We start from the raw sequence: 138362 nt of genomic DNA on the forward strand, positions 1-138362 counted from the left end.
TTCACACAGTGGTTTTACTGAACAACTACAGATATTCAAGAGTAATTTGTGAGTAAAAAGAAAGGACTCCGGTTTATAAAGCTTATGTCATCCAGTCAGGGAACAAAACAAATACCATGTGACTTAGATGACTGACCAACTGGTGCAAATAACTAGGAAATGCTCATAGTGATGAAACAACTATCCTTTCACAAGAAACCAAAGAATGAATTTGTTTTGTTGATTGATCTCTTGTTGTTTCCTGTCTCCATATAAAGATACTGATCAAACAACTGGGCAAAATAACAGGCTTGGATTGGTATATGTGTGATTATCACAACTTTGATCAATTAAAAAGAGTAGGTCTCTGGCTTTTTGTATCAAGTGTCTAGGGCAGGAGTGATAAAATCTTATATAATACAAAATCCTTATAATAACAAAAAATATGTTTCTGCCTCGTAAAGACAGATTGTCAAGCAGAAGTTGTAAATGAACCAAGATGATTTACATATAGATTAATCCATATTAGACCATATGAATCATTCGGCTCAGTTAAGAGAATGATCATCTTCCAATTACTTTGCTCGCTTAATCCAAGTGAGTTTATAACTTTAATTGTGGTGTATGTTCCATAAATATCCATCATAAGTGGACCAGGTTTGAAATAATTAGGTAGAGACTACGGTTACTGGATCTTGTGTTTTGATTTTGTTGCAGATGGGCCCACATAGCAAAATCTAGATCTGCAGTTTAAATTCTCACCAAAGATCATGGATGGAGAAAGTGATACTTGAATCTGGGATTTTGCTTCAGACCTGTAGTAGGGGTCTAACACACAGGAGTGATGGGGAAAGGCTGGACTTTGGTTGCTGGCTCCAGTTATAGGATATGGGTCAAGGTGGCAAAGGTGAATACCCCAGGGCCGGCTCCAGGCACCAGCTTATCAAGCAAGTGCTTGGGGCGGCAACTCTGGAGCGGGGCGGCACTTTCAGGAATTCGGCGGAAGGTCTCTCGCTCCCGCTCCGAGCGAAGGACCTCCCGCTGAATTGCTGCAGATCGCGATCACGATCGCGGCTTTTGTTTTTGTTTTTTTGTTTTTGGGGGTTTTTTTTGGCTGCTTGGGCTGGCAAAACCCCTGGAGCCGGCCCAGCCCCTGTCACATGACTATAATCAGTTTCCACCAACTCCAGTGGCTACTGTTACAAGGCCTGTCTCTAATTTATACTAAAGAAACTGCTAAAATAGAACCATAGATGATATTTTCAGTGCCATTCCTCCTGTTCAAGGACACACTGCTGGTGAGCTAGGTTTATCTGCTTTGGTTCAATATGCTGGTCATCCACCAGTGGACCTGGACAGGGTGGTTGAGGGGACCCCTTTTTTTCCTCTCTCCATTTTCACAATCAGTATCAGTTTGGATAGCAAGGTTAACAAAAGCATTTTGGCCAGCAGGATTCTCTATCTGGGCTAACTTATCCTTAGCTTCCTCCCGCAGACCCCATTGGAACTGGTATCACTACATTGCCTGACTCCACTCAGTGTCCATGACAAGCCAGTGGAAGTGCACTGCGTAAGACGCAATGATGCCTGACCCTGCTGAAGCTTCTTTAAAGTGCTTTCTGCCAAGTGGGCACAATGAGGGTTATCATAAACTGATAGTATTTCCTGAAGAAAAGTGTCCCAGTTTGTCAATACTTGGCTATGGCCCTCCAGCAAGGGGAAAGACCCAATCCAAAGCTTCCCCAGACAGTAAAGTAGCTATCAGGCATGTTTTGTCCTGTTCTAGAGGCATAGGCCTGGTGACAGAGTAAGAACTGGAGGCGGCACTGATTCATAAAATCCTGGAACCACTGACAATTAAAATCAAATTGTTCCAGCAGGAGTTTCGAGGTACTCTGCTCAGGGGCAGGTATCATGGTCATGCCCACAGCGTTGTATTCTCATTGCAGAGTTGGCTTATCTGCTTTTGCAACAGTCTTAGCAGTCAATTGTACAACTCAAGCCTGTAGTGCTTGATTGTCTGCCTGGAGACAGGCGAGGCCGGTTCTTCTTGAAGCTGAGGTTGACCATTTGGCTCCATTCTCATTCTTTTCCTGGGCCCACTTCTTGTGGTTGCAGTCCAAACAAATTGTCAGGATCAGGATGGAGGCAGCTGGGTCTAGTGGTCAGCGACCTAGTTCAGCAGAGTCATGTTCAGGTTGCCAGTCATCAGGCAGGAGCCAGTCAAACTAATCCAGATGGGGATGGGTACTGGTTGGGTCAAGGTCAGGATGTTTGGAATCAGGCATGTCAGAGTCTGTATCGTCTGGTGAGGGACCTGAGCAGCAGCCAGGTAGTCCCTGTTCCTCTCTTTGGGTTTAAACAGGAAACCCTGACCAATCAGAAGCCCTAGTGTTTCTCCAATCCAGGCCCAAGGGAAGCCTCCCTGGTGTAGCTTCAGGTTTCATGGTCTCTCCACCCCCAGTTGCTTGATAGCGAGCTGCTGGGTGAGAGCATGATGACATCAGTTAACATGGACCCCTCAGGTTCAAGACCCACAGGGTCATGACACTGAGTTTCAGTAGTCCTCCACACCCATTCCCACAATGCTCTAAACCCTTTCCTTCCTGACCTTCACACAGTCTAAGGTGGCTGAAATGGGGAAAGCAGTACAGTTGTGTTTTATTGACTTCCAAAAAGCATTTGACAGAATCTACCACTACAAATTGCTCAACATATTAAGATCCATAGGGATTGATGGATATGAACTCTGAGTAATAAAATAATTATATTGGAATCAGCAGGTGATTATAATGGGAGTTGAAAATGAAAATCTAATAGAGATCAAGAGAGGAGTGAGACAAGGTTGTATAATGTCACCAACTTCATTCAACATTTATAGCAAGTGTTTGATTAAATTAATCAAAGAAAGAGAAGAAGATATTAAGATGAATGAAAAAAGGGTGAATAACATTTGCTATGCAGATGATAGTGCTGCTGGCAGATTCAGAATAAAGTCTAAAAAAGTTAGTGGAGATTATATATAAATATAGCAAAGAATATGGTCTAGTGCTGAATGTGGAACAGACAAAAACTATGGTGGTATACGATGATGCTGGGAAAACATGCTAGATTCCAATGAATGACACAGCCATACAGCAAGTGAGAAATTATTGCTGCTTAGGAAGCATCATTACAGAAGATGGAAGATCAGATACTGAAGTCAGCACCAGAATAGCAAGAGAAAAAGAGACATTCTGAAAGAATAAACATCTGATGATAAAGAATATAAATCTGAAGACTTAATTCCAACCCTGAAAAACTTACATTTGGTCTGTGTTAAATTATGGCTGTGAAGCATGGACATTCAAATAATCAATAAAAAAAGAAACTACAGTCCTTCAAATTATGGTGTTATAGAAGACTTCTGAAAATATCATAGATAGACTGCATAACCAGTCAAGAAGTATTGGGGATTGCTGGAACTCAGCAAACGCTAGTCAGAGATCTTATGAAAAGATCATTTGATTTGCAGGACACATTTTAAGAGGCTTAACAGGATGCATGTTTATGGATACTGGAAGGGAAAGTTGATAGCTGAAGACCACAGGGCAAAAAAAGAAGATCTGGATGGACAACATGGTATCCTGTATGGATCAAAAGGACTATTCATCCACAATGAAATTAGCAGACTATCAAACAGAATGGGCTAGCATGGTTGCAACCCTCAAGTAATAGTAATAAGAAAGGTGCCTGTCCCCCTATATGAACCCCTAATGCATGCAAGAATGGTGGAAGCTCCCTAAAAATGGGGGAGCCACCAGCACCTGAACCATGGATGCACCCCCCATGCCACCCCTTTGCCCTGAGTCCCCCACCTCGCGCTGCCCCTTCCCCCGAGACCCTACCCCCCCACTTGCTTCTCTCCGCCTCCTCCCTCTCATCGCTTGCCCTTACAGCCAGTAAAAGTGATGGGGCCATGGCCCCTGTCCCCCGCCTCCTGTTCCGGCACCCCTGTATGCAGGTAGTAGCATGCTGCACAGATCACATCAGAATAGCTTTCCACTGTGTTCTTTACAAATCACTACAGGTGACAATCCAGCTCCAAAAGCAGCCGCTTGGCCTGCAGAGGATACCCAAGTACTAATCACTGTCTGAGTGGAGTGCAGCACCCTCCATAATTCTGGCGAGAGTGGCAGAAACTTTAACCTGTAAAGGCAAATTTCATTGAGTCTGGGGTAGACTGGCATTCACAGGATTGCACGACACTTGTGTTTCCCGTACAGGAAGGCCAAGGACTCAGACAGTTCCAGGGGGGCTTATTGTAAAAGATGTTGTCAAGGCCCCCAGTATTGAGCCTAAAGTGGCTCATGATGCAGTCCTCAACCCAGCCAGCCTCATTGTCTGACAAGACAGTGATAAGGGCCAGACTGAGGCAGCAGCAGGGACTGTGGAGGTCCCCCCCAAAAAACCTGGAGGGTGAGGAGGAGGTTATTCTGCATCTTTACCCAGTGCTTTACCGGAAACCACTCCACTGTGACACCCCATACCCACACCAAACTCCTCCAACTTTCTTAGCCACTGCTCTGCTCCACTCCAAAATGGCCATCACCTGAGACAGAGGCTACATCTATGTGGCAAAACAAACAAAAAACATGGCAGCAAGTTTCAGAGCCTGGGTCAACAGACCCAGCTTGAAAAAAAACAGTGTAGACATTCTGGCTCAGGCTGGAGCTGGTGCTCTGTAACTCATCATCTCCCTGGATTTCAGACCCCAGCCAGAATGTCTACACATCTACTTTTAGCACCATCGAGAAAGCCCAAATCAATAGATCCTGACTCTAAGAATCACTGTTGTGGGAGTTTTTTGGTTGGTTGATTGCAGGGGATGAGGGGTTCTGTGTAGACATACCCTGAGTTACAAATCAATGATTTTATTTGATTTTTGAGAAACCACAGTTACAAAGTCTAAGCATTGGATTCTTATGCAATTTTTTAAAAGTTTGCAAAGTAAAAATCAGTCTACCCCCATGTCTGTCTATTTCTCTATCCTCTGTCAGGCAGTGATGGTCCTAAGGCCACACAACCTAGGGGGTGGGGGCAGAGAGTGGCTAAAAAGGCCATTCTTGTGAAAGCGGGAACACTTGTCAAGCGAATTTACAGTTCTCTCAGGAAAGGGTTGATACAACATTGATTTCTCCCTGTCCCTGTGAAGTTTGCAAAGTTAAAGTGTCTGTCACTGCTCTTTTCCTTCTCCCCACATAAGCTGGGCTGAGTAGGGGAGACAAGTGTCTGGTCCAATGGTCATAGTAAAACCAGTGTAGTTTCCTTTTCCCGTTGTCTGAGGTGAAGGCTTGCGGTGCTGAGATGTGTCCCTTCTGTCTGCACTCTCCCCACAAAGAGCTATGCTGCTTAAGCCAGGCTGCACAGTGCGGGATAAGGGTCCAGTCAGGTAACCAAAGAAAAAGTAATTTAGTGTCCCTTTCTGGTTGTCTGAGGCAAAGACTTGTGGTGCTGACCTGGATTTTCAGGAAAATTAATAAAGATGTATTCTGTGGCTCTCATTCCCTCTCCATTTCACCATTGTCATGTAGGCATAGGGGCAGGATTTGTTTGCTGCAGCTGAGTTGGAGGCACAGTTTGTGGTTCAGAGCTACCTTTGCATGAAATCTTCATATTCTAGGTTAGAATGTAGTTGATTTCCATTCTGATTCTCTCCCCCTTCTGTAAGCATCTCTCAGCAACTTTCTCTTGCAGCAGAAACTCCAGCTCATTCTTGAGGTTCACCAGCAGCGCAAATCTGAGTTGACCAAAACACTCCGTTCAGCAATTTATAGAGTGACCATTAGCAGAAACATTTCTCTGGCATAGCCTGATGGAACCCTTCCACAGGACTGAAAAGCCACTTCTCTGTTCCATTGTGATACTTTGAATATTGCTATGTTATCCCAATGTTGGCCAGCCGTAAAAGAAGAAATTGTAAACTGGCAACATAGACCCTGCAAGGACTTTTTCCACCTCCCCTCAATCCCTTGAGACAGTATGAACATTGTAAATTGTTAGAATCACATCTGAATGTTTCTCACCATTATGTGTTTCTTCTTCTTCCTTATAGGCTGCAAACAGCTTATGAGTAAAGCTAAGATTATGTCATGGAGGTCACGGAAGTCACAGAATCCGTGACTTCCAGCAACCTCCATGACATTGGGGACCCCGCAGCAGCCCAGCCTCAACAGGCAGTGGGGGACCCTCCTGTGGGCGGCAAGACTCCTGCAACTGACCGGCTGCCTCTGGTGACCCCTGAGCTGCCCGGCTGCTGCTGCTGGCAGGGATCTCCCCTGCAGCGGCTCAGCTGCTGGTGGCAGAGGGTCCCCAGAGCTGCTTAGCGGCCACAGGTGGGGGGACACCTGGGGGGCCCTCCATCACTCCCCAGCTGCCGCAGCTGGCAGGGGCCTCCCTGCAGCTCCACTGCTGCCGTGAGCAGTCGGCTCCCCCCACAGCTCCCAGCCACCAGCAGTAGAGGGCCCCCAGAGTTGCTCAGTGGCTGAGCTCCCCACACAGCTCCCCAGACTCCACCACTGGCAGCTCCCAGCCCTGCGGGGGTGGGGCAGCTCTAACCCCACAGGGTGGTGGAGGACCACTCCCAGCCACTGGGCAATGGGGTCCCTGCTGTTCCCAGCTACTGGGGCGGAGAGGCAGCAGGGTGCTGCATCCTCCTCCATTCCCATTTTGTTAGGGATGTTTTTAATAAAAGTCGGGGCAGGTCATGATTTCCATGACTTTTTGTTTATTGCCTGTGACCTGTCCCTGACTTTTACTAAAAATATCCACAACAAAATCAGAGCCTTACTTATGAGAACTAAGAATGTTGAGACAGTTACATTCCTGAAATGCTCAAAAGTATCAAAATTGTGGTCTTCTACAGCAAAGTTATATTATATGGGGTGATTTCTTAGCTTGTTCCCAAGTAGGGTGACCAGACAGCAAATGTGAAAAATCGGGACAGTGGGTGGGGGTAATAGTAGCCTATATAAGAAAAAGTCCCAAAAATTGGGACTGTCCCTATAAAATCAGGACATCTGGTCACCCTATTCCCAAGGTCCAAAATATAATGCTCTCCTTTGCTTTCTATGGGCAGGACCTTTGGCTCCAGAGAGGGGAAACATGCTGTCAAGAAGGCAGGAGCAGAACCTCAGAGAGGGCCAGAGTAGACAGAGAAGGACCATGGAGGATTTGCTCACAGGAATGGAGAGGAGAATCCAGGAGTAATCTGAGTCTCTCAGGAAAAGGGAGGAGTAGTCTCTTCAGTAGGAAGAGAGATTTATGACCCAGTTTTTGGAGGAGGGCAGACAGCATAGGGATTAGTGGCTAAAAGGGCTGGTGGCTGACAGAATGCAGCCTCCTCCAGCTGCCGAGGCCCCTGGAAGAACCCATCAGCTCCTTTCTTCTCCTCCTCCTCCTCCTCCTCTGGCTCCCACCCAGGTACTGTTAAGCTTGGAGATCCTCTGCCAAATACTATACAGGAGGACAACAATGGGCCTGCAACATCCCAGGACACCAGCATGTATGTCCTGGGATGACACCCAACATGTCACCAAGAGCCATCACCCCTGCCCCCACCCCACCGTTATTCACCCTTTCTGATTAGGAGGGGCAGGAGACAGGTGCAAAGCCATTGAAGTGTGAGCGGTCTTCTAGGTAGTCATTACTACATTTTAAAAAAGACATTATTGTTGTACTTTCAAAATATGTCCTTTAAAATATTCCAAAGAAAATTTCACTTTTGAAACAGTTTCAATAGTTTATTGGCTGCATATCTTGCCTTAATTGTTCTTTTTACATTTCTCTAGAAAATACACCTTCTACCTCAGAGTTTCAATACATTTTATAATTTGTTTAATGGTGTGTCTCCTCCTTCCTGGGTGTGGCAAACTTAAGATGGGGGGAGGGGAGTGTTTTGTTTGTTTGTTTGTTTTTGGTTTATGAATGAGCCCTAAGCCTTGTGAGTAATGTAATGGCATCATGTGTAATGTAATGGCATCAACTGTAATGTTTTGGTGCCATTATAATGGAAATTTTGCATCTTCCCCCTAGGTTCACAAATATCTGAAGTCCTAGGGATAAGCACGAGGAATGGGGAAAGTGAAGTGTATGTTTTCTCTGCTATAAAAAGCCTCTACTAATTCTCACCAGAGCAGATGTCTTAAACGTAGGCACTAAGGGTGGATTGATGTCTTTCTTCATGACTTTATTGAACATGTTGAAAATCAAAAACAGAGAAAAAAAATACTTGAAATCACACAGCATCTGTCAGTACCCTATACTGAAATCACCACCCTCCCCCAAACCTTAAGCAGACATTGGATTAAGGCCAGGGTATCTAACAACTGTGAATTGTACTTAGCACTGGTGAGCATTCTTAATCGATAAATTAACACAACAGCCATTTTTGTCCATTGAGGTGGCATTAGTTGGGGTCCTTGGGTGCATCTGGACCCATAGAAATCAGGCCAGGTCAGGTCAAATCTGAGTGGCACTGCAACTTGGCATTCAGGGTTGCAACACCACTCACTCAAATTTGGTTTGGCAGCCCTTCTTCATGAAGGTTGGGCCAGAAATTTGAATGAGCACTGTGACAACCTAGTGCATGGGGTGGTAGCATCACTCAGGTTTAGTGTCTGTCATTGATAGTATGGGGAGCAACTCCCCCACCCCAGCAAGGCCCAAGTCTCATTGTCAACTATTTACACTAAACAATCTGTTCAAACCTTGTATTTAGCAGGGACACTTTGAGTTAATTTCCCAGACCTGAAGAAGAGCTCTGTGTAGCTCGAAAGCTTGTCTCTCTCACCAACAGAAGTTGGTCCAATAAAATATATTGCCTCCCCCACCTTATCTCTGTAACTGCCACTTAATGTCATTGTGCCAGGCCCAAGGCAACCCATCTGATCAAGAGCCCAGACATAGGAGCAAGGTTGGGGATACTGCTTCCACCAGCAGAGGGACTGGAGTTCAATGAAAGGTGGGACAAGGAGTGGCCACCTGGCTGCATGCAGGACAGAGCCCATGCTGCCACCTCTTCCCTTCTGCCCCCCCTCCGCAGGGAGAGCAGAAACTCCACAGGCCTGGGCCCTCTCTGTCCCCACACCCATGGAATCCGGAGACTATATCTGCCCCTATCACCAACAGCAATCAATAACACCTTAGGAAAGTTTAAATACAGATAGCAGGGTTTTAAAAGAGATGTGAAGTGTGACAGGCACTTGAGACATTGAAAAGTTATTCAGGCACACAATGACAGCATTTATCTCCATCACTAGGAAAATCCCACACCTTCAACAGCGCTCGAAAGGCTGAAATTAGGGGTTGCATTCATCAGTGAAATGTTTTATTGATTAAAGTATTTGGAAATCCAGTATTTCACAAAAAGAAGTGCAAATGGGTCCTTCACTTTTCCAAGCAGAAACCACTGTGTGAACTGGGTTAAGTGAAGCTCCTCATACAGCTGTACATGTAGTTAGGAAGAGGAGAAATTTAAAAAAAAAAAAAAAAAGGTCAAGTACAAATGGATGAAACAGTCGCCATCATCAGACCTACCCCATTTGTGTTTTACAATGAATCACAAGTGAGGAACTGGCTTACTTTCAGGCATCAATAGTGAGAAGAACAAAGATATTGAACAGTGAGTGCATAACAACACAGCCACCATCCTCAACAGCAGAAACCCAGACAAAAGCTCTTAACCCAATGTAAGTGCCCTGTAATAATTGGGTTTGTAAATGTTTGCAATGTAACTTGCAGGAGTGGATAACAAACTTCAGCAACAGCACATAAAGTGGAAACAAAACCCTTAAAAAGATATGTAACCCTATAAGAATATAGGTATGTTCCCTGATGTAAAGCAGCTTCACAGAAAGATGGGAAGGTGTCCTTTGCCACAAGTACAAGGCAGATGTCATCCTCTGCCTCCCTGCTGTGCCAGGATGTGTGCACATATGGTGTCCTTAATTTCCCTTTCCCTCTGGGACCCAGAACCAATATGCATGTGTATGGGATCTGGCTGCCTGTACAGAGTTTGCATACTGAATGTGTTCTCAGCCCACTTTGGATGAAAATACACTCCCTTACACTCTCAGATACTGTGTAGCACAGCAGCCGATGATCATACAACCACGCTGGCATCCAGATGGATCTGTAAGCAGTGCCAATGAGCCTTGAGCCTATCAAGTGTGCAGTTACTTAGCTTGAAATTGAATTCCCTTTTTCCTGGGCCATTTACGTCAGGGTATGGTTTCATGACCCAAGGCAAGGAGCTGGTATGCAGGATCCCTCAAAATAACAGTTAGCATAGATACACCATACAGACCAATCTCCATTCTGGGGAATAAAGTCACTTCTTCCTGCATCAAGTAAATCCTGATCTTCACAGAACTCTGGCATCATGAGCCTTTCTAGCATTCCCCACATTAGTATTCATGAGTCTGCCTCCATGTCCACTACGCCTTGCAGAATGATGGAATAGTAACCATTTTTGGTTCACACACTCACTAGCTTCTTGTGGTGGGCAAACTATTGGGATATGAGTGGTTTTGATGGTCTGGCACAGTTTGGCAATCGCAGCCTCTGAAAACCAGCTATTATTTCTGGAATGTTTCTTATGGAAACCCCTGTGGGTAAACCACAGTGTTAATTGCCTCACAAACCTGCACAACCATGACCCCAACAGTGACATTTCCAACCCCAAAGCTGTTTGCAAAGGCCGCATAGCTGGGGTAACCAGCTTTCATAGACAATAGCAACCTGCTTCTGAACTGATTGAGTGTTCCAGTGTCGGAGAGTTGGTTAAAACTCCTTACACAGCTCCTCACATGACTCCATGAAGGTTTGTGTCCTCATGCAGATGTTCTGCAGCCACTACTGGTCATCCCAGGTTTGCAAGACTATGTGATTCCACCACACCGTGAAGCAACAGTGAACCAAAAAGGATAGCATGGCAATAGCAGCAATCAATATATTGGTCATCAGTGACATAGCTGAATTTTTATTGACCCTCAAGGCCTGACATCTTTGAATCAGAAATTGCTGCTGAAAAGGCATCTGGCATCTCCCAGAGCACATCCTACACTGCATAAAGATTTTTCCCACAATGAGGGAATAAGGGCAGAACATTGTCAACCAGTTGATCCATAAGTTCGATCTAGTTTTTCAGGGAAACAAGTGAGGGGCTACATGATCCAGAAGTGCCATTGGCACATGTGTGAAGGCAGGGAAAGGTACTAAAAACACATGACAAAGCAGTTCCTAGAGTATCTCCCTGTAACAAAAAGGACCCTGGGATACAGCCTATGAAATGATAGCGGTAACCTCACTTACTGGAGTGGCAATGTGGATTCAGGTACACAGCATTATATCTGTCTCCAGCACAGCATATGTGGATTCTCAGGTATGGGTATGGGGAGCATGCACAACCATGGACATGATCCAGTACTCAGGTATGCACTCCAGTGTAGACATATTCTAAGAAAGCAATATCTCTCACAGGTCGATATTCAGTACCCAATGGCTTATTCTAGGTGCAATGGCCTTGCAGCCTACCATACAAGAGAGAATAAGGATGGACTTGGGGTTAATGTTCTAAACTGTGTCTGAGGAAAAATGGGATCAACTCCTGACTCTGCCCTAGATTCCCTAGGTTACTTGATTTCTCTGGGCCTCACTCCCCCCTCTGTAAAATGGGATAATAAGACTTCCTTTCTCACACTCTGGCTTTTCTATTTACACTGTAAACTCTTTGGGGCAAGAACTGTATTTTACTATGTGTTTACACAATGCCCAGCACAATGAGGCCTTGATCTCATCTTGGCTGGAGCCTCTCCAAGCTATAATAATAATAATCCTGTAGTACCTGCTCTCTTTAATTTATATAAACTTATTAGATTGCAAATAGCAAAGCAGCACAGTTAACAGCCTCACTGGCGTTTCAGCACAGCTCTCTCCCATCCCTCATTCAAACCTCTACAGGATAGAACACTACCTGTGACGTCTTACTACCATCAAGTTGCAGTGCATCACTTTGCACTGCCCAAGATATATACCACTGGTGTGATCACTCTGACTACAACATTATATTCATGCTGCAGTACACCTGTTCCAGCAGGTATCCACAGAGTCCATATTACTGGAGTTCAAAAGGAAAAAAATATGACATTTTCTTAGATGCCAAAGGTATCTCAGTACCCTTACTACTATTAGATACTTAACCCCGGAGGTTTTTATTCATGAGTTTGAGGATGAATTGATCACCCAACTTGGAGGAGTGAGAATTTTCCCCAAAGACACATTGACAGGGATCTTGGAGATTTTTCATCTCCCCCTTTGGCAATGAGCACAGAATAGCCATTTGGTTCAGATGGGTGTTAAAATACAATTCCTGTGATTAGAGGGGTAGGCACTGCGAGACGAGACCTCCAGTCATCTCATCTCTATGTCTCCCAGAGGTCACATTTTGAATCACCTTTGCTCACTCGCCTTAATGCTAACAGCAGGCACTAAAATAATTTGATTGAACATTTTTTAATGCAAGAAGTATAGAATAGATTCTTAAATGTCCCGGCTCTTAGCAAGAGGGCTAAGGCTTCAGAGCTTCCCAGTGCCTCATTACATACTCCCCTTTCCTTCTCTTAATAGGAAAGATGGAGACAGGTTTATTGACAAGTCAGAGTTCACGTGTTCAGTACAGGTGTTGGCTACAGTCAAACTAGTGGGTCTATGATGCCAATTTATACAAGTCTTAAGCAATGATAAAATGTTACTTGTGCCAAGAAATGTCCCATATTAAATTTGATTAGTTGCAAAGGTGTCTCTGTGGATTAATTACTGGAATTTCTTGTGCAGAATCTGGCACAGCTCCAAGGTCTGACTAGAATAGCCAAAAAGTCAATCTCATCAAATAGCTTAACATCTTAGAGCAATGCAATTTCTCCCCTCCCCCTTCTCAGTTACTTTCTGAAAGTTGTCGGCCTCATAAAATCATTCTTTGTATGTTACAGATGGCTGATCTTTGCTCTTGCCAAGCCAGTACATGAAGTCTAGAGAGGAAAGGAAGAAGTCGCTTTTATGTGTTTCAGCTTCTGCTTTTTGCCCCTCTGCGAAATAAACCCCATGTGTTAATTAACAATTGTGGAATTAAATGTTTTGGGTCCAGTCCTGCAATCCATATTCAGGGAATATTCTCATGGAAGTCAGTGAGGTTAATGCACGATGGAGGGCTACTCATATGATACTGTTAGCAAAACTGTGCCCTTTATATTTCTGCCTCTACACAGACTTTTTTTCTCTCCCTGTAAAACAGTCCATGCAAAAATAAACAGATCTTTCATGAAGCTTGCTACATGCCTATGTGATGCTGACATACTTGTATTAAGTTGCCATCCATTCTTATTTTTCCCCTAACCTGCACATTTCTGTTTTTAAGGCCATGAAATACAGCTCCTGAATGAGTCTGCTGCAGTGCAGTTAATATTGCTCTTTTCTGACATTTAATTTAATGCTGCCAACTCCTTCCCATTTCCTCATATTCCCCACTCTCTCTCTTTGACGTTGGTCTTTTATAGCTTTTGAAAAACACACCATCAAGTGGATAATATTGTGGGATTTGCTCCTTGAAGTTTTTCCCTAAAGACTGGAAATTGAATTCTCCATTTTATGGCAACCGGAAGGTTTGGTGGAACTTCCAAATATTTCCTACTCTCAATTTTTCCCCCCTTAAAATCTCAGTACCATGTTTGGCTTGTCATTAGTCTCACTGAGAATTCAAGCCACAATACATTCAAAAGGCCTTACATTAACGAATGAGACACAGTACATAAATAATGTAGGCTATATGTAGCAGCTATAAAGACCAGCGACACTACTGTAAACTACATGCTATAACAGAAATGTCATAAAATGCAGCAGAAGCAAAGAAAATTCTTCCATGCTTAGCATCTGATTAAACTGACTGATAGCAAGAAAGACAAATACCAAAAATATAATAAAGCTATAATTTTGTTATATGATGTGTCGAGAGAGCTGTGACACCTGCAGGTAATGCCAAAAGGCCTACATTTCCCAAAGTGACTAGACATTTTGGGTATTTCAGTTATTTGGTACCTATTTTGAGACACCTGAAAGAGCTGTTTTCACAAAGTGTTGAGCATCAACCCTCTGAAAGCCAGAATTTTTTAAGGGAATGAAAAAAGGGAGGCACCCAAAGTCAGTAGTCACTCTGGAAAATTTAGGCCAACATTTTCAAAAAGGCCCAATCATTTGGGATGCTTCATTTTTTGGGAACTCATCTGACACCTTGAGCCTGCTTTTCAGAAGTACTGAGCTCCTACAGCTTTTCAACAGCTGCTGTGGTGCTCAGCACTTCTGAAAAAATCAGACCCCAGGTGCTTCTATGAGGTGTCAGAAGCATTCTAGAAGGGATGTAGCAGGCCATCAATTCTCCACATTCCCCAGAAACCACCACCAGGTCTCAAGCTGATTGTAAAAATACTGGCTTAATATAATACACTTTGGGTGAAGGAACATGTGATACATGAAAGGCGTGGGAGGATAACTCACTTTTATGGACACCCAGCCAGCCAGTTAGCTATAAAATCCCATTTAGTAGCTGTTCTCTACTTGCTTTACCTGTAAAGGGTTAAAAAGTCTCACTGCTATGCATAGGTAAAAGGAAGTGAGTGGGCACCTGACCAAAAGAGCCAATGGGAAGGCTAGAACTTTTTAAAATTGAGAAAAAACTTCCCCTTTGTCTGTCTGTGGGGGTACTACTGGCTAGAGAGGGTACAGGGTAGCAGTGATGCTGTAAGATGCTCGGGGACAGGTATGAAAAAATCATGAGTATCATATCTAGAAACTACTCATTTAAAACCCCAGATATGTAGGTAGATCAGGAAATGTCTAGGAAGACGCAATTAGGTTTATCCCTTTTATTTATTTATGGCTTGTGGATTCTTCTGTGCTAACCCAGGTGCTTTTGTTTTGCCTGTAACCTTTAAGTTGGACCTCAAGAAAGCTATTCTTGATGCTTAATCCTTGTATTTGCTCTTTTAATATCTAGCAATAGCCTTAATTCCCAGATGTATTTTCTTCCATTTTTTTAAATAAAATTTACCTTTTTAAGGACAGAATTGGATTTTTGTGTCTTAAGAGGTTTGTGCACATGTTGTTTAACTAGCTGGTGGCAACAGCTGATTTCCCCTATTTTTTTTCTTTCTCAGCTTTTCCCTGAACGGGGGATGAAAGGGCTTGAGGTTACCCCATAGGAAGAAATTTCCAAGTGTGCCTTCCTGGGCTCTCAAAGAGGTTCTGAACTTGGGTGGTGGCAGCATCTACCAATCCAAGGTCAGAGAAAAACTGTAACCTTGGGAGCTTAATACAAGCCTGGAGTGGCCAGTATTAATTTTTAGAATCCTTGTGGCACCCCACCTTCTGCACTGCAAGTGCCAGAATGGGGAATTAGCCTAGACATGGTGGCAGAGCGGTGGGATCATTTTGAACCAGAGACATAGACCTCAGGATTTTAAAAGAACTGCAGTGTTGCCAACTCAAAGAATTACAAAATCATGAGTCAGGCCCCCCAAAATCATGAAAATGACATTAAAATCATGATTTGTTAAAATAATAAATAAATTTTACTTCATTTAGGTTTTGGAGCTTCTCTAGGGTTAATGTTTTCAAGCTTTTCTTTGGGTTAGAGCATCATTTTTTTAATAGAAAATGAAAGCTGGTTTCTCATGTAATCACATGACTCCAGGAGTTGGGCTTTAAAAAACTTCTTTAATCATCACAAGATTTGTGATAAAATCATGCGTTGGCAATATTGGCAACTGATTGATCAGTTGTACTACTACAAACCAGATCACAGTACCTCCCATCTAGGAGAGGATGCCAGGAGTCAGCACTGTGTATTCTAAGCAGCATATAGGGACATCTCGCAGATGCTATTAGCATGCACACTGAGGGGCAGTAGTAGCATCAGCAGTACTTATGGTTTGATCTGAAAGTGAATGGGAACTAAGGGCACTCAATACTCTTACCCAACAGGATTGAGCCTATAATAAGCAGGGTCCTACCTGGAAGATTCCAGGATCAGAAGTCTACACTCAACAGCCTGGATAAACTGAAATTAAATTATGCTTTAATAGTTTAAATGATATAGTCTAAGGGTTTTGCAAAAGCAGCCCAGGTATTTTTCATAGTCATCATCGGCGCATGCGCAATGTGCCCAGCCATTTAATGGCCTCATCATTAGCCAGGCAGATAGCCGGTAGCTTGCTATTAGAATAGGTCAGTGGGCACTCAACAATGATATGCAACATTGTCTGAAGCTGACCACAGCTGCATTGCAGGTCATTAGAAAAACACCATTTAAAGAGATTGGTCACACAGATGGTTGGGTCAGTGAGGAGAGAGTGATTAACAACTGGGGGCAATGGATCAGCATTCACGTCATGCTCCCCATCAGTACCCAGGCCGGGGAAGCTAATGATCCAACTAGAGAACCAAATTCGGTGACGAATCCTGGTCACGTGTCATCTGACTGCAACCTCCATGTACCACCACTCTTTGACTTTTTTCATTGTGTTTTTTTTACTATATATATATTAATGAAATGTTAAAAAGTTGTCCAACTATAGATTTCCTGTATATGAGACAGTACTGCAGCTTCAAACCAAACTTACTTTTGTCTTTTGTTTTTGTCTTCTTCAGGACTAAAGGTGCACAGCTCAATGTATACTGAGAGTCAATGCTGAGATTGTTTACTTTGGATGTGCTACTGTTCTGCTACAATTTTGTCTTTGACCTCAGGTCTTGCAAAATCTCAGGAGTCTGTTCATCCCTTTGATCTGTGTCTTCAGCTCCAATTAGTCAAAAATAAATGAAATGCGCATTCTGAAGGGACAATAGGCTCCTTATTTTGGAAGACTCTTGTCACTCAAGCTCCCAGGTCACATGGTGTATATTATGACCCTCTGATGTCACAAGCTATGCAATTTTGTCAAATAAAGCATAACAATAATCTTAATTAACTTTATGAAGCCACGGGTAGCATTCATCTTTCAGCTTCATGGAAACAAACAGAAAAATAGAACAACCCTCTCTTATTAGCAAACTGAGGAATAATTAAAAACTTGAAAGAGATTAAGAGGAAGGAGTAGGATGAACTAACACTGTCTCTTTAAGATTATCTGTGTGAGGAAGAAAAAGGCCTCAGTGTCAGTGGAAAGGTATGAGATACCATACTTTGTGTTTGCAGATGAAATGTTCCTGCTTGTAGACAGTAAATTTGATCTCTAAGAGCTTATAGAGGAGCTCCGCTCCAAAGTAAAACTGATGAAAGTGAACTTGTCATGGTAATGATCAGGCTCAATAAACTGTATTGCTATTATTTGGGGAACAAATAGGCTAAGAAAGCATTATATGTCTCATCCCCAAATTGCTCCAACAATGTACTACAATGCTGTACAGGGATATCTTTCAGAGACTAGTTCGCAAGTCAAGTGCTTATTATGTAGCTATTCACAATGCATAAACAACACCCTGATCTTTTCAAAGAAGTCTGCATTAAAGAGGCAATTCTAACTTCCAGTACAAATAACCCAAGCTCCCATACATGATATGACCAGGACTGCATAGATTCTGTATCAAAGTTTGTTTTGCAGGCTGATTTGTTCTTAAATTTTTTTTTAAACTTCAGACAGACTGGCCCCAATGCTGATCTCATTTACACTGGTCTAAATCAGCAGTAATGTCCATTTAAATGAGAATCAGGTCCAACTTCTTTCAACACCAGGCATTCAAATCTCCACTTCTTCTCTGTCAAAATTTGGTATAAAAAAAATCAGCAGTAAAGCTAAGAAGAAAATGAGAAAAGTCCTCTTCTGGGTTCTTTACATCACTGTGTTGACCAACTTTTACTCCAAAAATCAAGCCAGAGCATTGGTTCTGTACCAGTTCAGGGTACATCTACACTTGAGCTTGGAGGTGTGATTCCCAGTTTGCAATGGATGTACCCGCACTAACTCTGCTTGAGCCAGCACCTACAAATACACCACTACCTCGATATAACGCTGCCCGATATAACACAAATTTGGATATAATGCGGTAAAGCAGTGCTCCGGTGGAGGTGGGGGGCTGTGCAGTCCCGTGAATCAAAGCAAGTTCAATATAACACAGTTTCACCTATAACGCGGTAAGATTTTTTGGCTCCCAAGGACAGCGTTATATCGAGGTAGAGGCATACCAGTGTGTCTGCAGTGGTACAGGTGGCCATTTGGGCTAGCTTCCCCAAGTACAGTCTGCCCAACCCCCTGGGTACATACTCAAGTGGCTAACCTGGAGACACACTGATATTTATAAGCACTAGCTTGAGCAGAGCGGTGCGAGCTGGGAATCACGCCTCCCTGCTCAAATGTAGATGCACCCTCAGAGGGAAGAGTGGCACCTATACCTCACCAATGCCATTTCCTTAAGGTTACTGGAGAGCTCCCATCCAATCATTGACAAGGTTTGACCCCACTTACTTTGTGGCTATTTGCTTATCATTAACTAGCTAATGTTGGTAGAGCAGTTGAGGACATAAAGCTCTATTTCATTGCTATGCTTCTTTATTGTTATGAGGGTCTGTCAAGATCGTCGCTTCATGACAAGGTTAAAGGTCCCCAAGTCCATGTGTTCCATGCAACACTTGAAGAAGGAAGAAAAAAGTGAGTTGACATCACCTTTCTACCACTACCACACCATCCCCTTCTAGAGCTGGCAAGAGGCCAATTTGAACTCTGCTCTAATTGAGTTCATTAAAAATGTTCTGTCACGTTTCCAACAGAAAATGGCTCATTTGTCATAATGGAAATATCTGTGGGAAATGTCCATTTTCAAACAAAAGTTTTCAGATTTTACTCAACAAAAAACCTCATCAAAACCTGAAAAAAAATGGCAGAAAATTATAAAATGTGGGCGTAGGGTTGATTTTTTCAACCAAGCCACCCAAAAAAAATCTAAGAAAAATGTTTTTTCTTTGAAAGTTTTTCATGGGGAAAAAAAAATTCCAACAAGCTCTGGGCAGCAAATTGGGCTGTAATAGTTTCACCTGCTAGAAATGCCCCTTTTCACCCTCTCCTAATATGCCTCCTATGTCAGGTCGGAAGCAGATAGTGTAGCGCTGTATTAAGCCATCTCTGTCAGAGGGATCTCTAGCTGCTTCACTAGGTGTTTGACTGGCTGGGTTGATCGCCTTATGTGGGGTCAGGAAAGAATTTTCCATCAGGTCAGATTGGCAGTGACCTTGGGTTTTTTTTCCCCCTTCCTCTGTAGCTTGTGAGTGCAGACCTGTTACCAGAATTAACTGTGTATATCTCATTCAATCAATTCCCTGCCATTGCAGGGGCTTCAGACGCTGGTGCACCTTGGTCTCTTCTATTAGCAGACTTTGGCATATAATAGTCTAGTCTCCTGTGGGTTGGTCTCATTTCTGTTGCTGGGTTTAGAGTGCAGGTGTTTTGTGGTATTGGTGGCCTGTGATATACAGGAGTCAGACTAAATGATCTAGTGGTCCCTTTTGGCTTCTTTGCATTGCCTGAGCAGTGCAAAGTAGCCAGATGGAGGGTCATGGATCTGGCCCTAGATGTTAACAAGGCAGTTCACGGAGCTGTTTCATAAACATGTGATTTGCTTATGCAGTATTACAGAGCACCTAGGAACTGATGTTGCTCCTGTAAACACTGTAGAAAATTTGTTTTATCTGCTTAATAATGTGTCTAGATTTAACCTCTCCTTTGCAACAAACAAAATTAAACAGAGTAAATCTGCCTTGGGCTATGAGCCTGTTATTAATATGGATCTGCTTTCTGTATGCTAAAATACTATTGCATTCCCTAACATGCTCAGTTCCATTTGCATTATGGAGAGCGAGTTCATCAAATTGGAAATAAAAATGCATGGCCTTCCGAAATGAATGTCCTGGATGAATGAATCCTGCTGGTGCCACACACAGCCCCAATGTGTTGCTTGTATGCTCTTGTTTTTCGCAAGGGTGAATAATAGAAACAGTCCCATGTTCAGCAGCTTGTTTTGCATATAACTTACACACAGTAATAATCCAATGCCAAATTTACCTTTTTAAAGAATCCTTAAGCAGAAACCCAGTGTGTTATCTTTGCATTGCTCTCCTTCTCTTAAGGTAGCATAAAGGGTTCTATTTGTAACATATCATCATTGGTTTGCTACAAAATATGGCAGACCTCAGCCAACTTCTTTAAATATGATTGTCTATGCTTCACAAGCTATGCTTTCAATCTACAGAACATTTTAAAATATTTCAACAGCTCTGTTCCAAGCTGTGATTATCCAGGAAACTAAAAATGAAGCACATTTACTGTCTTATGTTCACTGCATCTCATCTTTTCAGATTCACTACTTCACCGCCTGTTAGGTTCTTATGTGTCTACACGTGCCCTTGAGAGCCTCTGAATGAATCCAAAACATTAACTCAGCAGGGTATATTGATGTGAAGGCTACAGAAAGGGTATTAATGGCCTTGTAGGTATAGCCATGTGAAAATTTCAAGCTGACCTAAACAACTCTTTTGAAATCTCCAGATAGTATGCTATGAGGATGAAAAAAAGACCAAGCATCTCTTTGGCTGATGCCTGGAAAGAGCACCTTCCCAATTAATACCCACTTCTTGCATCTGAAGAAGTGGGTATTCACCCACGAAAGCTCATGCTGCAAAACGTCTGTTAGTCTATAAGGTGCCACAGGATTCTTTGCTGCTTCTACAGAACCAGACTAACACGGCTACCCCTCTGATACTTCCCAATTAATGGCTCAGCTATTGTTCCCTTTGCTCTTCTATCCTATCTCTGACTGTTGTTTTCTTTTCAGTTTGCTCTTCCTAACAGCCCTTTTTAATTCAATTCCATTTTTTTCAGAATAATAGTATCAAGCAAGTAAACTGAGGCATATATAATATGTATCAAAAATAGAGATATCTCTCTCATTCTCCATACCTACCTCAAAAGGGATTTTTCTCTTATAAAGAACAGCCATGTTACTAGAGCCTGAGGTACCTTCTGATCACAATTGTGATGGGGTTTGTAACTGTACAGTTATACTACAAACATGGCTGGAAATGATTTCATGTCTTAGGGCCAAGTATATCCCTGGAGTCACTTCACTGACTCCAGTCTCTACTGCTCTCAGTCAGCTCATTACCATGTTTTAAAGGGTGCTTCCTTGGAGCTGACTGCAATATGAAGCGGGAGAGGGAGGAGAGGAAGCAACTACTAGTCTCTACCCAGCCTCTTTCATCAATTTCACCACTCAGCAGCACCACCATCTTGCTGCACCAGTATGACCCCCTCCACAAGCACCTTCTGACCCTTCCCAGCACCAGCTGTCATCCATTCACCATGCCCTCCCTCAGAGTCTTCAGCACCTCCCCACCTAAGTACCAGCATGCCCATGACCAGTCCACTCCCAGTGTAACCCCCTCTGATGAAAATGGATTCCATTTCAGCTGTCCAGACCATCCAAATATCTTATGTACCCATGTCATCCAAAACATCTGAGCTTCTGTTTTTGAAAGTGTGATCCTTCATTCTGGACCATTAGAGATGGACAGAGTGGGGTAATGACTTGAATCATGGTTGACAGATCCTCCTATATTTTTACCCAAATTGTCTAGATTATAATACATTCCCAAAAGTACTGACAGAAAGCTAGTGTGGTTTCTAAACACCAGTATATTTGGTAATAGTCTGTTAGATCTGCTGTATAATTTGGGAAATAAACCATTTCCAAACAATAAAATCCTGAGCTTCTATTCAACTTTGAGTAATAAATAAGATTGTATGTTGTCTATAATTATTTTTCCAATCCCAAATGGTAAACTCCAACTTCATATTCATTTCCCACATGAAATGACACTTACCATGGATTATAAGTGGGTATTTAACATGCAGCTTTCAGTGTAGGCCTCTACCACTTGAGCTAAAGGAATAAATCTATTAACTGGTAGCAATATTAAACTGTTATCCTCTATACATTGACCAGCCAGTAGGGGAGGCCATAATCATACACACTTAACCATTATATTATAAATACAATTGAGGGCTTCCTTTCTGAGAATTCAGGCAAGATTACAAGGGCTGTGTATGGATATTCACAGGTCACCCGGTAATGTCCAACAAAAGTTCATATTAGAGATGGATCAATGAAGCAATAATCAGATCTGGATCCAGAGAGATCCATCATAAATTTAGTCTAGGGTTGAGCCAGACATATCAGAAAGAGAGGGCAAAGAGAGAGACGAGAGAGAGAGAGAAAGTAAGAAATGTCTGGTCTAACTTGTAGGTTGTGTAAATACATAACTTTAGTGATTCCCATCTCTGTTCATGATTTATACATCCACTCAGTGTACCAATTAGACCATCACACCACAGGTATGAAATGAGAAATGTTGAAAGTCATTGAACATAGTTATTTAGTGAGGGTGTTTCTGCAACTTTGATACACTGAGAAAAAATCACAGTGTTTAATGGCCATCACATAAAGACTTCTTTTGCACTCTAACATTAAAGTACACTAGACTGTAATATACTGTAAAACACGTAAGAACACCAGCTGGCCTGACACCTGCTTGGAACAAGGTTTGCTTTCTTTCTTATTATTATTATATTTAACTGTCTCTCTTTTTAAAAAAAAATTAAACATATTTGAGTGGCAAATATAATGAAGTGAAGATATAAATAAAACAGTGAAATCTATTTCACCCTTTCAACTGTGCCTGATCCTGTAATTGCTCTGCATGTGGAATTCCCATTGAAATCAACAGAGCCCTTCTCCATGCAGTCTTCTTTAGCCTACTTTCTATTTGCCCTTTCCACAAGGTGGAGGACTGAGCTAGTGGCAGATCTGGGCTCATCCATACCAGTGCCCTCCTGCACAGGGAACCATACAAGGGTACCATACAAGGGTTGTGTACCTATGTACCCCCAATCTGCCTTTTTGTATAGTAGAACCACATTAGTTCCATCACCAGGAGAGACTCTGAGCTAAGGATTTTTCTCAGGTGTCCCAGTTTTTCATTCTGAAAGTGGAAGAGCGTGGGGGATGGGAAAGGGCTCCCACTGACACAGCCTCCCTTATCTCCAACTACAGTTTTTCTCTTTGAAACTAAGATCTACCTGCAGCAGAAGGAAAGATGTTAGGAGTGGAAGAGGGGAGCAGGCCACCTGCAGTGCCTTCATTTATTCTGAGCGCCCTCCACCGGGGGTACATACCAGCTTTTGCCCTTTTTTGTTTGTTTGTTTTGTTTTGTTTGTTTTTGCTATTTGACTATATTGAGCAAGGGCCAGACAACAATGGACATTTGGACCAACAGTATTTGCCTGGGAGGTCTCTAGGGGGATGTGGATGCAAATTCCCCCTTCCAAAAGCAAAAGCCCAGTCTTTTGAAGCTATGCCCTGAGGAAGGGACCATTGTCTACTGATTACCTCTTCCCGGAATCTGAAGATCAAAGGCCTAAGCTGTATAAAGGAAAGATTAACCAAATGGATGTGTTTGTTCTGAGCAGAGGCTGTTATGAACTTATAACCACAGAAAATAACCCTTTATGGGGTTGAAGGACTGCTCCTACCAGAGCCCCTGCTGGAGCTGAGGGTGCACTCTCTGGTAAGCTTATTAGCATGTGTGTAGATTCTTTAGCTGTTTTTGATATATTTTCTCAGTAATGCTTTCATTTTAAGAATAAATGTGCTTGCTTAGAAAGAACTGTGTGGTAACTGATAATGGTGGGCAATTAGACTGTTTATAGCCTTTGGAGACAGAGCAAAGAGCATATGCTGGCCTGTTTAGTCAGTCTAGCTTGGGAATAACACAGTGTAGGCAGGGAAATCTGCAGCCTGGAAAATCCCCATTCACGAGAGAGAAAGATGTGGGTCTCTGTCCAAGAGAGGTAGTGGCTGAGAAGGCAGGAACCTGGAATGGGTGTCCTTGCTGGACTACAGAGAGGGAATACAGGTGCAGTTGCCCTTAACTGTGACAAATATTAGAGAGAGAAAAAAATAAAGGGGATAATAATAGGAAAAGTCTTACATAAAAATTCCCTTTTATGCGGATGATGATTTATAGTCTATTTGAAACCCTTCAAAATCAATTCCAGAACTATTCAGAACAATAAAGGAATATGACCCGATTTCTGGCTATAAGATAAATGACAAGAAAACAGCAGCTATGATGCTAAACAACAGGTAAACAGATAATACTGGTATTATGGATATATTTAAATGGAACCAAAGAGGACTGGAGTACATAGGAAGCACAAATAAAGCTAGCTCTCATTGATTCATTTAAAGAACATTACAGTAAATTAGTCCAAGGAATAAACGATTATTTAAATAGATGGGATAGTCTGCCCTTATCTTTACTAGATCTAATAGAAATAATCAAAGGGCCTAGAAATATTGGGTTTCTTCCAATATTTTCTACTAACAATACCTCAGAGACAGAATTAATTGATAAGCACATGTAAAGATTCATATGAACCAGAAATTATGGGAGAGTATCTGGGTCAAATGTATGATTATGCTATTGCATATCTCACTTCAAGTTTATGGTAGACTCGGTCAAAGATGATGAGATCAAAATGGTTACCAGACTGGAAAAGATGAGACCCAATTAATAACATTGAAAGAGGTATGTATTGGTCAACTAAATCAGAAACAAACACAAAATCTCAGGAAACAATTTGTGGATTTCCATTGGGCAGACAATGTCAGAAAACACTAGTGCTTTTGATCACCTTTTTATAATGTCCCATATGATTGATACTTAATTTCACAAGAGATGTAAGGGAAAAATGGACACAGACTCAGACCCTGCTACCCTTACCTAGGGACTGGTCCTTAGCCTATTGACATCAATGGAAAGATTGTCATCGATTTCAATGGACTTTGGATCAGATTCATTTTGTAGTACTTTACTCAGTGCGTAGATATATTGTACCAAATTCTCATTTACACTAAGGGCCCTTTACACCAGTCTGGTAGTGTAAAGGGGTTTTATTGCAGAACTCAATTATGTTGCATGGGGAGTACTAAGGGGGTTTAGTGTAAATGGCAATCTCTCCCATTAAAACCAGTGGTTAACGGTGACAGAATCCAGCCCTAGGAAATGTTTTGACAAAACATAGAATGGCAAGAGAAATATGTTCCTAAAGCAGGACTTTTCCATCTTCTTACGGTGAAGATATTAGGCCTGTTTCTCCCCACACGCAAGTGTAAATGAGGAGTAACTCCACTGAAGTCAATGGACATTTTCTGGGGTAAAATCAGAACCATACCCATTATTTACAAAATCATAAGACCTGGAGGTAGTTTGAATCAGATTTATCCTTAGTAGAGAGCTATGTGCAGAAATTAGAAGATAATAAGGTCTCTAGTGAAAAATAAATTAAAAATAGGTACATTGTTTTCACATTTCTCTGCAGAACTATAAGGTCATATTGATATTGTGCAGCTAGGTTGGGGGAAGGAAATGAACCAACAAATCTCTCTGGAGTATTGGAAGAATATAATGCATAGCACTATGATCCCTCATGAGGTGAATACCAGTAGAAAAATTTCATTAGATATTATCACACATCAGTCTTACAAAAGAAAATAGACACGGAATTCATAGCAAAACGCTGGAAGGAACCTGATGGTATGGGCAAGCCAATCCACATATTTCATAGCAACAGGCCAGAATATGGAGCTCACTGCATGCATAAGAGGGAGTCAGACCTTGGGTCCAGGTGTGCAGAGGTAACTGGGCACTATGTACCCACCTTTCTCTGAGCAGGTGAGTGGGCAATATGCAGAACCTGGGCTCTGCCCCTCCAACACACCAGCCAGTGCAACTGAGCCAGTACATGATGGAATAGTACTATACTGGTGGTCCATTCCAGTAGCATTTTACTATCCCCTTGGAGGAAGGGGACAGCAGGGGAGGCACAGTTCTTTCCATATATTGCTTCTAAAGTAGAACACACCACCCTCTAATCATGGCTGGAAGCAAAGGGACAATCTTGCCCCTTGGCTTCAAATAACTAATACCTACTATAGAAATGTGGTAGGCAAGAATAAAAGGATTAAACAAAATGGCTTCATTCTCTTCTTAATACTATTGGAGAAAAGAATGGCCCAAGACAGAAGAGCTGATTAAAAAATAAACCAATCACATTTTGTTTTGCTTGGCAAATACTAAATAATAATTAACAACTTTTCTAAAAGCAGGCATGCTTACTATAACCCATATATATTCAACTCTACAGTACGCCCTTACATCTACAACCACACATTGGCTGCTTATGTAGAAAATAGCTTTTATTGTCAACAGTTCTGTTTTATCTTCCATACAAAATTGTTAACTAAAATAGACAGTATTTGATTTCTTCAGTATCATTTTAAGAAATCACACATATCAAAGTTTAAAACTGTTTTCAAGAAACATATGAGCAATTACTGTGTGCGGTGTTTACTTAGTGATGTGCATATTTGAGTTAACAATACCTTAATATTACTATGGCAAAATTGGTAGTAGTCTTTCTACATAAAGGATCTTAGAAAAAAATATTATAAAAAAATGCAGGATATATGTAAATGGAGCAGGATGAGATTTTTCCTTAAATGGAAATCTGCAAATAAAATTGTAAACAGAGACAAAATGTCATGTGGGGAAACATTATGATGTCTGAGGAACATGAACCCATAGTTTCCAATCTAACCCCCTTAGAAGGAGAAGAGTTAGTCTAGCAAGAGTGTATGGTTTGTTTTTCCATGTCTCAAGTGGTAGTTGCGTCTGGGTGATTTATTTTAGATTATGGTAACCAGCAAAACAAGAAAAAATAAAAAGTCGTCATAACGAAGCACAGTGTATGTCTCTCTGTAACATGCTGCATCTGTTCTACCTCACAAAATAGAAGCTGGTTCTGTACACAGCAAGATCCCGTAAATGTAATGGAGCCATCGGCAGAAAACAGGATCATTACAGTTATTTAGCTAAATATGTCAACGTGAGAACCCTGGGATGGTTTCTCTACTGCATTATTCTCCTATGTGGGGTGGCACTTAGGCCAGGGATCCTCAGGAAATTCCTTTCCCTCTGACAACATGGCTAGCTCATGTGCCATGCTACATTAGGCTATCTTCACAGGCAGTTAATACTGAAATGTGGGAGTTAATACATTTCTGGCCAATATTGTCATCCAGGGCAATTTACTATGAGCTTTAGAAAACCATGCCAGTTAGAGTGCTGCTCCCCAGCTTCTCCTCCCCTTTGAGGAGGAGAGCATCAGCCAGAGTCATTGCTCCCATCTAACCAGACATCCTCCAGTCCACCTTGAATGTCTTTCCTATACTGTCATAAGGAAAGGGGAGCACTGGGTCTATAGTTGTGGTAAGACACTGAAGTGTAGTCTGGTCTCTCCTGTAGCACAATCCATCTATAATACCTGAAATCAAAAAGTATTGGAGAAAATTAGGCTAACTGGCCTCACACCATAGAAAAAATATGTGGGATATTGAGTCGGGACTTTTTCCCTTGATGGTAGCATTCCCAGGTAGCTGTAGTCTTGATTAGCCTAAGCATAACTATCTCCTGTTACCAGAAAAGGTTACAATCACCGTGTGCCATTCCATGCCAAGTATAGGCACAAAATAGCCCACATAACCCACCTTTCTGATATCAACAAAATAGTTCAGGAATTTTTGCATGGCAAATTCCATTAATGTAGAGAAAAGTGTCATGAAAATAACCTCGATGTGTAACCCACACACCTCCTGGGTGTGGTGCTCTGTCTCATCTAGTGGCCCTGAGACCACTTACAGAGAGATTAATGAGTTTGCTCTAGAGCTTTAGCTAAAAGTCATATGGCTTTTAGTTCATGCAGTAGAGGCTCATGCATTTAGCTCCAGAGGTCCAAGGTTCGATTCTGCCCACTACCAACTGGGATCTGTCAGTGTTACACATGTGTTAAAGGGTAACCCAGACACCTGAAGACCTTGGAATTGGCTTCAATACTGACCTCAGTTGTGCAATCTACACCTGTCTGCAGGAGAAGATGAGCCGAACATTCAGTATGAAGTAATTTACTAGAAATGTTCAGATCTGGAGACATTCAGCTGTGGCCCAGCCTTTTAAACTTTCCTGCATTGTAGAATGGGAGCTGGTGGCATGAGACATGGGTATTTGCTTGAAAATGTTGCACAACAATGCATCAGTACCTGCAGATGTGATGTCATGTTGCCATGGCACAACCATTTAAAAGACCTAGCTCCAAACCTCCAGCATCAGAGTTGTGTTTGTCAGAGTCAGATGCAGTTGGCTTATCCCAGACCATATGTCCTCTCCTGCTCGTGATACATGTCTGCATACTTGAGGTCACAGATGAGCCTTTACGTCATACACGTCCCCATGTTAGGTTATATATTCTACATAAAATATTCTGTCACCATAATGCTTTTTTCTCCCCCAGTTGCATTAATTTCCAGTTTTCATTAAGCTTGCTTTCCAGATAGTTGGTTAAGTTAATATATTTGCACTTGGCTCATGCATTAATCTCTGCAAACTCTTTGACATTTTTGCATACTGTACACCTATTCACAAATTATTATTTAATTCACAATATGTTATGTATCACTCTGTAAGTCTAGCCATTCTAAATATAGGTAAAGCAAGACTTCAGCTATTAGCAACTCACAAAATAAAGCCAGCTGAAGGCAGCTTTATTCACAAATAAAGAAGCAATGCAGGGTTGTTTTTTTTCAATTTTCAATCTAATGAGTATTAGAGAAAAAAAATTAAAGTTCAGCAAGTAGTTTTGAATTTTAATATACACATTTACTAACACAATTCTTAGATGTGGTCTAGAATTCTAATCATGAGAAAATGTCAGTGCACTGTGAGGTAAGGAGTCATTTAATCTCCTCTGTCTTATCCCTTTCTCTATTCAAATTTCTTTTATTAACAAGAGAACATCATCAGGTTTCTTCAGACCCTGTCATATTATTATTTGTTTCTCATCTCTAAAATGCAGCTCTGTAGTTAAAAAAAACAACAACTAGCTGGAGTTCACCAAAGTCCATCGCTCCAAAGTCCATTACTGGGTAGAATGGATTGAAGCAGGAGGGGGAGCTCTCACCACCACACCATGAAAGAGGAGTGCATGCTCTCCCTATGGATACGTCTACACTGCAGCTGGGAGGCTGCTTCCCAGAGTGGTAGATGGGCATATACTATCTCTGCTTGAGCTAGCGTGCTAAAAATAGCAGCATAGCTGGGGTAGCGTGGGTGTGTGCTCAGGCTAGCCCAAACAGGTTTGTGCTCAGGCAGCTAGCCCAACCCGCTGTCTACGCTACCCATGGCTATACTGCTATTTTCAGCGTAGTAGCTCAAACAGAGCTAGCACGTGTCTATCTAGCCACACTGAGAAACACGCTCACAACTGCAATGTAGATATGCCCTATACCAGTGGAGGGCAACCTGTGGCCTGTGGGCCACCCGTAACCTGCCAGTGTAATCCGCTGGCGGGCCACAAGACAGTGTTTACATTGACCATCTGCAGGCACAGTGGCCGCAGTTTGCTGTTCCCAACCAATGGGAACTGCGGGAAGCGGCAGGCAGCACATCCCTGGGAGCTGTGGGCAGCCATGCCTGTGATGGTCAATATAAACACTGTCTCATGGCCTGCCGGCGGATTACCCTGATGGGCCGCAGGTTGCCCACCACTGCCCTATACTCTAAGCAGAGAAGGAGCTGTGCTCCCCCGCACCCAAATCACACTTACTTGACTCCTACTCTGTATATATTCCAAAAACCTTACAACTCCTTCTCTTCTGTAGTGTGAATTTCATTGAATAACATTGAGTTCCTCTAAAAAAACATTTAAAAGACCAGGATTAATTTTAAGGTCTTTTGTTACTGAGCAATTAGAAAATCTACCCACTTCTACAGTGGCTGGGAAAAGTACACTGCATAGTAGTTGAAGAGTAGCAGGGGAAGACTTCTAGTTAGGACACTAGGAAAAACCTCTAGTCTTACAAAAACTGCCACAGGATCTTAAATATCCAAGCAGCGCAGACAGAGTACTATTTTAAGGACTCATCCCCCTCCCCCCAAATACAACCCAGAGTAAACTGCACTCTATCTGCTTTAGAAGGTTTTGAAGCTGTAATTCTAGGGATTTTAGGTGTCTCAGAGAAGATGTTTAAATGACTAAGCCATTAACATTTAACAGCTTATCTACTGCACTTATACTGTTGTCTGGGTGCATGCTGATGCTGATATTTTCCACCATGCTGGATTCCCATGAATACAGCTCCTGCAAAATTCTGCAGCTGTTAAGCTCCTTTATATTTGAATGGTTCTGAGCCATATTATTAACACTGGTGTAGATAGTGACTGACTAACCATGTTTGTATCTTGAATTTTACTATTAATTAATGATAGTGACTCAGAGCACTGGTTAGAGCAAAGGCACAGCATGCAGCACCTACCTGTACAATTTCAGGCTCAAGTTGGCAATGTTGCACAGTCCCTACCTATGGTGACTACTCCTGGGCTTTTTCTGAACAAAGACTGGCAGCCACGCAGCAATGCAGCCAACTGCGAGGTGAATTTATGAGGAAGATACATTTCCAGAGTGGAATGGACTGTTATCAGTAAGCTTATGTCCTGAGCAGCAAAAGGCTGGGGCAAATGACTCGTAAGAGTTATTTCGTGCTTCTTGAATACAGCAGTCTTATTGCTTATTTTGACAACACTTCGCTATCCAGCCAGTTCCTGGATTTCATCGATGACTTGATCATTCTGTGTTTACTTACATTCTCCATACTGTTTAGTGATATTAGACCCCTCTGTCTCCCTGTTCAACAACTCGGGGTGCCATTTTTTGTCACTGATTGCCTTTATTCATGGTATTAGAGGCCTATTTCTTCCTTTTCCTACCTGAAATCTGGATAAAATCCAGGCTTTATTTTATTACATGGCTTTTCCCATGTGAATTCTTTGATTTTTTAGAAGCCAATTACACTAGTTAATCATAAAGCATCTGAGACTTCATGTGATATAAGTGGGGGGGAGTTCAATGTGAACTCTTGCTGCTGTAGGCTAGAAAGAAATGCTCCTTATGTAATGAGGAGTTAGAAACTGAAAAGGACAGTATTTCTAGGCCAAAGTTTACTAGCAACATTAGTGCCTTTATCCCTGAAATCCAGGCAGCATAAAAACTGAAAACAGTGTAGTGATGTTTTTTTAATTTTTTTTCAAACATCCTCATTCACCCCAAGGGAAACATTTAAATGAAACAAAAGTTGGGCAAGAAGGGTTTTTTTCCCCCCATTGGGATAGTTTTTTCTTTCCATTTCTCTCCTACAAATGTCTAGAACAGCAAAAAATCCTTGGTAGCAATAACACCATGCACCCATCATAGAAAGAAAAATAACAGGCATTCCATCATGGGACCGGCATATCCCAAAATGTTCTCTGTTAAGATGCCACATGACACATGAAAGGAGCAGGACAGGGTTGTAACCTGTAATCTGTGGTGTATTTCTGTTGCACTTGCTGTGTCAAACAAGACATTCAGCCATTTGGTCAAAAATCTCCATTTCATTTGGACAAATAGTTTAAACTTTCAGGTATTTGGTCAAAAGGGTGAAAGGAAACATTGGTGTTTTACCTAGTGTTGAAATCTGTCCACAGAATTAAACAACCTAAGATATATGAGGGAAAGGCAGAGAGTATAGTTCTTATGATATGACAGCCCTGAGCCCAGCACTGGACTCTGGAGTCATTGCGATGTAGCATATGCCCAGTCTCACCTTTAGGTGCACATGTGCACCAGTGTTAGTAGCATGGTCATCTTCACATGCCTCTTCTCAATATTATACCTTCTGGAAAGGCCAGGTTAACATGTAGTGCAGGTGGCAGAGCTTGCTGCAGTAGAGCCTTCCTTAGGGAGGTGTTGAATTTACTCCTAACATTGCTTCAAATGGGGCCATGACACCTGATTCAAGCAAAGGATCCCTTTGTTTCTCCAGTTATACCCCTATACCTCCCACCTGCTGCTTCTGAAACCACCTGATGACAGGAGATGGCTTTTCCCATCCTGGGAGGGTGAGGAGACGGGCTAACCAAAAGTGACTAAGAAATAGTGTCCTGAAGGCAGGACACTGATCAACCGATGAGAATTGTTCCAGTGCTGCAATGCATCTGTTATCACTTATTAACCTGTTCATCTTTATGTTCTTTGTTCCCCTGCCCCAATATAGGACTCAGGAAATACCATGAGGTTCCCCTCACTGTATTTCCATCTGATCACTGCATCAGGAAAGGAAGCTTTCCCCCTGCGGAATGGGGGGAAGGGGAAATCTAACCACCCCAAAGGTGCAGGTCTATGGGAGGCCAAGGCTGTCCACACATCCTACTCCAGCCTTCTTCCGCTCCCTCTGAGCATGATTCCCATGGAGCATGCTGACAGGGCTTCCAATGCAGATAGCTGCCTCCAGAACCCTCTTAGTGCAGGATGGAGGTGCACAAACATTAATACAGCCTCAACTGGTATTAACTTCAAAGTGGATGGCCTAGTGGTTCGAAGGCATTGAGGATGGGGGGATGAGAAGGATAATCCATATGGCACAGCCATATCTCCACCAGCTCTTTCTCTCCTGACCCCATCCCTTCCTAGTCTGGATCTACTTCCTGTATGGGAGCAAAGGGGATTATGTTGGTGCAAAGGTGGATGACTCTATTTCTTTGCCCCCCAACTGGGAATTTACTAGGTTTTCATCCCCTCTACCTGCTGAGAAGGAATTTGGCCCTATGCTTCAAAAACCATTTGTGGACTCCCTGGAAAATCAAGTTCTCAAACCGAAGCAATGCATGCCTGCACAGGCTTAGATAGTCTCTGCTTCCATAAAAACAAGATGATAGATCCAGAAGATTCTAGTAAGCTTCACACTTTTTTCTGTGTATTAGTCTCAAAAAGAAAAATCACACAAAGCAAAGACATTTTTTTCAAACAACACCCAAGTAAAATAGTACCACTGTGGGAAGGGAGGTTACCTCAGATGTGAAATAATGGCCAGGACCAGACTCAACAATCTCAGTAATTTTCTATCCCTCGGGCAATGCTTTTACAGAACCTGCCCTCAAAGCTATCTGTAACTACTGTATTTCTCTACAGTATATTTCACATCCTGAAGTATTTCCAGCTGTATAGTGGAAATAAATCTGCATGCTAAGGAATCCTTGCAAGGGATTCTAGGGACTTGTTGCCTAACATTACTCACACCATCCTTTAAGCAAGATGGGCAGAGACCACTGCAAAGGATCATCATGCCATTAATATAAAGCCCTGAGGGCGCAATTTGTTTTCTTAATCAATATCAAAGCTACTTTTCTTAGTGCTTGTTTGAGACTAGAGAACTACTATATTTTATCAGTGTGTACTGCCGGGGAGAGAGAGAGAGCCCAAAGCCTTTTTTTAAAAAGGAGGAGACGAGAAGTGGAAGTAGTAAGGAAGGAATCTTAATGTCCCTTTTAAAAATAAAAATATTAGGCCTCACATCTTCTCTGTAGATCACAGATAGTAATTTTTACAAAGGGAAATTATTATTTTCTTAATAATGGGGATAAATGTGTTCCACTTCATTTTCAATTCAAGCTTACTTTATTTTAAAAAAGAAAAAGAAGAAGAAGAAGAGGAAGCATGTAAGTCAAATTGTTTGGAAATACAGAAGTTGTATATTTCCTTGCCTCATGCCTGTCCAGATTAGGGTCAACAGCACATAATTAAAATCCCACTCATTTGTAATCCTCACAAGACCAAAAGAACAGTCTGAGAGGCAATAGATGTTGAAACTTGCACAGTATAGTGCAATTGAAAGGTAGTATTTAAGGAGATATAACGCAGATGGGAACTTGGAAGAGGTTGAATACAGGAAATAAAAGAAAAAATACCTTTGAAATGTACCTTCTCAGCTCCTTCAAAAAAACAAACACTTCTTACAGTCCCTTAATCAAAGAACAAGATATCTGTTGGGATTAGTAGCTGGGTACAAAGATAATAACCAGTATCAATCAACCCTGGTAAATAGTGCCATCTGAAGGCTATTTGTTGGCCTATGTGAAATGAATGTGATGGTCTCTGTTCAATTTCTAGTCATACCTCTCAAGTACAGTTCATTTCAAGGAATGTTACTCATTTTAGTCCCAAAGTTACCACCATTCCACACAAATTTGGCTTTTCACTTCTCTTGTTCAAAGTTATTGATGTCAGAAATAAAGAATCCTAAAACTCAGGTTACATAGATTGGTATCTACACCCAAAGGAATGACATTTTAAGTTTCCTGCATGAAGAATATTTTTTGGAGTTGGCAAGTTCAGAGACATATTTCTAGTTTTCTTTCTCAGAACTGAGACCAGTGACTATAGATACTGAACTCCTGATTAGCAGTCAAAGTGGCCTCTCCATCTAAAATTTGAGGCAGCGATAAATGAGGAACATTTCCCTATTACTGCTAATGCTTTGCTTGTTCTGTAGATAAAGAGATAATTTAAGAGTTCTAGGGTTACCAGTCTTCACCTTAAACAGGCATAGGCAACGTACCTTTTACATTATTTTTATAAACCAATTGGTCCAAAGTCATCCCTGGTGTAAGTCATCCCTGAATTCAGGATTTGAATTCACTTCTATAGAAGTGAAGGGCTATCGCAATAACCCAATGGTGACAGGTGGTAGCTCTCCCCTAGAGCCTAACAGCCTTAAAAAATGCCCCCTTAAAATGTTAATTTAGTGGTGGTGGAAGATATCAGTGTATATGACATCTAAGCAGGGCATGGAGCTACAGGAAAAGCAATGTCCTCCTTTTTGCAAGAGGGAAGGGGCCACAAAGACATAGAGGTCAGCTAATATGGGAGACAACCAAACAAGGGACAGGCACAGGTGTAAAGTCAGAGGTACAATAACAGAGCAGGACATCATGAAGGGTGTTAGATTGATAGTCCTGGAGACTGAAATCCTCTATACAGCACTGGCGATGGCAGTGCGAGCTTCTCCCATGCTGAGCAAGGTGGGGGTGGCTCTTAGCTAAGGAAGGGGCGGGGCTGTGGCCAGACTCCCCCAGCCAGTCCTTCAGTGCTACCTGGTCCGCACCGCCCGGGGCTCCAGTGGCGACTTAAAGGGTCCAGGGCTCCAGTGCTGCCAGGAGCCCTGAGCCCTTTTAAATCCCTGGGCCCTGGGGCAGCTGCCCCTTTCCCCTCCATCCTCCCCTCCCCATCAACAGGCCTGCTGGTATGGTGCTTAAAGCGCTGCCATGGCAGCGCTTTCATGTGTACCCGCCCGTACCGGGGGCCACTTTCTCACCAGTAGGCTGTACCAGCCCGTACTGGCTTACTTTCACCTCTGGTGTCATCTTTAGCTTTGGAGGAACTTTCTGCAGGGCTGAGAGGGTAGTGAAGATCCATGGCCCATCGACTCTTTGGCTGCTATGCTGAGTTTGTCAACAAGGAAGGTCAATTATAATACCACGGGTGGTAGGTTTAGTGATGTGGACACTTGTGCGCTGGCAACTGGACCAGCACACTCATGCTAACGTCCCTCTTGAAGATTTTCCTGTTGAGCTCTGTGAAACATTTTGCAGTGGCACCATTTTTTCAAAGATGTTTTTGGGTATTCAAGTTAAGGGGGAAGTTTATATTTAGAATAGAGAGCTTTCTGACAGAGAGAGAGAGAAAGAGAGAGAGTTCACGGTAAGCACATCAGAGCAGTAAATCTTTCTTCCGAGAGGTAAAAGAACTCTGCCTTGTAACATTGGCGCGATGCATCTGCTGGTTTCTTTGTGTGGTTGGTGGGTGGTTTGTTTTACTACATTAAATGTTCCTCTCAGGCAGGTACTGTTGGTTTGGTGGAATAAAACTAATTAGTCAGATCTTTTCTGCAAAACTGGGTATATTATTGCTCTGGAATTCAAGCTGTATCTGTGTTTATTATGCATTTGAATTATACAAGTGTTATAAAAAGACAAAAATGTATTTTTCCCATACCATACTCTATATTTTATTAGAAAACATAGTCAGTGCTACCAAGCACAAGTATAATGTTCCCTGGTTAAAGCACCACTGTGCATCTCCCTATTTATTGCTTAGTAAATTAATATTGGTTGGGTAAGTACTCTGAACTACTATATAGTCAGAAATGGTGCAACACTGCCACCATGTGTTCTCAAATGAGAATTTTTTTTAGATGACTTATTTTCCTGTTTTCCATCGTATGTAGTTTAAAAAAACTAAGTGCTTCCAAAGGATGTGTTTTTTCCATTACAATGTAGATGATTATTTTGAACTTGGAAGCAGGAAATCAGTGCACAGAAATATCAAAGTAGTGTCCTAGGACTGCAAAATGATGCCAATCAAAGCAGCCCAATATTAATTTTGTAATCAAGTTTTCCACACTCAAACTCACATTTTTACTGTCATTCATTTAATCTTTCTTCCTCCACAGACAATAGCTTCCTAGTTAGTAGCCATTGTGCTACCCTCTCTTAATCAACCTTCCCTGAAAGCCTGTCCATCATCCTTTAACCTCTTATGGAAGTTCAACAACACTAGAATCACACTTCATATTCTCTTTCTGGTTTCCTCTATTCTCAGGGCACAATTTGAGTTATTAATTAATGATCCCTGATCTGGGTGGGAAACTCATAAATCAAAATATCCTACATCCTAATTTCCCAAAACAAACAAACAAATAAAAGGACACTGCCCTGAAACGGCTCTATGTTTTTTACCACCCCAAGCTCAGCAGTCAGGCGGCCTTCGGCAACATCCCTGCAGCAGCGTTTCTGCTGGTGATCTGCCGGTCCTGCGTCTTCAGCGTACCCACCGCCAAATTGCCACCGAGGCTGCGGGACTGGCGGACCTCCCGCCGAACGCTGCCTGACTGCCGCCCTCACAGCAACCAGCAGGCCGCCCCCCAGGCATGCCTAGAGCTGCCCCTCACACTGCCTAAAACTCTGACCCAAATTCATCACTAGTGTAACTCTATTGTGATTACATTTGAGTTACGCCAGGAATTAATTTGTCCCTGTGTGACTGTGTTAAGGACCAAAGGTTAGGCCTTTGCAGTCGTGGTTCTTCAGCTCTAGAGTTCATTCCTGCCAAAGATTCACCTTGAGAGCATGCTGCAAGAAACCTCTCTCTCTTCAGGATTTTTTCCTAGCTATGAATATTAGCTTCCCTTTCAACTCTCACTCTGGTTTGCTCATCTCTAAGAAAGCAGAAATGGTTGATAATAGTGGGCTACAGTCAGAGTACTGTTCCCTAACTGTGAAGTATTTTATTTTTCCAGCTAGATTATATAAAGGTATCTGCTCTGGGATATTAGACATGCTGAGATAATGAGTTCTCCTAGCTTTGACTTCTGCGGACAATTTCATAAAACAGAGAAATGTTCTCGTGGGGAATCTGCCTCTCCAAACATTTAATCCCACTAGTTGGTTCTCAGAATATTTAATCCCACAGTACAGCAGGAAAGCCCCCACAACTGCACTTTGAGATTGTGCAGATGATTATAGCACCAATTCATAAGAACCAGAAAGTGAAACTGACCAGTCTGGTTTCACTGCCCTAACTGAACAAAATGTGAAAACAAACAGTGGAGACAACTAAAGGAGATTCTTTACATTCTTTTTGTTTTAATAATCTGCTATGATATTAATAACACAGGACACATTTTTGTAAATACAGCATTTTACTCTTGGCATTGTCTCTACATGTAAGTCACATTTTGAACATAAGGAATTGACAATATGTAAATCTTTCAAATTATTAACACCTTGGGTCAGGGACCATACTTTCTGTTGTGTTTGGAAAGTACCTACAATATTGTATATGCTACCAGAAACTAATAAAATCATAATAGTATTAATCATATTATTAAAAATAATAATTGTGCAATTTGGGGGGAATTTTTTTCTTATGTAGTGACAGGACAAATTTAGAAACCAATTTGACTTCTCACTTGAATCATGTTCAGCCACTGACCAGTAGAAATAAGAATTTAGATCCAAACCTGAATGTTTCCAAAACTCTGGTGTGTTTGAATCTGGGGCTCTGGTTCAGCACCTGCAGTGATACAAGCCAGCTCTGAAGTTCAAATCCAAACTTCTCTAAAATTCAGAGGTGCTCTGAACCAGGGAGATTTGTTTCAATCTCATTTCAACTATGTAGGCAATTTGTTTACTACTTCTACCTTTCTGAATATAACAGTAATAATTTTTGTTTTAACATGTATGGTAATGAACAGCTAGTTGTGCCAACTCAGCAAAAAGTGAGACTGACTGAGTGAGCAATATTTATTTTCTACAGGAGACAAATATCGGTGAAGGCTAATTTAATCGTTCCATGATACAATTTAGCACCACTATAGCATGTAGCAATTAATTAACAGGCTTCCCTTCCCATCAAACATATAATCAAGGCAATTTGCTTCCAAACATAATCAAAAAACTATGCAAGGTGAGCTTAGCCACCATATGAGGCATTTTTTCATGTGGAAAGTTAATTGAATTTCTAACATTTTTTCCTGTGGCTTTCAAATGAAGCTTTATAAAAGTTGTGGTGCTTTTATGTGTAATCAGTCCTCTTGAGCTCTTAGAGGTTACTTCAAATTAGATCATCAAGCTACTTGTTTCTTCCCGTCTTGTGACAGATTGCATCAACCATCATAAAAAATGTGACTCAGAGGCCACTGAAATCTCGAGTGCATACAATTAATATTTAAAACAGAGAAACTTTAACATGAGGTAGCAATCAGCACCCTCTTTTACTGAATTCTTCAGCAAACATCTTTCAGAGTGCTAATAAGCTGGTGATGGTTTGAAAGACCCACAACTTTTTGTTTCCCCTGTGCTTGTGGGTTATGTAAATTCCATATAGAAATAAAAGGTTGGGAAAGGTGATCTGCAAAGCAAAATTGAAAACTGAGTAAAAGCAGACACATATGCTGAATGAGCTGTCTAAAGTATTTGGGATATGCCCCTTACAATAGCAATGGTGGGCACTTTCCAATCATACTTTTCTTTGTAGGGGGTTGTAGACATGCAGACTCACCCCTGCAGCGCCTCCTGCTGGTTGTCTTCGGGAATTAGCTCTTTTTCCAGCCAGGAGCGCCCTCTGTGGGCCAGTGATCCGCCTATCCTCTTGGCCCTGTGTCTCTCCCTGGACCCCGGTGCCCTTTTAACTGGGGTGCTGCCCCATGGCAGTACCCCATCAATCTAGGTCTCTCCTCCCTGGGGAACCCCCAACCCAATATCCCCACTTTGCCTCCATTTTAGCTACTGCCCAGTCTCTATCTAGCCTCCGTTCACTGGGGCAGACTGCAGTGTCAGCCACTCATCACTGGCAAGGATGGGTTTGGACCTGCTGCCTAACTTTGCTTAATTTCATCCATTACTTCTGTTCAAACCACCTGAAATTATTCAGGCTATGTGGCCATTTGATCTGATCCTTGTTGGACTGCGCCAAACATCTACTTATGAAAAAGTAACGGCCTGGTAGATATCTACTTTGCTGCTGTGGCTTAGGAGAAGGGAGCATATGGAATGGGTTGCAAAGCACAATACTGACTGAGTTGCAAATATGATTTGCAGAAGTTTGATGTCCAGTTTTTGATCCTTTAAAATATCAATATCAGTCCTGTGTGTCAATACAGCTGCATGAGTAAGGAAAAAACAGGTCACTGAACATCTTGTCAAGCAATTCAATTTGCAGCTATTCATGGGGTCCTTCATTATGCGCCCCATTCTACAAGGCACTCTCATTAAAAACAATGGAAGGTGAGGGTATTCAACATCTTGTAGGATGAGGCCTTGTTTGTGAATACTAATATCATTGTAAGTATTCATGGTGGTGTTAGTGACAGCAAAATTTCCACAAATTTGCACCAGAGATGCATTATTCACTATTCACATCTCATTTCCATTATTGTCTGCTCGTTATCTACTATCCCTCGTTCATATTCTCCTGATTAAAGCGTTTCAGTCTTCCAATGACTGAGAGAGCAAAAAATATGCCATGTGACAAATCACATGCCACAAACAGTAAAAGTAAATCTTTCTGCATCCAGTCCTTATACAAGCGGAAGTCAGGAAATTATTCATCCAGTCTATCTGATGAAAGCTTATGAGTGACAGACATCTGCTGAATTCAGGAACTGTTTGCAAGTGTTACATAAACCAAACAAAAAGGCCTTAAATTGGTCACATTTTTGATTCAGTGAATACTATTCAGCTAGTGCTAGCTGTCAGTGTTTTGACAGCCTGGATTTTGAACTAGACTAGTTAATAGAACTTTTGGTAGGCTGGGAAACTATGTCTAAGCATCTAACTTTAAAAAAGGACAATTCTGCATTACATTGTCATTCAATAAACAGTCTGACCATAATTTGTACTTTCCTGATTCTTTGTTTTTGAAAGCTTTGTAAATAATAAGCTTATGCATAAAAATACTAACACAGAATCGATGGTGCCTGGGACAGACACTAGCCTTCCATCTTCTTTTACTGTAAAAATGTATCCAGCAGGAAAATAGCTCATTGGACAAATGTATTGTCTTGTCATGTTTAGGGAAGCTAGTTGTAAATCTGACACAAACCAAAAAAATGCATCTCAGCTTCCATCTTTTAAAGAGTGAATGTGCAATTTGCAGCAAATCTAAATGGCAGCGTCAACACTTCTAAGTAATGGGTGGAATTTGTCCTCTAGCTGATTTATTCTGAGAAACAGGAGTAATATGATGGATGACACTTGCATCTTTCTGAAAGTTATGCATATTAGATATTCTAAGGTTTTATTCATAGGAACAGAATAGCAGATGTGTTCTACAATACCTATGAATCTTGAGGTTTATTTACTGCTAGGGCCTGTTTGCATGACAAAAACAACCATGTCTGAAGGCCCGGTTACAACATAGTTCAAAAATGTTGTGCTGATGGGCTCTAACTCTGTTGTAATCATCGCATGCAACCAAGAAAAAGCCTTGGACTTTAGCATAGTTATGAAACACAATTAAGTCCTGCCTACAAATTTTAACCTTATTGTAATGGGGTCAAAGGACAGCAGTGTTGTAATCATCTTCATGACAAAAATCATAAACTTCCTATAGGTTTTTGAACCATTCTATAAAATTAACTAGAGAATTATATCCATGCTATAGAATTTATATAGGCTGATTCAACTTACAGAAAAGATAATTTTCCATGTAATTTCTCTGTTTTTACAATAATTTCTATAGACCACTATTACATTTCTATAGAACCCAATTGTTTTCATTATTATTAAATTCCATGGGACTTTTCCATACGGGCAGGTCCCCTTACTCCGTTATTTTTGTAGTACAGATGGGCCCTTAGAAACAGCACTAAGAAACATTTGGATACAGGTCCAAGTTTGAACTTCCCCAAGTTTGGGGGTGTTCAGACCTGGGAGTGTGATTTGGTCCTTGATATAGTGAGTGGGGTTAGCCCCTGCAGCTCAGCTTGAAATCAGACCCGGGGTTTGGTTTACATCTATCCTTACATGCTATTTTGAAACATGAGTATGTGAATAGTTGTTCTGAAGATACCCAATATCTTGTATAAGATCGCAATTGATTGCTCTGGGGAATTTTCATTGCCATTGTCTTTGTCAGAGATTATGTAAATAAGACAACCATTTTGCTTTCTCAGAATTTATTACAATTGATTTCCATTTAGCTGTGAGTCCATGTGATCTCATATAAATTAGCTTGACTATAAGAATGACAGTACATCTTAACCCTTGCTTTTCTTCTTGCAAATATTTCATAAACAAGTGGTAAAGCTAAAATATCTCCACTTTACTTCCTTAGTATCTGACAGTATCATAAACATGTGATATGGCTGTACAATAGTCCTGCCAACACAGAACAAGATGTCTCCTCAAGCGGCTTTACCAAACTCATAATCATTTGAGGAGTTTAGAACTTAATTAAAGCCCTTTAAGAGAAAACGCCCTTTTTGTTTTCAGAAAGGACAGGCAGACATTTAACACCTGGTAGAATTTCAGATGCCAGGGATTGGCCAAAGCAACCAACCAATCCGTGAAAAGGATACATTCCCTTCAAGAGAACCCCCAAGGTACATGTGGCACCTCACGCCCACCTGTGCTAACTGCCAGTTCACCACAAAAAAGTTCGTAGTGGTGGGAATGCCCTTACTTATCACAAGTGCTCATCTCTGTGGTGCAGGGAACTCATCTCGTGAGGCTGTCAAGAATCATTATCAAGGGTTTCCTCATCTTTCATGTGTCACTTGAACTATCGTGAGCTGAATTTTTGCGGTTTGTGAAGCCAACATTTTCAAGCCCTCTCGGCAGCAGTCAGCCTCAGTAAATGAACTATGTGCTGATGAGGTCTGCTGGGATCAGAGCAAATGAATCTTTGCCCAACCCTTTTCAGTTGCCACTCTGCATCCAATACTACAGCTTCAGGGCTGCAGTAGCAGCCACAGCTGCTCCACCACAATTCTTTATGCAGGGAGTTTTGACCAGCAGATGTGCATACCTGCATGCAACTGAACTAGGGCTTAGGACCCTTCGTGGTGCAGCCTGAAAGAGGCTCCAGGCCCCTGGTGAAGTGAAACTGAACAGGTTCCACTCTCTGCTTGGCCTTTCCTGCCCTCACTTGGACTGAAGAATCTGGGCCAAAGTGAAAATCATGCTATCACTGAGTGCTACTGAAAATGAGTGGTAAAAACCATAGTGGGCATAGTTCATCCTGCTAGCCAAGTGGATATTTTGACATCCAAGCTGTTGGTTAGTCAAACTGTGCAACATATGGGGTTGTTGGATTTGCGCCATACATGGAATTTAGTTCCACGTTGATTTCTATACCACAAAGGTTTGGCTCTGAGCCCAATATCTGAACCTCTTCAACAACCTGTCACTATTTCTGAGTAATGTGGGGACTTCTAAAAACAATTCCAAAGTGTACATAAGGCCCAGTTTTGCCCTAGGTTTTCCCAATCCTCATATAGATAGGTTAGATTAAAAGACTTTAAAAGAAATGGGTGTGTGTATGTGTGTGTGTGTCTGTTTTAGCACCACTTGCCAGCAAGTTATCCTCTTAAAAAATTATTAATCTTTATTATAATTAACACTAACTTGTATTGGGGAAATAACTGCTTTAAACATGATTTGAAAATGTATTAGATTTTTTTTCTTAAATATACCAAATTTGGTGTTCTGAAGTGTCTGTAGGTAGAGAAGGAGTGCAAGAGGACTTTGTGTTGAAACTAACAAATGAACAATTTAAGCTCTGTTTTCTACATTTTCCCTCTAAAGTTTCTGCATTCTGATGAATCCTCCAAGATCCATGAGATTTCCAGTTCAAAATCCTGGTCATTTTGGGAGGGGGGAAAACCCCACACTGAAGGAACAATCCAGAGAAAAACTCAAGGGGGAACCTTGAACTATTTCTTGTCCCTTGTGTGGATTTTTGCCATGTACAGGAGAACTGATTCTGGAGGAGAGGAAAATTAATTTAGTACAATTGGCTGCAAATAAAAAGTTAGAGAGAGAGAGAGTGTGTGTGTGTGTGTGTGTGTGTTAGTTAGGTCATTCTCTCCCCCTCTTTCCCTTCTCCTTCCTCTCCCCTTCCCCTCCCCCAGCCAAATGCTAATTACTGGGTGGGGAGGAAGGAATCTACCAGTCAGGCCCCAAAGTCTTATTATGCAGACAATTAAACAATACCAGATATCTATCTATCTATATCTATCTAGGTATCAATATCAACTGAATAAAGACTTGATGAATAATTACAGGATAGGAAATATGATTTCCCAGCAGCAGATAAGCAATGAAACGGTACATTAACAACTCAATTACATCTAAGCAGGTCAATAAAATGAGCTGACCAGCAAGTCTAACTTACTGTGCCTGCTCTCCATTATGATATTTATCTCTATAAGCAGAGGGAGAACGGATAACTCATGAGAGGCCTAAGTGAAGTATCCCACCTCTCTGCACAAGATGAATGGTGCACCAGAGTTTAACCATTGTTCAGCATTAACCAATGAGGTGTATTTCTTTATCCCAAACTGAACCATGTAATGATCCGTCTGAATGACAGTGTATGGAACATAATATAGACCCTGAGAAGTAGGTAAGAGAAGTGCATCCATCTGAAAGAAAGGGAAGGGAGTGGCTAACTTCATCCCTAGGGTCGGGGACACAACTGTTACTGGAGTCAATAGTAGATGTGCTTACATTTACCAGGGCTAGATTGGGCCTACTGATACATTATGCAAGTTTGGCCAAGTTTTGTCATTGACCTCAATGAAAGCGGAATTGACCCTTAACTTCGCTGTGCCTGAGTTTGCCCTTCTGAAAAATAGGGCAACAAATGCAATGAAACACGGCTTAAACAAATCATCCCATGGACCTGCAAAACTCTGTTTCCGAATAGTGTTGGTTCTTCAGCTTGGGGTTGAACAAAGTCTGGAAACTATGGGGATGTTTCATAGTGGTCTCTTAAACAGAGGGTTGCCTACTAGAGGTAGTCCAGCTTCACTGAACTTACATAACAGGGATGCAGTGAGCCATGGTTAATGGTTTTAAGGGAGGCCTGGATGTCTTAATACACTGGATCTCAAGGGAGATCTCTATGCCCTTCCAGGTCTCCCTTCTCATCCAGCTGAAATCTAGCCATGGCTCCCCTCCCCCCACCCCCTCATTTTATACACAGGACTCTAGCAAAACACCTGGCAAAACAAAATGAATTAAGGACAGTGTTTTCAGTCCATTTTACCACAGCTTTAGCATAGTTTTAAAGACAGTTTTAAAAAATGTTCTCATGTTCTCCCACCAGGTTGGTTCTATACTGTTTACCTTCTCTACCTAGCCTATCTTAGGGTTTTATATGACTGCCTATCTGCTTAGTATCTGGGCACTCTCTTCTTCCTTTCCCCTGTTTATTAACTCTACCTCAAATGATGTTGTCTAATCAATCAAAACAAAAAATATCCTGCTGTCAGTGGTGCCTGTTTATAATTTGCCATATAATTGAAACAAATCATTTCCTTTGGAACGAGGATGCCCCTTTTTCACTCCTGGAAACTGTTGGCTTTGGAGCAGCCATCCAGCCTTATGGATTTCATTCAAAGTATTTAAACTGCATGTTGTTCAATCCCAAAGCTATCTAACCAGGCATTCTTACCACACTCATCACTGTAATCTTCTATCGCAAAGGTAATGGTGTTATGCCAACGATGGATTGTTGGTTCATAAACTAAAATTAATGGAATTACACCAGTATGTATCTGACCCATTATGGACCAGGTGTTGGTACTTTTACTCATGCAATAGCCCCAGTGGCTCATGAAAATTAAGAAGGACTGAGTCTTACATATCTCATGACTCTCTGTGTAAGAGTAAGCATCTTCCCCAGGGCCTTTGGCCACATGGTCTCCTTTCCTCACATGCTATGCAGTATGATGTATGCACTTTTCATTCTCCACTCCAAGGTTGCTGCATTTCAGTGGTGCTGAATGTATGTCACGTGGTGAAAAACCTTGGGACCATTTCCTATATAAATGTATGAAACGTGCGTCTTTACAGTCTAAATTTTGCTTGTCAAGTTAGGTAATGGGTTAAATCACTGCTATTCTGCTTCTCCTGCCCTGAAGACTTTTTTGTGGCCAAAAAAAAGAGAAAAGATGTTACTGTGATTTTCAGGAATTATACACACTTAATTCAAACCCACATAAGGAAAAAACATTGAAAAAATAGGAATATTACTGGTCTGAAATCACACAGAAGGTATCAAAATCCTTCCTGGGTTTGATCATTGGTCCACACTTCTGTATCTTTTCACCTTATAATGCCAGAAAAAGAGACTAAAGGCTGAATGCTGAGTTGCCACAAGCTAATGTTTACACTCCTGAGGGAGCCAGGCAAAAATGGCCCTGAGACAACTCTGGGCTGGTTGGGGACTGAAGCCAGCACAAAACGTAGTCTAATTTACACCGGTTTATACTGACCCCTAAGGAGTCATTATTCTAGCACTGCACACATTATATACCACTCACAGATTTTTTCTTCAACACAGGAATTCCTAGCTGCCTTTTAAGGAACCATTCCTGTCGCTTCGTGCTGCCAGAGAACAACAAAGCAATTGGAACTGGGGCTGAGAACCAGGGCTTAAGTCTTTCAAAACCCACTGATATATGTAGGAATTGTATGCATATAGGAATCAATCCAGACCCTAGCATCCAGTATGAGTACCTAGGCAAGTTGCTCTAGGGATATTTAAAGGGGGCAGAGAGAGAGAGAGGCATCTACCCTCCAGGCGGTGGAGCTGCTATGCTTAGATTGTAAACTCTTTGGAACAGGGACCACCTTTTGGTTCTGTGTTTGAAGAGCAGCTAGCACAATGGGGTCCTGATCGATGATTAGAGCTCCTAGGCACTACAGTAATACACATAATATAGATAATGCTTTCCCAGCCAGAAGGCCGAGAAGGCTACTTCAGCCCAGTGCTGCGCAGGGTTTATCAGGGGTTCTCAAACTGGGAGTCAGGACCCCTCAGGGGGTCGCAAGGTTATTACATGGGGGGTCGTGAGCTGTCAGCCTCCACCCCAAACCCCACTTTGCCTCCAGAATTTATAATGGAGTTAAATATATAAAAAAGTGTTTTAATGTATAAGGGGGGGTCACACACAGAGGCTTGCTGTGTGAAAGGGGTCACCAGGACAAAAGTTTGAGAGACACTGGAGTATATGAACATCCCACAGGCTCTATGACAGACCCACGCTGGCTCTCATTGCAAAAGAGCCCTCTATGATTGCAGAAGAGGGAGTTGGATTTTCCCCTTACAAATATTTTTCCAGCTGAATAACAGAGAATGCCCAGCAAGGTCCATCAGCTTCAGTCTTCAGACTTAAGGCCGATCCTTACTTTTTTCTGTTCAGACAAGTTTATAATGGCCTTCATCTCAGCCTCAGAGAACTTGGGGGTCAATGGCACACTGTCATAGTCAAATTCTTCATCAAGGGAGAACAGCTGAACTTCATCCCCACATAGCTGCAACAGGGAAAAATACAGAAATATAAATAAAACAGCAGCAAGTAACGATAAAGAAGCTCAAAACATAAACTCCTGATTAATATTTAATTAAACTACTTTTTAGACTCCAGCACTCTCAGCTGATTAAGCTGTTTTTAAGTAAAAGAACAAATTCAATTATTCAATTTGACCTCATTTAAGCCATTTAATGTGCCCCATTTGTACCATACTGTATCGGAATGAATATCATTAACTAATTTTTGCTCAAGGCAAAGAATCAAAAAACCTCCCTTGCATACATCTATTACATTTCCACCACTTGTAGCAGCAGGGTTGTGAGGATACGGAAAAAATAGGTAGAGCTACATTACGTTGCAAGGATAGGTCCCGCAACTTTAAGGTTTTGGCTAGTTTTAAGTGCTGTTTACTCAACTGATACTACATTTTGTAGCAACGGGAATGCCTATAAGGAGCAAAGAAGCATAATCAATTTTCAGTTATTCAGTCACTGCAAGGTCTGTTTCCTTTAACCAAAGAAGTTGCTTGCAGAGGTGTGCAATGGATTATTTGGTCGATGGGAGGTACAGTATTGCAGAATTAGTCAGTATTGGGTCAGCTGACATAGGCTGCATTGAATATTTTTAATTATAAATGTGTTTGGAAAAGACTTCAGTTGGCACAATTTATAAATAGGATAAATAAGTAAATCATAATATTTTAAAGTCTGCATATTAATAAGGACAAGCAGAGGGACCATAGCATAATATGTTTTCAATAAGACACTAGATAAAATTAATCCTAGAAATTACAGATGGGGACATCTTGTTAGCAAATCTTTTACATCCTCCCTGCTATCCACCAGTACAGGATTGTTCCCTGTGCTTTGCTCAATTTAGCATAATATGTCTATGGGTAGGTCTACATTGCACTGTAAACCCGGGTGTGTGGCACCTAGGTTTGTTTGTGGACTTGTTGTTTCCAACCCCATGCCTGAGCGTCCACACTGCTTTGTAAACCTGGGTTTATAGTTGCTGGACCTGGGTCTCACAGTTGGACTAACATGTCCATACTGTACTACACAGACCTTCTGACTCGAGACTGTGGTTCAAGCTGTATCCACACTGCTAAATGACAGGGCTTCAACCCAAGTCGCAGTGGGACTCAGGCTCTGATCCACCCAACAGGCAGGGCCCTAGTTCTCAGGACCTGAGTGCTTGCTGACCCAAATCAGACTGATTTGTGTGTGGACAGAAGTGGGGCTTGGACTCTAACCTGAGTCAGAGCCGGGCCTCAGTGCACAGTGTAGACAACCCTATGGGGCTTCAATAATCATAGACAATTCATTATTAGTAAGATGTTTTTTTCTTGAGCATCAAGAAATCTATGCTACACAGTGCTGAACACTCCAGCCACACTCCAGCAAAGCATTTAAACATGCTTAATGTCACACATGTGGTTAATCCCACTGAAGTCAATGAGGCTATTCATGTGCTTAAAGTTAAGCACTTTAGGTGCTGTACTGGATAAGATCATTTTGCAAGATTGAGCCCCAAATGCTTTGCATGTGATGGGACACTTCAGAATTCACAAGTTGAAAATATCAAGAGTGTGGCACAAATCAGCATGTTACACCACTTTGAGTGCAAAACAGAGAAAAGATGTGTGCCTTAATCCCCTGAGCACCTTTGAAAATCTCAGCCTAGACTTGTTTTGCTCTGTTTTCTGTTTTCCACTTGAATTTGTGTAACATGCAGCTTTGTGCCAGATGCTCAACATCTTACTATTTGCACACTGGGGTTGAGGTTTTTTCATCAATTAGTAACACCTTGGATTGTTCAAGGGAGATGTAACAAGGGGCAATGGGATAAAATTAATGGGAAAATGTGAGTGGAATATCAGGAACAATTTCCTGAGTATGAGCTCTGTTACACTGCCAACTAGTCTCCCATGGGGACTGCCCCATCTCTTGAGTCAGTTTAAATAAGACCGGACAAAGCACTGGAGAATAATTTTGTACTGTCGAGAGGGTTGGCCTGATGACCCCACAGTCATAGATCTTTCCTATTTCTAATTCCTGTGATACTATTATTAACTTTTGTCACTCGCACTTTCATGACAGAAAATCTGGTATCAACAATGACCTTGGCCGAAGCAGTAAAATGTAACTTGAAGCAGGCACACATAGGTTTTCTATTATAATCCACCTATTTTTCCTCAAACAAGTTCATTAAATTGTAGTCTGTGGAAGGAAATATCTAGCCTTTACCTTAGATTTCTTACAGTACAGAATCCTGGTGCAGAAGTGTTCGCCCCACCTCTTCCCCCCTCCCCGCCCCCATATTCCCTTGAAGTTCACAGGACCACCTAAATTGATGACCTTTTGCATCAGTTTTCTACCTTTTGGGATGAAAATTGATTTTGATTATCATGGCATTTAAAGATCTTACATCAATGTCTTTGCAGGATGAGCAGCTATTCAGGCTGCAGAAGTGAAAGCAGGCATGGAAGCTGGTGTGAGAAAACTGCTAAGAATTCTATGCCATAGCATGAAATCCAATCTCAGCTCTTTTTTGTTTCTTGCATACGGATGAAAGCTGTAAAATCTTCACGGTCTTATTAGGAATTGCCATCTAGTGGAAATTCCTGTTCAGAAGACTCCTGCTTCCTATTCATTCTAGTTGGCAACAAAGTTTTGAAACACAGTAACAGGTCTACTGGACTACTAGTTTCAGTGCAAACTTGTAATTTACCTGAAATCAACAGAGTCCAGCAGAATTCAATCAAGACCTATTGAAGGGTTCTAATGGAGCTAACTGGAATTTCCAATCAGGACTGTACAATGGAACAGGCTTGTGCATCAAGGGAAAGTGACATTTAAATCATAGCACAATGACAAAGTAGTGCGTCATCCTGTTGTGTCAAAATGTCATTAGGTCATAGTTCAACAATATTTAGGAGTCTCTGAAATTTATTTTGAGACTCACAAACATCCATCAGTGAGCTAGGATTAAAAACATAGGATCACTTCATCACTTTGGGGATAATCCTGGAAAAAAGAGGCTTCCTCAAAAGAAGAGGAAATCACTCTAGCCCATATTTAAAATTCACACTTGTGTTCATTAGCTATTCAATTTAGGAGTCACATTATCCCATGGGATTTCTGCTGAGATTATGCAAGAGGTCATATTGCCACAATGAATCTCACATAATAAATCATAGACATTAGAGTTAGATATAGAAAAGATCTGTAAAATCACTAGATCCACCTCCTGCAAGAGTAGGTTTTGATCATACAGTAGATATTAAACTGATCATACTCTACACTTGATTTTAGTCACAAGGCTAAGAAGCAATCATTATAATTTTAATGAGGTTTTTTTGATGGTGCAGAGCTAACAATGCAGCAATGTGTACCCTCATTATGTTGAAGCATGACTCTTGTTTTGTTTTGTTTTGGTGGCAGGAGGAGGGGATGGCTTACAACAAAAAATATTTACCCTCCAGTTTGCAAAATCTGCTGGAAAAAACCCCAAAGGAAATGCACAACATTAAATATGTGGGAGTAGAATCTTCCAGGTCTCAATGAGTCTGACCAGTATTAACTTAGCTTTAAGTCTCTTTGGAAGAATTAGAATGCTTTCTCTTCACTTTTTGGATGCACTTTCAGAAGTTCAATTTCTATATTTCTGTTCTATGCAACCAGCTTAAATTTCATCACCCTTCTGGTGCTGAACAGACTTACAGTTAGGAAATAAGAGTCTGATCCTGCACATGAATCGTCCCACTGACTTCGGTAAGGAATGGATCAGATTCCGGATCTGCAGGAGGTCAGTAACTGTGGCTCCGCTGCAAGGATTAGTGTTGCCACCAAAAACCTTGTTCTCTGCAAAAGCTAAAACTACTGACTCTAGAACTGAACAGACTGCATGGATGGTATTTATGTGTCTTGATTTGTTTAATTTCCTTTCATCAGCTGAACCTGTCTAATTCCTGAAAGTCTTTCTATTGATTTAAGTGTGCTTTGGGTCAAATCTTAGGTGCAGAATGGTATACCCATGGTTTTTTTATAAATAACATTCAAATAAAGCTCAATTGAATCAATATCCACAAACAAGCTCTCTTGACCCACCAAAACTAAAATCCTACTCCCTCAATCCACTCAGTACCCATTCCACTAATTCTCCCAGGAGAAGCCTGTTAGAATACCATGCCATGGAGGATGCCCTTAAGATCTAACAGTGATCTATCTTAATTGTCTAAGTATTCACTTAAGAGAAAAATCCAAAAACAAACTCTATAAAGTATTATTTAATCTCAAAATGTATTTCCATTTGCTGTAGCTGTAATAGTGTCTAATACCATGATTACAGGTAATTAAATTAAGAAAACTTCAGATTGCCGTAAACCTTTGTAGCAGTTCTACAAAATCAAATCTGTCACCTCTGCACCAAAGCTATTATGGTATTGAGAATACACATTCAGCCACTATGACCTTGTCTTGATTTGCATTTAACTAAACCATTTCATGAACGTGCAGATGTGTAATGGAAAAGTGTAAAAAAGAAAAATGTACATGTAATTCCAAATGAAATTGGATATAAGAGTAGACCACACCAGACTTCACTCTGTTATCTCCTCATTGCAAGTTTCAAAAAGTCTAGTTCAGCTGTATGTCTATTTGTGTGCTTCATCTCTCAGGCAAGCGTTGAAAGCAGTGGGTTTGGTTGGTTTTTATCTTCTCCCAAGTATTAGTTCATTTCAGCCTCGTATGAAGGAAATCAGTCCAAAGGCCTTTAGATTGCAAACTGAAATTCTGATTTATTTCGAAAGGAAAAAATTCTGCTACGGACCACTGAATCCCTCACAGCTGAACAAAAACAACAGTCAATCAAGTTATTATCTTGTTATTTTTGCCTAAGGAGCTGAGAGAAATATGTGTATGTCTAATTTAACACCTAATTGAAATCTTTTCTGGAAGCTCTCTGGGAATAGAATTTGTGCTCTATTAGAGAACTGCCAATTTTCTTAAGATTGCCCATGTGATTTACTCAAACGGAGACACCTCTGAAGGAAGAATCATTTTCATTCACAGCTACCACAAGTCCAAATTAAAGAGGAAAGAATGTAATGTTCAGATTAATAACTGGAGCATTTTGCTGGAGGCCACTTTGCAAAGTAATGTTGTAAATAAAACACCCTAAATTGAGAGTTTCAAAAGTCTATTAATAGTTGGCAATTCAGTGTCTTTTTATTTAATCTCTGTGCAGATACATTGAACTAAAAGCCTTGATTCTGTCCTTCCTAACCTCTATTTTTGCATAACTCGGGGCAATCTACAGTTCTCTTGTTTAAATTATGTAAAGGGTTTTCCCCACAGATAAACACTGCTGAATGTATTATACGTTCAAGGGAAAACTGATCAGCTCAATACCCATGTGGAAAAGATAGAAAAAATGTGTGTAGGCAGAGTACACCTGTACGTAATGTTGAGTTAAGATACTTGGAGAAAGGAAGGATTGTCTAGATGTTAAGGCACTGAGGTGGGAATCAGAAAACCTAGCTTCAATTCACACTTTTGCCATAGATTTCCTGTGTGACACTGGACAAGTCACTTAACCTATAGGTACGTCTACACTGGAGAAAAACCCCAAACCCATGGCAACGATTCTCAGACCCCAGCTTAATGGATCCGGGCTCATGTAGCTCACACTGTGGGGCTAAACATAGCAGTGTAGATATTCCCACTCTGGAGCCCGGGCTCTGAAACCCAGAGAGAAGGGTGGATCTCAGAAGCCAAGCTCCAATTCAAGCGGGAACATCTGCAATGCTATTTTTAGCACTGTAGCAGGAGCCACGCGATCTTGAGTCAGGTGACCTGGGCTATGAGACTTGCTGCCGCAGGGGGGGTTTGCAGCATAGACGTATGGCATTTTCTTCCTCTCACCCTTTGTCTGTCTTGTCTTGAGACTAGAGGTTCTTTGAGGCAAGCCCTTGCTTTTACTATGGGTATGTACAGCACTTAACACAATAGGACCCTGATCTTGGTACAAGACTACAGGTAAAATTGTGAACCTATTGAAATCAATGGGAGTTTTGCTACTGACTTCAGTGGGGACAGAATTTTATCTTGCAGGTGCTACCATAATACAAATAATAATAATAATAACAATTAATAATGACACAGTGATTGGCACTATATAAATACTTTAACTGGACAGAGATAGGTGATGAGGGAAGAAAGCATATATGTATCATGGGATGGAAAGTTTATGTTCATCTAGAGAACATGGGGGGGAAGAGAGCAAGAAAGGAGGGAACTGGGGAAGCAGAAATGAATACACGGGGTGGAGAAAAAGGATGGCGGGGTTGAAAGAAAGGCATGAGTAGGAGTCAAGAAAGGGATGGCTGTCTGGGCTAGAGATATGAGTATTCTAGGGTAATGGACTCAAATCCTGCAGTAACACTGTCACAAGCTGCAGTTTGTGACAGCATTCATACAGCACATGGTACTTTTACTATAAGGGGAAGCACACATGCCTAAAACCACTAGAGAAAGTGGAAGCTAAGTTGCTAGCCAAAATGAACAAGTTACTGAGTCGCTCATCCTTGTTCTCATTGCATCTGAGAGAGGGATACATTTCAGGAAGATGAGCGTCTCTTTAACAATTAGGCACACTTGCATGTAATTTCCCCTCAGTAAACACATTAACTGTGGCCATTTGATGAAAACTACACGTTCTCCCAAATCCCTCACACAGTATGTCAGGGACATGGTCTCTCCTTCAGCATCCTGTAGCATACTAGTGGTTTGGAGTATTTTTAGGGGGTGGGGCATGGAAAAGCCAAATCCCAGTAACACAGCATAGATAGCCATTATTTTATTGCCCTCCTCCAACAGCTGTTTTGATGGGCTGGGACATGTTTGGGTTGAAAGAAGGGATGGGGATGATTTTGTGCTCTTTTGAGCCTCTGGAAATAATCTTCTCCCATGTCCCATGGCAGGTTCCCTGCCCTGAAGAGCTTAGGACTTGTTTATCAAGGTATTGAGCACTCACATCACCCATTGACTTCAACTGGAATTGTGGGAGCTCAGCAACTCTGAAAATTAGCCCCTAACTATATTGTCTAAGTGGATGGCCATAAACACTTGTATAATTTAAGGTAGGAACTAGCTTCATTTGTATCCGGTAAAGCATTGAGCATGTTGGCACACCTTCACATCCTTCCATTGTCCCCTACAACACTCCGTTTATTTTATGTACAGTAAAACCTCAGAGTTAGAACACATCAGGAATGAAGGTTGTTCATAACTCTGAAATGTTCATAACTCTGAACAAAATGTTATGGTTCTTTCAAAGTTTACAACTGAACATTGTCTTAATACAGCTTTGAAATTTTACTATACAGAAGAAAAATGCTGCCTTCCCTTTTTTTTAAATAGTTTACTTTTAACACAGTACTGTACTGTATTTGTTTGGGGGGGGGGAGCGGTCTCTGCTGCTGCCTGATTGTGTACTTCTGGTTCCGAATGAGGTGTGTGTGGTTGACTGGTCAGTTCATAACTCTGGCGTTCATAACTCCAAGGTTCTACTGTATGATCAAACTGTTCCTCTCATAGAAATAAATGCTGCAGTGAATGGGATTTTCATCCACTTCTCACAAGCTGTAGCTTCCAGTATCATGTGCACTCATTTGTTAACATGTGAGATTTTTGCAACCCCCTTCTTCTTTATGTCCTCATACATTAATCTCCTGGGATATGCATTTCAATATGTCATAGTATTTTTGTGTAAAAAAGTATATTTCTAAAGGTATAAAGATGGAGGTTAACTACCATGTTATACGTCATTCAGAGGTTTTTGTTTTAATCACAGAACCATATGGGTCAGAACTGGAAAAGACCTATTAGAGCATCTAGTCCATCTCCCTGCCAATGCAGAATTGTTAACGGTATATTTTCTAGTGCTGATTGCAAAGAATCAAATACATTTAAGCTCAGCAGACAAAACTGCATATGCAATGCAGTAGCATCAATCCTTCATTGGTCAAACATCTTTATCATCTTGATTTAAGCCTCATAGGATATCAATAACCAAATGAAACTAGCAAAGCTGCCTGATTTTAGCCAGAAGTAATCTTAACATTTCAGCGTCTATTATAATGATTAACCAAAAAAAACCCAAAACAAAACAAAACAAAAAACCAACAACAACACACCACCTCTGCAACAGAAAAATTCCTTATTCTAAAGTTAATGTTCACACTGGCTGATTTGTCGGGAGGTTAAAAGACTTAAAATAAGCCTGAAAGCATTCTAGACCTACATTTCTGATTTGAGTGGGGCTGAAATTCTCAGAGAAAGGGGCAATTTAAATTAAAACATATACTGATTGCTGACATGCCATGGTCCAGTCCTCTGCACTTCACCTGGTACACAGTGCTAATACTGAATTGCATCTCAGTGACACTAATTTCCAAAAGATAAATGCTGTGATCAAGATATGTTCTAGGGATTCTTTTTTGTTTTGTTTTTTTTCTTTTTTGTTTTGTTTTGGTTTTAATGTGGCATTAAAGGAATTGTTCGCTAGCTGCAATTTGGGACATGGATTTCTGCACTCACTCCAGCAAGAATTTGTGTAGTGTAATACTGTCAATGCCATCAGGAAATTAAATGGTCCCTCATTTTATGTAATCTAATGTTTTGTTAAAAGGCCAGGAGCTACAAAGGTTTGCTTGAATAGCATGTGAGTGTTACCAATTATAAAAAATGTATTGGCTAAACTTACAGGTAAGCAAAAAAGTGATATATTTCACTGGCTCGCTTATTATACAACAGCAGTGTGCATCACAAATCAGGAGCTGTTCCATCAAAGAGCATAATTACTTTAACTTGTTAATTTTTTTTTTAATATATTTAAAAATGAATTGCTAACTCAGTTCAAGGATCACAAAGCTCTCTCTACATCCCTCTGTTCCTGCATGGAAATAGCATTAAAATCCACTCGGGAAAAAGAAAACTATGTTTAAATAAATCTGACCTCATACCTCTTGTGTTCTGCTGATTGATGGTTGTGTAATTGACAAGGTCCCAAACTCCAGATTAGTAGGCTGATCAAAGGAAGGTGTATAGCAAGTTGCTGTCTGTTCCACCTCTCCTGGAAGCACTAATGACCCTGCTGAATACAAAATACTTGACTCAATCCTTCCACTCAATGTATAATTTAGCAAAATCATACTCTAAAATCTCGCAGAGCTCAGAAGCTTGGTAGCACTTGTATTATACTTTTCTTGTTGTACAAAATATAATACAGGTACTTATCTTTAGAGCAGATGCAGTCCTGAACCAAAAGCCAGCTCAAAAAAATGCCTGTACTTTGGGGAAGTCAAACTGGATTTGAACTTGATGGCTGGCCCCAATTTCTCAAATAAGTTAAATCAAAACCATAGATCGTGGAGACCCCCAAACTCTTGGGAAGTTTAGGTCTGGATGCTCCTCTATTCAAAAGAGGAGGCAAGGGCCAGTGCAGAGGTCAGTGGACTGGGAGACAGGAAACATGAGTTCTATCCCCAACTCTGACCTGCTGGGTGACCTTTGGCAAATCACTTCACTTCAGTTTCTTCATCTGTAAACTAGATAGGATGGAGCCTGTCCCCGTGGACCCTGGAGACAGAGACTTCTTGGGGTGACTTGTGGGTGTGGTGGGGCACCTGGGAAGTTCACAAGAGAGCAATGATCCAGCCGCATCTCTTCACTTCCCAGTTTTGCTGACAGGAGATGAATTTACATAGTCCCATTGTTCCATTTAGGTTATGGATGTCCCAGGGAGGCCTAGCTTCATCTAGCTTCTCCTCTGAAGATTATTTATTGTGTCAAAGTCAGCAAGATTATACACAGTGGCTTTGTAAAAGGGACTCTTCTTTATTAAAGAGCTGAAGCTCATCCCCACTAGGATCTCAAATTAGGTTCAAATCATGAGCCAGAAGATGAAAGTTGAGGAATTAAAGTTTTCACCTTTCAGCCTAATTTCTTTGTAGTTTGCTCCATAAATCTTTGTATCTTAGGGGTTTGTATTGGCTCTCATTTCCATAATATTTGAGCATCTTCCAGGTCAATTAGATAGGCAAAGCCTTTTGAACAGTAGAAAGAACCTGGGTAAGGTTGCTAATAGGTGTGTGCTAAGCCTTGACATGTTCAACCACTCATAGACTTTAAGGCCACAAAACCATCATGATGATCTAGTCTGACCTCCTGCACATTGCCACAGAACCACACCCACCCACTCCTGTCACAGACCCCAACCTCTGGCTGAGTTACTGAAGTCCTCAAATCATGATTCAAAGATTTTAAGTTACAGAGACTCCACCATTTACACTAGTTTAAACCTTCAAGTGACCCATGCCCCATGCTGCAAAGGAAGCTCCTTCCATTATTCATCAATTCCAAGGCCAGAAGGGACCACAGTGATCATCTAGTCTACCCTCCTGCATCACACAGGCCATGGAACTTCCCAGAGCATATAGTTTAGGAAAAGAGCCAACCTTAACTTTAAAATGGTGAGTGATGGAGAATCCACTATGACTCTTAGTAAATGGTTTCAGTGGTTAATTACTGTCACTATTTAAAAAGTATGCCTTATTCCCAGTCTGAATTTATCTAACTTCAACTTTGAGCCATTGGATCAAGTTTTACCTTTGTCTGCTACACTGAAGAGCCGATTTTTAAATGTTTGTTCCCATGTAGGTGTAATAGATATGGCCATTTTCTGTGGGATCTTTAGGAGATCTTACTATATTAAGTATATGTATCATTTTGGGCCAGGGATTGTATATAATTCCATGAAGGAGGGTGACCACAGTCTTCCAGGAATTAAGAACAGTGGGGAGGAGGGTGGGCTGGTTAGACCAATTTATTCATGTTGTAACACCTGCAGAGAGGTACCACCATCTGGAGTGGCTCACATATATTGGGTCAAATTGGATTCTCCAGAGACCAACAGACAAAGAAAGGACTTTTGGATAAATAGCCGGAGTTTACACTGTCTCAGGGTCTTCTTCCTGATCCAGCAAACAGACAGAACCTTCTCCCCAGGGGGCGGGGAGCAAGTTTTAGGGAAGGGTTGGAAGGACTGATACCTGCCAGAGCCCTTACTGGAATTGGGGATGATCTCTGGTAAACTTATTAGCATGCATGTAGGTATTTTTGTTGTTTGTAATATTTTCTCTGCAATGCTTTTATATTAAGAATAACTGTGTTTGCTTATAAAGGGTTGTGTGGCCTCTGAAGATAAAGCAAAGTGCAGTGCTGGTCTGTCTAGGCAGTCTGGCTTGCTGGGGAATTCACAACGAAGGCAGGGAACCATGCAGCCTAGAAAAACTCTGGTCAGGAGGGAGACAGTCACGGTCTCCACCCAAGAGACGTCATACCTGTGAGCTGGAAACCTAAAAGTTGGTGCCCTTGCTGGATCATGATGGGGAGATACAGTTGAATTTGTCCTGAATTGTGACAATAGGTACTTATAGACTGTAATCAAGTCAACCTTTGACCTTTTCTTTGTTAAATAGACTAAGCTCCTTGAGTCTATCACTGTAAGGCTTGTTTTCTAATTCTTTAATCATTCTCATGATCCTTCTCTGAAATCGCTCCAATTTAGCAACATCCTTGAATTGTGGACACCACAGCTGGACATAGTATTCAGCAGCAAATACAGTGGTACTAGTAACCGTTAATGCCAAATACAGTGGTAAAATAACCTCTCTACTCCTACTTGAGCTTCCCCTCCAAGGATTGCATTTGCCCTTTTGGCCACAGCATCACACTGGGAGCCCGTGTTCATCTGATTGAGGGGCCTGATGGCTAAATCTTTTTTAGAGTCACTGCTTCCCAAGATACAATCCCCCCACCCCATCCTGTAAGAAAGGCCTACATTCTTTGTTCCTAGATGTATACACTTACATTTAGCTATATTTTTGTGTAGGACCAAGAACCAATCCCTGCCGGACCTCACTAGAACACACCCATTTGTTTATGACTCATAGGGATCAAAACTATTCCTTTGCTACAGAAGGAAGAAGTGGGCCAACATCTAAATATGGTGGGATCTCCCCCAACTTGTTTCAAATTCACTTGCTCAATGTACTTATTGCAGGAGGTACGCCTGAGCATTCCCTCCTGATGTAAATCGTTAATCATTTCTGTATAAAGAACAAATATGTCACTGTTTATTCCCAATAGACCAATTTGTGGAGGGGAGGGGGACCCCCATAATGAAACCATCTGGCAAAATCTCCAAAAGACAACACTTAAAAATTGGGACAACAGAAGGAAATGTAGTTTTGCTTTCAGCAAGAAGTGCTTTGTCATACTCAGGATGTCAGTCCTAATTTTTTTAAGCTTGTTAGTAATGCAAACAATGTTTCAGATTTCTTTCAATCCATAAGAATGTGGTAATCAACCTTTGTTTGCCAGTAGACATGTCAGAAATGAGCATTTTCTCTGTACCCTGGCTGTGCGACAGCAAATGAGAGCCTAATCAGTAAATGCTGCTTTCCTTGGTAATGTTTCATCAAGAAACTCCTTCGGAGATTAAAATTAGGGAGTCTTGACAGCCTTCCTTCTCAGTGGGAGGTTCCACAGGAACTGTAGGGTTCTGTAAGATCTAGCCAGTACCTCACAGCTGGCTTAGCCCAATGCTATAGCACTAGTGGAAGATGATGATCCTAATTAAGCTGCTAATTACATTGTCACTGGTGGTGATTAATTAGCAACAGGATTGCCTTGGACACTGCCAGTGACATCATATAGATAGAGATAATTGAGGAGGTACTGATATCAGAAAAGCAAGAAGGATTTGGAATGCACCTTTCTTAATACTATGGAGAATCACCTTCCTAGATGAGGTGGTTGTGAAATCCTGGAATTCTAGTAACATACAACACAGCATAGCAGGTCAGATTCGGAAACTGAGCAATTCTCTTATCTTTAGTCTTTGGTGTTATGATGGATCAGCAGCAAGTGGTTGCTAAATCAGTGAACACTGTTAAATAAGCCAGTTTCTTAGGTAGTTATGTAGCACTGACATATTAATTAAACTTTAAAAAAAAACTAATGCTAATGTTATGGATCTGGTTTGAACTCACAAGTGTGAAGAAATTCCAAGTCTTGACTGTATATCTTCATTCCAACCCACCATGTCTAACTATAGTGGGCCCAAGTAGCTTACCACTTTCAGAACTCATCTGACAAAAAAAAATTTGCTAGGGGGTGTAAGGAGGTCTGGTAAATAAATAGAAAGCTTAAAAGCTCAATTTTCCTATCTCCTCTGATTCTCAAGCGCCAGGTTGTCAGCCCTAAAGAGCTACCTCATGTGAAACTCTCTTGAAGCAGCGCTAAAACTAGGTTGCAGAGGCTGGGAACAACAAGCTATTCATGGATTTTTTTCCAAGTATTAAAAAAAACTCACAGTACTTACTCTGAATCTGGTTCCCCACGCTGTTTTATTGCATGTAAATGTAGGTTCAAAATGTAAACAAGGAAGCATGGATTATGCAAAATAATGGGTAATTATCCTTTTCACCACAGAAAAACATATTAAAGTGGTTGTTAACTGTTGATATCTGGCCTGATTTTTCAGAGGTACTGAGCACCTACTGCCCTCATTTGTCTTCAGCTGGAGTTGTGGGTATTAAGCACCTCTGAATATCAGATCCATAGTGTCCTGTGGTCCTAAACCAGCTTAGTGCTAGGTTGTGATACCTTTACCCATGTGGAATAGTTTGTTACTCTTCAATTACATTGATTCAAATGGGACTATTTGCAGAGAAAGGTACTACTCAATATGAGTGTATCACAATTAGACCATTAGGTCCCATTTTGTAAAATGCTTACATCCATACCTATTCAGCAAATTCCTTACTTAAGCACATACTGGGGTGATTTGCTGAATAGGGATGGTGCTCTGAACTGGGGCCTTAGAAAATTATTCCCTTCTGCATTTACCCTGCAGTTTCAACAGGATACTGTATTATTCTTTGCTGCTGGCCCTAAGGCCCAATACTGCAAACCCTTACTCACACAAGCAGCCCCATTGGCAGGCTTCTTGTACTGGTATCATTGTATTTAAGGCCTGATCCTGCTCTCACTTAAGTCAATGATAAAACTCCCATTTACTTCAATGGGGTAAGATCAGGCTCTAGATGAGTCACACACTAGGTTCTCCATCCCAGTGCAGTACGTGGAACATTCCCCCAGTAAAACAAAATGGTTCCTCAGAACCATTATAATCTGCACTGCCAAGAATTATTTGAAGCAGTGTTAGCTCATGTCTCATAACTTGAGAGTGGTTCCTAGCAATGAAAAAATAATATTTCCATATATGTGCCCTGATTCCCTTATTACAAGGAAATGTTTGTCCTAGTCACAAATTTTCCATAGAGATTTAAAAAAACAGTGAGTCCTGGGGAGTGAGAGATCACAACATGCAATAAAATTTCTTTACACCCAAATATTATCTATCATAGATCTTTTATTATCTCTTTGGATTATTTGAATACGTCTCTGTGTGTAGGCACCATTTTACTTTAGTTCTCTTGCACATCACCTTTAAAATAGGTTTTGGAAGTGACAGTGACTGTCTTTTACAGAATGCCAAGTCCCAATGAGCTCGTATTTGGAGGGCATTTTTACCATGAAGTTATGAACCCCTAAAAATCAGGAGGTTATATATTGAAAGCTTAAGCTTAACTGGGAGATGGTAGGTCCATGAAAAGGCCCTAAAAATGGAAGTCAGGAGGGTTCTGTTTGCAACTCTGCTAGTGACTTTGGACAAATCTCTCAAGCCCCTCTTTGTGCTTCCATTTCCCCATCAGTAAAATGGGGGAAATGAGTAAGCATTTGAAAGCTACAGATGAAAAGTGCAAAATAAGTGCTAAGTGGTATTATTTCTGATGCTCTTCCCCTCGCCCAGCACTCAGAATCATTTTGAATTTATATTTACTTGTGTCCTTAACACAGTTTGAGATGTTTATAGATGTTATGCGTATAGGATTTTTTTATTTTATTTTACATTTTATTTAGAGAAGACCCAGTAATTGAGCCATTCTTGGAGCAGTGCAGAAAATGATTTGTCAACACTCTTGAAAAAGGTTAGATGTAAAATTAATCATACTGCCACGGTGTGGACACCAGGTATTTCTCAATGTCCCATGAGAATTCATGATCCTTTGTATTGTTGCCTTAAGCTACTTACAGTCAGAGATTAAATTTAATGAGAAAGAGAGAGATTAAATGGCATGCACCATGCACGTGCTGTCTGTACACTGTGGGTTAAAGCTCTGGTTTGGGGAATCAGATTTGCATGGCTAACTAGAGTTATTATGCCAAATTCCCACAATTCAAAGACTAGTTCCAGCTTTTAGTTGCAAGACTGCTGTCTAACTAAAATAACTACAATTTATTTGTATATTGGCAAACTGATTTATAGAGATCATTGTATTTCTATGAATTCTTTTGTTCATAAGCAGCAGCTACAACCGGCCCTGAAAGGACAGGTTAGTTGGACACAGAATTTTAAAAAGGAAAGAAAAGAGTGTGATTTCCTCCAGGACACACCCGAAAAAAGTATTAGTTCAACTGGGACATTTTAACACCTGCGATCAATTATGCTTGTGTTCATTAATGTTTAAGATTTACACTTTTTACAGGTGTGTACTCTACAGTATAGAGGACAGTACCTTCATTCTCATTAGGCTTATTATGATGGTTTTACCATACAAGATACAAACCAGTCAGTGAAGTCTAGTAGTCGGAGCACTGGACCAGGAGCCCAGAACTCTTGAATTCTATCTCAGCTTTGCAACTGTCTCCACTGTTGCCACAGGCAATATACAGCTAACTCCCGTGCCTCAGTTTCCCCATCTGTAACTTTGGATGCTATTTGCCTTATTCACAGGGGATTATGAGGAATTAGTTCATATCTGTGCAGCGCTTTCAAGGCTATAATACACTATATAAACTCTTAGTGTTGTTATCTACGCTGTAGATTGCTGAGAGTTGATAAGGATTACTCCTGCATGAAGGGGCAATGAAGGTTTTCTCATGGGACAAGCCGAGGAGAGCAGCTATTGCAAATCAAGTGTCACATAAAAGGATAGTAGTTAGCTCAGTGATAATCTGCAGTAGTGACGGTAGACCGTTACGATTGTTTTATAATCACCCATAAAAGCAGCAATTGCCATATTAACCCAATATGGTTTGCATTCCTACCATAAATCTGTTTTTAGGCAGGGCAAGCAGATGATCATTTTTGTAGTTTTCAACCTCTTTAAATGCAATCTGTTTAACTTGGTGTTTTTAAATGTATGTGATTAATATTAATGCTCACAAAAAAGACTGATAGTGCATCATACAGCTAGGCAAGAGTGGGAAGCTTCAGTGTAAGCTATTATACACCTTTGCCAGTGCTCTTCACTCCTGACCATCATCTGTGCTATTCTAGTGCCGGACCTGCCATGAGTGAGAACTGCCAATTAGGGCTGTCAAGCGATTAAAATAATTAATCACGATTAATCGTGCGATTAATTGCACTGTTAAGCAATAATGGAGTATCATTTATTTAAATATTTGTGGATGTTTTCTACATTTTCAAATGTATTGATTTCAATTAAAACACAGAATACAAAGTGTACAGTGCTCACTTTATATTTAATTTTTTATTACAAATATTTGACTGTAAAAAACAAAAGAAATAGTATTTTTCAATTCACCTAACACAAGTACTGTAGTGCAATCTCTTTACCATGAAAGTTGAACTTACAAATGTAGAATTATGTACAAAAAAATAACTGCATTCAAAAATAAAACAACGTAAAACTTTAGAGCCTACAAGTCCACCTATTCCTACTTCAGCCAATCACTCAGACAAAGTTTGGTTAAAATTTGCAGGAGATAAAGCTGCCCGCTTCTTGTTTACAATATCACCTGAAAGTGAGAAGAGGCATTCAGATGGCACTATTGTAGCCAGAATCGCATGGTATTTACATGCCAGATGTACTAAAGATTCGTATGTCCCTTCATGCTTCAACCACCATTCCAGAGGACACGTGTCCATGCTGATGATGGGTTCTGCTTGATAACGATCCAAAGCAGAGCAGACCGACACATGGTCATTTTCATCATCTGAGTCAGATGCCACCAGCAGAAGGTTGATTTTCTTTTTGGTGGTTTGAGTTCTGTAGTTTCCAGATCTGAGAGTTGCTCTTTTAAGACTTCTGAAAGCATGCTCCACACCTCGTCCCTCTCAGATTTTGGACGGCACTTCAGATTCTTAAACCTTAAGTCGAGTGCTGTAGCTATTTTTAGAAATCTCACATTGGTACCTTTTTTGCGTTTTGTCAAATCTGCAGTGGAAGTGTTTTTAAAATGAACATGTGCTGGGTCATCATCCGAGACTCCTATAACATGAAATATATGGCAGAATGCAGGTAAATCAGAACAGGAGACATACAATCCTCCCCTAAGGCGTTCAGTCACAAATTTAATTAACACATTAACACATTTAATGAGAAAGAGAGAGATTAAATGGCATGCACCATGCACGTGCTGTCTGTACACTGTGGTTTAAATAATTAACACATTATTTTTTTAACAAGCATCATCAGCATGGAAGCATGTCCTCTGGAATGGTGGCTGAAACATGGAAGAGGCGTACGAATGTTTAGTATATCTAGCATGTAAATACCTTGCAACAACGGCAAAAGTTCCACGCGAAAGCCTGTTCTCACTTTCAGATGACATTGTAAATAAGACGCAGGCAGCAGTAGCTCCCATAAATGTAAATAAACATGTTTGTCTTAGCGATTGGCTGAACAAGAAGTAGGACTGAGTGGATTTGTAGGCTCTAAAATTTTACATTGTTTTATTTTTGAATGCAGTTATGTAACAAAAAAACTCTATATTTGTAAATTGCACTTTCACGATAAAGAGATTGCACTACAGTACTTGTATGAGATTAATTGAAAAATAATTTTTGTTTATCATATTTACAGTGCAAATATTTGTAATAAAAATAATATACAGTTAGCACTGTACACTTTGTATTGTGTTGTAATAGAAATCAATATATTTGAAAATGTAGAAAAACATCCCAAAATATTTAATAAATTTCAATTAGTATTCTAATGTTTACAAGTGTGATTAATTTTTTTTGAGTTAATTGTGTGAGTTAACTGCGATTAATCAACAGCCCTACTGCCAATTATTTCAGACCTATCACCTTGTCACCTGTTCTGAAATAGGAACAGATGTTCACTATGGATTAGATTAAGATCACTTAATTCATTTTGCTAGTGATATAAACCAGATCTGAATTCAGGTTTCCAGTCAAAAGGCAGCCTAGAGAGTAAACTCACCGCACCTATGGAACCTTTAATTCTTTAACAGATATACTTAGAATTTGAGACGTGTACACAGCAATTTTACAGCCACATGAGTCTGAGTCAGCTGGCCTGGGCCAGCCACAAGTGTTTAATTGCTGTGTAGTCTGTGCCTCAGTTTCCCATCTGCACTTTCCTATTTCACAGGTGTGTTGTGAGGATAAATCTGTTAAAGACTGTGTAAGGTGCTCTGAAGCACAGTGGTAATGGTGGGTGTTAGGGGACACACAAGTATCTAGGATACACTCTGGCAGAATTTCACCTGTAGGATTTTTTTTTGAGGGGAGGAGGTTAAAATTACTATAGGTGTATGAAATATCTGCAATGAAATATTTGCAATTTTGTGGGGCACATCTCTACAAATTCAAAATGGGTCCAACTTTGTGAAATGTTAACACTATAATGAAATATTTATAGTGAACATGGGTCCACATTTGAGTGAAATTGTTTTTCTACCGTAAAAACAGACAGAACTTCAGGATTCTGCATCTCTTGGTAGACTTGTTGAGAAATTTTGCAAGAATTAGAATGATTAAAATTAAAATGTGGACAAAAATTCAGGAACAGTTATCAAAAAATACCATTCACCAGGAGCCAGAATAATAAATCTTAGGCTGTTACTTGTACTGAACTCCTCACAACCTTGGATAAAGAAATTATTTCAATATTCTCTTCCAGAGTGAAGGCATGAGTTATTTTTTCCTAACCACAGCCTGATTCAGAATCTAAAGAGGAAGGAAAATTCATACATTTGGAGTTAGGGACAGAGAGCATGCACAAGAGTGAAAGAAAAGAAACATACCACTATATGTCCCTTGACCGAATTCATCATCTGTGTCAAAATCTTTCAACTCCAAATTGTCCACCTGTGAAAAGACCCAAAACCAAAAGATTGAACAAATAAAATTAAGTCTATTCTTTCCATTGTTCTCACTACAACTTGGCAAAGCAAAAATTATGACTGTTAACATCAGTTTCTCCGTTCCCTTTGTAGCTTTTACAGGAATTTGAAAGTTTATTAAAATTATTATTATTATTATTTGAAAGAAAGAAATGTTTGGTATACTTCCTGTATTTTTAAAAGTAGTTAAAGAAACACTGACAAATAGTTTAGTATCAACTTTAGGTTTTGGGGAGGAGAAAAAAGATTTCATAAATTCTACTATGCCTAATTTGAATAGCAATGTTTTCATAACTTACAATAATGTAAAAACATTTTTCTTTGTAAATGGAATAAGAGACAAATGTTACTCTGCAGTCTTGGGAATCCACTGCCTGAGACCCAGAAAGTGAAACTGACTCTAAACAAAAGAGAAACTGACCATTATAGTTTCATTTTTCAAGGGGTTAAGTGAAAAAAGCAAAGAAACAACTTACTTGAATTTTTTTCAGACTTAAATCAGGAGGTTTTTTGTTATTTTTTTTAGCCTTAACAATGGTAGTTTTAAAATGACTTAGGCGTATTTAAAGTGCTTTGTAAGAATACTGCTTTATCATTAAAATTCTCCACGGGTGCATAGTGGGAGCGGGCACAAAGATTCTCCCCACAAGCGTTGCCTACATAAGGCCTGACAAAATTTCACTCACTGAAGTCACCCTCTGTGCTGATGGGTGTAGAGGGCCAGAAAAAGTCCTCAGTCCCATATGAGACCTTCTTAACAATTCAAAATAGAATTCCCTCCTAAGTGCCTATAAATGTTAAAATGAGTTCATTGATTAAATACATAACATATACAAGAGAAATGACAGGAAACTTTTCCTCCTTGGGCTTGGAACTTGCTTTTCTTAGAGGAGAGATGTAGAAAACTATGCTAATAAACAATGTGCCTAGAACATATGAACAGTCTGGTCTCTACACACACATTACAAAAAAATCTCAAAATGACTCAACCTCATGCTAAAAAACTGAGACCTTCCCTACCCATTCCACTCAACCAAGCCCCTTTAGAAAAAAGCCTGGAAAAATGGATTGCCCGGGCAACATGGGATGAAGGTCAATGAATCTGAACTCAGTAAGAGCGAAGTGGGGAGTAACTTTCACAGTCGAAACCGTACATTGGGAATGCCTTTCCCCCAACTCGCAGACAAACATATTCAGGGATTGTCAGGTAGAGCATCTCAACTGATCTCAGGTCATAGGTTAAAAGAAGGGAGGAGACACAATCCTGAATGGGATTTGTAGGTCAAAATGAGCATCTTGAACTACACCTGGAAGTGAACTGGTAACCAGAGCAAACATCGGAGCACAGCTGTACTATTCTCCTTTGAAGTAGCATTGCTGAGTTGGAGAGTTGCCCCATATTGCACTGAGTTTACAGCACAGAACCACAGAGAAATTAGAGATACAGAAGGTTTAATCATCTCATCCAGTTCAAGACCAATCCCTCCAACCAGCCCCTTGCAATTTAAGCCCTTACAAAGAGAACACTTTTATATCATATTAAAGGTACAAACTTGTTAACAGAAAAAAACTGGTTAGATGGTGCTGTTAGAGTTCTTCCTTCCCTCAGAATGATCGTGGAAGCAAACACTGTATTTCCAGACACTTTCCCCACCCCAAGTAAAATAATTTGTAAATCAGTGCATGAGACAGAGATTAGATGTGTTCTGCTTATAATTCCTACCCTGAAAAGCACTGAAGCAAATCTTACCTTCACTCTTCTTGCCAGACTGAGGTCACCTTGGTTAGAGCAGCCAACTTTCCAGCCTTCACCCATCATTATCTGTAGAGATATTTACGTGCATTAAAATGAAGCAAGAATACAGATCACATTCAAAGCTCTCACTGATTTACATTTGCAAAAGGGCTGCATGTTTGGGTCCTTTAAAATGTATGTGGAATAAAAAAAAAGAGTGAATGAAATGGTTTCTGAACAGAGGTTAGGGAATATCATCATAAATATATCCAAACTAGGTCCAATGGAGAAACACAATGAGCAATCAAAATAAGCACAACAGCAGTGTTTAGAACAGAAGCAATAGTTTCAATGGCAGTTGTTCTCTCTATTCTTTTCCCAAAGGCAGGTGTAAAGGTTACAGCAGCCAATTCATTGCATTACGAATGCTTTTTGCTATTACTGGAGCAATGTTTCCAGTGCATCCAGTTATTACTGGATTTGTTTCTTAAACTACTACTGTGATAAAAACGTGCAATCGTTCCTGAAACTTTAGTTCTATAGCAACAATGATAAATATTAGGCTATTCTGTTAACTAAGAGATAGTGGAGGTCTCATCATGCTTTACAAGGCACAAAGCCAGTTCCCAAGTGGCTAAGACAAGAGACCGAAAGGCAGTTTATCCAAAGATGGAACCATATTCTTGATGAGAGAAACAGCACAAAGTTTCTGTTATCAGTAGTATTAATACAAGAGTCTGAAAGGCTGTGATTCTTTTAAAACTCTTATCTGAGTTTCATTCACACAGGACTATGATCCCTGCAGGAGCCTGACCACCACTGTATACTATAGCTGTTCTACAGGTAGAGCAAATGGCTGGCGTGTTCCCCTCAAGTGCCTCTTGTGTTCCCTCCCTCCCACACCTTATATAGGATTCTACAGAATCTGCTTCAGATCAGATATTGCCTTCAGTCACTACCACTCAGCCAGTGCATCTCCTCTACTTCACTCTCTAAGGGCATTTAGAGCCAGAAGAGAGCATCTTCCTCTCCATGAATGAATATTTTTGCCTGTCTTCTCTTTAATTTAATGTTTGCCTCTGTGGACTGATGCCAGTCTCGTTACCTGGTCTTCATCCACAGTCTGTGATGAGAGAGACACTGATGGCTCTTTGTTTCTTACAGGAGAGACATTCTGTTTATTTCTGTTTGACAACTCAAGCATTGAAAATGTATTTTCTATGGAATCCATTTCAGATACTCGGCTTTTCATTTTCACCTCTTCTGCAGGGAGAAATCATAGTGCATTAGAAACCATAATACACCCTCCAAGAAAAAAGAAAGATGCATAACAAATGCACATTGTATCTTGTTGGAACAAGCATTATTACTATAACTGCTTCTTTTGTCTATTCAATGTCGTTTTCCATTCATACTTGGAGCTTAAGATACATGCGTGTGTTTTGTGGCATGTATTGTGTGGTCTTTTTCATAAAATTGAATAAACAATTTGAATATGCAAAACACAGTAAGTCCCCTTTGCCTTTGTTCTTCAAGTACTCACTGCTGTCATGCAGTCTCATATGTTGTACAGAAAACTAGATAAAATAACACAATGAATGAAAAACAGAAAGACAAAAGCCCAGTTCCTAATGAAGGTTGCTACTTTGTTCTTCATTTAAACACTTTGGGGTACTTGTTCACGGGTTGGCCACCATGTATATGCTGTGCAAAATGGCACGCACTTGTGCATGTGCCCTCACTTGACAAGTAAACACCAGTGCAGACAGAACCAGAATCTTCTGTGATACCAGTGAAATCTGGAGTAACTGTATTTAACAGAGTTACGTCAGATTTACACCAATATAACTCCAATCAGAATGTGACTCCTGCTCCTCAACACCAGAACACACTCCAGCAACTATATATCTACTTTCCAATAATCTAACACATTTGCATATACAGCTGTGGAAGCTGTATTCACAAAATCCCACTGGCCATTTCTCATGCTACTCCCTGCACCCAGAAGGCTATCTCCCACGCAAAGTACTAAGTCCGAGGTTCTCAAACTAGGGCTCCATTGGCCTGGAGCGGCAAACCGCAGCCAGTGGGAGCTGCGATCGCCCAAACCTGCAGACGTGGTAGGTAAACAAACCGGTCCGGCCCGCCAGGGGCTTTCCCTGAACAAGCGGCAGCCCTAGTTTGAGAACCCTGTACTAAGTAACTTCCCTCTCCTCCTTCATATTCCTATACTGTGGGAGCATCTTCTTGCCATACAAGATAGGAGTAGTTCTTGTACCTCCTATCTCCTCCTCTAGTGTGAAGGCCAGGTCAAGCTTCTACCCTTATGTATGTGGATATGGAGACCATCTGGGAGAATCCCATGGTGAATAAAGAAGAAATATGGCACTGAGGTTTCTTCGTCAGAGTCATTGCTACTGTGGGTGTTTGAAGTCTCCCAGGACAACAGGATTGGGGAACTCAAGCACCTTTATGGACAATGTTTCTGCTAGCTCTGCTTGTCTAGGTCCTAGGACATACAGACAAGAGATTCTGGGGTGGGCTTGTAGCCTATTGTCACCCACACTGCAGCAGCTGGCAGGAAGGAGGCAGGAGGCAAATGCTATAACTGGATAACAGGGGTACAATGTGGAGGGGCCTCAGTGACATATCTCAGGGACTGAGATCTGGCCACAGCAATCTACAAGCCCTCTCACAAAGGAACAGACTAGAAGAGACACCAAAGGTATTATGTGAACCCCATGGGACAAGGTTAGCATTCTACCCTGTATTGGACACCCACCTAAAGGCTAAATTGGGAATTACTATATTCATCCCTGTCTGTATGCAACTAAGCTGTTGTACTAGTTTATTTGTATCCTTTCCTTCTTGGCAGCCCTAGTAAAGAATCCTCTCATTTGAGCCATGCATGAGTGCTTATTGGGATCCCTCCAAGATAGCTTACAGGGCAGAGTGCAGATCACCCTCTGCACTGGCATGTTCCTGGTTTGGTTTTCCAAAGCATTCCTGAAAACCCACTGGATGGGGGCAATTACACTAGGAAACACTTGCTGTTTGGTAGACAACTGTCAGTAGGATGCCAGTATTGGTCTTGTTCCTGAGTGCAAAGATTAAGTGGATGCATTCAAACAAGGTTGGTTCTCTTGGAGGACTTCTCTGGCACTGAAGGTTAGATTAGAATAGTATGGCTACTCTGACTTCTAGGTTGGATTTTCAAAAGTACTCAGTACTGGCCTCACTCTGCACCCACTGAAGTTTTACCGTAATGGGGAAGATTTTCAAAGACACAAATGACTTTCATTAGTAGATGGGTGACACCTAATGGCCCTTTGTGCCTTTGAAAATCTCCCCAACTTCAATAGAAGCAGAGTTAGGACCACTGTGAGTGCTTCTGAAAATCCCAACACCAGTATCTGTGGTGTACCTGCTGAGATAGGACTTAGATAGCAGTGTCACCTAACCAGATTTCAGCAATGTAAGCTCAGTCTAGGCATTCCTGACCGATCAGGACATGTTTAATAACTGGCTTTTGATTACTGACCAAGCATTGAACAATAGGAGGGTTTTCTCCCTGCAGCACTATAAAAAATATTTTGGAGGATGCCAAGAGGAAAATAGTAAAGTGTGACTTTGTTTTTTTCTATAAAAAAGAATTACATTGTAAATTATTAAATGGCTTTAGAAGAACAGGCACAAATGGATGTCTCACTTCATGCCAAGAGCATACCTATGCTCATAATGCATAATAAATGCACAAGTCTATCTGCCTTATTTTTAATTTGAAAATTACATTTTCTAATAACAACAAGAAGCAATCAGCAATGCATTTCTAAGGCACGATTACATGTCTCATGCATTTAAAGTCACTCATGCATTATAACACCACTCAATGTACAATGTGGATGGAGCATTTTCCAAGAATTTAATGACAGTCTCAGGATTAGTATCCTCAGAAATCAACTCTCCCAGTTAATTATTAATCCCCAGGGGCACCTCTGTGCTCCAGTCATTATTGTATACAAATCATGACAATACTATGGCCACAGCCCTGCAGTCCTCACTCATATAAGTAAAGGCTGCAGTAGTAGGCCTATATTACTAGGAATTAATGAAGCAAGATGCACTTTACAGGCCAGAGTAAAATAACAGAAAGGTTTCTCTCTCCGCTAATATATGGCTCAAGATTCTCTGAGCATTTCCTACCTCCTAGATATCCCACTTGAACACTGGACTTTGCACTGCTTTTTTACAACTCCACAGGCTTCTTTTTTGAAAGAAGACAAAATGAAAACGACACAAGGGCATTCGCCACTTATTCCTCTCATCACCATCCCTTTTTTCAAGCCAATGAAACAACTTTGTATCTCACTAGAAGCAGTACCGGCTCCAGGGTTTTTGCCGCCCCAAGCAGCAAAAAGAAAAAACAAAAAAAGCCGTGATCGCGATCTGCAGCTCTACCGCTGCTGCTTCAGTCTTTGGCGGCAATTCAGTGGCTGGTCCTTCGCCCCGAGGGGGAGTGAGGGACCCGCCGCCGAATTGCCGCCAAAGACCTGGACGTGCTGCCCCTCACAGTTGGCCGCCCCATGCAACTGCTTGCTCGGCTGATGCCTGGAGCCGGCCCTGACAAGAAGACCTCTCCTAAATACCCTTCAGATGAGATGGTTGGTTTCTATCTGAAGGCATCCTTCTTTTTCCCCAAAATAACAGAAACAGCAAACTGAGTCATTGGAAAAGCTTGAATTTTTTTTTTTAAAGATCAAAAGTTAAGCAGCCTGCTTTAAGGACTGAAAGAGAAAAGGTCGTTTTCAGAGCTATCAAGTCACAAAAGGATGTTTGTGAGCCCCAGAATAGAGTTTGGCCTGAAGCTCTGATTACTTTGTTAGCCAGATGCTTCCCATGTCTATGCATTTGGCAACATAAATTTGATACATAAATGTCTGTCTCATCTCATTTTCGTTTCTATTTTTCATCAGAGCTTTGTGCCACTCTTTCATCCCACCCCTAATATTTCTTGCTTTGCAATAAGTGTCAGACATATGTTTTACAAAATCTACCAGTGTTTCATGGAACAACAAGGCTCCACCACCTGAAAGAGAGCTTTCTTTTGGCATTTTTAAAATCACAATTTTAATACACATGAAACAAAAGTTTTTCCAAAGGTTTTTTTAATGTTTCATTACTCTGCAGGAATGGTATCTCAGTGTATTTTGATACCAGGCAAACTTCCAGCTGATCGCCCTTACCAGGCCACCAGGGCAACTGGTATCTTTGTTTCAGAAATGCAACAAATGTAACACTGGAAAAGTAAGGGGTCCAATCCAATTCTCAGTGAAGTCAATGAAGAAGAATCTCAGTGATTTCAAAGGAAGAAGAATCAAGCCCATGCTTTGTAAAGCTGACATTCTATGATCCTCCTGGTACAAATCCATATCAACGTACAAAACTGCACGGTGGCCTAGTGCATAGAGCTGTAACTCAGGAAACCTGGATTCTATTCCTGGCTCTGTCACTGGCCTCCTAGATGACCCTGGGCAAGTCATTTCATCATTCTGTGCCTCTGTTTCCCCATCTGTAAAATGGGGATAATAATATTGACCTCTATTTGTAAAGCACTTTAAGATGTGCTGATTAAAAGCACTATATGAGTAATAAAAGGTATTACTACTATACTGTCGAGCAGGGATCGGCAACCTTTGGCACAAGGCTCAACAGGGAAATCCACTGGTGGGCCAGGACGGTTTGTTTACCTGCGACATCCGCAGGTTCGGCCGATCGCAGCACCCACTGGCCGCAGTTGCCATTCCAGGCCAATGGGGGCTGCAAGAAGCGGCAGCCAGCACATCCCTCGGCCCGCACCATTTCCTGCAGCCATCATTGGATTGGAAAGATGAACCACGGCCAGTGGGAGCTGTCATCGGCCGAATCTGCGGATGCTGCAGGTAAACAAACCGCACTGGCCCGCTAGCAGATTTCCCTGACAGGCCGCGTGCCAAAGGTTGCTGATCCCTGCTGTAGAGCATAGCCATTCAGAACTTCATGGCAGCAATGAAGATAGAACTCATTCTTCAGCTCCAAAACCTCAGCTAATGGAATGTCTTCATTAGCCTTATAGGGCCTATGATACATAGAAGAGCAGTTCCGATTCAACACATCCACGAAACACACACACAAGCTCATTATACTGTGTCGATTATATATTTTCTGGGGGCACAGTTATTTCCTTGATTTCAAAAGGAAAAGCTATTCAGATCAAATGAACAAATAAGCAATCAAGTGTCATTTCGACAGATTCAGGCCTTTCATCTCCACAGGTAGTATTCCCAACCCCAAAAAACCAACCAATAGAACTCTCCCTATCCCCAAGCCAAAGGTGAGGCACTTGGGTCAGACGTGAAGTACTGTCAGAAACGTTTTTGTTGCCAAGACCCTTCCAGGGCTGTTGGGTTATATAATACCAAGCATTTCATTTGATGAAATGTTCACAGAAGCAATGAGATTCATGACTGGAAAGGAAGCAAAAGTCACAGGGAAGAAAAAAATCCAAGCAACCCAAGGCAGTTGAAAATGCATGCTGCAGCGGAATACAAGCTATGCTATCGTGTCTGTAATGAGGCTACATCATATAAATTGGGGATTGATTTTAACATTACAGTGGTAGCCTGGGGCACAGTCCCTCTGGGCTAGTGAGATTTACTCTTGATTTGTACATTCTAGCTAAAGCAGTCCATAGCTTCCTTACCAAGTGGATCTCAGTAACTGGCCTCCCCTGAAGCGGATGCAGTAGAGATTATAAATAAGTAATTTAAAAACACTCCATCATAAACTGGTCTAAACCTAAAGAAACTACAATTTGTAGACAAATGTTTTGGCTAAATTCCTCTCTCAGTGGTCTGAAAGCTAACCATCTGTTTGTCCTTCCTTGTGAAGGACACGGAGGAAGAAGGAGGGACCACATTCCAGCCAGCGGGAGGATCAGTCTGCCTTCCCCCTGGCTAAGCAATAATTGACTCATTATTCACAGCCATATTTCTCTACCTGCCAAGACCCAAATATACAACACTGGCCTTTATAATGTGTCACAAAGGCCCAAAATAAAGGACACAAACACAATAAAAAGAAGCAGAGCAGGATGCCTAAAATAACACAGGGATTCATTTATTTGACTTGCAGAAAGTCTTCCAAACTCGGTTTTACTTTTTATAATTTCCACTGCCAATATCTTATAGCAATGAAGAAACAAACAGGTATGGGTGAGTGAGAAAGCAAAATATGAACCTCTAAGGAAGTCTTGATAAAGTCTATAGGGCGGAAGGTATGATGAGGTTCCCTACAATAGCATATGGCCCATCTACAACTGCTACTAGCAAATATCTCCAACAGCCGGAGACAGGACACGAGGTGGGGAGAGCTCTGAGCTACTACAGAGAATTCTTTCCCAGGTGTCTGGCTGTTGGGTCTTGCCCACATATGGCTGTATTTGGGGTTGTTGCGGAATTTCCCCCAGGTCAGATTGGTAGAGACCCTGGGGGATTTTGCCTTTCTCTGCAGAGTGGGGCACGGGCCACTTGCCAGTCTAACGCAGAGTAAAAGGTGGATTCTCTATAACTTGAAGTCTTTAAATCAAGATTTGAGGACTTGAATAACTCAGCCAGATGTTATGGGTCTAATACAGGCATGTGGGTGGGTAGGTTCTGTGGCCTGCAATGGTCAGGAGTCTGACTAGATTATCATGATGATCCCTTCTGGCCTTAAAGTCTATGAGTCTGTGAGGTACATAAATTATAATCAGGTGTCTCTGAGAAGTAGGTGGCAGGCTTTATAAACACATTAGTATCAGAGAAGCGTATCCAACTTGATGTGCTTTCTCTGTCCATCTATCCAAACTTTATATTGTTTAAAATAGTTCTTGTCATCCCATTTGGACTGGCTTCTCTCAGAGATGCCCACTGGTCACCCACCTATTTAAAAAAAATAGTGAAATCAGTTATCACAAAGTCAAAGAAGAGTGGTATCAGGATTATCTGATAATTTCCCAACAGTAAAATCTATTAAATTAAACAGTAGCCAAAGAAGAATGACAGAAGCCCTATAGCTTGAAATATTTTAAAACAAGACTAGAGCCAACAATCAATATAATACTGTAGGGAATCTTTCCTGGGATCTTTCCCGACTATTCCCCTCTGTATCATATTATAACTCCTCCTTCCATAACGAGGACATTTATGGGGCTGATTCTCCTCTCGCTGATACCTGTTTTAAGACAGTGTACCTCTGCTCACTTCAATGGAGTTATTCCCAATTTATACTGGTGTAAGTCAGAGGAGAATCAGGCCCTTCTAGATCTCTCCCTCATACTCCTTTGGTCTTACCCAGACCAGACCTAGGTAAACTGCAAAGATTGCTTAGCTATAGATTTTCATTAAAAGTTCTACTACAACCAATAAGGGTCTGATTCTCCTTTCACTTATGCCAGTTTTATTCTGGTGTAACTCCACTGTCTCAGACCCTTAGCTGGTGTAAATCAGTGCTCCATGAATCTGGCCAATTGATTGTGTTGGAATTACGTCTGATTACACTGTTGTGAATAAAGAATCAAATCCTAAGTATTAGATTTTGACTGTTATGTCCAAGTGCTTTATGTTTAGTCCTTTCTTTTTGAGGTTCTTTGTCTTGTTTGTTTATCATCCTGCAATAACAAACTGATTGCTGCTGGCAGGTACAATTCAACAATTCAACTACTACTGACATATCTACCTTATTTTGGTGTGCCACACTACTTCCCTGTAACAAAATGCAGCTCTAAATTTGCAGAAGCCTAACTATTCTCTTACTGTATCAATGTTTCTCCTTTTTCCTTATGTAACCTAAATACAATATTTAAAAAATAATTCCTTGTCTATGCTTTGCTTTACATGTTGTCAATGTTTGGACTTTGTAGAGGAAACATTTCCTGTTTGTGCCACTTTTTTGCCCATCTGACCATTTTTTAAAAAAATATATTTTTCTTCCACGGTTCAACAGTGATGTTGCTAAAAACTTTCCATATTTGAATATGCACCCACTCAGTTGAATCACAAGGCACATGTTCACCTGACCATTTCAGCTTCCTGATTGGGCAAGATCCTACCTTTTCCAACACAGAAACAAACGTCTGTGCCACAACAATGGCCAAAAATAATTCTGTAAAGGTCCAAAACATCCAAGACAAAAATATAAGGTCAGAACCTCAGCTGATGTAAATCGGTGTAGCTCCTCTATTAATGGAGCTACATCAATTTACATCAGCTGAGGATCTGGCCCAGACAGGGTAAAAACAGTAGATCATATACGTAACTCTGGCTAAAAAAAAATCAAGTGAATGGTGAGTGACTGTGAAAAAAAATAGGAGCAATTTCTTAAAGGTATATATTGTACAATTTGCATTGGACTTGAGAGTTTATATGCACATGTGGTTGGGATATAGACTCTCTCCAGAAATTGGTTGGGGAAAACTGGTCTGCTCCATCTGTCTACAGGGTGATCTTACCATTGCTTGACCGCAGGTGAGCCAGATGTGAGGAAATAATTAATTCCTTCCAAAAAAACTTACGATAAGAGGGGCATTCTTTAGGGAAAACTGGGCACAAGTCTGTCAGGGAGCATCAAAAAGAAGGCTCTCAGAAGAAGATGAAGGACACCTAGAGGTAATTACCACTTCTTCTCTTCAACTTGACTGATAGAGCCACAGTTTAGACCTTTACTTTCACCTTGACTGAGGGAAGCCTGGTGTATTTGTCTTTGGTTCTTAAAGGCATTCATTATATTAACTTTTCTGTTTTATAACAAAGCCTACCACAAGCTTTTAAGCTCTACTCGGGAAGTTAGAATCCTTTCTTGCTTCCCCAGCACAATTCCTAGCTGCTAAATATGTATATACACTGGGAACTGCCAAGGAGAGAGAGACAGTAGGAGGTTGAGTGATACACTAACAATATTCAAATAAGGACCGAGACAGACTTGAAAAGTTGTATGTAGATCTCATAAAGGTGGAATTCAATAAACTGCTAGATATCTCAGCTGGTTTCATTAAGCATTGCATGTACTGTCGAAATTGGATGCAATTTAAATGGCCCATTCCCCTGACACTAATAGTTCCATACAATTTCTTTCTCCCATACCAATTACTATCATAGAACATATGAGACAAACAGGGAACAGGATAAAAAGAAGAAACAGACAAGATTTTAAAAAGCGATTAGTGATTTGGAGTTCATCAATTTTGAGGTGCCCAATTTGAGACACTTTGATATATTTTGGGAAACCTTCGTCAGGGTGTCTAGTGTCTACTGCACAAGACTGGGATGTAGCCCTCTTAGATTATGCTCCTGGCTTTCCCACAGATCCACTATATGACTTTGGGAAATTTTGTTTACCTTGTGCCTCTATTTGCCCATGTGTAAAAGGGAATGATAGTATTTCCCTACCTCACCTGGGTGCTGTGAGGCTTAGCTAACTGATATGTACAAAGCATTTTGGTATCATTGGTGGAAGAATGCTCTGGCAACCCAAACTATTGTCACATACTGTGTATTACGATTTCATAAATAAGCATACTACACAACCATGCAATGTATAAAACTGTAGAAAGAGATTTACAGCAAAATATCCAAACCAGAAATGACTTAATCTGCTCTAAACCTTTCTTTCTGGAAACAGAAAAAAATCCCAAGCTAGCAATATTTTATCTTTTACAATTTAAAAGAAAATAATAACTTTTTTAAAAAATTGTTTGATTATAATACGTAAAAATCCCACACAACAGCAAGAAACAATTGCTGACATGCACTTTTGAGAGGCAGTGTCATTCAATGGCTATTAGCAGCTGCCACACTAAATTTGCCCTGACCTACTTTGCAAACTTGGGCTGATAACTTCCCTGCTCTTGGCCTCAGTTTCCCCATCTGTAAAATGGAGATAATGCTACTTACCTCCCTTGATAAATATTTTGAGATCTATGGATGAAAATCATTCAGAGGACAGATAAGCTATTATTATTGCAATACAAATCTGTTACAGTCCATTGTATCCACATAACTGTTTTTTAACTTCAGGGCTCTGTATGATATTTGCTTTTACACCATGATAAAAGAGATTACATAGAGATGGGCAGTGAATTTATGATCAATAGAAAATTGCAAACCTTTTTTTCTCCCCACCAATTATTTTCCAATGATCTGGCAAAACACATCAATAAAAAGCTCTGAATTGAGGCTGTTTCCCTATTTCATGCCCTGCTTAAGTTCCCTGGGGATGACAGATTAATTTAATTAGTTTTATTGAACTGCCTAGTTGCTTTTATTGGCAAATCCACTCATACGAGGCCTACTACAAATTTCTCTTGGGGTTAACGCCATCCTATTGGTCCATTTTTTAAATTAAAGTAAATTTATTGCTGTCCCTTGTGTTATTTTCAGCCGTGCTTCATGCTGTTAAACTCACATGTGTAAAGGGCCTTCATAGCCACTTATGCTGAAATTTAAACTTGTTTTTTTTTAAACGTGGTTAACGAAAAAAAGGAAGCAGATAGATATTGCTAAATGGAGTGTGAACTAACTACACCACTCAACATTCACTGGGGAATTAAATTAACCTGATCACAACAGCACAGAAAATGCCTCTTAAATGCCACCTGGAAGCACAAAAGTGGCCAGTCAGTTTCCAACTTCCTCTGCTAGCCAGCCTGCTGCTGGGTGCAAAAGTATCAAAACAACAACGTTGAGGGTCAAGGTGGGTGCAGTAATATGTTTTATTGGACCAACTTCTGTTGGTGAGAAGAGGGACAAACCTCACCCACCTTGTCTCTCTAATACCTTGGGACCAACACGGCTACAACAGCACTGCATACAAAAAGGACTTAGTTTTCTTAATGTGTCTGATCAAAAATCCAAGATCCAAACTAAACCCCTATATTTGAGATGTGAACTATAGAACATATAATAACTATAATGGACTGAACTTAAATTAAGGTGACCAGATGTCCTGATTTTATAGAGACAGTCCTGATATTTGGGGCTTTTTTTTTATATGGGCTCCTATTACACCCCACCCTCTGTCCCGATTTTTCACACTTGCTATCTGGCCATACTAACTTAAGCACAGTACCCAAACACTCTCAAACTCAAATTCAGATCAGAATTTAACTACTGACAGCCTCTGTCTATATAACAGGCTAATCCAGGTGCTGGATCAAAACACCTCCAGATTTTCAGAAGGGTGATTTAAAATCCAGATGCAAATTTTGCAGCTTGGACCATTTCTAATTTTTCTCTGTGTTTCTGTGGAAGGGAGGAAGAAGATACTTTATGCTCTACTGAACTTCCCATTCCACTCTGAAGTTAGAAAAACAAGCAGATGCTGTCTTATTATTTTGTACCAGCAGATTTCAAAACATGTTTTTAAAGCTGGAAAAGGCAGTTAAAATATGTGATTTTTTTGGCTCAAATCAAAGAGATGTGGGGCATAAATCAGTTCTACTGAATGGTCAGTATTGAAAATATCACTCATCTGCCAACCTAAATAAAGCCGTGTCATCAGTTCTATTGTAAACCCACTTTTCCCAGGCTTCTAACTCAGGCCTTGATCCTGCAACTGGATCTCTGTATCCACGCAGAGCTCCACTGACATCGAGGGGATTTCGCCAAGCCACGAAAGTCCATCCAATTGGGTCCAATTGCACAATCAGACTATTCTTGTTAATATTTGCTCTGCACTGAAACTTCCCAGAGCCTGGAAGTAAATGTTATTTATTTATTTCTATTTCATCATTTTATATTAAAAATGTAAAGGCGCAAACGAACCAAAAAGAAATGCATATACTAGCATGAGCACAATAGGTTACAATGGAACTGGGAAAAATATAAATGAATATGTTGAAAGAAATATGATCTATAAAAGAACGCTGCTTTCCACTGCCTTTATTATGGATTTACCCAAATCCCATTATATAAGCAGGCGGTTGTATTCTGCCCATGCTGAAGCTTCTGAGAGCCCTTCAAGGAGAATGCAGGAGTTTCTTTCTACCAGAAACAAACTGTACCACTAGACTATATTGCCTGTCTGAAGGTCCATCAATACCCTAAACACTACATGCCCCTTGTTAATGCTATCCTAAGGATGAAGGAAATACCCGGGACAGTATTCACAGGAAAACCATAGGACTTACTGGAGCTGCAATTTAGCCTTCAAGTGTTTATCCACTATAGGGGTCAATAAAAATTATTATAATCTCTACCAACTATGCATGGAGTGCTGCCATGTACTGTCAATTTTTAAAAAGATGATATATTAAAAATATCTGGGTCATCTTTTGTAGGAGTGCTGACCTTTAAAATGCTGCGTTCACTCTTTTTTAAATGACATTAACCATCTGCCATTGTTATCAGATCTGGCAGAAGTGAGGTATAACACTTCGTTTCTTGAACGCTCACACTGCCACTGGTAGTATGCATGCAGTAATAGCGACTCAATCTAGCTCTGCTTAGGAATCCCAAAATAAAAAAAATTTAATTTCTTGTACTAAACACCCAGCTTTTTCCCCACCCAAGTTACCATGGCTCCATGGGCTACTTATAACAGACACAGTTACTATTAGATAAATCACACAAAACTGGGGAAACAGGCTGAGAACCCTAGCCTTCGTCTCCAAAACCATAGACCTGGACCACTTGAGCTAAAGGAGAATTTCCTTACTAGGAGTAGTAATAGATCCTCTACCTTTCCTGTAGAGTAGCCAATAGAGGGTAACATCACACATTCATATATAGACAGTATTATAAAAAAATAGTTTTGTTTTATTGGGATCATAGCCTTTATCAGAGCCATAGAAAATGGGAAGTACCAAGATTCCATTAATACTCAGCTTTCTACAATTCCAAGAAACAGGTTTTGGAATACAAAACCAAGCGATGACCCCTACATGCACACCATGGGAAACTCCTGGGTGACGTACTTGTACTGCCAAAAGGCCCCCTCCTCCTGATCTCCCATTGTATTTTGTCCCTGTCTGTTTAGATCAGGAGTAGGCAACCTATGGCACAGGTGCCGAAGGCGGCACGTGAGCTGATTTTCAGTGGCACTCACACTGCTCAGGTCCTGGCCACCAGTCCGGGGGGCTCTGCATTTTAATTTAATTTTAAATAAAGCTTCTTAAACATTTTAAAGCCTTATTTACTTTACATACAATAACAGTTTAGTTATATATTATAGACTTATAGAAAGAGACCTTCTAAAAACATTAAAATTTTTACTGGCACACGAGACCTTAAATTCAAGTGAATAAATGAAGACTCAGCACACCACTTCTGAAAGGTTGCCGACCCCTGGTTTAGATCATGAGTTCCCTAGGACAGAGACCATCCAATCTTCTGTGTTTTCTTGGAGCTATTGATGCTTAGCAAATAAAGATAAAATAATGTATTAAAAATAGGCAGATAGGGCCTTACAGGATGCTTGAGTGATAAAAAAAAAAACCTCTAGGAAAAATTTCCTCCTGACCCCAAATCAGGAAGGCAGTTTGACCCCATGCACATGAACAAGAATCACCATGAGTAAGAATCTAAACACACAGACACCCTGACATACCAACGGGATCCAAGTAACTCTGTGATTTTTTTCTCCTAATTTCCCAGCAGTTTGACCACCGAAGAGCCATTAGATGGGGATCACTTGCAAGAAAAATTGTTTTTAAAAAGATGCCCATAGTCCACATGTTAAAAATGTGTGTATACCTAAGTATCTCAATTTGCACACACAAGGACATATGCACATTGGATATTTGAGGATGCAAATAAATGGGCAAAACATCAGCAGTCTTTTATTTTTACGCCTGGCCATACAAGGGACTTGAACTGGTGCTTACCTAGAAGTAAAAAGCTATGAGCTTCATTATCAGATATACCCTGAGCTACCTCAGTTGCCCTTTTAAATTATTTTCATTCAAATCCAAATGGCTCTTCTTCATGATATTTGAGTACCAAAGAAATAAAATTGGAGTCCAATAGTTTAAAATGCATTTTTGCACTGTTCCAGCTCTTAAGGCTTTGTGCTTTAAGTGGAATTTTTGCAGGTCATTAGTTTATAATGTGAACCGGTGCCTTTGGGTATTCTGAAAGAGGAAAAAAAAGCAACCCAAGTTATTTTGTTTAGAAATGGAGTTTCCTGGGCTGGTACAATCATTTATTTCTGCTAGAATTTCAGATATGTTTTATACACACATTTAGAGCCAGATGCCGTGTTGAGAACCAAGGTGAATGAAGTACATGCTGTGGCTTTCTGCAAGCTGCATAGCGAGATGCACCCTGTGTCTTGGATCTGAGTTCTCCCCAGTGTAGTAGCTGTACATAAAGAAGCTTGTTGCAGACACTAGTATTAACCCTCTTATCTGATCCCCCCAGTGTCTCACCTTCTCTCTGGTTTTCTGGGAGTGGGAAGACTAGCATGGGAGCACTGCTGAGATCGTTTCCACTCCCCCCGACTGCTTTTTCTACTCTAGTGCCTGTGAATGACAAGGCTCTAGTGCCTGAGAGACAAGGACAGAGCAGGGTTCTGAGTGCCAATCAATAGAGCATGCCACATGGTGTAATTGGAAAATACTCTGCTTCTGGAATAAGATGAAGATATCACTCTTAATAGAAAGCTGTAAAGAGCAATGTAATTGTGGAATATTAAATAGACATATTCATTTTGTAAGGCTGATTTAAAGAACCCAGGGGTGCAGTTCTTACCAGTGATGAGCCTGAGCTGTAGACTTTGAAACCAGATCTGAACTTTGCTAGAGTTTGTGGGTGTTTGGATCTCGGAGACTGTTTCAGCTCCACCTGCTATGCTTACTTCATTCAGAAAGCATGGCTGACTGAAAGAAATACTTTAGTCTTCCATTCACTACAGGGTCTTCCTTCACTTTAAATCTTTCCTTATCAATTATCAATCTAAGTTATCCATATGACCAGCTCAGTGCATAGCAGAGATTGCAGAACACATGTAATCAGCGCTTATAATGCCAATCAGAGTGCCTGAATAACACAACCACGAGTAAGGAAATGTTTAGTAAATTTCACAGCACAGAAGCAGGGCAAAAAACCAGTAAGTCCCAGAAAGGTCACCAAATAATATAGTTTTTTCTACATCATACACAGGAATAAAGTGGAGGTGCTGAAAGATGAGACCTGGAGGGTGAGGGGTTGGAGAGAGAGCTCACCACACATTCACCCTGCAGCGGCAGCTCTTGTACCACAGGGCTGAGCCTTGTGACTTGTCTTACTGGGTCTCGGCACCACCCATGTTTGGCCCCACCCTCACCCCTCCATACATGGAGATGGAGTGGCGGACAGGCTGAACCTGTGTCCCTGTGCACCAGTTCGCAACGCCATTTGGTTTGGGGGCCTAATCAAATGTGTGTTTAGCAGCCATTTTCAAGATTTCACAAACTTTACAGTGGCCATGGAAAGCATGAATTTGAATAATCTCCATGTCAAAATCACAGCCCTAACCATGAGCCACAAGGCATCTTTTATTATTGTGTATCTTCCTTGGGCTCTTTATCTTTCTTGCATTCAAATTTTTGGTCCCCTCCTTATTAGTGATAAACTCAAGACAGATATTGAATCACCCAATAAAAACTGACTAATGTGGTCAAAACTGATCAAAATAAAGGAACGAAGTTTTGCTATTTTTATTAACATTGTTCCTGAGGGGTTGACCAAATCAATCAGAAAGTCAAATCAACTGGCAATTGAAGTCAGTGAAATCCACTATACTTTGTGGTCAAAATTTTCAAACATGGGGAAACTAAATCCATATTCAGGCATCTACATAACAATGATCTGATTTCAGAGGTGCTGAACACTCACAGCTTCCACTGACATCACCCAGGGTTTGAAATTCTAGCCTGCACTCTTCCAAGCAGCCTGCAATCTTCCACCTTCCTACACTCACTGAACTGCATGCCCAACAAAGATTCAGAACTTCTTATACAATACACATCTAGCATTATGTCAAGACCAACAGCCTATAAACCAGGTGAAGTAAAGTTGTGGATAGCAGTGTGGTTGTGAATTCCACTCGTACTGTATCTTAAAAACGCAAAAAACCTGGCCAACCTATTATCATTCCACTAGTACCTGGAGATCCCAACCAACACTGAGACCTCATCATGCTAGGCACTGTACATACAAAGAGAGAGAGACAGAGTCCCTGCCCCCAAAAGATTATAATCTAAACAGATATAGCAAACAAAAGGTGGCAGGGGAAATTAAGGCACAGTTAGTTGAAGTGACTTGCCCAAGGTCACACAGTAGGTCAGTGGCAAAACCAGGTGTCCTGACTCCCAGTAGAGCGCCCTATCCAGTAGACAGCACTGCCTCTCTTTATGCTTACACTCTTTCTTTCTCAATGTAATTTGTTATGGGAAACTCTAGAAGCTGACATACCTTTCCAAAGATAAGTGAACGTGCTGAGAAATTCTTCATATGTCTGCTCCTGGCTATTAATAAACTGATCGAGGATACTGTTGTTTGACGGTTGCTTTTCCATCATCCACGACCACGGCAGTCAAACAGGCATACCTATGCTAAGAGGATTCCTGTATAATGAAAAAAGGGAGAACCATATATAATAACAAAGTCTTTTTTATTCTTCAGGCAGAAAACAAATCAGAGAGTCTTTTAACTTCAGAGGGAGTTTCTCTAGTTAGCATAGTGCAGGTGAGCACTGGAATTCAGAGAATCAGCTATTTCTCTCCTTCTGTAGGCCGTGATTCCTTCATTGGGGTTCTTGGAAGGCACAGGGGAAGGCATTTGTAGAATTAGTGCCATAGTTATTTCAGGTGCATTTAGGTGACAAATAAGTGGTTTATTTGAATGCTGGGAGAAAGAAGGTGTCTATCCATAGAACAGGTACTGTGTAGGCAGCGCAGCAGTGCTTGTGTCTCCCAGAACGTTCTACCAACATGCTTCCACCCTGTTCAGGAGGGACCATGTCTAAGTAATTCAGTAACACTGCCTGTCCAACCCTTGCTTTCTTTGCTGAGAGGGTGCCACTTAGCACTAGTTGTGGTGTTGGATTTTATGATAGGGACACCTGTACATAGGGAATTTGGACTGAATCCACCAGCTCGTTTCACAGGTGCATCTTGTACTATATTCTCAAAGCCACTAAACCCAAGCTTTGGAAGAATGTGATATTACATTATTATTTACTTGTATTGAGGTAGAACACAAAGGCCCCAATCAGCTCAAGGGACACAGTGTGGAAGGCAAAGAACAAATGCCAAGAACTACGGGGCCTCCACTGACAATGCTCAGCCTGTCTCCAGGAATTTAACGCTCTGGCTAGACAGCTGCAGCATCCAACTGATCTTGACTCTTTCAATAGGGCATAAGGAAAGTGACGGCCTCTGAGACAGTTGCATTTCAACTACATCGTTAATGTTGTTGTACAGTGCTTCAAAGTGCTATGTATTATTATGATGGAAATTTAGTACATATAGGACCAGATTACCTAACGGAGAGAATCCAGGCTCGCGTGCACACATACATAATTTCTACACATTACTGCAATCCCACACTCAAGTGGCCATGCGGGAGCCTAGCTGTGCATGTGTAACTACCCAGTTTGTATACACACTTTTTATAGATGTGTATGCATATTAAGCGTGCAGTTACACACAAATGTTTTCACACTGCCCAGGGCTTCCTGCCTTTGGGAAATGCAGTCTTTAATTTACAGGAGCACTAAGAAATAACTTTAGAGGTGAAAACCTGCTCCACTGAAGTCAATGGCAATATTACCGTTGAGCTCAATGGAGCTACGTTTATTTACCCTTTTATTTTGGATTTGCAGCTAAAGCAGAATGAACCCGGAACATCCAAACCACAGCATCAAAATAAACCATGAATTCTAACTCTGTCGTGATGTTGACTGTCACAGGAGGTGACTGTTCTGAAGTTTAAAATAAACCAAAACACATAGAGTCCAAAACACAGAACTTTAAGTTTCACTAAAAACAAGCTAATATTAACCACTCTAGGCACTGACCGAGCAGATAATCATTTACCAGACGGACAATGTGGTTTATGCAAATTCTAGTGGTTTTCAGGAGGAAGCAATGCTTTGTTTTATATTTTCATCACTGTTCAGTTATTAGTGTCACTACTCCAAGTAAATTTCACCGTGCGAAAGGCTAAGACTTGTAAGGATTTATGAAAGAACCTCATTTGTTAATCTAAGATCTAAATACTAATGATAATGCTTCGCCCTTCTGCAGCACCTGCTAGCTAAGGATTTCTAAGAGCTTTACAAACATAAATTAATTCAACTCACAACCCTCCTGGGTGGTACGTGCCAAGAAATATTATCCCCCTTTTACAAATGGTGAAACTGAGGCACGGAGAGTTAAAGTGATTTTCCAGTGAGCCAGCGGTAAAGTTGGGAATACAGCCAAGATCTCCTAATGATCGTTTGCTCTATTATGTGCTAGTACAGAGATCGGCAACCTTTGGCATGCAGCCCGTCAGGGAAATCCGCTGGCAGGCTGGGATAGTTTGTTTACCTGCAGCGTCTGCAGGTTCAGCCAATCGCAGATCCCACTGGCCACGGTTCGCTGTTCCAGGCCAATGGGGGCTGTGGGAAGCGGTGCGGGCCGAGGGATGGAACGGAGAACCACGGCCAATGGGAACTGCGATCAGCCGAACCTGCAGACACTGCAGGTAAACAAACCATCCTGGCCCGCCAGCGGATTTCCCTGTCAAGCTGCGTGCCAAAGGTTGTTGATCCCTGTTCTAGTAACTTATACCAGTGATTCCCAACTTTGGGGGGCAACTGTAACTCTTTACCAAACTAAGACTCCAGCTGTGCTCATCGGTGACTTCCCCATCCAGCAGGCTCTGCAACCACCCTTCCTTAATGATCAGCTTGAGGCTCTTCGTGCTGGCTCTTCGACCAAGGCCCCTGCCCATCTCTCACTCACTTGTGTACTCGCTAACTTGTAACAGAACTTGAGAGGCTCTAAATGCTGGAACTGGAGCAGGCTAAGCTCAGTTGTAGGTGCGAACATCCCCTGCTGAATAACAGGCAGGGCAGCAATGGCACACCAGGATTCGACACAAAAAGCTGGACCTTGGTTTTATAATTAAGGTTGGAGAGAAGATGCAATGCTGACCTCCAGGTGAGGATGTCCAGTCAAATAACGGGGGTAAAGTCTGGAACCCTAATCTCTTCAAGAGCCAGTCCTGGATACTGGCATTTATACATGCACTATAGGGAGAAAACCCACTGATTCTATTGCTGCTTCTTAAAGATATGAGAGAAAATTTCCCAGTGGTTTTCCAGGTTTGGCAAATGGTCACTTTCTCAAGTTTTGAAAAGTCTCTCTGCAAAAGAATGGACCAGATTCTGTGGAGTCAGTGGAGTTACTCCAGTTGCTCCAGTAAATGAGACCAGTGTCTGGCCTTAGCTCTGCTGAAGAGTGAAATATAGTTCATCTTGGTTAAGGAAATAAAATAAGTACTGTAACCTGTATAATTTATAGGGTGAATTTCCTTTTATATTTTTTGAAAACCACAAAAGCGCATTACAGAACAAAATAATTAGTTATACGTTTGATAAATCCTGAGATGGGAGATAAAAAACACACCTCCATTTTATTTATTGTCACCCGCATGTATATTTTACCCCTGCTGATGTGTGTTAGGGTTTTGCTATTTTATTTAAAAAAACAAGAGCAAGAAATCCAACAATATAAACTAAAGATAGGCCCAAGATGTAGTGTTTCAATCAGGATACAAACTTTCCCCAAATTTCCAGGGGTCTATTGCAGGCCTAATAACATTAGGAGATGGTGACTAGGAAGAATCAGGTGGCTTCTTTATAGAAGCATAAGGTTCTATCAATCATAAAAACCCTCCAGTTTTTCACACCATGAAATATGCAGATAGCTTTGTATGCGGATTCTACACCCAAATGGTCTATTCATTCTAATTCTAGTCACTCTGGAGAAGTTTTGGGTTCTATGTTGCATGGGTCTGGATGATAAGGGTTGAGACTTGGATTATTAGCATTCTTGAAATTGACAAGTTGTACATGGCTGGAAATGTGTTAGAAAAACTGTCCCAACACTATCTACCTACATTCTTATACTGACACATTTTTACTCCATTGTGACTTCCTGCTGCATCGCTTCTACACCAGTCCCGTGTCTCTCTTAAATAAAGACCAGCAGTTGTTTCAGACTGTCAGCCCTGTGCAGAAGTTTTGTGGTGCAAACAAGGGAAACCAGGCTGACCAGCAAACTCTCATTTTCGTTTTTGAACTAACCCATATCTGAACCCTGCTCTCCAAAAGCGAAACATTCATGCAATTCACAATATACAAGAGGCACCCTAGCTGAACTCACATCAACAAAGCAACTGAGTTTCTCTTAGCTCAGCATTCTGGATCTCCTAATGCTTGAGAATCCTTCAGGATTTCTACGTTTGATGTGGCCATATTTCTCAGAATGCTACTTTTTAAGGATTCGTTACACTGTGGTACCTCCACCCAAAGCTAGAGGAAAAGAGACAATATAGAACCAGAAAGTTGGCAGGGATTGAAGTCAATTTTTTGTCTTGCAGAGGAGAGAATCACACTGAAGGAAGACGAGGGGCATATAGAGCCTTTCAAAGGAGGATGGCTTAGTAGTAAGGTGCTCAGTGACAGTCCTGAAAGACCTGGGTTTGAGTCTTGATCAATCTTACCGCGAACGGCCCCCTCCAGCTCACCCAGCTGTAAAACAGATACCTGATCCATTGGGCTAGGGCAGTCAAAGGCAGTTGGACGTGATGCTGGCTACATCGTTCCCTTGGGTACTATTAGCTATGACTTGGAGGTGCCTGAACTGATCAGCCTGATGAGCCCTTGGCTTGGGGGAGCTTTGACTGCTAGGTCATCAGTTCAAACTCAGCTCAGGTTGATATCAGCCAAAAGGCACTGTCACATGACAGTTGTTTGGCTGCCTATGTAAAAGATGTTGGTGAATTAGTCCACTTCCTAGTGGATCTGATGTCTGCTGTTGGTAACAGTCTCAATAATGAGAACAAGGCTTGAATAGACCATGGTGACTGATATCATCCTTCTTCTCCCCAGAGGAGGTCCCTCCAATACATCAAAGGAGTTATGAAGTTTCTCCTTGGGGGAAGAAGATGTCAAAGACTCTTGAATCATTTCCACTTGTTAGAAGCACTGGAGAGAAAGTATAACTGGGTTCAAAAAATAATTAGGTAAGTTCATGGAGGATAGGTCCCTCAATGGCTATTAGCCAAGATGATCAGGGATGCAACCCCATGCTCTGGTTTCCCTAAACTTCCAATTGCCAGAAGCTGGGACTGGATGACGGGATGGATCAGTTGATAATTGCCCTGTTCTGTTCATTCCCTCTGAAGTATCTATACTGGCTACTGTCTGAAGACAGGATACTGAGCTAGGTGGGCCATTGGCCCAGTATGATTGTTTTTACATTCTTATGAATAGTAACAGAATAAGAGTTTCTGAAAATGATGTGTTTAAGCAGAAACCAAATTTTTTCTTTTAGAAAAATTTGCATTCCTCTCCTGCTCATCCATCCAAGTTACAGTAATGAGGTTACTTCAGGCTATCATTCATTAAGGCTTGCTGATCATCAGCAGATTGTGCAGAATCAATTTTATTTCCAAAATGTAGTCTTCCTCTCAGCTGTTTAAACCAAACCAGAGATGTCTGCAGTGTATCCCAGAGGCAAGTTGGCTGAGTATTAGCATGATTTCAATTACACAGTTATTAATTCCATTAAACAATGAAAAATGTAGTAGCTATGAAACATGGACTTCTTGTTTTATACAGCATTTTTGAGCACTTCATTATTATTTTTTAAAGTCGTTATATTTTTAAACCAGTGAAAGCAAAATGAACTTACAAACTTTTAAACTGAGAAAGCAGCAGTGCCTAACCGCACATAGAAAAATCCTACATAATTCTACTGTTCAGAAATAAATATTCCACTACTGCATTATGTGGTATAGTCTTTTTGATTATCATACAAAGGGGAAAGTCACATTCCAATGCTGGGAATTTGGATCTGCCAACAATCATCCTCAATAAAAACAGGTAATTCATTAGTATATTTATTCATAGAACCGTATTTAGATGCATGCAGAGATACAGGAAGACAGAGTCACTGTCCTGAAGAGTTTATAATCTAAATCTGAATGTCTCAGGCTCCACAACTGTATTAGTTTAACGTCAGATGCTCTGTTTTCATTGTATAGTGCCTGATTCATTCCCCTACACAGTCACTCCACTAACTATATCGGACTCAAATCATTGTTTTCCAAATCTCCTTGAGATACCCAGATTATAAAACCAAAATCTGTTCTCTTCCATCCTAGATGACAGTGATGTGCTACAGAAATGTATGTGGCCTCTTTCATCAGTAAAATGTACTAACTTTGCTCTTGCACCAGCAAAACCTCCATGCAAGGAACTTCCTTTGGGCTGAATTGTGGCCTGGCCAGGGTGGCAGCATAGGGGCTAAGGGAGAGCCAGGCATGCAGCAGTGTAGGCGGGGAAGCAAGCCAGGAAAGTCTGTTACCTCCATTCCTCATGCAGTTGGGCGGGGCAGGGTGGGAAATAGATGAAGCCTTGGCTACATAGTTATACTGGCAAATTGGGAAGCATACACTGTAGCAGGTATAGACCCAATACTCCCTCTCCAGAGCAGCAGGCTGACCAGAAGGGAGATTGTACCTCTCTGAGTAACACTGTCCCTCCCAGGCTCCTCCAGTGACTGTGCAACAATATGCTGTCCCTTACACAGGGCAGACTGTAATGTCACAATTTACCCCTTTGACATCAATACCATAGAAATCCCATAGATTATTAGATAGAGAGATAGATGGATATAGATATTGTAATGACTTCATTAATGAGGCTAATGTACTACTATCCTCTATTGCATAGAATTAGGACAGCTGAACTGTGTCTCATAGACCCTATACTGCTAACACCTACAGCCATTTCTCACTTAGCCTTAGTAGTAGGGGTCTATGCTTCTGAAGCAAGAGGGTCTGAATTCTGTCCCCACTGTCACAATGGTGATCAGCATGAAGGTCACCATGAAGTCTTAGGTGGCTATGGATTTGCTACAATATTATTATTATTGCAATAAACAATGAGTTAGCATCAGGTCTCTGTAGGGCAGAAGTAAATGTGAGTCTAAATTAAGCAAGTGTGCTTCGTAACATGTTGCAATTGACAGATGGGTCATAAGTACCCTACATTTCACAGTCCTATCCCCTGCCTACTGGACAGCTCAAGAACCTCAGTGACAAACTCCTCAGAAAGCTGTGGTCCATCCACCTTGGCCAGAATGGCAGTCCCTGTAATATGTTTACTCACAGTATATCATTCAGCCTCTAGATGGTCCTGTGTGCTGTATAGTTCCAAACAGGGTGTAGTCCCTGGTAAACAATAGAGACAAAGATGGAACTCAAGCTGAATGGAAGCCTGTTTTGTCTGTAGTTGTAGCTTTTTTCTTCCTGTTGAAGAAGAGCTTAAATTGATTCCATACATCAGAAAAGTCACTACAACATGGTACCTCAAGAGAACAGAGAATAAAAAAGGTATAAGAGGGGTGATGCTTGGGGATCCCTAATTTTCTGGAGACAGGAGCACCAACTTTTTAAAAACTACATTCCTCTATAGCAGTTTGTCATGTTGGTTGGATTGCAGCACTGCAGTTGTACAGAAAAACTCCCTCCCCACCCTTGTGTTACAGTCCTACCCTACCTACCTCTTCCCCCAACCCCCAGCCACCTGCAGCTAGACAGCAGCTCTGGAATGAACTTTAAAGAAGACCCTAAGCCTCTGGTTATGAGCAGGTGCAGATCAACTGAACTATATGAACAAACTCAAAGCATGGATGTTTCAGTTATGAAGGAGAAAAACTTTCAAATGATTCTTGGATGCTTCTTGTTTTAGTTCAAACTGTTTTCAAGAGCTAGGGGCCTGATCCCACTGAAGTCACTGGAAGTTTCCCACTGACTTTAGTGGGAGAAGGAGCAGGCCTTTAGAAGCACATGTGTGCAGCACCCATTTACTTGACTGGGATTTGCTTGTGCTTTTATAATACTTGGCCCTAAATCTCTTCTTTGCAGATGCCCTGCTATCTAAGAACTTTAACTGCAAGCAACCATATTGCTCTCGTTTGATTGTGGAAATATTACCTGAGTTTAGTGCCTAATGGCTCTGACAGTGCTGCCTACTTAAAAGATTATTTAGGAAAAGAAAAGAATTGGACTGGCTACAAAGGTAAATTTCTTTTTCTAAAACCAGCAGCCACAATCCCATGACCTTTTCAGATCTCAGAGACTAAATGCTGGTGGGTTTCATCAGCTCACACTACAGAGCTAAAAATAGCTATGCAGACATTGCGTCTTGGCCTGGAGCTTGGCCAACCCCCCTCCCTTGGCTTCAGAACCTGAGCCCAAATGTCTACACTGCTAATTTTAGTGCTATAGCACAGGCGTCGCGAGCCCAAGTCTGTCTCTGAGCCTCGCTGCTGCAGGCAGTATAGACAAAGCCCATGTCAGTGCTGAATGCCCAGCAGGGCCATCCCTAGGGGGGTGAGGGGCCTGGGGCGGAAGTGACGAATCCGTTACTTCCGGGACCGACCCGTCACTTCCAGGACCAACCCTGCCTGGCGCCAGTCAATCACACCAGCAGCCCAAAGCGCGGGGCCCAGAGCAGTCGCCCCAATTCACCATACCGAGGGATGGCTCTGATGCCCAGTAGGTATAGTGTTAAAGGGCACTGTTCTGAGGTCATTAAGGACCTCATGGTACTTTTCACCAGAGCCAGTGTCAGCTCTACAGCCCTCTTGCAATTGAATAAGACATCTCCATAGCAAACTGCAGTGCACGGTTAGCCAACTGATGAGGTCCACCTCAAAGGTGACTGCATGTTTTCTGAAATTTGTAAAGCAATTTGGGATCATTTGGAATGAAGGATCCTGTATTAAATGTAAGAGATATATTTCAAATGAATTCCCATAGAAGAAATAAACCAATTGAAACAATATGCCCAGGATAGCAAGTGACTAGTTAAAGGCCTGCTACCTAAATTCATTTTATTAAAATATTATTTTTAAAGGAATGGGTCTGTTAAATGGATACAGTTTTTGTATGGTGCGATGCCTTTAACTGCCAAACAAATTCAGGAGGAGAATCCAACATTTTCATGTTAGGAATCTGAGTGTTCTGAGCACACATAATTGTGAACAGGATTCTTCTGATTTCCCTTGTGAACAGGTGACTCCAAAACTACCTACTGCAGGATTTCATGCCCCTTCCTTTGAAGGAGCTGATCACTGTTGGAGAAAGGCAACTGGACTAAAAAGACCACTGTTCTCATCCAGTAGGGCATTACTTGTGATTAGTATTTTGTTGCAGGCAAAGTTTAACCTCCCTTTCCTCTGAACCAAATTAATTATGTCAGAAAGACAAGCATTTTCTAAGGACAAGACACACTAAGTGACACAGGGAGAGTAAAATGAATCTAAAATACGAGGTGAGGCACTAGAAAAAAATTGTCAATTTGCTTTTGAAATCTGTGCAGCACTTCTGCAGTGAGACCAACTTTTCCTCTGATCATACAAACTAAAGAGGGTCAGGCTGGGTCAATACTTGGATGGGAAACTGACAAATATCATCTAGGTGCTACTGGAAATAGAAATGAACCTGATCTGAACAGCCCAGAATTTATTGGGGAAGTTCAATTCTGGATCTGAACATTGTGGTTCAAGTCCATCTTTATTAATGTGATGGTCTCCAAGTGTCAGCACTGAAGCAATGTACCAACACGGGTATTAGAGGACGTTGTGCTGCTGGAGATGCCATATTTCAGATGAGACATAAAGCCACCCTTATGTTTGCATTACAGTCATTAAAGGTCTCCTGGCACTTTTTACAAGAGTGTATTCACCCTGATGTCCTGGCCAAATTCCAATTCAGGCTCTTTCCATTGAGGGCTTGGCTACACTTGCAGATGTGGAGCGCTGTGAGTTAAACCAGCCCTCGGAGACCGCATCAGGGAAAGCGCTGCAGTGTGTTCACACTGTCAGCTGCAAGCCCACTGGCGTGGCCACATTTGCGGCACTTGCAGCGGCATTGGGAGTGGTGCATTATGGGCAGCTATCCTACAGAGCACCTCTTTCCATTCTGGCGCTGTGGCTTCTGCGAAGGGGGCAGGGAGGTGTGGGTCATTCTGGGTCCTGTCCCGTTGCCCCGTGATGCATCGCTTCGCATCCCAACAATCCCTGTGCTTCCGTCCACATTTGGCACCATCTTTCAACGTTTTTTGTACTGTGCGCTCTGTCTTCCCTTTTGGTCTGAGGGAATGGATCCTGAACTGCTGAGGAATATGCTAATAGGTTTTGCCAGCACGTCACGAATTGCAGTCGAGTTACAGCTTAAGCTACAAACTGACAGTGAGGACTCCAACAATGACGTCGACTTGCATAACGCATACAACACGAGATTGCTTGTGGCATTCACGGACATGCTCATGACAGTGGAACGCCACTTTTGGGCTCGGGAAACAAGCACTGAGTGGTGGGATCACATCGTCATGCAAGTCTGGGATGACGAGCAGTGGCTGCAGAATTTTTGATGAGAAAAGCCACTTTTCTCATGGGACTGTGTGCTGAGCTCACCCCCAGCCTACAGCGCAAGGACACAAGATTGAGAGCTGCCCTGCCAGTGGAGATGCAGGTGGCTATTGCAATCTGAAAGCTGGCCACTCCAGACAGCTACCGATCGGTCGCTAACCAGTTTGGAGTGGGAAAATCGACCATTGGAATCGTGCTGATGCAAGTTTGCAGGGCCATTAATTGCATCCTGCTCAGAAGAACCGTGACTTTGGGTAACGTGTATGACATTGTGGCTGGCTTTGCACAAATGGGTTTCCCTAACTGCGGGGAGGCGATAGATGGGACACATATTCCAATTCTGACAACAGCCCACCTAGCCTCCGAGTACATAAATCGGAAGAGGTATTTCTCTATGGTTCTCCAGGAACTTGTGGATCACCGTACGTGTTTGATTGACATTAACATAGGTTGGTCCGGAAAGATGCATGCATGCATCTTTCAGAACACAGGCCTGTTCAGGAAACTGCAAGCCGGGACATTCTTTCCAGACCAGAAGATCACCATAGGGGAAGTCGAAATGCCCATTGGGATCCTTGGAGACCCTGCTTACCCTTTAATGTCGTGGCTCATGAAACCCTACACAGGGAGCCTTGACAGCAGCACGGAACGGTTCAACAACAGGCTGAGTCAGTGCAGAATGACTGTGGAGTGTGCTTTTCACCGTTTAAAGGGCTGCTGGTCCTGTCTGTATGGGAAGCTGGACCTGGCCAATGACAACATTCCCATGCTTATATCCATATGCTGTACTCTTCATAACATTTGTGAAGGGAAGGGTGAAAGATTCACTCAGGCATGGACCTCGGAGGTTCAATACCTGGAGGCTGAATTTGAACAGTCAGAGAGCAGGGCTATTAGAGGGGCCCAGCGTGGGGCTGCAAGGATTAGGGATGCATTGAGGGAGCAATTTGAGGCTGAAAGCCACCAGTAATGTTTGGTGCCCTGCACGGGAGTGAAGTGAAGTTCAGTGGTTCCAAGGTTAATAGGAATCTATGTTTGCTACATATAATGCACAGACTTGCCTGTTGCTTTCCTTGGATATGGTTGAATTTTTTCTTAATGAAATAATAAAGAATGTTTTCAAAGCCAAAAAAGTCATTTATTGAAAAGAAACACAACTACTTGGGAAACAGAAAGGACATGACACAACTGTGCTGTTTGGGAAGAGGGTGAGGTGGGGAACAGGACAATCACAGATTTGCGTATGTCCTGTTATCATGCTCAGCCTTCCTGTCTGGAGTGCCTTGCAATGAGAGCTGCACACTTCAGGCTGGCTAAATTGCATGGTGATGGGGGTTGAGTGCAGTGGGTAAGGGTTGTAGTTTGCAGGGATGGGTGGTGAAGCTACAGGTGTTGGAAGCGATAAGAACCGGATGTTGTGGAAAGTGGGTTGGCGGTGACATTGGGGCAGAAGGGAAAGAGTTTTGGGACAAGGGCTGCGGGGGGGCACAGACGTGTTCCACCTACACTGCTACAAGCACCTGTATCAAGTCCACTTGATGCTCCATGACGCTTAGCAGCCGCTCCGTGCTTTGGTGCCGGCAATCTGCATTCTGCTGGCGTACCCTCCTTTCACTCTCCTGCCACTCCTTGATTTTCATTAAGAGATTGCTGCATTACTTCATGCAGCATGTCCTCTTTCATAGAATATTAGAGTTTGAAGGGACCTCAGGAGATCATCTAGTCCAACCCCCTGCTCAAAGCAGGACCAATCCCCAAATCCCTAAATGTCCCCCTCAAGGATTGAACTCACAACCCTGGGTTTAGCAGGCCAATGCTCAAACCACTGAGCTATCCCTCCCCACCTTCTATGCGTCCGCTTCCTGATTCTTTGGAATCTTTCGGCCGTTGATAACAAGGACAGCTGGGATCTCCAGGTTGCATCTGTAAAGCCAAAATGCAACACTTAACAGAGGCAGCATCGTTCACACTAGTCAGAGCAATGATTCAGCCATTGTACACAATAGCAGAAATTGCCCATCCCAAAGCGAGCGCACATAACCCACACGAGCCCCAAAATGGTGAGTAAGCACAAGGGCAAGGGGGACTGATTGTTTCACGGCTGTATTGTCCTCTTGGGTGCTGTGCCTTGGGGAGAGCCAACATCTGCAAGGGGCCCCATACTGAACACTGTCCACACATTTTCCACAGGATGAGTTCATCCCGGAAGATATCTCGCTGCTGAGGGTGACCTGGGAAGCAAGGGAGGGTCTTCTACTACAATGCGGCTTCTGCCCTGGCCCATATGCAGCTTGCCTGTGTGCAGCAATGGTCCCCCCGCCCCTCACAGCACAGTGGCGCAGATATGTTAGCCTTACTGGGACAAGCAGCACAGTAGCTCTGCCAAGGAACCTGCGCAAGCAGATTGCCCAGCTTCTGCATGAGACCTTTGAAGAGATCACTGAAGCCGGTTTCCGTGATGTGAGAGCACACCAACGCTCTATTCTGCATCTAGGCATGCATGCAGCCCTAGTCCTCCTCGCCCCAAGAGCCCGCACCGAACAACTTCCTTCCCAAAATAAAAGCCGGTTACCAGGCACCTCCTCTGGTGTTGGTTCTTCCCCAAGCAGCATCCGCTGCAACTGACTACCATGCTCCTGGCTTGAAAACAGCTCCTGGCTGCATGCATCTGGGGATGCCGGGCTGTCTCCCTCCTCCTCAGCACCCACACTCCCGCTTTCCTCCTCCTCCTGCCTTGTTGAACTGGGCTCTGAAGTGTCCATGGTGGTCTTCAGAGTGGAAGTGGGGTCGCCCCCAAGTATTGCGTCCAGCTCTTTGTAGAAACGGCAGGTCGTGGGTGCAGCACCGGAGCGGCAGTTTGCCTTGCACACTTTGCAGTACGCATTCCACAGCTCCTTCACTTTAATGCTGCACTGCTGTGCGTCCCGGTCATAGCCCCTTCCCATCATGTCCCTTGATATCTGCCCGAAGGTATCGTAATTCCTACAGCTGGAGCGCAGCCGGGACTGGACAGCTTCTTCTCCCTAAACACTGATGAGGTCCAGGACCTCGCCATTGCTCCATACTGGGGATCGCCTGGCACATGTAGGCATGGTCACCTGGAAAGATTTGCTGAGAGCACTCCATGCCTGGCTGAGCAAGCATTATGCTTCTCGTGGAGGTGGATTACCAGGAGCGCTCCAGCAGTGGAGTCTGGGCACTCTACGTGACTTGCCAGTGTGGAGGCGTAATGAATTAGGGTGCCCGGGGCTGCTTTAATGCGCTCTAACTTGCAAGTGTAGCCAAGCCCTTAAATTCCCACTGCACTTTCAATTGGCTATAGGGTAACCAGACAGCAAATGTGAAAAATCGGGACAGTGGGTAGGGAGTAATAGGCACCTATATAAGACAAAGCCCTGAATATCGGGACTGTCCCTATAAAATCTGGACATCTGGTCACTCTAATTGGATACCAGATTGTTCTTAACAGTTGTGCAGAGTTGCTCGGTGACATAAAACAGCTGCTGTGTCCCACCTTCAGAGGCTGCTGTATTTCAGTGGTAGCTGAAATGATCCCTTGCCAACCACAGAAGGGAGCTGGTGAGGCAGCTGTGAACTCTGTTCCTGCTTCTTCCACTGAGTTGCTGAGTGATCATATAGGCAAGTCACTTACCCTCTCTGAGCCCCAGTTGCTCCATCTGTAAAAGGGATCTATTCTCAGGGGAATTAGTAGGCTCAATTACGGTTTGTGTGAAAAGGGTTCTGAGGAACTCTGATGAAAAGAGCCACAGAAGTGTGCAGTGTATTAATATTCTTTTAGAGCCTGATCCAAAGCCCTTTGAAGTCAATGGAAAAGTTTCTATTCACTTCAATGGGCTTTGAATCAGAGCTTAAGCCTTCACTTATTGGGTTGCACACACTAACTACTTCTTTTACTCAGTTTCAATGTCATAATCTAGTTATAGCCTAAGAATTCCTAGGGGAAAAAATTATTCCAATCAAAGTGTTGGGGCTGTTTAAGATTGTAGAAATTAGAATTCCAAACGTTGTCTTTGAATTTAGCAGTGACTTTATAATACAGTAGTATCCAAAAGCCACAGCAAAAATCGGACCCCACTGGGTTGGTCACTGTACAAATATCAAATAAAAAATAGCATCTATCCCCAATGAATTTGCAATCTAAGTGACAGATGTCTATTGTCACTCTGAGCTGACGAGGCATGAACAGGTTAAACTTTTAAAGGTGCAAGATGGATTTCTTTTTGCACCATCTGAAGAAAAAAAAAACGGTCACAGACAGTTAGCCACATTAGAGGAGTACTAAGGAGCACATCTGCAAGCTAAGCATACATACCTTCTGCCTGCCTGCTTGTCCATGCCACAGCCCCTCTTTGTGCAGTCACAGAGGATTCCACAAGTGCTGACTTTTGAATCCCCGTTACAAACAAAGGTTTCAGGAGGAAGCAAAAACCCTCCATCAGCCAGGTAGGTCTAATATGTTTATTGTTTTACCCAAACAAACCCTGGATGCCAAAGTTAGAGAAAGCTTTGAGAAATGTTATCTACATGTTTCAATAGTTGGCTAGTTTAGACTAGAGCTGTCTTGGGGGGGTCCAGATGGGAATCTGATCCCAAAGAATTTAGAAGCCACATTTGCTTCTCAGTCTACAAGTCTTGGGTATGTGCTGTGGGGAGTTAGCCCCAGCTCCTTCAGAAGGCCCTGGGTTAATCTTTTTGAAGAAAATGCTGCAATGGCAGAATCATCAGAGAGGAAAATAAATGTAATCTTGCAAAGTAGCTTTTAATCCCTGCACTAAGCACCTGTGTTCCTGCCAAGATACCAGTGATTGCAGACTGATGGGAGAATTCGAGAAACAGCAGAGGGAGCATTTACCAATTAAGACTGTGTTACCCTGGGATCTGATCTCTTAGAAAGTCAGCAGTCTAACATTCTAATAAAAGCTATTCAAATAGCAAATAAAGTGCTTTGTTAATCTGTTTGTGACCAGAAGCTTAGTTGGTTCACTAGATTCATGGGGTCATATCATTCATTACTTGCAATTTACTATCCAGACACCTACCAGGTATTTGTGAAAACAGCTGTGGGTACTAAACATTTTATGAATTTTAGCCAAATGATTATATATTTGAAAATTCATATTAAATAGCGATGTTTGTTATTCATTATCCTCCTGTTTAAATTGCTTCAGTCATCCAATTGGAGAGCAGAAACATTATCATGTGACTTAGATGATCAATCAAACAGCATTTATAGTCAAAGAGGACACAGTTAAGGGGAAAAAACAGTTATCTGAAAACTATATATCCCAAGCTTTTCAATGGCTACTTCTGAAAAAACAAAGACATTTGTGCTGGACATGTTGGTAACACAGGCTCTCCCCTAGGTTCTAACACAATCCCCACAATACGATTTTAAAGGTGCAGATCTGTATCCAGTGGGCACGACGGGATACAGATCCTCTAGGACTTCATAACACCCACATGGTGACATTAAATCTGACATGAATTTGGCCCATACATTTAAATAATTTTTACAGTATTTTTATAGTGAATTCTCAAATTTCTCAATGTTCAACTGGATTTTCACTGAGAAATATTACAGTACATCAGGTCTTGTGTGTGTATGGAGAAGAGAGTCATTTTTGGACCGCCTGGTCTTAAATGTTTCCTCACTCGCAGACTCCATATTATTGAACAGGGTTTGTGGATTACAATTCACAGCCCAACCATTGTATTTATTCTGCCACAAGTATCTTTCTGATACTTGTGGCAGATGGGACAGTATCATGTTTATGCCAAGCTCAGTCCATATTCTAAACAACATGACTAGGGGGGAGAAGGAAAAACATATACAACTGGATTTTCCCACCAGCATATTGGTCTTTAAGTTTTTGTAACCCAGACCAGGGGGTTCTTAACCTTTTTCTTTGAGCCCCCTCCCCCAACATGCTATAAAAACTCCATGGTCACAACTATTTTTCTGCATATAAAAACCAGTGCAGGGATGAGGCTGGACTTTGGCTTTCTGCCCTGGGCCCTAGTAAGTCTAACACTGGCCCTGGTTGGCAGACCCCCTGAAACCTGCTTGTGTGCCCCTGGTTGAGAACTGCCCCAGGAGGGGCAGACCCTGATTGAGAACTGCTGACCCAGCCTACATGGAGGTTCCTTGTGCTCTGCCCCCTTCCCTCACAGCCCGTACACTGTGCAAAATAGGGCAAGGAAAATAAACCAGTCTCTGTGGCATCCAGAGTGTACTAGGAGCGTCAAGGAGAGAAATGGAGGGGAGATACCCGCTCCGCCTGGCCAGGAGTGCAGCCTGCAGTGCGATAGCTTCACGTACACTACCCTGGGGAAACTAAGGCACAAAGGCAGCGAAGTGACTTGCCCCCAGTCACAGAACAGGTCAGCGGCAGAGCCAGACGCAGAGCCCAGGGCAGACAGGACCTCCCTGCCTCCGGGACGCTGCACGCTGCGATCTGAAGCTGGGAGGCGGCCCGGCGGCCACCCCTGCCCCTGACATGATGTTGACAAACACATGGAGGGAGCCTCCCCCATTTACCCACCCCCAGGCCCTGGCGCGTCTCCCGCGCCCAGATCGGTCTGCAGCCTCCCCCCTCTCCCATCTCCCGGCTTTCACCAGACCTGTGCTCGCACCTAACGAGCCTGCAGCTTCACCCTCCACCCCAGCGCTGACAACTCCCCTACCTGAAACCCACTCGGCGGAGATCACGGCAAATCGGCAACGTGCTCGGGCTCAGGCAGCTGCTGGGAAATGTAGTGCCCTCGGCTGGGCAGTTCCCTATTGGGAGACTGACGCTAACGAGAGAGAAAACTCCAGTTCCCAGAAGGGGCCTGATTCCAAGTGTCCCTTTTAAAGCAATCCCGGCTGGCAGGCAGTGTAGGTGCAGAATGGTTCTGATATAGGTTTATAGGGGATGGGGATGTGAACAGGTAGGGGAAAGCGTCCCTCTTTATTAACATTTAAAATACCAGTAGTAATTAAATACAGCAAAACCTGACCTCAGCAACCAACCAAGCAACAGGCTGAGATTAGTTACTTAGTATAGATGGTGGCCATTTAAAGATCAAACTAAGCCCAGGGAAGGCCTGGTTCTCCTACCTTTACCCACAAAAGTGGTATTTGCTCAAGTGAGTAGTGTCAAGCAATGGAGTAAATGTTACTTAACATATGCAAAAGTTATGGAGTCCAATCCAGAGTTACTATCCAAACACCAAATTCAACCTATGAATACATTTTAAGGAAATATTTTATTTATGCTCAGCCTTGTTAAATTATAGAACAACTTGAACCTACATTTAGGAGAAGCTGATGTAGTGAACCATGATATGGTAGGTAGCACAAGGTACAAAAAAACCAGGAGACCTGGGATGATCCTGAGCCCATAAAACTGGACAGTTGGCTGTGTGTACTGAGCACCCTTTTAGATTTCCCAGGGCTGCCATATTAAAGAAAGGATGATCCTGGGAAAACCTGGACAGGTGGCAACCCTTGTTAGAGTCCATGCTAATAAATTCATAACAAATTTATTTTGCAGGAGATTCAGGTGGAGAGGGGAGATTTCTGTAGATTGTGATTTACTCAGCTAATTTGTTTTTTAAAATGCACCAAATAATTTCTGTGACTAATTCTTGGTCTATAGCTCACCTATAAGTAGTGTTGATATTCAAAATGCAAACTTTTAATTGTCACATGGTATGTTTCTGTTCTCTGACTGGGCACGACTCTGAGAATCAGATTTCTGGTTCAGATAGTCATGATTAGTAATTCAGAATTTGCCTTTCTTGAACATTCTGCATTATTCACCCTTTCAGTGAACATTCTCCCCCCATTCCCTCCGTTATACTTGTTACCTAGTAAGTTCACAGAAAAAGGGTCACAAATGCAGTCAAATATTCAAAGGGGTATTTTTTTTACAATATTCACCCAGTTCTGGCATAATTCCTTATTTAGACCTTAATAGCTCTTATATTGTGCTTTTCATTTGTAGATCTCAAAGCATTTTACAAGGCTGAGTAAATATCATTATTCCATTTTATAGGTGAGGAAACTGAGGTACAGAATTGACATGGCTTGTCCAAGGTCACACAGTCAGTCAGTTGCCTAGCTGATCACCTTGACATTGTTTAAAGCGTGCCTGATATGGCTTTCTGTATCTTTTTTTTTTTCAGATACTGACAGTACCATGACACAATCACCGGACATAATGTCCCTGCAGATGATATCAGCTATTAATAATTCATCCTTGATTCAGCCAGGCTTTTCTCTGCTGAATTTTGATGGGCAGGTTTTCTTTTTTGGACAGAAAGGCTGGCCAAAAAGATCTTGCCCCACTGGAGTTTTTCTCCTTGACTTAAAAAAAAATGAGCTCAAATTGAAGCCTGCATTTTTCTCTAAGGATTCCTGCTATCTTCCCCCTCTCCGTTACCCTGCTGTCTGCGCTCTCAGGGGCAGAACAGAGTCTGAGAAATGCCAGTATGTCATCCATGGTGGGAAAACACCAAACAATGAACTATCTGATAAGATTTATGTTATGGCTATAGTATGCAAGTCTAGCAAAAAAATCACCTTTAAATGCACTGAGAAAGAGTTAGTTGGGGATGTTCCTGAAGCCAGATATGGCCATACCATTAATGTAGTTCATAGCCGAGGTAAAAGCATGAGTGTTATATTTGGGGGAAGGTCATATATCCCTCTTGGACAAAGAACCACAGAAAAATGGAATAGTGTAGTAGACTGTATGCCCCATGTGTTTTTGGTTGATTTTGAGTTTGGGTGCTGTACCTCATACATCCTTCCAGAGCTTCAGGATGGAGTTTCTTTCCATGTCTCCATTGCCAGAAATGATACCATCTACATCCTAGGGGGTCATTCCCTTGAAAATAACATCAGACCCCCCAACCTATACAGACTAAAAATTGACCTGCCACTAGGCAGCCCAGCTGTGAGCTGCACCATCTTGCCTGGGGGGATCTCTGTCTCCAGTGCTCTTGTGACTCAGACTGGTGATAAAGAGTTTGTCATGGTTGGAGGCTACCAGTGTGACAACCAGAAGAGGATGTTTTGTAATACAATCACTTTAGAAGATAACAACATAGAGATTGGGGAAAGGGAGACCCCAGATTGGACACCAGATATTAAACACTGCAAGATATGGTTTGGTAGTGATATGGGTAATGGGGCCATATTGCTTGGTATACCAGGGGACAACAGGCAACTAATTTCAGATGCAAACTACTTTTACATTTTGAGATGTGGAGGAACAAGAGAGGATGAGGAGGAGGTGGCACAAACTTGCAGTCAGACATCTACAGAAGACCCAGGGGACTCCACACCATTTGAAGATTCAGAGGAGTTCTGTTTTAGTGCTGAAGCCAATAGTTTTGACGATGATGATATTGACACCTATAATGAAGATGATGAAGAAGATGAATCAGAAACAGGCTACTGGATCACCTGCTCTGCCAACTGTGACATTGGCATCAACACTTGGGTCCCTTTCTATTCGACTGAACTGAACAAGCCAGCTATGATCTACTGTTCCAATGGAAATGGCCACTGGGTCCATGCTCAGTGTATGGACCTGTCTGAGCGCATGCTCATACATCTTTCAGAGGCAAATGTCAAGTACTTCTGCAATGAGCATGTTGATCTTGCTAGAGGGCTGCAAACACCGAAGAAGGTTCTGCCTGTGAAAAAACAACCTATGAAACCACTGCGCAGAAAAATATCCATGAAGATAGCAACTCCAGTGAAAAAATCTTTTCTTCGGAGGTTATTTGAGTAGATTTGAGCTAATGATTAAGGTTCTGCTAGGATTAAATGAAGAAATCACAAACCAAGGATAGTTAATGATGGTTGCAACTGAATTTAATATTAGAGCTCCTAGTGGTGTTTTATTTTATTAATTTTAATTATTAGATTATTTCAGTTTAATGTAGCTCACAAATCAATGTTTATTATGTGTATTGTAGTAGCTGTCAGTGGTCCCAATCAAGATTAGTGCCCCATTGTGCTGGGCACTATACAAACACATAGGATCATATTTAGATAGCATTCCTCAAATAGAATAGTACAATTACTTCATAAATATCCCCCATTGACTTTACAGAAACTATTTGAAGAGTAAAGCACTACCCTGTGTGAATAATGATGTAGACTCTGGTCCATAGGAAGCACAGTGTTACCCATTCTGCTTTTGCAAATCAATCTATTCAATCAGTAGAACTAGAAGTATCAGATCTAATTCATGATTGTATTGCTCAAGTTTTTCGCTGGTCTAATGAATTAAAATCAGATGACTTAAGCTGATGTTAAATTGGAGGAAAGCCATGTTAGTTCAGGCCCATTGTATCAAAAATATGAAGACAGTTTTCAAAAGGGATCTCTAATTTGGGAAGCCTCTATTTTGGGGTGACTAATTTAGGACCTAATTTTGATTTTGAGAGGTACTGGGCAGCCACAGATCAGCACCAGCTGGAGTTGTGGAAGCTCAGCTCATCAAAAAATCAGGCCACTTATTTAGGTGCCGAAATACTTGTTTTGTTTTCATTTTTCAAGGTGAGTCTCATGGACAGGCCTCCCCATGTAAGAAAGATCACTTTGTTCAGCCTGCCATTTGTGTTTGTATTTTAAAAAGTATAATGAACTAATAAAGTTTATAATAAAAATGGCCTTTACGTTTGTTTCCACCTATTATGTGGGTAGCTAAGTACTGTGAATCTCAGGTTGGAAATAGCTCTGTCTTCATTTGCAAACAATGACTATAATTGGTATAGTATATATGTCTGAGATGCCTATGTGAAGTCTGATAAAGAGCCTGATTCTGCAGCTGCTCCGTGCCCAGAATTCCCATTGACTTCAAAAGGAGTTCCTCACATTGAACAGGACTTATATCATTTCCCTTGGGTCCACTGCTACCCTGCTATTTCTTTACCCGCCCCCCACCCCACCCCAGGGTGACTCTGCAGTCTGTGAAAGTATTGAAATGTAGACTGTAGCTCATAGTGGTTCATTTTGCCATTGGGCCATTGTGAGGGGTGGAAACTAATACCGTTGTGTGCTCAAAGCAGAATGGGCAGATTGGATTGCAAAAGTCACTGTCAAGGTTGACGGGCCGAATATTTTATTAACTTTTTGTGGTGTCTTGGATTACCTGTTTGTAAAGTCCCTGTAAGTCTTTAATTTATTTTATTTTATTTTTGTTAGAATTACTGTTCCAATTCACTTTAAAAAAAATATCAATATAATCAGATCAACACTTGTGAGCCTATGATACTAAAGCAGTGTGTTCATAGTCCAACTCGTGTGTCTGGCCCTTGGATAAAAAAGAAAAACAACATGAGCAGACCAGTACTCTTGAGTAACCTGTGCAGCTCTGGCCACGTGCAACCCTTACAAACCAGTATATGTAGTCAAACATTCCTGAGCAACCCTATAGTCACCAAGGAATGCTCGCAGCACCACACTCATGTCCAATCCTACAATAACATTCAGTATGCACATAAGCAATAGAGGAAAACAAAGATCTACAATAAACAAATGTCAGTTTCCAGCTTCTAAGTGTGTTGGGGGCTGCAGTGCAGAAAGGGTCGTAACTCAGAAGTGAGTCAACCTGATTCTCCTCTCACACTAAATTTACACTAGTGTAAGTCCATTGGCTTCAATGATGTTACTCCTTTTTCATGCCATCATAAATGAGAGCAGAATCAAGCTCAATATATTCTTCCAAATAACATGAAAAATATCCCTTAAAATTGGTAGAAATTTGGCTGCCAAAATCCATATTCTGTGGGGCAGATTCTACTCTGCTAAGGCCACACTGTTCTAGAGCCATAAAGGGCCAGAAACAATCTCCAGGGACTAACTCTAGCACAGGGGTGGCATAGGTGACTTTTGCCACACTGCCACCATCACATCCTGCAGCATGAGATCACATCAGAGGAATGATTAATGGTAGGAGGTGTCATGTCCAAAGTTCTCTGTGCTCAGGCTATTCTGAACTACATATCAGCCCATTGACAGACCTGAAGAGGCTTCAATATGTTAGAATAGCCCCTGGGGTTGCTGAAATTTACACTGGGGTCTACATCAGCTTCCAGACCACTATATAATATAGAAGACTAGAATCTACCAGGCACAAAAAATGGCTTACAGCCACCTTTTGTCTAGTCACTGCCCTGTGCCCCTCCACTCCTGGGATGTGCCTTCTGAGAAAAATAGCACAGAAGCTGGCCTTATCTCGTGTCCAGCCAGGGGCCCAGTCCATTGTACTAATACAGTGTATATTTGTGTTGCCTTTTATTTCAAATAGAGAAGAAAATTGCTAAGTGAAACCATGAGTCCAGCTTTGATGCGAGAGGCCGCTTAACAGGTATCATATCACAAATCAGAAAATACAATTACTGCAGGAAAAGGAAGTCATAAGCAGTATAAAATATAATATCCCAGATGGACTGAAATAAGAGATCAGTGGTCATTAGTCATTATTGTGAAGATGCTTAACATAGCATTCAAGATTAGAGAATATACTGTATATACTTGTTCATAAGCCAAATATTTTTGGTAAAAAAAGTGATGCATCAAAGAGTGGGGGTCAGCTTATAAATGGGTCTACACCAAAATTTGATGATTTTAAACTCTATGGAATCATTGAATTGAATATCTAATACATTGTTGTTTTGTTTACCTGGAGCATCTGCAGGCATGGAGCCCCTCAGCTCCCGTTGGGGCTCCATGCCTGCAGATGCTCCAAGTAAACAAAATGTCCTGACCCGCCAGTGGCTTACCCTGATGGACTGGGAGCCAACATTTTCCAACCCCTGAAATATAAGTTTGGCTTATGAAAGGGTCATACAGTTTTTGCTATTTTTACCTATCCATTTTGGGGGGTCGGCTTATAAACGAACAGGCTAATGAACAAGTATATACGGTAGTTGATTTTGTGGTGTCTCCAATGCCACTGGAAAGCAGACGTGTGTTGTGAAAAAGTGCTGATTGGTTCCAAAAGATGTATAATCAATAGAAAATATTCCTTCTTCACAGAGGGTTGGTTAAGAAGATAAAATATAGCAGATATTAACGTATAGATAAGTAAACCTCTTTCACATCTGCATCTATCTGACCTCTGTGTTTTGTAACAAGTATGGGCAATATCATGATCTCCAATCTCCTTTTAGGGACATGATTTTGCTATTGGCTTTCAAAAGATTCATTCGTGGATTTTAATGATTATGAAAGGGACCTGGAGTCTGACATGTCTTCTATCTATATAACAGGTACAGCATAAATAGTGGCAATGCAGGCTTCCAAGGCACATCTCTCTGCCATAAATCTTCTGTAAAGAATCCATGTGTTACAGACAAAACAATCAGGTATAGTTTTAAAAAAATGACTAGAGATTATGGGTACCTCCACTATTGGGTATCTAAGTTGAGACATTTAAGAAAGATGTGGACAAATTGGAGAGGGGCCAGAGGGGAGCAACAAAAATGATAAAGGGGTTAGAAAACTTGATCTATGGGGAAAGATTAAAAACACTGGGCATGTTTAGTCTTGAGAAAAGAAGACTGAGGGGGGACCTGATAACAATCTTCAAATATGTTAAGGGCTGTTATAAAGAAGATGATGATCAATTGTTCCCTCTGTACACTGAAGGTAGGACAAGAAGTAATGGGCTTAATCTGCAGCAATGGAGATTTAGGTTAGATTTTAGGAAAAACTTTCCAACTATAATGATATTTAAACTCCGGAATAGGCTTCTAAGGGAGGTTGCGGAATCCCTGTCATTGGAGGCTTTTAAGAACAGGTTGGACAAACACCTCTCAAGGATGGTCTAGGTTTACTTGGTCCTGCCTCAGCACGGGGGGACTGGACTAGATTGCCTCTCAAAGTTCCTTCCAGCCCTACATTTCTATGATTCTATCATCTTTTAAAGGGAACTGACTTCTGAGAAATTGCTAAGCACCAGCCCTCTGAAAATCAGGCCCCATTGCCATTAAGGCATCTCAGTTTGGGCCTCAAAAATTGAGACTCCCAAACTCACTAGTCACTTTTTGATAAATATAGGCTCCAATTAGTTTATAAACCTCCATCTTTGACACACACATATATCTGTTGGGCGGGATGGGGAAGCGGACACACAGAACTCTATACCACGTGAGCCAATAAACTTCTTTACCTCATAGCAGTAGTAGGTACCTTAGCCTCTTTGTGGTGTACTCATAAACACAAAGCTAGCATGTTATACTGTCACAATGACTACCTTTTGGGATGAAAAGGTAGTTCAAACTCCAAGCATCTTCATTTCTTGGTCCCACTCCTGAGACTGCCAAGGGGGCCAATTACTGCTTTCTGAATGCTGTAGTTTTAAGATGTTGATATTTGTATGATGTAAACAATACTAAGAACAATTTGGCCTGATTTCAATGGTAATAAGCACCAGAGTTGTTGGGAGGTGCTGGTGCTCAAAACCTTTGCAAATCAGGTCAAATTTAATCAGGCCACCAAATATCAAGTGGTGGATTTGAACCAGTGCCCTGGAGATGAAAGGGGCTCTACCTCCTTACAAGTGCTTTTTATCCTCCAGTTCCCCCATGATTCTGATGCTATATGTGGAACGTGAAACCGAGCCAAGGAATTAAGCTAATCCAAAATCTCAGGAGACTCACTGGGCTATGTTTTTTAACATGTTCTCAATTTTCCACCCACCATTTTGTGTCAAATGTCAATTGAAAGTATAACATTGGAGGTGCAAAGTATAGCATTTAGATGTCTAATTACCTGACTGTACAAGAAAAGCAGATAGCGAAAAGACTAAACATTGTCATTTGTGCTCACAAAACTGATAGATGTTTCACATACATTTTTGAGCTATCACTGTGATGGGCACAAAGAGAGAGAGAGAAAGAGAGAGAGAGATTGTATATCTTGGGTGGAGTGGAGGCAATGAAAGGAGACAAGAACTAAGAGGTAGGTGAGTTATTTTTGCAGTTGACTTTAAAGCCAAGGATGGCAAGCTAGAATTTGATGCAGAGGATGTGAGGAAGCCAGTGGAGAAACGGGCCGGACATGGTCAGAGCAAGGTAGATGAATTTAAACCGAGACCAGATGTCATTTCTAAATGAAGCAGTAGGAGATTCCAAGGAAAGTAAAAGAGTTTTTAACTTTGCTATAGTGCACGTAATGTCCTATGGAGTGAGGGGTTGGAGTGGGCTTTTGGGCTTCATGGGGAATCTTCATATGTGTTTGTGTAACGGCTACCACAGCGGGGCCCCAGATCCTGCCTGGGCCCTTTGGCTTTACTATAATGTAAATGTTGACAAATACTCATAATTTGAATGAAAGATACTGAATAAATGCAAAATGATTATCATTAAATTGCACAGCTAAAAAAGTGTCCAAGACATACAAATCCAAAGTCTATTTATAAGAACTTTATTTAAAACCAATTTTAAAAATAAAAAAACTGGGATACAATAAGAAACAATAAAAACCTTAGACAAATGCTGTGTTACAATGCACTGAAAACATCTTATTCAAATTGGAAATTATGGTGTTGTAAATATCTAGGGTCTAGTTCTAAACTCCTTTATTCCAGCATAAATCAGGACTGATTCCATTAAAATCAACGGAGATATCCTTATGAAAAAAAAAATGGTATGAGACCAGAATCAGGACCCTAGCTTGCTACACAACATTTCACAGCACAATAATTGAATATGCCTTTAATAAGTTCTTACAGAAACTTTAAACAAAGAAAGATAGAGTATGATTGTATAAAAATATCAAGAATTCAATACAATTTTCACAACAAGAAAACCATTGCCCACAAAGTAATCATCTGAGGTATTTATACTAATTATTAGAGAAGGAAAAAATGTGATTTTTGAAAGCATAAAATGAATACAAGTGTCTCCACTTATTTAAAGCCACTTCAAAATCAAACAGCTTAATGATAGATCATTTCTCAAATATGGAGGGAAAACACAGTGCACCTTTTAGCAATCAATAATCACTTGCATTCAGATGCATACCTGTGTGTCTGTAGTATTGTTTTTCTAGTCTCTGTGTACAAAAGCTTCACTTGCAGCAGGTGTTTAGCATTTGAATTGTTTGGTTTAATGAGTTCAAAACTTTCAAGCAGAAAGTCTCTTGATTTAAATAATATGACAACAACGGAAAAAAAGAGATGAAACTAAATTCAAGTTTGTTAAAAAAAATAAAAATAACAATTGCCTTTCTGATGAATGCCAGCCAAACTGTACATAGTTGCTAGTACTTGTAATATGTTTTGCTGGCTTAATAGTGTAACTTCCACACTGTTATTTCACAAAAGAATATGTTTAAATTCCATTGCACTCCTAAGTCCCAGTCCATGTACTGTTCAGTGTACTGAACTTCCCCAGAGTATGTGCCCAGTCTTGTAAATCCTTAAGTGCATGAGTAATCCTTACTTAGTCCTGTTGAAGTCAGTGAGTCAAAACTCACTTGCTTTTACATAAGCAGTTTGTTGAAGTCATTTTTTGATTTGAGAATTTCAGTAAAAGTACTGAGATAATTTGCGCAAAAGGAGCAGATTTTGGCCCATTGACTTGGATGGAACTACATGTGTGAGTAAGGACTACTTGTGGGTGAAATTCACTCCTGTCCAGAGGGCTAGCATACACTACTTAAATCCCATTTGAACCCTACTTTAAAGACTAGTCTTAAATGTTGCATTTGCTTTATGCTGACCCTCAGCACAGGGATGAATTTCACCATGAATGAGGGTTGCTAGATTGGGCGCTGTGGTATTGAAACGGATTCAAGTATAAAAAACATGGTATATTACAATCACAGCACATAAACATACAAAAAAACGGATACAACATATTTGCATGATGAAATATTTCCAAACCAAACCAAAAATATTGTTTGAGTTGGTTTCTGAATTTATTAGAAAAGTTTGCTACATTATGTAAAACTGACATTTATACATTATTGAAAATATCTGCTTTAGTCTATAAAGAGTTAAAAAAATTGATCTGGGAAGAAAAAGAATTAAAATGATCAAAATCAGCACTACGCTATAAATGGAAAATTATGCTGCAAAATATATAAAAGGCACCATTTTTGCAGTGCTTCTGAAAAACGATTTGGAAGCATGTAAGTTCCAAAAAACCTTGTATTAAATATTGGCAACCCTGATGTAATGCTTAAAGTTTGTTTAAGGAAATGATATGAAGTGTGAAATCTAAATTATAAAATTATTTTATGAGAAGTAGATATTGCATCCAACAAAATCAAAATAATCAGTCAGAATAACACTAAAATATATTTAGGAATTACTAGCACTTAATTCTCCCTATAAATTGTCTATAAATGGTAAATACCAAATTCTAAAAGATACAGTATATAATCAAAACTAAAAACTACTACAAAAGATAAAAACAATTAGCTCTTTACAGTTTAATTGCCTATGAGCCAAATGCAATATCAAAACAGAAAATAAAAGCAGAATTGAATTGCTTTAAAAAAACACATGTGCAGTAGTTATTTGTGCATTTAATCCTGTGTCATGTATAATTCTCCAAATATCAAAATACCTCAGCTAATCATTGCGTAATGAGCATTCAGTGTGGGATTTTCAAAAGTGCATAAGTGTTTAGGAGCATAACTCCCAGTCATTTAGGTACTTTTGAATTATATTTCCTGAAAAAAATTTTGGATTAATTTTGTAATTTAAATTTGAATCCCAACCAGCAAGGCACTTAAGCACAGGCTTAACTTTAAGCATCTGAGTAGTCATACTGAATTTAATGGGACAATTCACATGCTTAAAATTAAGCATGTGCTTAAGTGCTTTGCCACATCAGGGTCATAAAACTATGCTATTAATTCAATTAGTATGTTCAGGAATAATTTGGTTGCCAAATTTCACAACATTTTTTAATAAATATTTAATGAATATATTAAAATCATTTTACCCATGGTCACTATTAAAGACTGGATGTTTATCACCTGTAAGAGTCAAGTTTGCTGTGCTAAATTATGTATTTCTATTATGTATATAAGGCATCTATCAATATCACTGTACAGGAAAATTGCCACCATTTTAATGATGCCCCTAGTACAATGTAAACTGTTCTTATGAGCTTTCTAAATATTGAAGTAATAATGCTTAGCATTTAAATAGCTATTTCATTTTCAAAGCAGTTCACCATTATTGACTAAATAATTCTCACAACATACCTGTGAGATAGGTAAAAACTATTTCCATTTTATAGGCATGGAAACTGAGGCAGAGAAATTAAATGACATGCCCCAGACAGCAGTGTCAACATTAGAGCCAGGACTGGAACACAATAAAAGGTTCCCTTAGTCTGTGAAATATACCCTATAGAAGAGCATAATAGCAATATACAGAACTGAGGAATCTCTATAGGCCAGATCCTTGGCTGCTGTATATGTGTTGCTTCATTAAGGTCAATAGGGGAAATTCTGCATCTGGAAGTCAATATGAATTGTGACATTGTCTTCACTGGATTTCACCCAACGGAGCTAAGATGATATACACCATTTGGGATCTAATTTTGGAAGTACAGATTGCCTATTGAACAAAATTCCTTGTAGGTGCCAGCTGTTAGCAAGGTTTGTAGCAAAGCTTGAAAGTATACAATGTACAAAGACAAAAAAATTCATTTTAAGGTCTGATTTCAAAGCCTATGCACAAGCTTGCATTATAGAACAATTTGACTAGGTTATAGTTATTATTTTAAAATGCTGACTAATTTTTCTCTGTGCTTGTACAGTACCTAGCACAATGAGCCCCAAACCTGATTGGTCTCTAGGCACTACCACAATATAAATGTTAAATAAAATAATAATATTTTAAACTGTTGGTGAGGTCAGCCTTTGAATCAATGTGTTATACAATGTGTTATACAAAAAATACTGACTCTGTACTTCAGAATGGTTGTCTAAATGTCTCCATGTTTTAAGAAATGAGAGACCATCAATTTAAAAAAAGAAAAACTATTCTTAAATAGTAAATAAAATGCAATGATGCAAACAGAAAAAAAACCCATCCTCACTTTCTTTGCAACTGTCATAAATCTTCTGAATCCTCTTCATTTCACACACATCACATAGTCTAAAAACTTAGGGTCACTTTGGCTATTTATTAAACAATAATCTGAGACCAAAGTAAATTGACCACCTTTCTTTCCACTTTTACCTCACAAAATGGCTGGAAAATGACACCAACCAGTTACTCTGTATTACCATTTGCTGGAAACTACCATCCAGATGTTTACCAAACTCCTCTGAGCAGGGACAGATTCCCTTTAACACTCAGTGTAAAAGTGATATTTGCAGGCCTTACTGCACCCCGTCTAGGAAGACTTAATTGCAAACCCAATTCAAATGATCATTATGTTTAGAATTCCATAGAATCAGTTATTTCTAAAGTGCCTTCCAATGCCAGAGAGTCTTCTAAACTCTGCCCTGGATTGATTGTGAAGCCCTGGCTTTTCAATGTATTATGGGCATTCATGAACTTCTGCAGGTACTTAGAGGTATATAGCCAGTGGTGCTTCAAGACATCCTCCATTTCATAGCATTTTGACTGCCTGGCATTCATTTTTCGGAAACGCCTAAATAATTTGTTCCCAGACTCATTCCCTTCACTTGCCCAGGCGCCAATGGAGCCATCTCTTTCAATGATTTCAGGAACATGAGCAAGAGTTTTGTGAAAGTAATTCGTAATCTTGCCCTCATATCTGTACTTGAACTTTGTGGACAGGAGCTCAGCAAAACGTTGTGAGTTGAAGCTATACTGACACAGCAATTCTGGGCACTCTTTGGCTGGGCATGAAGACCTCCACACTGGTTTCATCTTAAGGTAAAGGTCCATCAGTTCTCTTAGGGCTTCATGCCTTTCCTCACACTTTATTAATTCACATACTGCTTCCACTGTCTCTTTGGTCATAAGCTTTCTAGCAAAGTTTCCATTCATCCTCATTATGGGCTTCAGGTTCATCTTCTTCCTAAGATGCTTGTCAAGAGTCGACTGCCACCTTTTCCTCTCTTCTTTAGATATGTCAGGTTTCTTGTACACCTCACCTATCTCAAACTGGAATATCTTGTAGAACTCAGCCGCATTGCCAATGTCACAATGCAGAGCATCTATGGAAGGAACAGTCTCAATGAAAGGTTTGGCAGAAACACCCTTCACTCTGTCACGTAACTCATCAACAGATTCATTATATGGGTTGGACCTCCATACCTCATAGCGCTCCAGGTTTTCAGCATGACTTCTTGTTATGGAGTGGAGGACCAAGTTCTGAGATGCTTCCAGGCGAGTTGCATCACAAAGAGTGCAGATGTAAGTAGAGCCTGAGGCTTCAAGGCCTTCCACTTCACGGACAAGTTTCTCATCATAACCTGTACCCCTAAAGATGAATTTGAATGTTCTGAGGATGCCTCCCATTTCAAGAAGCAAAACGCTGCTTTTCATGGTCTCTCTTTCTGCTATGAGAGGGCTCAGGATGGCTGTCAGAGTCTCATGGTCTGATTCATCGGCCAGCATAAGGCACAAGGGCTTGCAACACAGCTCTGAATTGGGCTTGACTTCTTCAAAGATCCTTATATTTTCATTACCATGAGATATACTGATGTTCATGAGGGTGAAAGAAAATCGAACTGCCTTCTCAGGGACAGGTGGTCCACTTCCATGCTTCTCACTGACATCTCCCATCCCATCACAAGACTCCTTCACCACCACAGTGAAGGGACCATTCAAATAGTCATCCAGGTCTTGTGCTTTCATGCCTTCCAAAATGTCTTCCTCCAGGTCCATTAAGGCAGAAACCAAGGCTGCATCATATCGAAACCTCTTGGCAATTGTGTCTACTGGGTAGTCATCAACTGAGTGTGGCAGCCCTGACAGCCCATCTATAATTCCCACTTCTGTATTAGTGGACACATTTTTCAAAGGGGGTTTCCACTCAAATGGATGATAACCTGGCAAGAGTGCCTTCTCAGCAGTGCGGAGAGCATGCAATGGCTGGAAGATCTGCCTCCCACTTATAGCTTTTACAGTTCTGTACATTTTATGGTACTGGCTACAGCTGAGAAAGGTGTTGACTCGGATTGCCAGGCAAACAGCTGGGTGAAGCCCTGATCCCTTCCCTTGCATTATAGCTTCCAACTCATCTGCTTGTCTGTGTTCATTTCTTGCTCTCAGAGCCAGCAGGAACAAAGTTAGGCACACAGCCTTTATATCACCTCCTTCTTCTTTCTCAGCAAAAGCTTTGACTTGAAGCTTGAGTTCTCTCAGACGATGCTTTTGCGCTCTCCTGGTCAATGAGAGTAAGTGTTGCCTCGGTCGGCCGCCTTTATTTACGTGCGTGTAAATCTCTTTCCTTTTCACCTCTTTGTGGCTGGACAGATGATGGCAGTATTTGCCCAGCAAAACCTCCTCATCACATTCTTTCACTGGGCATCGCACAGCCAGGGAATTGAGGATGTTCAGGAAGGATTTCACTGGACTCACCAGGTCAGTAGGGAAGCAAGGGTATCGGCAGGAGGGACAATAGCTGCCCATAACTTTGAGGCACTTAAGGATGCAGGTTCTGCAGAATAAGTGGCTACATGTCGTTTCCACTGGGTCTGCCAGAATATGCTCACAGACCTGGCAAGAGATGGACTTAACGAAATCTGCAGGGTAGTCAACTGCAAGAAGTTTGGTGCTAAGATGTATCTTCTTGCAGTTGGCAATCTTTTTCATAAGATTTTTGTTGTTCACCTGTACTTGTTTTTTTACACTTTTAGTTTTTCTGGCACGTTCTGCAATGATCTTGAGCCTTTTGCCCAGCTGTAAATTGGATGGCTGGTTCTTTCTCTTAACCCCATGACGAGCAGTATAACAAACAGTGCAGTTTGGGGAGTGGGACTTCCAATCCATGGTGCTGTTCCTCGGGAAATACACTTCACATGGGGCGTTGCTGAACTTTCTGTGGATGATGCTCCAGCAGTTGTGACAAAACCGAGTGGGGTGGATTGTGTCGATATCTCCTCGCACGTCAATCTTAAAAATCTTGGCAATAAGATCTGGCCAAGATGTTGCTCTTTTCTCTTTCTTTCTCAGAAGTCCCTGAGTTTCACTGTCCACTGGTCCATGCACAGGATGACTTCTCTTGTAGCGATCAGTTTTAAATGAAACTCCACAGATGCGGCAGAGCTGCTGCAGGTTTGCTTGATGAGCTGCATTCTCTTGCATTTTCAGGTTGTCAGCATCTTTTTCGAGAGCCTGCTTATTGTGATTTAAGTCTGTATCTGCCAGAAGTGGCTTTTCTGCCACTGGAACTGCCGCATCCATCTGCACTATAGTGCCTTTGTCCAAAGAGGCCACCTTTTCCGCTTTCTCTTTATTTGCCTCTTGGTTGTCTCCAGAAGGTGCCTTTTCAAATGATCTCACTTTAAAAAGCTTGAACTTCCATTCAGAAAATTTAGTATATGGGTGCTGGATTTCTTCCGGCATGGTGTGCAGGCCCATGCTTGGTGATGTCAGCACGTCCATTCTGGTGGGAACTGGATCACCTGAGGGGAGAAAGAGAGCACTGTAGGTAAGTGAAATACTCCAAAATGAACAATAGTGCAAATGTATGAAGCATGTGGATTTTAAGAGGCATAAGTCTACAGGCATTAATGACTGGTAGATGCTTTGACAATAAGTTTTTCCCAAAGTCTGAAATACTATTGTAGATATAAATTATGTCACGCCAATAAGATATCTGGACAATCACAAACAGTAAAATTCACTCTTGTGCAGAGGGCCAACAAAAGACCTATGCACCACTTCAGATCCATTTAAACCCTCAAATCAGGGTTTAAGTAAGGCTTATGTGCTGCCTAGGCTTTGTGCTGCCACTCTACTCGGGACTCTCGAGTAAATTTCACCCATATTGCAAAATAAGCAAATGTTTCCATGAAAGAAATTCCATGATTGAATTAAACAGACACAGGCTACAGCATAGTACCATCTTAAATTGGGGGTAATAATAGTGTAATGAAATGGCTAGTGTATGTGCCATTGCCCTCTACTGGACAGAATTGGAACAGATCTAGTGTGTGCCATAGGCTCTATACTGCTAACAACTAAAGGAGAGTTTCCTTTAGTTCAAGTGGTAGGAGCCTAGGCTTTTGGATGAAAAAGATTTGATTCTATTGCCACATTTATTTTAAAGATCTGAGTGGCCCTGGTGTGTGACAACTGTTAATCCTTAGAGAGCCACACATTTGGTACTACTAAAGATGCTGGGAGAGATGTTAAAGTACGGATGGGACTGTGTGCAAATGCAATAGATTTTCACCAGTTTTCAAGTACCTCTGGTTACAAGTAAAATCAATTTGGTGACTTCAGTGTAAACTGAGGATATTTACCCACACTGCAAAGTTCCTGTACAACACTACGCAATTGGTAATCTTTGCCCAGGCTGGAGATGGAACCAGGAGAGAAGAGTACTGAGAAGTAAGTACGCTGGCAGGCCTGTGTAAAGGATGCTTGCACGTGAAGAGCAGCTGCACTATGCTTTCTGCACTCCCCTGACCCCAAACACTCCTTTGCCTGTATGTTGCCTATTGAGATTATAAACTCTTTTGGGTAGGGTTCTATTTACTTATATGTCAGTAAAGCACCTTACACATTTTGGGTGTAATAAGAATACACAGTAATACTGATTAATATGCATACTCTGATTTTATCCAGAAGGGGATGGGATTAAACTATTGAGTGTGCATGAAAGGTACTAGATTGAGATCCCTAAAACTGGCAGTCCATCTGTTTATCTACAGGACAGAAGCAGCATAGGTAGGGGCACTGTACACTTCCCCACACAGCCCTACCTATGTGCCTCAGCCCTGATCCTGTGGACAAGTGGCCATAAAAACTGCACTGAGACTACCAACTCACTTCACACACCATAGGACAGTGAACAACTAACAGATAGCAGCATCCAATCCTCCAACCTTAACTGCTCACACCTATATCCATGTTCACACAGGTAGTCCTACTGAAGTCAGTGGAACTACTTCAGTGAGTAAGGACTATGATATCTGATGACTTATGATAACTGCTTATATGAAATTGAGTTAAACTGGAGGCTGAAAAGTGGAAATATACAACTCTCATACATGTTTTTAAGTCATCAACACCACTACCACCACTTCACTTTTTAGGCCCTGATCCTGAAGTGGGATCATTAGTTTGTGGTTCCTTTAAAGGCATTCCATGCTAGCCGATCCCAGTGCAGAATCGTGACCTCATTTAGGGGCCCAGTTCAGAAGGCACTTAACCACATACTGACTTAAATGCAATGGAACAGGTCCTCAGCTGACGTCAATGGAGCCATGACAATTTACTGCCCCAAAGGGACAACTCACATGCTTAAAGACAGGCATGTGCTTGAATACCTTGCTGAGCTGCGACCTTATTTGGAAGAGTTACCTGGTTTGGACAATTGAAAATGTCTGGTCAAATTTTAGATTTTGTAAAAACAATCTTTTATCAAATACACCACTGATGTTGTTGCTGTGGAAAAATGACATTTTATACAAATAAATATTCCTCTGAGGGGCTTGCAATTCAAACATTGCAACTTTGTGCTAGTGGATGAGAGCCTGAAAATGAAATTGGCTAGTAATGAAAATGAAATTGAAAATGAAATTGGTTAATAACAGAAACAAAGTAAAAATGTATTTTAAGAATATATTATTTTAACCTTACAGTATTTGTTTTAAATAAAGGCTGTATCTTCACTTAGCTATAATGCTCTCTAAAACTCTAGACCACCGTATCTATTCTGAGGATGCCTGCGTTCCTTTCAGTGTCTGAAATTTTTATTTGTCTTTCCTGCATTATGTTTCTGAGATTATCTCTTTTAAAAAAATATAACCTTTCAATAGAGCAATATTTCAATACAATCTTCCAAAGTCCAGCTGGAAAGGATTACTGGCTCTGATTAAGTTCCAAATCCAGAGTGACATGTCAACCTGCTCAGCTCTTGCTTTAAGAGTTTAACTTCAAAATCCTTCAAGTGGACCTTGGCAAAAAAATTAAGGGTTTGTTTTCTTTCCAGCTTGTCCTAATTCCATCCCACTGAGAACAAGTTGCTTGCATTGCTATATCCACTGCTATGCCCCGCTGCCTACAATGCTGAATATGAGCGCCTGCACTGCCATCCCCTGCTCTCCCTTTGGGCTATAGCCTGCTGTCCTGCTTGTTTCTACCCCGTTTTCTATAAAACTGTAACCTACTATCTGGTGCAGATGTATGGCGGCTGTACCCGTTGTCTTGCTTGACTGGACCCTGCTGTGGACCCTGCTGACCTCGTTGTCGAAATCTCCTACCAGCAGAGCAGTGTCCTGCTTGCCCCGCAAAAGTCCTGTTTGCCTATTGAGCTATACTCTGCTGCCTGCAGAGGGACTGAATGACTTGTTGTTCTTCATTCACTGTTTTACCCTATTCTCCTACAGTCCTTTGAGCTGCTCTATTGCCTTGCTACAATTCAAATGGGAGGAGAAGAGGTGAGATCAGCAAGACAAAAATAAATATTACAAAATATCTTTTCCTTAGGTGATTGTCAATCCAGAGATAATACCTGCCTGTCTCACATTAGAGTACTTCGCAGTGCACTAAATATAGAGTTACTTGTGTGGTGCCTCCAAAGGTTTTACCTGGGAATACTGAACTACCTCGTTTGATAAGGTCAAATGCAGAAGCTGGGAGTTTTGCCTGAGTAAGGATTTAGGATTTGGCCCATTAACCTGTGAATTATTTGGTATCTGAACTGTGCTATAAAATTATAGTTGTAGACATGCTGATCCCAGGATATGAGAGAGACAAGGTGGGTGAGGTAATAGCTTTTATTGGACCAATTTCTGCTGGTGAGAGAGACAAGCTTTTGGGTGACACTGAGCCCTTATTCAGGAGCTCTGTGTGGCTGGAAAGCTTTGTCTCTCTCTCACCAGCAGAAGTTGGTCCAATAAAAGCTATTACCTCACCCACCTTGTCTGTGTTATAAAAGACCGACATAATCATGTAGTGAATTTGTAACCACATAGTACTTTCCTGTTTAATTATCCTGCTACTGCATAGTATTTATTCATCAGTTAAATGGCCAATATTTATTCTGCAAGTAACATATAAAGCTGTTGCTTGCTTATAGTCTTTTCCGAAACATTTGTCAGTGGGATATCTGAGCACCTTATACACATTAGTCAGTTTATCTTTTCAGCATACCTGTGACATAGGGAAGTGTTATTATTCCCATTTTACTGATTACACACACACTCAACATGATCCTGGATCTTGTGGTTTTGCAGCCAAAGCAAAAACCTGTTTACAGGGACTTTCATTGAGATTCCCAGTGTCTCTAACTGCATCATCAGCACCTCTCCAGCTCTGGAGAGCAGCCAACAAGCTATGCCCCCTAAGGTTTCCTCAGGGGTATCATTTGCTTGGGGGCCACAAGGGGCAGTTGCAAACCTTAGTTTGCCCCTAAAAAACTTTTCAAGGGTCTATATGCTCTATTATGTTTTCCACTTTTTGCCCCCCACAGACTTTGCAGGATATAATATAATCACACCTAATGTTCTATATGCTGATACAACTTTGGCCTTCCCACCACCATATTTTTTCTGAAATGACACCCCTGAGTTTGCTCACTAGTTATTGTGATGAACCAGCCAGCCATAGGTATGTTCCAAATCCAGTGCAAAGTAGCTAATACCTTCTTTCCTTGTCCCACCCTTGTATGGTGTGTCATCTTAGTACCACACCTGAGCCCACGCCCATGGCCTTGCTGTCAAACTGCAGCTCAAATATAGCAGATGGCTCTTACCCCCTGCTGAGAAAAAGTTCAAAAATTCATTTGTTTCCTTTCAGCAAATATGTCCTGAAGAGATGAGAGACAAAGAAGCCCTGTTAGGTCACCTGATCGTCCATTCCGCCAGTCCAGGATTGTTCCCTACAGTCTATTCATCAAATACTTTATCTAGTCTAATTCTCCAGCTCCTAAGCAATGGAGCTTCCACCTGTTCCCTTGGAAGACTACTCCACAGACCTGAGTGCTGGGAACATTTCACTGACATTCACTAGAAATTTGCCTTTGCTGTGTTGTTCTAATTGGGCTGCACTGAACAATCCTCCATCATGAACCCCACGCCCCAACCATTAAATACACTCGTAATTTAACTGGATCTGACAGCTGTGTTTAATGTTACCTCTTTTTAGCTTGGAAAGAAAAAGAAAATTCCTTTTCTGGCCACCTCAGAATATCTCAGGTCCTTCTAAAACAGGGTCAGATTGTCATGCTCATACTCACACTGAGTAATACCTTACTCTGTGAGTAGCCCCACTGAAATGAGGGGGACTGTTTGTGGAGTGAGGTGCTACTTGTTGGGAGAAAGCGTTTATAAAATCAGATTAATGACATGTACATTAATACAGGGAAATAGTTAAATCAAGTCTTGTATGTCTCACAAGCAGCTGGGTTATTGCAGTTAAGACTGTTAGCCTACCTTTCTCTCACTGCCAGTTTGTAGAGTCGTTTGTACGTCTGCTCAGTTGGTTCCAAACGTCAAGATCTCTCTCGATCTCTCTCTCTCTCCCCCTCTCCCCTCTGATTTTTAAAGCTCACTGCAGTGCTGTTTGTCTCACCCTATCCCTGTCCCTCCCATCTCCCAGTACCGCTCTGGTGCTAACCACAAGTTACCATCAACCACAACACAATACAGAAGTCTCTACTCCAGGTGGCACCTGGTAACTTATGAGGCTTAACTATGAAGTTAATAAAAACAAGGTCCTTCTTTGAGAGACCCCTGGCCTCTAAGATGAGTTTTAATTCCATGCAGAGGCATTCCAGGAGAGTGCCTGCACCTTTACGTGACTAAACTTTTGTATTTGCTTTTTTATGTCTGTAGCTCCAGAGCTAATTTCTGCACTTGGCTACACATTGGGGAGAAGAATGTGGGACCCAGTCATGCCACCCTTTTCCACAGGATTAATCCCTTTTAAGGACCCTGACATTTAAGCCTACATTATCAATCCAGACATAACCATGCTTCCATTTTTGTTTCTGGAATTTTGTGCTGATAATATGAATCATATTGTTTCCCTTTCTTCTGACACCAGTGTAATGTCCCATACTAACAATAGTGTTACCCCTCTGATGAATGCAGATGGCCAGGGTCTTGCAGGTCAGCTACCCACTGGACGATAAATCAGTTATGTAGATTCTAGGTATAGTCTCTGTGTAACTTGTTTCACTTGTTCACGTGGTCTGAATTCAACAAGCTGAATTTTAATAAAGGCAAGTGCAAAGTACTTCACTTGGGAAGGAAAAATCAAATGCACAGCTACAAAATGGGGAATAACTGGTGAGGTGATAGTACTGCTGAAAAGGATCTGGGGATTATAGTGGACCATAAACTGAAATGTGAGGCAGCAATGTGAGGCAGCTGCAAAAAAAGGCTAACATGATTCTGAGGTGTATTAGCTGAAGTGTTGTATGTAAGACATAGGAGGTAGTTGTCTCACTCTACTCGACATTGGTGAAGCCTCAGCTGAGGTATTGTGTCCAGTTCTGTGTACCACAAATTTAGGAAGGATGTGGACAAATCGGAAAGAATCCAGAGGAGAACAAGAAAATGATAAAAGGTTTAGAACAGCGGTTCTCAAACTATGGGTTGGGTCCTCAAAGTGGGTCACAGTCCCATTTTAATGGGGTCGCCAGCGCTGGCTTAGACTTGCTCAGGGGCTGAGCCCCACTGTCTGGGGCCGAAGCCTGAGGGTGTCAGCCTTGGGCAGTAGGGCTCAGCTTGCAGGCCCCCCTGCCTGGGGCTGAAGCCGTTGGGTTTCAGCATTCCCACTGCCCCAGGGCAGTTGGGCTTTGGCTTTGACCCCCGCTTACCCGGGGTGGTGGGGCTTGGGCGGGCTCAGGCTTTGGTCCCCGCCCCTGGGATCGTGTAGCAATTTTTGTTGTCAGAAGGGGGTCGCGGTGCAATGATGTTAGAGAACACCTGGTTTAAAAAATCTGACCTATGAGGAAAGGTTGAAAAAACTGGGCATGTTTAGTCTTAAGAAAAGAGGACTGAGGCAGGGGATCTGATAGTCTTCCAGTATGTTAAGGGCTGTTATAAAGAGGTTGATTGTTCTCCATGTTTCCTGAAGGTAGGACAAGAAGTGAGGGGCTTAATCTGCAACAAGTGAGATTTAAGTTATATATTAGGAAAAAACTTTCTAACTAGAAGGGTAGTTACACTTTGGAATAGGCTTCCAAGGGAGGTCATGGAGTCCACATCATTGGAAGCTTTTAAAAACAAGTTGAACACACACCTATTAGGGCATGGCTACATTTGCAGATGCCAGGAGCTAAACCAGCCCTCGGAGACCGCAACAAGGAAAACGCTGCCATGTGTTCACACTGTCAGCTGCAAGCTCAGTGGTGTGGCCACATTAGCAGCTCTTGCAATGCCACAGAGAGAAGTGCAGTGTGGTAGCTGTCCCAGTGTGCAAGTGGCTGCAGCGTGCTTTTCAAATGGGGGAGAGGGGGAGTGTGACAGGGAATGTGTTGTGTGTATGTGGGTGGAGAGACAGTGTGTTTTGGGGGGCAGAGTGTGTCAGCATGCTGTCTTGTAAGTTCAGACAGCTGCAGGGGGAAGGGGGAAACCCCGACATCAGACCCACTCCTGCCTCTCTCTCTCTCACACACACACACACACATACACACGGGCACACACATGCACAAACGCCTGCCTCTGCAGCAGGAGCATTCCACAGTAATGGTTTGCTTTGTCCCGGAGCAGATAAGCATGTCGGCTGTCAGAAACGGAGCTTTGAAAGGGGATATCCGCATGCCTGCAGCTGAGTTCAAAACAATGACCAGAGTGGCCACTTGACTTCAAGGGATTATGGGACATTTCCGGAGGCCAATCACAGCACAGTAATGCAACATGTGGTCCACACTGACAACCTGGAGTTTCAGTGAGGGCACAGCAAGCTCTGTGCTTCTTGTGGAGGTGGATTACCAGGGGCCTGCCAGCTGCAGAGTCCAGGCACTCTAAGTGCCTTGCCAGTGTGGACACCTCAGGAGTTAGGGCACCCGGGGCTGATTTAATGCACTCTAACTTGCAAGTGTAGCCAAGGCCTTAGGAATGGTCTAGGTTTACTTGTTCCTGCCACAGCACAGGGGGCTGGACTTGATGACTTCTCAAGATCCCTTCCAGCCCTACTATATGATTCTGTGATATACACCAGGTCTGGAACAGAGGTGGTCACAAAAAGCATGCAGACAATCCCCTTTTTAGGAATCTCATCCCCCAAACCATAACCAGTTCCCAGGAAGAAGCTTTGCCTCAAGAATTGACTCTGATCAAAGAGCAAAGAGGAGAGCAAACTCTCCTGTTGCTCACACAGTAAGCTCTTCAAGGACCAGTCTCCTACACAGAACCTTGCATAACAAAATCTAACCACCCATTTAGTCTTCCCAGTACTGAACTTTTGCTCACATGCTAAAAACAGGATGTTAGCAGACTAAGACTACATCTACACTTGGAGCTGGTCTTTGATTCCCACCTTATGCAGACGTACCCATGCTAGCTCTGCTCAATCTAGCATGCTAAAAATTGTACTGTAGCTGTGACAGCATGGGCAGTGACAAGCGACAGCACAAGCTAGCCACCCTGAGTGCAACACCCCATCACCACCACCACCACACACACACTCACCACTGGCCATGCTACTTCTGCTACATCGCTATTTTTAGTGTGCTACCTTGAGCAGATCTAGTGCATGTATGTCTGCGCAAGCTGAGAATGACACCCCCAGCTCCAAGCATAGACATAGCTTCAGTGTAACACACTACCTTGTGATTCCTGCCATAACTACACCTACATCCCTGACTGCACATGCAAATTGCTCTTCTTTCATAGAGTGCTGTCACTGTGTTTTCCCAAGATTCCAGCTTGTCTTCCTTCTCCCCCTCCCTGCACATACCCTTATTCAACGGGAATATGGGACAGTTTGAGGGTTAGTAAGGAAACATGGGCTATCATGCTTTCATTATGCTGAAGACCAACAGCCCCATGTCTCCATATCTACGATTCCCAGTTAATGCAATCAAGTGCTTTATATGGTGTCTGGGGCAGGGATGAGGACTAGCTGGCTGAGGCTGAATCAAGATAAGATTGCAGTGATGCTGACAGACTGAGGAAAGCAATCAGAAGATGTGGCAAAAGTTATATCTACTCCCAAAATCCCATATTTTGTTCACATATGCCCTGATTAAATGATATATCCAAACAAGGGATTCAGACATCTTGCTTAGGCACCCACTTTCGGGAATTGGGCCCTTAAAAAAGTACTCTAGATCAAATAGTGAGAAAGTGTCACAACTGCTATTAGGTCCCAAGAGTCTAACACCCCCACCTCCTTCTCTAGCTATGAATACCTAGCTTTTCTATAGCACTTGTCATCCAGAGATCTAAAAGCATTTTATAAATGAGAGCAAATATCACCGTTTTCATTTTACAGATGGGAAAAATGAGGCACTTAGAGGTAAAGTGACTTGCCCAGATCACAGAGCAGACAGAGCCAGGGAGACACCTAGGTTTCCTGATTCACAGTCAGGTGCCCTTTCCTCTGGATCACTTTGCTTCTCTTTGATTAGACTGTGCTCGCTAAGATGTTATTTATCTAAATCTTCCCATACAAGACACAGTAGCACCTTTCTTGCTACTGGGGAAAGAGGTGGGAGGGTTCCCTATTTCCCAACTCCAGTGCCCCTTAAGAAAAGAGTACTTGCTTCAAGAGTGATGAGGCCTATAGAAGTGCAGCTACTCCTGAGTCAGTGGTTCAACTTGCACCATGTACCATAATGGATGCTAACCGTGCCCCAGTAAATGGGTTTAATGAGCCACTGCAGAGCAAATTGTTCACAATGATCCAAACCAAATGCAGAGCCAAGGCCTGATAACCTGACTCAAATTTGGACCCGGGCAAAATTCTCACTGAAATGAGTGGAAGTTTGGGGGAGCAAGGACATCACTGAGATTTCTGCTTGAGTAACAAATTAGCAGGGATTTCAGGATTGGGTCCATAGTGAAAAAGAAAACACAGAGCTTATTCCCAGACTAAGACAGTCCCTGCCAAGTGTCAGCAGGAAAGTGGAAATCTCACAACTGAACTGTTAATTTCTGTAAATGTTGGAGCCTTAACTAGAGTGCCTCTGGTGGGCCCAGCTGCCTCTCCAATCCCCCTTCTGCCGGGACTTCCTTGTAACCTACCTGAGTGGAACTATTCGCCCACTAGCTCTTGGAGAAAACATTTCAAAAGCCCTCCAAGTCAGGCTGCAATAGCAGGTATCAATCAGAATCTCTCTCCACTGACACAGGCTATGCTTTCCTTCCTTACATGAAGCAGCACAGATGCAGTTCACTAACAATGGAGATTGTTGGAGGGGCTGTTTGGTAAGGAGATTAGCAAATCCGTCTCTGAGGTGTTTACTCAGAACATCACCTAGATGGCTGGATGCCTGCTCTGTCTCCCTGCAGGGATTTTAGCACAGACTATCAGGTACTCTAGGAAATAGCTCAATTATCGCAGTAACCATTTGAGTTCTTATGCATGAAGTTTAATTCTTTGCTTCTCAAGAAGTCAGCTTGTAAATGTTTTAATTCATCCTGAATTGCAGTAGCCTAGGCATCGGCTGGGGTTAATTCCCAGCCAAAGCCTAATTGCTGCAGTAGTGTGTGCAGTGTTAAGCCAGATGGGTATTTGTTTTCCCCATGCAGCTGGCACCACCAAGTGGTGAACAGTGTTTCAGCGTCACTTTATGTCACAAGGTGGGCATCTGGCAGCAATTGGTATGTCTACATTTGAGCAGGAGATGAAATTTCCTCTCGAGGAGACATGTCTGCGCTCTGATCAAACTATCTTGCTAAAAATAGAGTGTACCTGCAGGGAAAGATCACCTTCCCTAGTACATACCTATCCAAGGTGCTAGGCACATTTTTAAGGTGGCTAACCTATCCTGCCAGGACTATACTCTATTTTTAGTGGGCAAGCTCAATCAAAGCTAGCAGGGGTATGTTCCTTGAAATGCAATTTACACTTCCAGCTCCAAGTGTAGACACAACCTAAAGGGCTGTCTATAAATTACCTAATGCAGGAGGGGGTGGGTAGGTCCTTAATTTTGCCCATTTTGTTTTGGTGTTACAACGGTTGGGTCGCAAAAAAATCACCAAAAAGGGTGTTATGTAATTTATGGACAGCCCCTATGGGCCACAGTGCCTCATAAATCATTAGAAGTTGGAGGTTGCACTGAATATGGTATTTTAAACTAAATTTGAAATAAAGTGTCAGAATAAACTCTGACTGGGATTTCAGAATCCTGAATATTCCCATTCCTAGGATGAGCACCTGCACTAGTATTATTTTGTGGGTTACAGGAACAGCAAGAGTACTTTGCAAATATGTAGCATTTTTCATCCGAAGCTTTCAAAGCGCTTTACAAAGGTATCATTATTCCCATTTTACAGATAGGGAGACTGAGGCACAAAAAGCCTAAATGACTTACCCAAGGTCACACTGAGGCACATGTTGGGTCTTTTTCTCTTTACACAACAAGTATAATATGAAAGAACCCCATGGCCACGTTGATGTCCAAATCACAGTGTTTATTAAAACTATATTACTCACAAGACCTAGCCATTTTCAGGAGTAAGGCCCTGCAGCTGCACCCACTCAGTACTCCTGACACCCTGCCTGATTGGCTGCAGAAGGTAGCAGGCCAGTTCTTAAGCTCAGCAGCAGCAGTAGCTTGCTGGGTGCTCAACATATGTGTCCATAGACTCTCTTCCCCCTGCTCTGCTCCTCCACAGCTCTAGATCAGATCCTGCGGGCCTTCACCCAGCCTTGTTCCTGTCTCAGAACCAACCCTGATCCTGCCTTCTCTGACTCCTGTTAATCTTTTCTGATGCTTGGCTCTTATTCCTAACTCCAATTCTGTCTTGATAGCTATTAGCCAGGCTGGGCAGGGATGGTGTCCCTAGCCTCTGTTTGCCAGAAGCTGGGAATGGGAGACAGGGGATGGATCACTTGATGATTGCCTGTTCTGTTCATTTCCTCTGGTGCACCTGGAATTGGCCTCTGTCGGAAGACAGGATACTGGGCTAGTTGGACCATTGATCTGACCCAGTATGGCTGGTCTTATGTTGTTATATTGACCCTTGGTACTGGCATTTGGACTCTGACCACTAGGTCTGACCATCTACAAGCTGGTCTCCTGACAACTACCTATATGTATTGCTGCTCTTGCAGGGTTCTGGTGCCTTCTGAAATACAGTAGACAGAAAGGGTCATTAGAGGACTCACAAACTATTTAAAGAGACCCAACAGAAAGAGAGCCCAACTCTCCTGCTCCAACTACTGACCAATGGTGCCTCCCAAAGAGAATTATTTTGTGTGTCGGTGGCTTTTTTTGACACAGGATGTCCTCTCACTCATCTCCTTTGTGTCTGGGAAGGAATGTGGTGTGTTTCTCCTCCCTTCCTTCCTGGCTGGCTGAGATAGATGCCGGCAGATCCAGTATGTTTGCTCAGTGCTCCCTGTAGCACCTTGTGTGCATCAGGTATCAGGGAAGAGTATTCCAGTAATCCGCATTCTGTTTGATCTGCCTGAAATATGACTCCAGTGTGGGTTCCTGGAAGAACATCTTCAATGCCCTGACAAGTCTCACCAGCTCTGGAACCACTAGCTGAAAATTAATGAGGTAAGGCCATCGCTTTGCATTCCTCCACTCTTGGAATGGAAATGACTATCCCATTAACAGAGAGATAAACCACTTGTTAATCTCCCCTGCACAACAGCTTTGTACAGGGGCAGCTCCCATTGCAATATAATGTCTTAGGGACTTTTGGTGATTCTGGGCAACAGAAGCTATGTTTGGGAACTAGAGAGCCAGGGAGAACCACAGATTCTGTCTAAATCCAAAAGCTTCAATAAAGAATTTGTTCATTATAGCTGAGTCCTGTCATTACTCTGTCACAAGAGACATAACCACTGAGAGATTTGTATCTGGGCTTGGATTCTTGAATCCCTCAGAATGTGTGCATTTTCAAATCTAGACTGTTGTGTTGGTTCAGAGCCATCTCTGCTTGGAATCAGACAAGGTGAATTAGCTTACACCATAAACATCCATAGGGCAAATGTCACATGTCCCTTCCAAATTGTACTGTGGCCTTGTCCCTATTGCTTATTGTGATCTCAAGCCTCACAAAGAACTCCCTTTGACATCAGTGCACATGCTTATTTGAGCCACATGTGAACCCTGTTTTTTTTTTATTTAATGTAGATCTGGTAGAAAATTTTCAGAGTATTTTTCACTGAAAAATTGCCTTGTTCTCTTAAAAGACCCAACCCCACATTTTCCAAAAGAATGTTGATTATTTTTAAACCAAAAATTTGCTTTTCAAAACATTCCTCCAACATTTTTAATTGAGATGTTTATCAAAAACATGATTGAAGTAGTAATCAAAATGCTGCATATACTGAAACACAGGTTTGGTATTTTTAAAAATCAATAACCATTTTAATAACTTTCATAATATTTCCACTAAAAATCTCAATTAAAAAGTCACTAACATTTTTGAAAAAATGGTTCTGTATTGAGCCCTGCAAACTAAAATCAGCTTTGACATTTCAAAAATGTTCATGATGTAGACTTCTTAAAATTTCAAGCAGCTCCAAAGTTTGGATTTTCCAAAGTTTGAGCCAGGAACAGAAAGAAGCATTGACTACTCATAGCTCTAGGGCCAGAAGCTGCCCTATGTATTTTTAAATTCCTCTGACCCCTAACAGTGGAAGGATTGAGAGAAAATCAATCTGACTGAATTACACAATTGTAAAAGTATCTATGAATTGGTTGCAGATTTTTGAAATTCAAAATTTCAATGCGAGATGTAAGTGAAATTTTCAAATTTTAACAAAAAACACAAAGTTTTGGATGGAAATTTGTGTTAAAACTACATTTTAATACCAATTTTGATCACCTCTACTCTATGGACCCAACTCCCTTCCTCAAGGGCCAGATTCCTTGTTTTAGCAAAACTGCTAATTCAGGGGCTACCAGAAATCCTACAGCAGCTCATCAGTCATTTTTGCAAATCTTGTTCTCCTGTTTGAAAGAGAAGGTTAAGAATTTTCAGTCCTCGTTTTTACCAACTACCCTTAATGGGGCAGACACATGCAGAGACCTTACATGTCCCTTGGGTGCATGTGCTAATGACAAAACCTAAATCTTGACCATCCCCTGAAATTGAAAGGCTGATAACTCTTTGGATGTGGAGTCCCTATTTAATAAATACTGATGGCTACTCTTTGGCATTTGATCAAAGAGAGAGAAAGTGGAGAGCTCCCATCCCTATTAATTCCATTCTGGTTCCCTAAATGCCCTTGCAATTTCAACGGGACACTCCTATTCTTCTGTACTTCTTGTCCTCTGCTGCGTTCCATTGCAGAGGTGGCTACCTTTCAGTGGTGGGTTAAATGTTTTGGCATTCTTTGGGCGAAAAATCACAACAGAAATAAAAAATATTTTTCTTTTTTTCTGTTCAATGGGATCCTCAGCCCCCCTAAAAACTCTTCCTTCAGCCCCTACCCTCACAATAGCTTTCCCTCGGACAGAGCCAAACACCGCTTTCTCTATCCCATTGATGAGTTGACTAGAGGAAGTCACTGTATTCTCAGTCCTGGTCCTTGTAGGTGCAGGATTCCCCTTTTCTGCCATCTGGATCAGCCTTCACGCCTCTTTTTTCAAATTGCTCTTTCCCTGTGTTGTGATTTATTGTTTAGCGCTATGCCAGTGCTATTTATCTAAATGCTGTGGGGTACAGTTTGAAAGGATATATATAAAATACACATATGATATGAATTCCAAAGCAAAGGAGGAGGTTAATGAAAAATAACAGCTTCTAAAAAGAACCTCTGAGCATGGAAAAGTGAATATACTGCTCTGTTTTTGAAAACATAAAAGATAATTTAGTGTTTCCTAAGTAGAACTCATTTTCATTCCCCCTGCCTGAAGTGACAAGGCAATTTTATAAGTCTACCACAGGATGGCACTGTTGACATACAAAAGAGATGCAGGTGTAGTTCTAATATTTTCATTCAATCTATCAGGCAACCCTTAAACAGGGGCGGCTCCAGGCCCCAGCACGCCAAGCGCGTGCTTGGGGCGGCAAGCCGTGGGGGGCGCTCTGCCGGCCGCCAGGAGGGCAGCAGGCAGGGTGCCTTCAGCGGCATGCCTGCAGAGGGTCCGCTGGTTCCGCGGCTCAGAGGTCCACTGGAGCCGAGGGACCGGCGACCGGCAGAGCGCCTCCGGCGGCATGACGCTGTGCTTGGGGCGGCGAAATGTCTAGAGCCACCTCTGCCCTTAAACAAGGTTAGATGGTACTGTGGTAGACCAGCCTGTGCCTTGTCTATGGTATCTCTCTCCCCATTGCTAGTACCAGTGGAGCTGAGCCAGTGGTAGTGCAAAATACAGAAATCACAGTGACAAAAAATTTCCCAGTTGTCCACCCAAAAAGCTGTAGTTGCAAAAGCACTTCCAAGAACAAGTGCTTACAAGTTCTCAAGATAATTGCTAGGTCAACATTTTGATCTGTGGTGCAGTAGAGTTGTGGGTACCTAATACGCAGTGCAGTTAATCGCAGGGGGTATGTTAGCTATGTGGCTGGATGAGTATAGAAGTATAGAAGCACCGGCCACTTTAACCCACAGCATTACATGGTGTATTTCATACAAGGTCTCAAAACACTTTACACCATTACTATAAAAAGGAGGACCACTTTTCCATTCACCATCAGCATGCACAATAATGGTCATTATGCACAAAAAGGCCCCCATCCTATGAACAATTATTTGGAAACCAGTGGGACTACATACCTACTTAAAATAAAGCATATATGTGTTTGTAGGAATGGGGGCAAAAATAATCTGCTTGTACAAGTGCCTATTTTGCAACCTGCGGTTGTGTTACTCCATGTAGAAGTGTAAGTATGGTGTTTCATGTGTATTTTTGTCTGAACAAATGGGCCTTTTTAAAAGACTTTTTTTGAACTAATTAATTAAGCCTTCTGTGAGTGGAAAAGTGCTCTTATCTTCATTTTATAGATAGAGAAAAGAAGGCACAGAGTGGGAAAGGTCCAGATGCCCAAAGGGACTTAAGTGTTATTCAACTCAGGGTTGAAACACCTACCCCCTAGGTGCCCTGCCAGCTACGGGAATTCTCAGCCCCGAGCTAGGCACCCAGGTTCACCACAAGGCATGGAGAGAGTTAGGCACCTAAGAAAGAGATCCGCAAAATCTGAGCGGGAAGCTACTTACATTAGCTACTAGGAAATGCCAAAGAAAGGGGCAGGGAGCGGAGAGGGGGCTTAGACACCTAAGTAGCTGACTGGGTGCACCTGGCTGATGGGCTGGTGCTAGGTGACCTGGCTCCTTCTGCTCAGGGTACGTCTACACTACAAGACTATTTCGATTCATCTTAATTCGAATTTCTGGAATCGACCTAATGAAGTCGAAGTTGTGTATCCACAATAAATACACTAATTCGACTGTGTGAGTCCACAGTAACGGGCGAAGCGTCGACTTTTGAAGCGGTGCACTGTGGGAAGCTATCCCACAGTTCCCGCACTCCCCGCCACCCATTGGAATGCTGGGATTTCCCACCAATGCATGCTGGGGGGGGGGGGAATTGTGTGGAAGGTGGTTTTGGGTAACTGTCATCATTGAACCGTCAATCACGCCCAGCATCCCTCCCTGAAAGTGCCAGCTGGCAATCTGTTCGTGCACTTTTCTTCTCAGTGACAGCGCGGGCGCCACAGCACTGCGAGCACGGATCCCACTGCAGTTGTGGCCGCTGTCAGCTCCTCGCAACTTATCGTCCACCTCTTCCGCAGTCAGCTGCTGAGAAATTTGGCTAATTTTCAATGGTGCTGCGAGCAGTGGTGGACCATGGGGGACGTTTTACCAACATCAACGTCGGGTGGCCAGGCAAAGTTCATGACGCGCGTGTTTTCAGGAACTCTGGTCTGCTTAGACGCCTGCAGGAAGGTAGTTTCTTCCCGGACCACAAAATAACGCTTGGGATGTGCAGATGCCCATACTGATCTTAGGGGACCCAGCCTACCCGCTAATGCCCTGGCTCGTCATGCCCTATGCAGGCACCTTGCACAGCGACAAGGAAGTCTTCAAGTACCAGCGAGCAGCGAGCAGCGTGAACTGTGACTGTTCAGTTTCTTCACAGAGAAGCTGAACCTGCCCCTGTTTCTTTACCAAGTTACTGTTGACTAGCCTCTGCAGTTACATACCCCGTCCACCCCGCTTCCCCAACTTCTAACACACATTTAAAAATTAAAGTACGTGCTCCACTATAGCTTTACAACGGTGTCTTTATTGATGACTTTGCGTTAAAGGGTTGAAACTGGGACGCACATTGTGCTGGGTAGGGTGTGTGGTCATGTAAAGACCGCCTCTAAAGTCGAGGTTTGACATGCTCCCGCTCCCAGACCGGTCAGCAGTGCCGGACTGGTTGTTTCAACGGATCCTGCCACCCCTCCTTTTTTGGACTCTGTGTGCGTGGGCTATGTGGCCTTGTTGCAGGGGAGGACGGATACAGATTCCTCTGCTGCGTGGCTCTGCGGTCCATTACAGGGACCGTTGCATGACATCTGTAACCCCCCTCCCCCGCTACAAATGCACGTACCACCCCCAACGACAGAAAACCTGCAAACCACCTCCCATACCAGCTAACCGCCTACTGACTGCACTGTGCGTGTGACATGCTGCTGATCCAGCCCCCGTCTCTGTACCCTGCTAAAGGTGACTGTCCTATGCATTACACTACCCCCTCAACCACCCAACGACCCACCCAAGACATCTAACACAGCGTTGTGTAAAAAACCATGACGGAAAAAGTAAGTAACAGAAAACTACTTTTAATAATCAACAACACAGTAAGGGAAGGACTTTTCAAAATGTAGTGACTGATAGCTTTTGGGTAATTTAACACTGTCCTGTGGTGCAGTGACAGTTTTCACGGCCCCTGGTGACCCTCCTTCTTGTTATTTTTGATGAGGGGGGGATTGGAGTTTGAGGCGGGGGTGGGCGGTTGCAGATACAGTGCAGGGGGGCTCTGTCTTCCTGCCTGCGGTCCTGCAGAACATCGACAAGGCGCCTGAGCGTGTCCGTTTGCTCCCTCATTAGTCCAAGCAGCGTTTGAGTCGCCTGCTGGTCCTCCTGACGCCACCTGTCCTCCTGTTTGCAGAGTGAGCGGTGCTGCTGAGTGAGGTTCTCCCTCCACTGGCTCTGCTGGTCCACCTCGGCTCTGGAGCAGCCCATAAGTTCAGCAAACATCTCGTCCCTTGTCTTTTTCTTACGCCTTCTAGTTTGCGCCATCATCTGTGAGGGGCATGGTGGATCAGGTCGTGATACAGTTGCACCTGTGTGATGTCAAAAAGGTAGTGAATTTCTTACAATGATACATTTTTTAAACAAAGAAACATAGTCTACTCGGTGTCTGTGAACAAGAGTATGCACAGCACCTGTCTCATGCGCACTCACTAATGGAAAGTTCGAGTTCTCTGAATGCGCTTTCATTGCCTGGGATATTGGGCTGCAGATCAGAGAACCTTTGCAGGAAAGAAAAATTTGTGTAGCAGCAAGGCATGGTAAGCCAAACACTTTTGGATTCATAGAAGTGAATGTACAGCTCTGTCCTCTTGATGCAGGCAATCCTGAAAGCATAAACTCGGCCCCTGTTGCACCCCCTCGCGGCTGTTCACTGGGAAAGATCCCTGTATGCTGCCACTCTCTAGACTGCAGCACGTGGCTGTTAAGTGAGGCTTCTTGTTATGCAAAGGAACAATTAAGCGCTCCCATTACTAATAGTACCCCAATTACTCTAATTTCATGCAGGAGTGTGCGAGAGAGATCACCCTGAGGAGAGTCTCACGGGCAGAGAGAGCACGCATGCTTGAAGAAAGCCACCACAACCCAGGGGCCTACTCTGCCATGCTCGTGAGGGCAATGGTCCCGGAGTTCCAACTTATAGCATGGCACGGCAAAGTGTGCTACCTCGGGGCACACGATAAGCTAGCTCTGCCAAGGAACCTCCTGCATAGACTTTCAGATTACCTCCAGGAGAGTTTCCTGGAGATCTCTTATGAAGATAAAAGTTCCATCCCCCTGTATGTAGACCTTCTGTTCTCCTAATGTCTCTCCCTGTTTAGTTACTAAAAAAATGTTAACTCGTTGGTCTTAGCTGCTTTTAATAAATAAATGTTAACTTGTTTAAAGCACTTACGGACTGATCCTTCTCCCGATTCAGGGTCCGTGGTAACGGCTGGGGAGGGTTGGTAGGGGATCTCAGTGAGGGTGAGGAAGAGATCCTGGCTGTCGGGGAAAGCGCCGTCGACTGCCTCGTCCTCCTCATCTTCCCCGTCCGTGAACATCTCCGAGGAACAGTCCGTCGACACTATCCCATCCTCAGAGTCCACGCACACTGGTGGGGCAGTGGTGGCAGACCCACCGAGAATGGCATGCAGTGCCTCGTAGAAGCGGCATGTCTGGGGCTGGGCTCCGGAGCGTCCGTTTGCCGCTCTGAGTTTCTGGTAGCCTTGTCTCAGCTCCTTGACTTTCACGCGGCACTGCATTGCATCCCGGCTGTATCCTCTGTCTCTCATGGCTTTGGAGACCTTCTCGAAGGTCTTTGCATTCCGCTTGTTGGAGCGCAGCTCCGAGAGCACAGACTCATCACCCCACACACCGATCAGATCTGAGACTTCCCGGTCAGTCCATGCTGGGGACCTCTTTCTAGTCTGAGATTGCCTGGACTCCTCTGCTGGAGAGCTCTGCATCGTTGCCGGTGCTGCTGAGCTCGCCCCGATGAGCAACCAGGAAATGGGATTCAAACTGTCCAGACAGGAAAAGGAATTCAAATTTTCCCGGGGCATTTCCTGTGTGGCTGGTCAGAGCATCCAAGCTCCGACTGGCGTCCAGAGCGTCAACAGAGTGTTGCACTGTGGGATAGCTCCCGGAGCTACTAAGATCGATTAGCATCCACACCTAGCCTAATTCGACATAGCCATGTCGAATTTAGCGCTACTCCCCTCGTCGGGGTGGAGTACCGAAGTCGAACTAAGGAGCCCTCTATGTCGAATTAAATGGCTTCCTGGTGTGGACGGGTGCACGCTTAATTCGATTTAACGCTGCTAAATTCGATTTAAAGAGCTAGTGTGGACCAGCCTTCAGAGTCTCCAACTGCAAACCCTACGCTTGTGTGAGGCACCTAAGCCTCATCAGCTGTTTAGGTAGCCCATGCAACCCCCATTTGCTTTTTA

General features: G+C 41.9%; 3 protein-coding genes across 4 annotated transcripts; 1 reads left to right on the forward strand and 2 right to left on the reverse strand.

Moving 5' to 3' along the window:
- Window positions 1-46744: 46744 nt before the first annotated feature.
- Window positions 46745-102601, reverse strand: LOC123369799 (intraflagellar transport associated protein). Its single transcript, XM_045015765.1, has 8 exons — window positions 102557-102601; window positions 92635-92774; window positions 85659-85810; window positions 69299-69456; window positions 68209-68280; window positions 66360-66423; window positions 56174-56304; window positions 46745-47146 (listed from the first exon to the last, which is right to left on the reverse strand). The coding sequence occupies exons 3-8, from the start codon at window positions 85762-85764 to the stop codon at window positions 46991-46993; spliced, it is 687 nt and encodes a 228-aa protein (XP_044871700.1). The 5' UTR covers window positions 85765-85810; window positions 92635-92774; window positions 102557-102601; the 3' UTR covers window positions 46745-46990.
- A 209-nt stretch (window positions 102602-102810) lies between these two features.
- On the forward strand, window positions 102811-106523 carry RAG2 (recombination activating 2). Of its 2 annotated transcripts, none has more exons than XM_045017107.1 (2): window positions 102811-102853; window positions 104093-106523. In XM_045017107.1, the coding sequence occupies exon 2, from the start codon at window positions 104107-104109 to the stop codon at window positions 105706-105708; it is 1602 nt and encodes a 533-aa protein (XP_044873042.1). In that variant the 5' UTR covers window positions 102811-102853; window positions 104093-104106; the 3' UTR covers window positions 105709-106523. The 2 variants fall into 2 exon arrangements, with proteins under 2 accessions (XP_044873042.1, XP_044873041.1); XM_045017106.1 differs by having other exon boundaries at window positions 102833-103051.
- An 8815-nt stretch (window positions 106524-115338) lies between these two features.
- On the reverse strand, window positions 115339-118482 carry RAG1 (recombination activating 1). Its single transcript, XM_045013568.1, has one exon. The coding sequence runs from the start codon at window positions 118480-118482 to the stop codon at window positions 115339-115341; it is 3144 nt and encodes a 1047-aa protein (XP_044869503.1).
- Window positions 118483-138362: the final 19880 nt, after the last annotated feature.

This window comes from Mauremys mutica, chromosome 4 (genome assembly GCF_020497125.1).
Source record: "Mauremys mutica isolate MM-2020 ecotype Southern chromosome 4, ASM2049712v1, whole genome shotgun sequence".
NCBI classification, from domain to species: domain Eukaryota; kingdom Metazoa; phylum Chordata; order Testudines; family Geoemydidae; genus Mauremys; species Mauremys mutica.

Excerpts from the sequence above, each read along its gene's own strand:
- RAG1 (XM_045013568.1), bottom strand. The coding sequence starts at position 118,482 with ATGGACGTGCTGACATCACCAAGCATGGGCCTGCACACCATGCCGGAA.
- LOC123369799 (XM_045015765.1), bottom strand. The coding sequence starts at position 85,764 with ATGATGGAAAAGCAACCGTCAAACAACAGTATCCTCGATCAGTTTATT. Across the intron at positions 66,424-68,208 it reads GTCTGGCAAGAAGAGTGAAG|GTGGACAATTTGGAGTTGAA; the intron begins GTAAGATTTGCT and ends GTCTTTTCACAG. Across the intron at positions 47,147-56,173 it reads CAATCAGCAGAACACAAGAG|CTATGTGGGGATGAAGTTCA; the intron begins GTATGAGGTCAG and ends TCCCTGTTGCAG.
- RAG2 (XM_045017107.1), top strand. The coding sequence starts at position 104,107 with ATGACACAATCACCGGACATAATGTCCCTGCAGATGATATCAGCTATT.